Below are 127770 nucleotides of genomic sequence, written 5' to 3'. Positions count from 1 at the left end.
AAATCAAAACCAACATCCATTGTAAAAATGCTGAGTTTGCTCTAGGGGTAGGATGGGTAATCATTCCAATTATTTTAATTTTATAGTGAGGTCAGGGTTTCTCCCTTGCATAATGAAGAAGGTGGGGAATCTTTTAAACAAAAGCCTGGAGATTTATTAAGAGTTGATGTGGTGCAATTGCTTGAACATTAGGCTATGACTTGCTCCAGCATTATAGTCCCCATTCAGCTATGGACATCTACAATGTGTCCTTGGGAAACTCACAATCTCTCAGCTGAAGGCAAACCCCGCTCTGAACAAATCTTGTAAAAAATAATAATCTAATAATAGGTTTAAGTTAGGGTTGCCTTAAGTCAGCAATGATTTGAAGACACACAATAACTGAAGCTTTATTACAGCACTCAGAATTATAAGACTTGCTCAGAAAGCATGAAGATCTGGCGTTCGTGGAAATAAGGAATCCACCTCACCAGCATCTACTGTTGTTTGAATCTAGGCTTTGAAAATGTATCCTGGATAGAAAATTTTAAAACAAATGAGAAGATAGAACAGGTCTTTCCCTAGTCCATTGGAGTTATGTCTGTTGCACATCACAAGGAGCATTTCTCTATTCCCTGGTTTTCTCTGTTTCCCCACGTGCTCAGCCTGTGAATCACACATTTGGTATTCCTGCGCTCGCGCAGGCAGCAACGGCCTGACCATTAGAGTAGCCCCGCCCCTTTCTCTCCACTCGTATAAATAGCCCTGCCGCTTGTGAGTGCCCTTCAGCTGGGAAGTCTATGACCCAAAAGAACCTTCTGCAATTGTAGGAATTATTGGCAAGGTTTGTGCACAATGGTTATTCCTGACGGGCTTGCACATCAGATTTCTTCACAGAATCTGCATAAATAGGAGTCCAGTGTCTAGATCCAGGGAAGTCATGCTACCCCTCTATTCTGCCTTGGTCAACCTGGAATACTGTGTCCAATTCTAGGCACCACAATTGAAGGGAGATGTTGACAAGCTGGAATGTGTCCAGAGGAGAGTGACTAAATTGATGAAGGGTCTGGAGAACAAATGCTGTGAGGAGCAGTTTCAAGAGCTGGGCATGTTTAGACTGTAGAAGAGAAGGCTGAGAGGAGACACGATGAGGGCCATGTATGTGAGGGGAAGTCATAGGAAGGTGGGAGCAAGCTTGTTTTCTGCTACCCTGGAGACTAGAATGTGAGATAATGGCTTCAAACTACAGGAAAGGGGATTCTACCTGAACATTAGGAAGAACTTCCTATCTGTGAGGGCTGTTCAGCAGAGGAACTCTGCCCCAGAATGTAATGGAGGCTCTTTCTTTGGAGGCTTTTGAACAGAGACTGAATGGCCATCTGTCGGGGGTGCATTGAATGTTATTTTCCTGCCTCTTGGCAGTGGGTTGGATTGGGTGGCCCACAAGGTCTCTTCCAACTCTATGATTCTATAGATAGCCAGGATACAGGAAATTACCTACTATATAGCATGAGACCCATGGCCAATTTCTAGCCAAGTGCTGTTGACACATTGATAGCTATAAACCTAGATTTCAGGTACCGGTAAGACTTTTTCACAAAACCTACCCTGAAACATTAGAGCTTGAACATGGATTTTCATGGCTGTCATATGCTCTGCCATTGAGCTTCTTGCCATTGGATGGTTCTGTATAGGGGAAGAAAAAGTTTTCAAGTTGTATGTGAACTGCTTTTATAGTTCCAGTCATTTGGCTGCCAAAAGAAAAGTGCAAAACAATGGCATGCTTTTCTCCTACTGAAGCTGATTGCAATGACACAATTCCATCACCACTTATGGACAGCAACCTTGCCTGACGCCAGCGGGCTAATACAGGGGGCATATGGTAGGCATATTAAAAATAGCCACTTTGTTTCTGCCACATAAGATCTCTGCTTCATTCTGCCTCATGATCAGACTGTCCTCTAAGTGCATCTCCACTGTAGAATTAATGCTGTTTGATATCACTTTGCCATGGCTCAGTGCTATGGAATCTTGGGAGCTGTAGTTTTGAAGGTCTTTAGCCATCTCTGCCAGAGTGTTCGTGCCTCAAAACTACAATTCCAAGGATTCCCTACTATTGAGCTACGTCAAAGTTGGGTGGATGCATCCTTAGGCCAATCTTCCTCCAACGCAGAGCAGCCATCACTATACCCCTCTGTCACATGGATATGATATTTATTGCTGGGACTCCATCTGCATATGAAGTACCGGTTCCCAGAATACTTTTTGCACTTTGTGCATGCAGCACTTCTGCTTTCAATGCCTTTTGGTGGCTTCTTGATTTGGAACAAGATGTCTCATGATCAGACAGAGTCTTTCTTTTCCTCTTTCTTAAAAGTCCAATTGTGGCCTTTTTGGAAGACTTTTCTCTCAAAGTGAGAAACAAATGCTTGATTTGAAGCACTTCCTCTCAATTACATATTTGTGTGAGAGTGTGTTGGAAAGAGGAGGAGGAAGAGGCAAGAAATAGGGAAGAGGAGGGAGAGAGGAAGATATGTTTCATGAAACAATGCAACTTATGCTAGCTCAGCTTCCATCCTTCATAACATCTGTATCATATTACTCTTCTATGAATAGATGTTGTGTAAAGGTAGCTGAATGGGCAAAGGCTTTTGTGAGACTACCTTAGCTGAAATGATAGGCTGTGGCTGGCAGAAAGTTCTGGCCTGCCAGGTCAAAGCAAAGTCGAATTATAGCACTTTGCACTATAGAGAACAGACAATGAGAGGTTTCAGGGTTTCTGTGCCTATCTCGGGTTCAGCGTCCTAAAACGCAAGTTGCAACTGATCTTTGGTCTTTCTGATATAAGCCTAAATATAGGGCTGTTGCGGCTGAGTGCTAAATTCAGTTTCACAGTATTCCAGCAGCTCCTCCATCGGGTATCTGAAGGGACTCATAGCATCTTCTTGTATTTTTCTACAGAGAGCACAGTTATTTTTACCGCCTGTCCAAGACAAGTTTGCCTGTCATCATGCATAGAATTAACTCGTGCATTTGTATTGATAGGATAGGGAATGTTGAGTCATCTCTTGACTGTTTTCGCTGGTCTGAGTCCCTCTACGGAGGTTGAGAAGATCAGGATATAAAAGTTTTAAATAAATAAATAAATAATTCTGGAGACCCACCATTAATCTCATTCCCACCAAATATGTGCTTATTCCTCCTTTTTCAGGACTGGAAATGACAGATTGTTCAATGTTGAAATCTTACATCGTACTCATCACTACAGAAAGAAAACTCAAGTGTTGTAAAGACCACTAGTATGATATGACCATTGGAAGAAGCCTCTTTCTATAAAAATAAATGCTATGGCAGCATGTCATCTTATGTCTTCGTTTCAGTTATTATGCTTTGGTTTCATATATATAGGAGCCCCCTGGTGGTCCAGTGGGTTAAACCACTGAGTTGCTGAACTTGCAACTCAGTGGTTGGTGGTTTGAATCCGGGGAGCAGGGTGAGCTCCTGCTGTTAGCCCCAGCTTCTGCAAACTGAGCCCTTCAAAAGCATGCCAATGTGAGTCAATCAATAAGTACTGCCTTGGCAGGAAGGTAACGGTGCTCCATGCAGACATGCTGTCCATATGATCTTGGAAGTGTCTGCAGACAACGCCAAGTCTTCGGCTTAGAAATGGAGATGAGCATCACCCCCCCCCCCCCCCCCAGAGTCAGACACGACTAGACTTAATGTCAGGGTAACCTTTACCTTTTTACTTCATATATATGTTGGTATTGAATCTTGCCATTACTCGTTGTACACTGCTTTGAGTCCCCTCAGGGATGAGAAAAGTAAATAAATCAATAAGTATTAAGGAGTACTTCAGGAATCACTCTGCACCAACCAACTTGTTTGAGCAAGTATGAATTTGCCTCCTTAAAGCCATAGTAGTAGAGTAGTAGAGGCAGCACCAAATAACACAGCAGACTCCAGCCACTACCCTACACGGATTCATATTAAACATCCCCTATAAGACTGAATCTGCACTGTTGCTGTTATTTGCTCTCAAGCAAACTTCAATTTCTGACAATCCTAAGAATGGGAAATTTCCTAGTTATCAATGCAGTAAAATCAAATCATAATATCTTACATCTGGAAGGAGATCTGAGGGCTGCCAATGCAATCCCCTGCCATGAAGGGATGCACAATTAAAATACTTTTGAAAATTGCTCATCTAACCCTTGCTTAAAGATCTCCAAAGATAAAGAGTACACCACCCATTGAGCCACTCTGTTCTACTGTTGGAAAGCTCTCACAGTAAAAAGAAAAGTACTTCCCAATGTTTAGGTGGACTCCCTTTCCTTGAAATTTGAATCTATTGGTTCATGTGCTACGGAGCAAGAGAGTCTCCGCAAAATTTTCTATGTTGCATTCTTCTGCGTATTTAAATATGGCCAACATGTCACCTCTCAATCTTCACTTCTTCTAGTCTAAAATCTATCCAAATCCCTAATCCAGCATTTCTCAACCTGGGGGTGGAACTCCTAGGAGGTCACAAGGGGGTGTTTCAGAGGGGTCACCAAAGACCATTGGAAAACACATATTTCTCATGGTCTTAGGAACTCCTTTGGCAGAGAAGACTTTTTGGAAACAGTGATCTCCAGATGTAGGTGAGCTACATCTCCTCTAAATCACTGTCAATTCCTTCCAAATTCCTCCAGTATTTTCTGTTGGTCATGGGGGTTCTGTGTGGGAAGTTTGGACCAATTCTATAGTTGGTGAGGTTCAGAATGCTTTTTGATTGTAGGTGAACTATAAATCCCAGCAACTCCTACTCCCAAATTTCAAGGTCTATTTCCCCCAAACTCCACCAGTGTTCACATTTGGGCATACTGAGTATTCGTGCCAAGTTTGGTCCAGATCAATCATTGCTTGAATCCACAGTGCTCTCTGGATGTAGGTAAACTACAACTCCAAAAACTCAAGGTCAATGTCCACCAAACCCTTCCAGTATTTTCTGTTGGTCATGGGTTTGGGTTGTGTGCCAAGACTGGTTCAATTCCATCGTTGGTGGAGTTCGGAACGCTCTGATTGTAGGTGAACTATAACTCCCAGCAACTACAACTCCCAAATGACAAAATCAATTGGGTATTTGTGCCAAATTTGGTCCAGTGAATGAAAATATATCCTTCATATCAGATATTTACATCACAATTCATAACAGTAGCAAAATTACAGTTATGAAGTAGCAATGAAAATATTTTTATGCTTAGAGGTCACCACAACATGAGGAACTGTATTAAGTGATAATAATAATAATAATTTATTTTTTATTTGACCAGTCATATGACCGTTTCAAAATACAACACGAATAAAAGACAAGGCAAAAATACTTCACTGTATTAAGTGTTCACGGCATTAGAAAGGTTGAGAACCTCTGCCCTAAACCGTTCCATATAAGGCTTGGTTTCCCACTCTTTGATCATCCTGGTCATTCTTTGAACACGTTTTAGCTTGCCAGTACCTTCTTGACCTGAAATACTCAAAGCCAGACTTCATTCCAAGAATTGTCTGATCAACAATCCTGCTTGAGATCTTGTAAGATTGTGGTTGTAGCTTCTTGGATTGCCTATCCAACTGTATCCACCCTCCCTTTTTTCCTACTGCCTTCTACTTTGCCAAGCATTATTTTCTCATTTCATTTTCCAATGAGTCATGTTTTCTCATGTTATATATCTGCATATCCTTCAGCGTTTCATAGATGAAAACTGAGATGAGTGCAACCAGAGATGAGTAAGATAGCAAAAGTTATTAATGAAGAAGAATATATCAGCCAAGAGACACAGTAGTAGTTGGCTTTTTGACTAAGCCTACAAAGAAGGGCAAGATTTTGCCATTTTTTTTCCTTCTGCAGAATGCAAACTACTTTTGCACTTTGTACTCAGTTGGCAGCAACTGAAAGGTGGAAAGCGGAAGGAGGAGAGAGAGACTGGGTCATTTCAAAAGTGGGGTTGCCAAAGTATAACGGGGTGCGGGCTGCACTGTAAAATTGGCACAGTAAGATTGTATAAAACAATAATATAAAGCATCAAGATTCAAATACATGAATAAGTTGGCCCTCTTCCTTTATGGCAAATAAATAAATAAATACAACTCTTTACAAGCTTTGGATAGCACCCTGTGGTGTTTGTTTTGCTGTCTGTGCGCCTGTTCAGAAGATTTCACCTCACTTTCTGTCCCTGTGAGAATTGGATTTTGAAAAAAAATGTCTTGTTGTGGAAACAAGGATTGGTGAAAACTTTTCTGTGGAGACCCATTTCCCTATGACAACTCTTTCAGGAGTGAATTTCTCTTCCTTTGGGTGGATTTCTCTCACTTCCTGTTGTCTCTCCCCCATTTTTAACTAGGAGTCATTTGTAAGTTGGATGTTTGTAACTAGGGGACTGCCTGTATATGCAAGTATTCCAAAATCCAAAAAATATCCAAAATACAGAACTCTTCTGGTCACAAGCATTTTGGATAAGGTAAATACACTTATAGATGTTAACAAATGACTTGAAGACAAGTACAGACAAATATATTCACGATTTTTCATACACCAGGGATTTTGGTGACATCAGCTTGGAATAAGGATACAGGAAGCATTTTTAATGCACACACCCCTTGAATGGCCAGTTTTTAAGGAACCTAAATAAGCACAGAAATTTGTGCCTATTTGCTGCCTGATTGACAGCCTCACTAAACTACGAACCCCATAATTCTGCAGGAAGTAGAAACTGAATTTCAAGTGTATTTTTCTCTAGTGTGATGAAGCGAGAAGCAGGTCAATGAAAGTCTCCAGAAGGTAGAGGAAAGACATGCTTCATTACATGGACCACACCCTGTTCATGCTGCAGTGTTACTCACCCCATGATGTCAGCCAAAAGTTAGATGCCAGTCCTTCTTTTACCGTTGCCTTGAAAATGTCTCTTTCTAACAGTATATAAAGAACTAGGCTATGCGTATATAACCAATTAGGTGCCAGCAAAGTGCACCAAAATATTATGTATGGCATGTTTCAGCATAATACTGCTTGAATGCATGCTCAAATCTACCAACAGAACTTGGAACCGTTATTTTTTTCAAGTAATTAGCTACTTGTATGGTTCCAAGATCCACAGGAATTAGTTATCATTGTGATTTCAAATGTTACACTTCTAATTCTCAAACAGGGTTTTTTAAAATGCATCTGAGTGATACTAATTGCTTTTCAATGGGTCAAAATATGCTCTTCTCCCATTCACTTGGCTGTTGCCTCACAACTCATAACAGACTACACAGCAGCTGCAACAGCTCACCCACCATTCTTGAAAACCAAACACCACAAAAAGAACAACATTACCCCTTGGATATATGAATTAATTACAATTTATTGGATATGTGAATTAATTACCAGCAACTTGTTATTTCTAAGATCTGTCTGTTCATTTTTGTATGGGCACAAATAACTTTACCACAGATGTAATATGTGCACCCAATAATAAAATGTTTCTCATCTCTTTGTGAGATATGAAATCAGATAAGCAAGAGTGAAGCAGTTCAATGACGGTATGGTTTTGAAGTAGTATTTCCAAAACTTTCATCTTCCAGGTAGCTTACTAAGATCTACAGAGATACTTGCAGGAATCCCTCAGCAAGCAAGAGCCCAAATGTGGCAGGCTAAAACCCGGAACCTCAAGCCATGGCTGATACCAAATGAGAGACTCCCCCCTGGGCACACAGAAGACTGGGCAACTTGGAAGACACTGAACAGACTGCACCTTGGCACCACGAGATGCAGAGCCAACCTTAAGAAATGGGACCACAACATGCAAGTGTGGAGAAGAGCAAACCACAGGCCACCTATTACAATGCAGTCTGAGCCCTGCCACATGCACAATGGAGGACCTTCTTATAGCAACACCAGGAGCACTCCAAGTGGCCAGCTACTGGTAAAGGACATTTAAACTTTGTGTTTTTTAAAATACATTACAACTGTACACTCAATTTGCTTCTGATACGATAAATAAATAAAATCTTCTGGGTATTTTGAATTGCAGCTTCCAGAACCCCTGGGTATTGCCAAGCTAGTTGGGGCTTCTGGAAATTGATGTGTGTCTTATGCTGTGCTATGCATTAAGTTGGACCAAGCCACTCTTGAAATTTTGGCATAGATGTGAGCCATAACATTTGGGTTACATATGCATTTTCAAGCAGATCCCAATAACTGTATTCCCTCTATGTTATCAGATTATTTTATTTCAGAGTGGCATGCTTTGGTTTTCAGAATGATCAAGGCTTGTCTTTGGAAGCATTTTTGATGCTTTCGAACGTGGAAGCCTGCAGGCTAGCCAAGAAAAAAGACTTCACAATCTGACTCTTGCAGTAAGGACAACTTGTTCCCTAACACATTATTAATTCCATGTGAGCATAGAGTTATGGTACCTTATCTTCGTATTTTGATACAAAATCCCACCCAGAGGATATTTGGCTCCTGCAAGATGTAATGTGTTGCCATCACCTCTTTTGGATGGGAGATACAAAAATGTGAAACATCCCAAAAGGGTTTGTTCTTTTGACTTGGTTTCTGTTGAAACACTTGACCATTCTTTGCTTATATGGCCCAAATATGATAAGATACGGATGAAACACAGGTATTCCAATTTTATTTTTGCAGTGTTCTCAGTGGCAAGAGTGTGATAAAATCCCATGCCTTCTGAACAACTCTGATGCATTTTTGTTGCAAGTCTTAGTCTTAAAATTAGTAATTTTTAAATCATGTCTTCCTTTTTTTATTCTGTGATTTTTCTTTTGTTGTATATGTCTATGTTGTGATTTTGTTAGTGTATGCCAATAAAGGTTGTTGTTGTTGTTGTTGTAAGCTGAAGTCCAAAATAGCCAGAGGACCAAAATTTGGAAGCTATTGAGACATTTCTGTAAACTGCCAAAATCCCAAATCACACCGAATCCACAATGGGGAAGATTTTCATGTTGCATAGTTCGCTGGCCCCCAAAATACATTGTAGATGTATCTAAGAAATTAGGGCTGGAAAATGTTGATTTATATTATTTTGACCTTCTGGAAAGATTGCTTTCACTTTAGAAACAAAGGAATTATTATTATTATTATTATTATTATTATTATTATTATTATTTTAAAAAAAGAGTTGATGCTAAGTGTCATAATGCAAAAGCTAGGTAAATATGAAACATCATGCTCCATAATAAAAAGTTCAATATTCCCTTTGGTTGAGAAATCACAATCCATTAAGTGTGCCATGGAATCACCAAATGAGGTGGTCATAAACACACAAATAAAAGGCATGTGGGGCTGGGTGGGTTTCTGGTTTGCCTTAAATATGCAATACAGTTTCTAAGAAGTCTACAAACTCTTCTAAGTCAGCTCAAACATTGTGTGTAGATTTGAGTGGGCATGCTGTGAGGGTCAGACAGCCATTTCTAGGTCTTCTTGACCCACAGCAGGCTGTACTGCCATTAGTTTTGCTGCCCTGAAAGTAACGCATGGAAGAGCTTTCCAAACCATTTCAAGAGCTACTTTCTGCCGTATGAGCATGAACTCCCCACATAGTATCTTAAATAAAAACACCATGTCTCTATGTGAATAGTGTGCTGCTGACTTATTTCACAGAACTGCTAAGATAGTAAAGCAGGACAAACAAGAACTATATTTGCCACCATGAGGTCCATGGGAGAAAGTTGTAATACAAAAGTAATAAAATACTTCTGCGGGGAACTCTTCATCATCCAAAGAGGAATATAAATTAAATATTAGTATTGATTAATATGAATCCATTGTGATGTAATGGTTACAGATATAGACTCTGTGAGGCTAGGGTTCGAATCCTTACTGGACTATGGAAACCCATTGGTTGACCTTGGGCAAATTATATTCTTTTGGTCTAAGAAGACAATGGCAGACTCTATCTAAGCCATTTTTTGATCAAGGACCACTTGACTAGGAACCACTCTCTAACATCAGTACCAAAAGGTTATGAATCAGTTTTTGGTCAACTTTAGATTTGGTTTGGTTATTGCTGATTGAGAAAATTGCATTGGGCAGACCACATCAGCTCTAGTTGCTGATACATAACATATGCCATCCAGTAGTCACCATCTGCTCACCAACAAAAAACCATATTTAATAAGCCTCAGCACTATAAGAGGGTTTTGCTCTCATTGCAACGTTGTAGTAATGGTGAGGTCGGGGAACATATTTTAGTTCTGGTGGACCACTGGTGGTCCACGGACCACAGGTTGGGAACCACTGATCTAAGCAAATCTTTATGTGGGACTTGCAGTCAAACCAACTGCACAATCAGTGGTTCCACTTGGCTCAGTGGAGCTTACTCCCAAAGAATGACCCTGAAAAAATAGATTTTTCTGAATCGGGTCCAAATCCTGATGAGTTCACTGAGTCTTGTAAGTACTGAAGATACTTTTTCCCTTGACTTCACAGGAAGGAAACTAGTTGAGTCAATGTATAAGAAAGTTCTGACAACGTAGGCATTCACTTTCTTTTGTATTATATCTTGGCCAAGGTCAAAACTGAAACAAATGACAAGACAAGGAGTATGTAATTACATTTTGCTCTCTCTCTCTCTCTCTCTCTCTCTCTCTCTCTCTCTCTCTCTCAGATGTGAAGCAATGATTCCTTCTGTGTTCACTGCAGGAAAAAATGACAAAGTTGTTCAGAAGATACAAATGACTTCAAGTATCATAAGGAAACAATTTATACATTATCCTTGGGAGGTTTTAAAAATTATGTGTTCTGGGACTTTTTGTGTTTCTGAAAGCAGTTTCATAATCCTGAGTTTTCTTTGGATTTTTTGAAAGCAGTCACTGTGCAGTCTGGAACAAAATTGCACACACTGTGCTTTTCACCAAAAGATAAAGGTGTCCTTCATTTCTATTTGCCAAAGCTTATTGGTCTCCTTTTGATTTTCCCAAACCTTATTTTTCAGAGCTTTTTCAGAAGAACATAAAGATTCATGGGCAGGTGTCCCAGATAGTAAAAAAAAAAACTTGGAAAAACTATTTTTTAAAAAAAAAAATGAGAGCTGACTGTGCTTTCTGGGATATTCTGAGAGTTGTTGTTCAAAAAAGTAAAATGTCTAAGCTTTCCTATACATGGCATGTCTTGGATTTAAAGAGTGCAAGGTTAGTCAATGCTAATCAAGGTGGCCAAGTGCAACATTCACATTTGCCTCAAGCAGACAAGAGCTCTTTCCCCCACCCTGGACGTTTCACAGATATACACACCCCACTTGCCTAGTTTCCAACAGACCTCACAACCTCTGAGGATGCCTGCCATAGATGTGGGTGAAACGTCAGGAGAGAATGCTTCTGGAACATGGCCATACAGCCCAGAAAGCTCACAACAACCCAGTGATTCTGGCCATGAAAGCCTTTCACAACGCACATAAAGACTTTTGACACAATGGATTTTTTTGTCATTTGTTTCACAGCTGGGTGAAAACGCATGTGCTGTTTTCTGACTTTTAAAGTAGACGTGTAGGTCAATGTCCAGTTTCTTCCCAAAGTGTCTCTGAAGTTAGAGCCTGGTATTCCACTGGGCCTAAAATTTATCCAATGAAAGCAAGGGTACGCCTACACTGCAGAATTGATGCAGTTTGACTCCAATTCAATTGCCATGACTCAATGCTGTGAAATCCTGGAATTTGTAGTTTGGTGAGGCTCCAGCAATTTTCAACATGGAAGGCTAAAAACCCTGTAAAATGAAAATGCCCAGGATTCCATTGTATTGAGTCATGCCAATTAAAGTGATGTCAAACTGTATTGATTCTATATCATAGGTGCACCCTAGGTTTCCCATGTTCATGCTGTGGTAGCCAAGAAATTTCAAAAAGTCAAACAAGATAGAAATGTAGGAACAAATAAAACTGATTTCTTGAGTTCCTATCATCTTTCATTACCCACTTCATTCCTACCATGGCTAGCAACCAAAACAGAAACGATCTTAGATACAGAAATGTATGCATTTTTCAGAAATCTATTCTTTAGGTCTTTTGGGGGCTGCCTGGTGGCGGGAGCGGGTTAAACCACTGGGCTGCTGAACTTGCTGACCAAAAGGTTGGTGGTTCAAATCCGGGGAGTGGGGTGAGGTCCTGCCGCTAGCCCCAGCTTCTGCCGACCTAGCATTACAAAAACATGCAAATGTTAATAGATCAATAGGTACTGCTTCGGCGGGAAGATAACGGCACTCCATGCAGTCATGCTGGCCACATGATCTTGGGGGTGTCTACAGACAATGCTGGCTCTTCGGCTTAGAAATGGAGATAAGCACCACCCCCCGGAGTTGAACACAACTAGACTTAATATCAGGAGAAACCTTTACCTTTACCTTAGGTCTTTCAGTGCAATTCTATGGTACATTCCTGGCCCAAACATGGAAATGTATCCCCTTTTGTCAAACCTAGGAGACAATCTGGACTGTGATCTTGAACACCTAATGGTAGCTTCAGAATGAATGCAACATTGAAGCAAATGGTATTGGCTAGTAGCCCCTTCTTGGCTGCTGTCTAATCAAAGTCCCAATCTCAACTCGGGAAATGGATTGCTTTTATTTTTATACAAGGGGAAAAGCTGCCTGTCACCTCAAATTTAAGTTAACTCAAGTGTGTAGCATGGATATCTGGCTTAGCTATCACTTTTATTGAGTTACACCAGTCAGCATCTGAGCTGGGCAAACACTCCTTTGTCTTTCATCTTATTATACTAATGTATTGAACTAGACAGTTTCCTTTGAATGTTTGAACAATAACTTTTCGGAGTGATTGTCTACACCTACTGGCTGTTAGGAATTGAGGGAGTTAAAAGTCCAAAACAACCCGAGGGCCAAAGTTTGCCCATGCTTGGTCTACACATTCACTGCTGTCAACACTCAAGGCAGGTGAATTGGGGAGAAACACAAAGCCTGCATTAAACCTTGATCTATGAGCAGCACCAAGAAGATAACAAGAACTAGAATGGAGAAGGAGGAGCACACTGGTGCACATGAACCTTTCGAGTCCCACCGAGTCTATGGCAGCACTTGGAAAAGTTACTTTGTTTGACTTCAGCTCTCTTGATACTTGTAGTGATTCTTGTATTATCACAAAATTGAACCCCAAATTATGAAATATATATTGAATTATAAGTATTGAGTGCAGTGGCTCTATTGGGACGAGCGTGCGCTTTTGCCCTGTAGTAACCCATTCATGAATTATCTTTGGGATGTTTTGTAGACAAACCCTGGACCCTAGGAAACCATCCTTCAAATTCCTCTCCCATGCTCCATGCCATGCTCAGCCTTGCAACACCCATTGAGGTGGTCAATACCTTCAAGTACTTATTGTGTACCCAGAGGCGGTCCTAGGTAATTTTCAACGGTAAGCAAACAGTATTATGCCCCCCCCCCCCAACCAATTACTGATATATATTTTCTGTTCATCGTGGGAGTTCTGTGTGCCATATTTGGTTCAATTCCATTATTAGTGGAGTTCAGAATGCTCTTTGATTGTAGGTGAACTATACATCCCAGTAACTACAACTCGCATATGTCAAGGTCTATTTTCCCCCAAGAGCGCCTCAAGAGCGCCCCTGGGCAAAATCAACTATACTGCAAATGCTTACTTTGCGTAATGGGTTGAGCCGCCCCTGTGTGTACCTTGGGCTACCTCTGTTGTTTCCACCAGAGCCAAACCATTAAGCCCATTGTAAATCCATCTGGGAATTGCCACACTGAATTCCTTCCCAATTGCACTTTGAGTTCCCCAAATTGGGGACCAACCAGTGATGACGATGCTGGAGGAAATCCCAGCCAACCGAGAATTGACTCCTAGCCAGACCGTTTCTGAGCTAATCAGGAGTTAGTATGTGTATCTTGAATAGTTGTCAAATATAATAAATATGCTCCATGTTCACAATTGCAGTATGTCAGTGCTTTAGAGTTCTTTCTCCACTGACATCCTCTAAGGCAATTGAAAATAAAACTCTAATTTTGCCTTCAACCTGTCTTGTGTCTCATTCAATCTTTTGGAAGCCATGGACTCCAGGCCTCAAACCTACAATTTAGCAGAGCTGAAATCATGTAACATTGAAATTTGTATATTTTCTTAGTGCTGATGTCTCAGATTGGGCTTCTTCACTTGGAATGACTATATAGAAGAGGCGATTTCACATGGTATCACTTTCTTTATCCATCCAAAGTATAACTGTTCATTAACTTTCAAAATATTGGTTGCTATTGGGAATATACTGCTTTGAAATTAGGTCCATCATTTTTGCTACCTTCCTCAGTAGTGGCAGCTAGAGCCATTTCCTAAGAGGTCTATCGCACTTTCTCATGAATTTTAGCACAGCAGGTTAACCATCAGCTGCAGTCAATCTTGCCAACTGAAAGGTTGACAGTTCAAAGCCCGGGTCAGGGTGAGCTCCTGGCCTTTAGCTCAGCTTCTGCCTAACTAGCAGTTTCAAAAACAGCAATGTGAGTAGATAAAGAGGTACTGCTTTAAGGAGGGAGGTACTTAAGGCACCCATAAGGAAATGCCAGAAAAATGCTGGCAATTCAATCGAGAATGTTTACAAACAAAGCTCTTAGACAGGGAAAATAGAGTGACAACACCCCCCCCCCATAGCCAGAATCGAGGACAGCCTCCAAGATGCCAAAGATGAGAAAGCCTATACATGCCTCTATCTATGTACAATTAAATAAATAAATTGCTCAGGTGACTGGAAATAACATTTATTAATTTTATTTTGGACATTTATATCCCATCCTATCTCGACCTCCGCAGAGGGACTCAGGACGGCTAACAAATACCACAGCATGGTGCTCACAACAAAAAAGTATAAATATACAAATTAATTAAAAACAGTATAAAAACAGTATAAAAAATATTGAAACAATCGCCGGTTTAAGTCATCATCCTAAAAGCAGTCCATTCTTGTGCAATTCACTCATTCTCTCCAAGTTGTTGCTTTCTCCCAAAGTGGCCTCCAAATGTGTTAGACTTCCATCATCCCTATGCAACAGAGACAGGTTTGCTCAGGATTTTGGGATACCTGGTCCACCAAATACAAAGGCTGCCAGATTGGGCAGGTTTTTCAATGATGCCTTGTGGCATTTCTTGTTGCAGTCTGGAGAGGGAGGGAGACACATGACTTGATCTATCCATCTACCCTCCATCAAGATGATTCTATGTTTTTCACACACAGCTTTACTAGGACCTGTTAACATTGTTTTAAGGTTATTACCTCCTGCTGAACTGGATCAGTTTCCATCATTAATTGTTTTTGGTCTCTATAGATTGGCCATTTAGCACTTCAAAGAATGGATGCATTCCAAAGTACTGGAATACATCTTCTGTATGCACCCCTTTTGTTTCAGATGGATTTGCATGCAGTCAATAAGCAGACTGTTCAACGGGAGCTGAAAACAGCCCTACAATGCCTGGCCCTGAATGGATCCTCTGTTGAGAGCATGAAGCAATGAATCCATAGACCCAATAAGAATTTGGATTGGCTTCCACAATGCTCAAGCCATCCTTGCCATTTCCTTATTGGCTTTGCCATTTGTGGTTCCACTTTCAGGTTCTGGGCTGAGGGCTTTGAACTTCCCCAATTTAAAATATTTTATTTTCTAAAAAGGTTCAGTAAATAAGGGAAGGGCTACATTTCCACCTTTTCTTGTCTGCAGAACGATTGCCAGAAAATGAGTTTCCACTAATATTGATTATACCTAAATTTCTTCTGATGTCAACCAAAACAGCTTCTGTTCCAACATTTAATGAAAATTAAAGTGTCCTTCTTTATGATAAAAAGGAGGGTGTGAGTCTATGTATCAGAGTACATATATTCATGGACACACATGTCCTGGATTTGCAAAAGTTATTTTTGGAACAACTCCCAGAATCTTTCAGTCAGTCAGCATGACCAGTGGCTATAATGGTTGGGTCATATTGGGAGATGGAATGGCAAAATTAATTGGGTTGCTGTGAGTTTTTCGGGCTGTATGGCAATGTTCCAGTAGCATTCTCTCCTGACATTTTGCTTGCACCTGTGGCAGGCATCTTCAGATACAGACCTCTGAGGATGCCAGCCACAGGTGCTGGTGAAACATCATGAGAGAATGCTACTGGAACATGACCAAAAAGCTCGAAAAACTCACAGCAACCCAGTGATTCTGGACATGAAATCCTCCAACAACACAAAATTCATTGTTTGGAATGCTTTTAGGCCAGTGTTTCTCAGCATGGGGGTTGGGACCCCTGGGAGGGTATGAGGGGGTCTCAGAGGAGTCGCCAAAGACCATAAGAAAACACAGTCTTTTCTGTTGGTTATGGGGGTTCTGTGTGGGAAATTTGGGCCAATTCTATCGTTGGTGGAGTTCAAAATGCTCTTTGACTCAGTTCTTGTGGGTTTTTTCGGGCTATATGGCCATGTTCTAGAGGCATTTCTCCTGACGTTTCGCCTGCATCTATGGCAGGCATCCTGCATCTATGGATGCCTGCCATAGATGCAGGCGAAACGTCAGGAGAAATGCCTCTAGAACATGGCCATATAGCCCGAAAAAAACCCACAAGAACTGAGTGATTCCGGCCATGAAAGCCTTCGACAATACATTGCTCTTTGACTGTAGGTAACCTCTAAATCCTAACAGTTACAGCATTTCTCAACCTGGGGGTCGGGACTCCTGAGGGGGTCGCAAGGGAGTGTCAGAGACATTGTCAAAGACCATCAAAAACACAGCATTTTCTGCTGATCACGGGGATTCTGTGTGGGAAATTTGGCCCAATTCTATCATTGGTGAGGTTAACAATGTTCTTTGATTGGAGAGGAACTATAAATCCCAGCAACTACAACTCCCAAATGTCAAGGTCTATTTTCCCCAAACTTCACCAGTGTTCACATTTGGGCATTTTGAGAATTTGTGTCCAGTTTGGTCCAGATCCATCATTGTTTGAGTCCACAGTGCTCTTTGGATGTAGGTGAACTACAACTCTAAAACTCAAGGTCAATGCCCACCAAACCCTTCCAAGATTTTCTGATAATCATGGGAGTTCTGTGTGCCAAGGTGGGATTCAAGAGGCTCTTTGATTGTAGGTGAACTAGATATCCCAGTAACTACAATTCCCAAATGACAAAATCAATCCCCTTCCCCCAACCCCACCAGTATTCAAATTTGGGCGTATCTGGTATTTGTGCCAAATTTGGTCCAGTGAATGGAAATACATCCTGCTTATCAGGTATTTGCACTACAATTCATAACGATAGTAAGATTAGAGTTATGATGTAGCAAAAATAATTTTATAGTTGGGGGTCACCATAGCATGAGGAACTGCGGCATTATGAAGGTTGAGAACCACTGTATTAGGCAGTTACAAATATGTAACCTAAGGTTATAAGTTTGTAACTACTGTGCATTCACAATCCTTATGTACCTTCTAGTTTAAGGGCTATGCGAGGAACATGAAAGTCCTCCAAACCCACGAACAAACTGCTGGGATTGATATGGCCCCATCCCTGTTATCTGAGAAACAGCTGCTTGAGAGAAGACTTTAATTTACATGAAACATGTGTTTTCAGAGCACAACTGGATTGAAGCCTAAACTCTATTTATTTATTCAAAGCTCCTTAGGTATAACTGAAAATGCATTCAAATTTGCTCATGTGAAAAGTGGGTCAACTATACTTTCCTTTTTCTTTGAGATTTAATTACTAAAACCAGCAGTTTATTCATGCATATTTACAGTGCTCACCACCATTGTTCTGCTTGGGTATTGGGTTTGTGTGTGTGTGTGTGTGTGTGTGTGTCTGCACTACTGCTGATTCTGTGAAGATCTGTGTTATGTTTGTTTAAAAATAAATAAGTTGCTATGCTGTCATTTCTGCAGATGGGTATGGTGTGTTATGGCTGCAAGGGAAACCAAAATAACATAAACTGTCAAGAGAAGTCTTACATTGAAATGAAGCCACCACAGCTTAAAGATGTCTAGAAACAATGAGTCTACGCCCTTCAATTTGTACACTTTGAGCTGTGACCAAAATCCATTAGTTATGGTAAAATGTGCAATTGATATCCATGCAGACGTTGGCAGCATTCTTGCATTGTCATTTATTTAGCACATGGACTTTCCAGTCTGAGTTATGAGTAAGCTCCTTAAAGTAACACCAAAGTGGCAGCCTTTTGGCATAGTGCAATATATTTTCATTAATTGAGTCAAGCGACACACCAAAGCATATGGTTTTATTTGTGTAGCAAATGTGGGTATCAAGTGGAAAAATATTATCTTCATTAATCACTGAAACCCCCAGTTATATGTAGAAATAAAATGTAAAATGTAGTATTCAATCAGCCAAAAGAATATCTGTTCTATTCTGGGAGTCCCCGGTGGCACAGCAGGTTAAACCACTGAGCTGCTGAGCTTGCTGACCAAAAGGTCAGTGGTTCGAATCTGGGGAGCAAGGTGAGCTACCGTTGTTAGTCCCAACTTTGCAAACCTAGCAGTTCGAAAACAGTATAGTATAGTATACAGTATAGTATAGTATACAGTATACAGTATACAGTATAGTATAGTATAGTATATAGTATAGTATAGTATAGTATAGTATAGTATACAGTATACTATAGTATAGTGCATATGCTGACTGAGGCTTACTTCTTTCAGTGTCATTCTTTTCTCATGTGTGTGTGCATGTGTATATATGTGATTGTATGAGTGAGTGCATGGTATATGAAATAAAATCAACATAATATTGTGGTATGCAACAATATTATTGCATCCCACAATATAATATTCTGGACTATCTATCTATCTATCTATCTATCTATCTATCTATCTATCTATCTATGTAAATATAAAAATGAGTCAGGATTAAGACCCCCACCTATTATGACATGTAACACCCATGCTAAAAATTATGGGCTGTGCCATGTCCTGAATTCTCTGATTGCTTGACATTTCTATTAAAAAGTTGCTACATATGCCCAGAAATAAAGATGAAGGTTTCTCTTTGACATGAAGTCTAATTGTGTCTGACTGTAGCCGTTGGTGCATCACTGGGGGCTGGGAATTTTTCTCCCCAAAAGTATCCAGGGAAGATAAAAATGGACACAGTGTATCTGAGCACACAGCATAAAATGACCAAAAAGTGTGCATGTTCTCATTGAATCAGCAGGGCTTGAATATATTGATACTGTATTAAAAAGATAACACAGACTATGTGCAACTCTCAACTTGCATCAAGGTAATGAAAATAACTGAAAGATATACAAAGTGTGTGTGTGTGGCTGTGATTACTACCACTAATGCTGATTGTGCTTAAATGTATTGTGTATTCTATGATGCACAAGGTTCAGTCCAGTATGTCTTTTGTTGCTGGGCAGCGGTGCTGTTTTCAGAAAAGCGCACTACTTACCACTATCCATTTAAAGGCACAAATACTGCCTTTTCATCTGAAATGTACAGTTTGAACAGTGGAAAGACACAGAAGAGTTGCAATTGGAAGATGAGGCTGTCTGGAAACCTTCCCACCATCTGTTATAAAATTCCCTGAATGCTTGAACAAAATGGCGTGCGGAAGCAATCTTCACACTCACTATAATATATTCTGTGCCCCAGTATTTGCCGTGCATGCACACACCTTTACGAAGGCACTGGGCCCACTTAAGCATTGAGGTTCTGCTGGACGACTTAGGACTTTATCACACAAGGCTGATAAAGCACAATTGTGGCAGGATAAAAGCACTTTCTATTGGGGCTTATTGCATGGTGTTGCATTGCTCTTGAGTCATGATTTGATCATCTCTTTTCATTGACGGCCCAACCCATAAATGAGCCTAATATCGCTGATGTTTCAACACTATTTCGTGTGTGATAATAGTAATAATAATAATAATAATAATAATAATAATAATAATAATAACTTTATTTTTGTATCCTGCCACCATCTCCCAAAAGGACTTGGTGCGGCTTACATGTGGACTAAGCCCTGTCAGACAGAGTTAAAATATACACAATAAAATACATATGCAATAACTTAAAAACATTGTTAAAAACATAATTCATTACACAATGACCAGTAGCCAAGCATAATGGACATTTCTGAGTTAAGGGGTGAGGAAGGGCTTGTGTAGTACAACAGCCCAAACAAGGACGGAAAGTAAAGTGCAACAGGGAGATGATAAGTTAAAGCTGAAAAGGCCAAGTCAGATTAATACATTGCAACTCTAAGGCAGGGACAATAATAAAGTGCAAGAGTTGAGAATGAGGTTATGGCTAGAAGGGCTAGAAATTATGGCTAGAAGGTGAATTCATTTAGTGAACCAATTAATCAAAAGCACATTGGAACAACCATGTTTTTTAAATCTTTACAGAAAGTGGACAGGGTGGGTACTAATCTAATCTCTCTGGGGAGAGAGTTCCCAAGACTCTGGGGGGGGGGGGGCATTACTGAGAAGGCCCTCTCACTCGTCCCGACCAACCACACCTGTGATGGAGGTGGGAGCAAGAGAAGGGCCCCCACATCAGATCTTATTGCTCATACAGGTTCATAGGGAAAGATGTGATTATGCATTGTTGAAGTCTTTCATGGCCGGAATCACTGGGTTGTTGTAGGTTTTTTTGGGCTATATGGCCATGTTCTAAAGGCATTTTCTCCTGACGTTTTTCTGCATCTATGCCAAGCATCCTCAGAGGTAGTGAGGATGCCTCTGAGGATGCTTGCCATAGATGCAAGTGAAACATATAGCCCGAAAGAACCTACAACAACCCAAAGATGTGATTGCAAGGACAGTTTTTTCCCACTGCATTTCCAACATGCATGCTCTGGGTAGGACTAACATGGGAAGGAAGTGAGGCTGTGTAGAAGGCTGATCGCAGGAATTTGCTTCACCCCCAAGCGCCAACATAGCACAATTGGGCTGTGAAAGAGATGGATCCAATAATAGTATGTTTCTGTTTGCTTAGGCAATATGATTGCCACAAGGTATAATCAAGTCCTCCGTGGTTTTGAATGCATTGCAAATATTGAACAATTGGGCAAGATGGGGTTCCTTGTCTGCATGCTAATCCGAATGAAGTGACAAGTGATTCACCCCATACAATAAACATTCCAGTAGATATGATAGAGCATTTAGATGGAGGCTTTATGTGCAAACACGGAACAAAATACAAAATCTATTTGGTATAATCCCGTTTGGAACAAACAGCAATTTCATGCCAAAACCTTATGGATGAAGGAAGGTTGCATGAAAATAGGCCTCATACAAAACTGGGCCATTGCTGTAACAGAATGACAGACCAGGAAACAAATCTCCTTAAAAAAAACAAACACACACACACACACACACACAATGGAGGCTATTCACCTGTTGAGGAGGAAACATTCTTGATTGCTCATGATTTTAAAAACAAAACATTTCTGTAGGTATTGAAATCTCTGCATTTTATCTGTGAGGCTGCCACTCCAGCAGAGTTATGAACAGACCGTGTTTGTTTCTAAAATAAACAAACCATGCCACCACTTATAAAAATACTTTCCTCCTGACTGGTCCAGATTTACTTGGCATGAAATCACTATTTGTTCCAAACAACAAGATTATACCGAATAGCGTTTTTGCACCTGCTGCCATGCTTTGGGACATGGGTTTCAATTGAAGATGTGATGCTGTCACTGAGTAGAGTAATAGGAGCATTTTGAGTAGATCAGAAAAAAATATATGTGTGTAGTTCCCATCTGGCCCTGAGAAGCTGCTCTTATCTCCAGTCAGTGTTCAGTGATAAGAGGCTTATTTAAGACTCAGGGAATTGTTCTATGGGAAAGAGTTCTAGTTTTCAGTCTGGGAAAGTTTTGCTTGGGACAGGTGCTGTCATCTGTAGAAAGAAAACAAAAGCATGGAAAAAGTAGCAGCAACATCAGAGAAGAAGCAAGGCAGAGCTTGGAAGAAAACTGGAAACTTCTGTCCAGATGATATGCAGAAAGACATCTCACATTTCAATAAAGTTTTTTTAAGCCAGCAAGTGACAGTGTGCATTGTGCCACCTTTTTGGATGAGTGTAAATCATGTGAAGCAAATATGGGGTGCAATAGTTATTTACACCGGCCTTTGACTTGGAGTAATGTACTATGGCCACGTGATGACATTGATCATTGTTATTTGGCACTTTAGTTCGTGTTTGATGAAACCCAATGACCCACAGGTATGACTGTGTTTTTGAATTTTAAAATTTTAATTTTTTAATTGATTGACATTGTCTATTTTTTGTATTCAGTCAAATTGTGTTTTGTTTCGATGACATGTAATTCTTTTTTATGTCTGGCACCTTGAGTACTTTTTTACCTCCCCCCCCCCCCCCCCCCGAGTCCCAGGGAGCCACCAGGGAGATGGTCGCAAGGTACAAATAAATTATTATTATTATTATTAACAATAGGGAGAAAATGCTGATATGGGCACACCCTGAGGCACTTCATAACTCAACAGGACAACAGCTTGAAGGTGTTCCAGCACCCATAACTGTGTCCTCAAAGGGCAGGAAAGAGTTGTATAAAATGAGTCAGGAAAACTCTGGAGATCATTGAGGTTGGTCCAACCAAAGATGTTAGAGGTGTGCAGTATTCCAGGGTGGGATGCATTGTTATATAAAATTGGAAAAAGACTATAAGGCCAATAAGGGTTTTGAAGGTAAGTCTAAACTAGAGAGCACATCAGGTGTTCAAATAGAGAATGGGAACAGGAAATAATAGATACATAACAATAAATTATCCCATAATAGATAATGTGAGGAAGATTTCTTTGGTGGCAGTGTTCTGGATGTGGATGTGAGGACCAATATAGTAATGGAAGACCAAATGGAAGAGGATTGTTGTGGTCACCAGTGACTTGAGCCCTTCAGACACCACTGCTAATCACCATAGAAAGCAAAAGTGAAGTGTTCCCAACTTTTAGAGGGGAAATTGTGGGAGAGAATGCCTCTAGAGCATGGGCATATAGCCCAAAAAAACCTACAACAACCCAGTGATCCCAGCCATGAAAGCCTTTGACAATACAATGTAGTTCTTGATTACATAATAGGCTATCCCTGCTAGACCCAAGGTTGGACTTACCATCAGACACATTAGACAGAAGTTTCATATAGTACATTTATATGCCACTAAAGGGTAGAAACCTTATAAAGCACTTGACTTATTAGTGTTGTATTTCTATGTACAGAGAAGTAGTGCTTGCAAGGTTTTCAGATTCTTGTGTCACACTATCTTGGCAAGCCCTGAGTGCAATGCTACTTGACTTGGGTGGGTGGCATCACTTGCTGCTGCATTTTAGGCAGCAAGATGTTTGGTTTTTTTCAGACAGGTGCCATGCACTGGCCTTCTTTACATGCTTCTGTGCCTTGCTGGAGCTGCAATGGCACAGTGGATTAAACCCCTGTGCTAGCTGAACTGCTGACCTGAAGGTCAGCGGTTACAATCCACAAGACAGGGTAAGCTCCCATCTGCCAGCTCCAGCTTCCCATGCGGGGACATGAAAGAAGCCTCCCACAGGATGGTAAAACAACAGCTCTGCAGATGGCCAATTCTCTCAAACCAGAAGCAATTTGCAGTTTTTCAAGTCACCTTTGACATGAAAAAAGTGCCTTGCTTGCCTGGTAGAACCTGAGGTTATCCATCTCCAATTAAAAATAGAAAGTTCTAATTGAGCATGTGAGAATGCGAAACCAGCAACATAATCCTGAATTAATGTGCTGGCACTTGCTTTCTGGAGATCTGAAGATGCATGTTTTCTTGGGTACATACTTGAAAACAGGGAGGAAAACTGCCTATGCAACACAATCTCAGGATCTTAATGTCAAGTGGCACATAAACTCCAGTGTCATCCGGTTTATTATGTGTGTTTGGACAATTGTTTGCAACTACCAAAACCATATAATGTTCTTAGCTGAACAAATAAGGGTGTGCTCTCTGACTCTGTAGGCGGGCAGCCCAGTCTTCATTGAGCTTAGCCTAGCAGAAGATCCTTTCTGGGGATCATAGGCTGTGCCAACAGTCCTCATTGTTCCAGTTGATTGATCCCCACTTTGAGGAAACCAGCCTGCTCGACACACTGAGCAACAGATTGCCAATTATCATCCTTGTTCTAGGCCTTGCCTGCATTTCCTGCATTGCCACTGGCCACAGCTCAAACCTGTTTGATGATTCAAAAGACTTGCTCTGACTTTGGACCTGACCCTCCAGTATAAAAACTGTTGCTGATCTATAAACAGACCTGGGTTGGGTTCTTTTTACCAATGCCTCGGGTATAGCACATGTCAAAACAGAGCCAACACCTTGGCCATTCATTTCCACAACCCTGTTTAAAGTAGTACAAATTTGTCTAGAACTATCTTGAGGGGGAACCAAAGTTATGTGCCTTCCCATGTAATGAAATTAGATGGTAATCTCCATCTCTTCTCCCCTGATAAATCTCCTGAGGTTTTCTTAAGGAGAGAATGCTTTCCCTTCTTTCCTCCTTCCACAAACTCCATTCTTTATAGATGCCTCCCCCTCAGGTTTTTGGATGCACCACAACTCTTACAAAATCCCAACAGTTGAAAAGTATCCATAGGGAAGAAAATGGCAGGTGATGTTAAGGGTGAAGAATCACGCTGTTGCCTCGAAAAATTGTTCCATTTGCAGTTTTGCTTTCACCAAAAAAATTGCCAGGTGAATTTTGTTACACACTGCTGTCCTAGAGTTGGAAGAGACCTTGTGGACCATCCAGTCCAAACCCCTGTCAAGAAGCAGGAAAATCACACTCAAAGCTTCCGGCCTCTGCTTAAAAGCCTCCAAAGAAGGAGCCTCCACCACACTCCAGGGCAGAGAGTTCCACTGTCTGCTGAACAGCTCTTACAGTCAGGAAGTTCTTCCTCATGTTCAGGTGGAATCTCCTTTCTTGTAGGTTTGAAGCCATTGTTCCGCGTCCTAGTCTCCAGGGCAGCAGTAAACAAGCTTGCTCCCTCCTCCCTATGACGTCTTCTCACATATTTATACATGGCCCTCATCATGTCTCCTCTCAGCTTTCTCTTCTTCAGGATAAACATGCCCAGCTCTTTAAGCCGCTCCTCATAGGGCTTGTTCTCCAGACCCTTGATCATTTTAGTCGCCCTCCTCTGGACACATCCCAGCTTGTCAACATCTCCCTTCAATTGTGGTGCCCAGAAATGCTTTCTTCTGACCAAAAAAGTAGCCTTTCCGGATGCAATGGCTTTAGTCTTGCAGAAAATGTTGCACCTCTTCCAAGTTCTGCTCAGAAAGTCTGAAAAGAGAGATGCTTAACAGCGCAAAACTGTAATTCAAATTGGGGAAGGGAAATTGGCTTGCTTTTGTTGAACCAGGAGCAACCTAAGAACAATAGTTATGGACACAACAGTCAATATGCATCAGTGAACTGCAGGGTAAGTGGGAAGGAAATAACTGTAACTGCAGTAAAGCCAATTGCAATGTGTTGTCAATTAAGGTCCCTGTGTGACATCAGAGCAGGTTGCGCAATGATATAAGGTATGACTCCATTTCCCCAATATCTGCAATGGATTCATTCTAAGACACCATTCGCTGCCATCAATACCTGAAACTGCGCATAATCAGTAAAGGTAAAGGTTTCCCCTTGACATTAAGTCCAGTCATGTCCGACTCTGGGGAGTGGTGCTCATCTCAATTTCGAAGCCGAAGAGCCGGCATTGTCCATAGACACCTCCAAGGCCATGTGGCCAGCATGGCTGCATGGAGTGTTGTTACCCTCCTACCGAAGCAGTACCTATTGATCTACTCACAATTCCCTGTTTTTGAACTGCTAGCTTGGCAGAAGCTGGGCCAACAGTGGGAGCTCCCCCCCCCCTGCGGATTTGAACCGCTGACCTTCTGGTCAGCAAGTTCTGCAGCTTAGCAGTTTAACCTGCTGCACCACCACGTATAATAGCAAACCCTATATTTTGACTATATTTGGGACTGAAGCATACCAAAGAACCACACTTGAGGATTCAGAAAGGTCTACAAACACTTCTGGTGGAGACAGTGGAATGTTTGAAGTAGGATTAAATGAAATTGTGTATAATGGATCTGTGGATATGAGGACCATGCTGTATCAAGAATGACAAGAAGGTGAAGAGCAGAGCAATTACATAAAAAAGGTACAGCTGTGATGCTAATGACTCCTTTGTTAATTAAAATGTGCTGCATCACATTTTTGTTTGTGCTAGGACACTGGGACTCAGAGAGTAATTACTCATACTTGCAAATGTCCATGTGTTTTCTGTAGATTCAGCTTCAAAGTTTTAAATGGTTTTTTTATATATAATGGGGGGTGGGGCATGATGACTGGCCATAGCAAGATTTTTATATAAGAATATAAAAATCAATATAATAGCTGCTAATACGCTACTCTAAAACAGGGATTCTCGACCAGGAGGTCAGTGTGAAGATTTCAGGGTGTTTATGAGCTTGAACTAAAAAACATATACATAATATAGTGCGGACTAAATGTGATTTTTATTCGGATATAGCATGTTCAGGATGTAGTGGGTAACAGCGTGCAGGGAAAGATGACAGAGATGGACAGATGTAGAAGCTAACTCAAACCAAGAGAATTGTAGTTTTACTTGGAACTGACATACTTGGTGACAACAAAGGATTCCCCACGCAGCAATCTGCCAAGGTTTGAACCTACAAGGCCATTTAATGCTTATCAAGCTGGCCAATGGCAACATGCACACTTGTCTCAAGCAGACAAGAGTTCTTTCTCCCACTTTGGACATTCTACAGATATATAAACTCCACTTGCCTTGTTTCCAACAGACTGCACAACCTCTGAGGATCCCCCCCCCATTGATGTGGGTGAAATGTCAGGAGAGAATGCTTCTGCAATATGACCATACAGTCCAGAAAACTCACCGCAATCCAGTGATTCCAGCCATGAAACCTTCAACAACACAATGACAGATATGATTTTATAACTCTATGGGGATTTCTTTTAAAAAATGTTTGCGGAAAACAACTCTTTGAACAGATGTTATACTGTGTTATATTCTCAAATATTGAAATTGCAGAAAAGTTGTAAAACGTAATTTTGAATAATCCTAAAATGTAATTTAGAAACATGCTGATTTTAAGTATCATAAAACTATCTGTCATTGTATTTGAGAAGGGATTGATGATTTTCTTCTGACTGATAAAGGGGTCTGTGAAACAAATAAGGGAACAAAATTAGTTCTGACTAACCTTGAGCTAAAATGGGGATATACCATCCAATATTTCTCATATATTACTGATGTGTGTGAAAGTTTCTGTTTTAGATTATAAAGACAGTCAATCAACCGATAGCGAATGGTGATACTTGTTTTCATTAGTCATAAGCCAAATGTGATGTTATTAATTACTTAAATGTTGTATTTCATTATTCTACTTTCACTTGACTTAGCCGATGGTTTGTTGACCGAAATAAAGGCTACTGACTGGCTGACTATATTACTGGAAACAAGCAAGATGGAAACATTATTATTGAGGATGAACCCACAAACTAGGAGATTCTGTAGAACCTTTTCTGTTACAGCTGCCACAAGTTAATAGAGTGTGTTATCTGTTTCAGTATATAACAAGGCCTTCTCGGTGGTGGCCCCGCGACTCTGGAACTTTCTCCCTCTGGAGGCCAGAACCGCCCCATCCATCCTAACATTTAGGAAACGGGTGAAGACGTGGCTGTGGAGTCAGGCCTTCAAGGAATGAGACAACACCATAGCACTCTGGATGGAAGTGGATATAGATCCATCTTAATAGGACGACTGACCACTGTAGTTTTATATTTAGTGTATTTTAAAGTTGTTTTGTAATTTGTGATATATGATATTTTAATGAATGTATATGTTTTTATGGCTGTAAACCGGGCTGAGTCCCTCAACGAGGTTGAGAAGCTCGGTATACAAAACTGTGAAATAAATAAATAAATAACAAGGCACTGAGTTTGCAAATTTTGAGCTTTACATTTTGGCTTAGCTTGATGACTCCTTTTGAGTTGCAGATACCTTTGGCTGTTGCTGGGAGTGGTTATGCAGTGTCCTGAAGCTGAAGAGTGAAGCAGTTTGGAATGCCAATGAAACTGCTTGTTTATGGCAAGATAAGGACATTCTACTGATAACTAAGTAGAGAGACTGTATTATTTTGCTATATGTTTGCATATTGTCATGTAAAGAAGACTCACTGGAGATATTGTTTGTTGTATATTGGTGAGAACAATTCTTCTGTTTTGCTTTGTGGTTTTGATCCACAGTGAACAGAACGATATTTTTGTTTCTAATTAAAGCAACAGACTCGTGTGTATTTTTTGAGTTTTTATCACACTGAGGGGCTGAGACATTCTGCAGGCAACTAACACTACTCTGACATCTGATGTGTGGGCATACCCTGCTGTAGCATTCCCATATTTCATAGATCCCAAAGCTCTCTATGTACGTCACTTGAATTGGTATCCCTTTTATGCAAGGAACACCATTTTGTTATGCCATTATCTATAACAGGATTTGAGCATCCATAGGGGGTGTGGGTTTCTGGATCCTGAGGGCCCAATGTATAACAATTAAGGCAAAGACATGTGCATGTCCTACAGAGCTTTCTATCGCAGATGGCTAATGCTCACAATGGGTTGTCTGTCATTGATGAGCTCTTTCACCAGGCAGTGTTTGAAGTGAATGCACAAAGCCAGAGCATGTGATTCTGTTGGGGACTTGGCTGCATTTTGCTCTCCTTTCCAGGGGGCTGTTTTCTCTCCCAGGGATGGGGACAAGAAGAGCTGCTCCGCTATGTTTTCGCTGACCCCTATAAGCAGAAATTTCACGCTCATCCCTTGAAGCAGTCTGCTTTAGAGTTGACCTTATACTTCCAGAAGAATTGTGCTGTGCTATAGCTGTATATCTTCAAATGCCAGGACAGAGATTGTAAGCCTGGAGGCTCCTTCATTATAAACAATGACAACAATGCTTATTTGTTCCATTGTTTGTGACATATTATTTAGAGCAGGACTCCATATCTTCCAATATTTTGCAGAGGAAAACTGGGACACATATTGCCAAATAACATTAACATTAAGTGTGATCAAGGTTTTTTTTTATTTCAAAGACTTACTTCCACTTAGGCCATCCCTTGCAGCCTGAGGATGATGGCCCTCCAAGTGTAATGTCTTGGCGGTGGGTTCATAGGTGGCTGTGGAGACCTATTCTTGATCTGCATGTTCTCCCACAGTGAGGACATCAATTTCCAGGTGGAAAGTGGTCCCAGTCAGGGTTGGCTTGATGCGCGTTCCTCTTGGCACATTTCTCTCTTTCGCCCTCCATTCGTGTCTCTCCAAATTCTACAGCACTGCTGGTCACAGCTGACCTCCAGCTGGAGTGCTCAAGAGCCAGGGCTTCCCAGTTCTCAGTGTCTATGCCAGAGTTTTCAAAGATGGCTTTAAGCCCATCTTTAAACCTCTTTTCCTGTCCACCGACATTCCATTTTCCATTCTTGAGTTGGGAGTAGAGTAACTGCTTTGGGAGATGGTGATCAGGCATTTGGACAACATGGCCAATCCAGCAGAATTGATGGCATAGGAGCATCACTTCAGTGTTGGTGGTCTTTGTTTCTTCCAGCACGCTGACATTTGTCTGCCTGTCTTCCCAAGAGAATTGCAGGATTTTTCGGAAGCAGTGCTGATGGGATCATTCCAGGAGTTTAGTGTGACATCTGTAGACAGTCCACGTTTTGCAGGTGTATAGCAAGATTGGAAGGACAATGGCTTTATAAAAAAGCACTTTGGTCTCCCTACAATGTCCCGATCCTCAAACACTCTCTGCTTCATTCAGAAAAATGTTACACTCACACAGCTCAGGCAGTGCTGTAATTTAGTGTCAATGTTGACTTTTGTGGAGAGGTAGCTGCCAAGGTAGTGGAAATGGTCAACATTTTCTAATGTTACATCATTAAGCTGTATTTCTGGCATTGGAGAGGGTTTGGCTGGTGAATGCTGTAAGAGCACTTTGGTTTTCTCAATGTTCAATGAGACACCGAGCTTCTCATATACTTCTGCAAAAGTGTTTAGAGTGGCTTGTAGGTCTTCTGAATGCACACAGCCTGCATTATCATCAGCATACTGGAGTTCTATAACAGATGTTGTTATGGAGCTCCAGTATGTGCTATAGCTTTATATCTTCAAATGCCAGGATAGAGACTGTAAGTTTGGAGGCTCCTTCATTATAAACAATGACAACAATGCTTGTTTGTTCCATTGTTTGTGACATATTATTTAAGCAGGAGCCCATATCTTCCAACATTTCACAGATGAAAACTGGGACACATGTTGCCAAATAATATTAACATTAAGTGTTGCCAAGGTTTTTTTTTTCAATAACAAAGGACACACAGGCCAGAAGAGGCTGCTTTTGCTTCTTCTTCTATGGCTGAACTACTCTGTAGAATTAGGATATTTTGATACTACTTTAACTGATATGACTCATTGCTATGGAATAATGGGAGTTTGATAAGGTCTTTAGCCCTCTGTGTCAAAGACTGCTACAAGCTACGGTTCCTGGAATTCCATAGCATTGTGTCAAGACAGTTAAAGTGGTGTCGAACTGCATTAATTCCATTGTGTAGATACACCTTGTAATTTTGAAAGCCTACTGCGAAGGACAAGATTCCCTCGTGTCCTCCACCTTGGAAGTGAATTTGCAGAAAATGAAGTAAGATGAAAGCATAGGGGGAAGGTGGGGTAGGAAAGGAAAGTTGGGACATTTTAAATCTGGTGAAACAATGAAACGACACAGGCTTTATTGGGTACTCCATGTCAGATTGGGGAGAAATGGAAGGTATGAAATTTTCTGGGTCAGGGGTATCTACACCCTAAGGTTTCAGGGCCATGAATAACACCCAGAGTGTTGGGAAATTGAATGAAAGACAGATAATTTTGTTTTATATTTATTTTGTACCATGAAAATGATAGCTGAGAGCCTAAATCAAGGCCCCTTCTGCACTGCGATATAATCCAGATTATCAAAACTGATAATCCACATTATCTGCTTTGAACTGGATTATGAGTCCACACTGCCATATAATCCAGTTCAAAGCAGATACTCTGGATTTTATTTGACAGTGTAGAAGCAGCCAGAGTTAGCCATAGAAGCAGGAGCCCCTGCAGTGGGTTAAACCCTTGTGCCGATAGGACTTAAGACCGACAGGTCGCAGGTTCAAAACCGGGGAGAGTGCGGATGAGCTCCCTCTGTCAGCTCCAGCTCCCCGTGCAAGGACATGAGAGAAGCCTCCCACAAGGATGGTAAAATATCAAAACATCTGGGCATTCCCTGGGTTTCTCTCACACCAGAAGCGTGTGAGAAGCCGACCACAAGGATGGTAAAAACATCAAAACATCTGGGCATCCCCTGGGCAACGTCCTTGCAGACAGCCAATTCTCACACACCAGAAGCGACTTGCAGTTTTTCAAGTCACTCCTGACATGAAAAAAGCCATAGAGACTGGAGAAAATGTGTTTTATTCAGAACTGTGTTCAGGATGATGAGCATTTAATTTTTAAAGTGTTTAAATGTCAGCAGAGGATGAACATGTGAAAGATTACATGATAATGTTGGCCCCAAATTTAATAAAGAATGGTCAAATTGATATATTGGGGGTGGGGGGGGTGGAACAAGGACATCAAATTCACTTTGTGCAGCAACCTAAAAGAAAAATGGATAACATGATATTTAGATGGTATCTAACCCCAAAAGAACTGTTGAAAACATCTCATAATATTTCAAACCAATGCTAGGGTTGTCAAGATGAGGAAAGGCCCCTTTTTCCATACGAGGTGGGTTTGCAAGATAACAAAGTGTTACTGGTTTAAGATTTACATGCTAATTCAAAAAAGAAATAGATTTTTCAATGTCACCAGAAATGTTTTGCTGGGCATTAGAGATAAAGAACTGGATAGTAAATATGGATTACGTCTTCAACATACGATAACACTATTTGCTCAAACTTGGAATGCACTAGAGTGCCAACAACACAGGAACGGATTGCTAAGGTTGCAGAATTAGCTCAAATGGTCAAGCTAACCTGGGTTTTAAATAATAAACCAGCTGGATATTTTTGAAAAATTGGAAACCGTGTGTGGTCTTTTTGAGCAAGAGGAAATCTATGGGTATTAGTTAATTTAGTAGGATTGTTTAGTTGGATCTGTTTTATCCCCCTTTCCTTTCAGTTTGGATGCTGCATCAGAAACCTTTTGTTTTTTAGTCTATTAGTGTTTGGCATTTTAGGACCCTTCTACACTGCCATACAATTTAGATTATCAAAACCAATAATCCATATTATCTGTTTTGAAAGGATTAAATGAGTCTCCACTGCTATATAATCCATTTCAAAGCAGATAACCTATATTTTATATGGCTGTGTAGAAGGGTCCCTAGACATTTCCAGAGAGGTGATATTGCAGGTATCAATCAAAAACACACAACATTCAAAAAATAGGGGAATTCCAGACAAGAACCAATCAGGGCCAGCTAACACCTCCTAACAAAGGATTCCCCCAGACAGCAATCGGCCAAGCTATGAAGCTACAAGGCCATTAAATGCTAATCAAGATGGCCAATTGCAACATTCATTCTTGCCTCAAACAAACAAGAGTTCTTTCTCCCACTCGTGACATTCCACAGATATATAAACCTCACTTACCTAGTTTCCAACAGACCTTACAACCTCTGAGAATACCTGCCATAGATGTGGGCAAAAAGTCAGGAAAGAATGCTTCTGGAACAAGGCCATACAGCCTGAAAAACTCACAGCAACCCAATAAAAATTGCAGTTCTTTATTCCCAGTTTTTCACTCTCACAGGGGTCCTGTGTCGCTATCCCCAGTGAATATAGAGGGCTGACTGTGTGTATATGTGTGCATATCTATCTTTCTATCAACTATCTATCCATCCATCTATCTCATTTCTACCTATCTATCTATCACTTTCATTTTCACTTCTTGTCCTTCCTTTTCTTCTTTTTTTTTTTAACTTTTCCCCTTCAGTGTTTATTATTTTGGCTGTGAGTCAGACTGTGTAAGCTTCTGGTGATGTCATTAAGCATGATATGCTTTTGTTGCACAGAATGTATCATTCAATAAATTACAGTAAGTGTAAAAAATGAACAAAATATATACACACCCACTTTTCTGGACACTGCTCTCACCCACAGCTTCTTCTCCTTCAATCTGAGAAACAGAGGACAAACTCCATCTGTGTTCATATTTGGGCATATGGATATTCATGCCAAGTTTGGTCCAGATCCACCATTGTTTGAGTCCACAGTGCTCTCTGGATGTTGGAGAACTACAACTCCAAAGCTCAAGGTCAATGCCCTTCTAGCATTTTCTGTTGGTCATGGGAGTCCTGTGTGCCAAGTTTTGTTCAAATCCACCATTAGTGGAATTTGGAATGCTCTTTGATTCTAGGTAAACTAGAAATCCCAGCAACTACAACTTTCAAATGACAAAATTAAATTTTTTGAGTGAGGGCCACTTGTTGGGTTAGTAGTCTTGTGGCTAAATTTGGTGGCAATTCGTCCAGTGGTTTTTGAGTTATGTTAATCCTACAAACTAACATTACATTTTTATTTCTATAGATGATATTATATTTTATCTACATTTTTAACTGTGTTGTATCCTGCTTTGAGCTGTGGGGAGAGGTAGGTAACAAACAAAATACATTACTGTTATTATTTATTAGTGTCACTTCATGTCTCAATAAGAGCAACCTGTTCAGGAAAAAAAACAAACTTCGATTGATAACTGTAGGAAAATTCTGTCCAGGATACGCACATGGTGCGTGGGAGGGATGAAAAGAGAGATCTGGTTCATAAAATCTATAAATGATTCAACGTGGCAAAGATAAGTCAAGCTTCTGGGAGGTTTATTCACTCAGGGATACAAACTTCTATTTCCATTCAGAGGTGGATCAGCCCCAGAAATGACATTGTTTCTTTTCTATGAAACTGGGCAAAAATTGGTCTTTGCGGTCCTTGGCCCTTTGAGATCCCAGGCCTTATATGAAGAATTGTCCACTTCCAGTTGCAAGATACCCCTGTATTGTTTCGCATGTAAAATACTGGCTTTTCAAACCCAGAAGTGGGCTGGAACACTGTTTGGGACCAGAAGTGACTTGGATTTTTGTGTCCCCCTCCCCCCAATTTTGGATTTCCTATTTTTATACAGACATACATAATGAGAAATCTCAGAGGTGAGCCCAAATCTAAATACAAAATTCATTTGTGTTTCATATATACCCCAAAGAATAGCAGGAAATAATTTCAAACAATATTTTAAATAGTCTTGTGCCTTAAAGAAAATTTGTGTACATTGAACCATCAGAAAGCAAAGGTATATTAAGCAAAGCTGAATGGTGCAACATTAGAAAATGTTGACCATTTTTGCTTCCTTGGCAGCCACCTGTCCCCACAAAAGTCAACATCGACACTGAAATAGAACACCGCCTGAGCTCTGCAAGTGCAGTATTTTTCAGAGCAGAGAGTGTTTGAGGATTGGGACATCCATAGGGAGACCCTGATACTTGATTATAAGAGCTATTATCAGAGGCGGCCCTAGGTAATTTTCAACAGTAAGCAAACAGTATCCCCCCCCCCCCCCACCAATCACTGATATATATTTTCTATTTGTTGTGGGAGTTCTGTGTGCCATATTTGGTTCAATTTCATCATTGGTGGAGTTCAGAATGCTCTTTGATTGTAGGTGAACTATACATCCCAGTAACTACAACTCGCATATGTCAAGGTCTATTTTCCCCTAAGAGTGCCCCTGGGCAAAATCAACTATACTACAAATGCTTACTTTTCATAATGGGTTGAGCCGCCCCTGGCTATTATCCTTCCAACCCTGTTATACACATGCAAAATGTGGACTGTCTACAGACGTCGCACTCAATTCCTGGAATGATTCCATCAGCATTGCCTTCGAAAAATCCTGCAAATCTCTTGGAAAGACAGGCGGTCAAATGTCAGCATGCTTGAAGAAGCAAAGAGTACCAGCACTGAAGCGATGCTCCTACACCATCAACTCCATTGGACTGCCCACATTGTCTGAATGCCCAATCACCATCTCCAAAAGCAGTTACCATATTCCTAACTCAAGAATGGAAAACATAATGTTGGTGACTAGGAAAAGAGATTTAAAGATGAGCTAACCTTAAAAACTGTGGCATAGACACTGAGAACTGTGAAGTCCTGGCTCTTGAGGGCTCTAGCTGGAAGTCAACTATTACCAGCAGTGCTGTGGAACTTGAAGAGGTACGAATGGAGAGTGAAAGGAAGAAATGTGCCAAGAGGAAGGCATGTCAAGCCAACCCTGACTGGGACCGCCTTCCACCTGTTAACCAATTCCCTCACTGCGGAAGAACATGCAGATCAAGATGCTCCACAGTCACCTATGTATCCACTAAGACACTACACTTAGAAGGCCATCATACTTGGACAATGAGGGATCACCTAAGTAACTAAGTAACATCCGTGTAGGTGATTTTGGATTTTGGCGAACCTGTACAGGATTCTTGTCCATCTTTGCCTGAGATTCCAATGAGATCCTCCTGCTGAGCTTGAGGAACCTATCATCTTGATTTTGTATAAAGAAGTGGCTTATGTTCTGTTTCTCGGAGGTAAACAAGGGCCAGCCTCCCGCACCTCCTGTCCTTCTGCAGGAGATCCTTCACCTCCATCTGGCTTCTTTCAGGGAGGAGGAAACTGTGGAAGAGACAAGGACTCAGCTGTTTGTTTCACATTTTCAAACAGCTAATAAAAAAGTGCTGTGGGCAGCAGAGCAAGAGCAACTTTATTAAGCAGCCACCGTGAGACCGTTTCGAGAAACCAAGGGGACGGTTTGTTCTCAGCTGGTCCCGTTCTGTGATCTTATAATAGAAGCCGTGGCTTCAGCAGTCTCCTCTGTACAATAACTGCTAAGTAAGTAACACAGAATCAAGAAAAATCTTCTGAATTCCTTTCCCATACCAGGGTGGGGAAAAAGATTGAAAGAAAGTATTTTATGGAAGAAAAAAAACCATAGAGGTTATTTTTACGGCACCAACAAGCAAATGTAGTGTTCAAATGGGTTCAGGAAGGTAGAAATGATGAGAACCAGATTTTGCCCTGACTTCCTTTGTCACCTTTAGCCTCCTTAGAAGAATTTCCTTAGCTTTGGCCCTTACCCCCTGCCTCGCTATTAAAGAACACTTCAAGGGAAGTTCATCAGAAAAATACAGTTCTTTGAAGGAGTAAATATCAACACCACAGTCATTAGGGAATGATTCTGCATACAAATAATAATAATAATAATAATAATAATAATAATAATAATATACCATGCCAAAAGATCTCAGTCGGCATTTGGAAACAATAAACGTTGACAAAATTATTATCTGTCAACCGCAAAAGGCCACCTTACTTGGGTCTGTGCGCATTATTCGAAAATACATCACACAGTTCTAGACGCTTGGGAAATGTTTGACTTGTGATTTTGTGATACGAAATCCCGCATATATATCTCGTTTGCTGTGACATACTGTACTGTGTTTTTGTGTCAGTAAAATATAATACAATAATATCAATAATAATATAATATATTATATATAATAATAATAATAATATACTTTATTTATATTCTGCCCTATCACCCTGAGAACACATATACAGAAAATATTCAATGCTGTTATACAATTAACAAAGACAGACAGTACATAAACAGAGGTAAAAGTTTCCCATCGTTTTCAATTTCGGGCATCTGGAGGCTGTGCTCGACTCTGGCCACGGGGAAGTTATGTCCATCTTCCATGCCGAGGAGCTTTATTGTCCTTAGATGTTCTCTCAATAAAATCGCCAGCATGTTCACCTTTTATTACTTCACCGCCAAAGTGGTAACTTAGTTATCTACACACCTTGCTGTTTTCTATCTGCCAGGTGAGCAGAAGCTGGACTGATTGTGGGAACTCACCCCAACTCGGGCTTGAACTGTCAAGACATTCTGAGTCCCCCCTCGGGGGTAGAGAAGTGATGAGGTAAAAATACCATAAATAAATAAATAAATAAATAAATAAATAAATAAATAAAATCGGCAAGATTTTCCACAGCTGACAGTTTAACCTGCTGTGCTAGAGCCCGGGCCATTGGGTTTTAGCACATTACATTATGTTACATTATGTTATATGTAACATAATATACATGATCCTGATGTTAATATACAGAATCTATAATGAATCTAAGGAGCTCCTGGTGGCACAGTGGGTTAAAGTGCTGAGCTGCTGAACTTACAGACCAGAAAGGTCACAGGTTCGAATCTGGGGAGCAGCATGAGGTCCGCTGTCAGCCCCAGCTTCTGCCAACCTAACAGTTCAAAAACATGCAAATGTGAGTAGATCAATAGTTACCTCTCCAGCAGGAAGGTAGCAGTGCTCCATGCAGTCATGCCAGCCACATGTCTATAGACAACGCCAGGTCTTCGGCTTAGAAAAGGGGATGAGCACCAACCCACAGAGTCGGACATGACTGGACTTAATGTCAGGGGAAGCCTTTACCTTTTTATAATGAATCTGCTATGATTACATACCACAAAATTCTACTATTTTGGTGAAGCCTAGAACTGCCTGGCTGACAATTTTAAATACTCCTTTCCAAAATGCAAATCCCATGATTTCAAAGGATGTCACCATGACAGTTCAAGCAGAATAATATTCACACCATAATTACTTGGGGAAATATTATACAGCAGTATAACGTTATACAGTAATTGTGCAACATGAAGTAGCTTATTGTCTATTAATCAAAGTTTCAATCCTCTACCTCTTGACTGTATGGAGGACCAAGCGAAGATGGTAGGACTTTCTGAGCATAAAGTATTCAGTGTTTAGTTAAACTGGTATACTACCTCCCACAGCAAACAATTATTTTGTACAGACTGCAACTCCTAGGACACTTTAGCCAGAATAGAAGCCTGGCAATCCAAAAAAAATGAACTTTTCCAAGTTCTAATGGGATTTTGTTTAGAAAACAGCTTCCCATTGCCTCAGCATGATGGTCCATATACCCAAAAAAGAAAATTAATTTTACTTTGCAAGCCTTTCCCACATACCAACTGTCATATAATCTACAGGAAATAGTTGTTTTAATTGTGCCCATGATGATTTTTCATTCCTCCGTTGTGTAAACTGGCTGGGTCACACTATACAATTATCGAAGTATGGTCCCAGAAAACAACTCACAATTTACTAAACTGAGAAATAATAGGATATAGTTCACACCACTATTTTGCAGGTTCTGTTTGATTCTCACTCCAGTTACCACCCCTTAAATCTACTGGTATGGAGGCAGTCAGTGTTACAGTCTAAAGTAGTGATTCCCAACCTTTTTTTCACCAGGGACCTCTCTACAACATTAGTACCAAAAGTGTTACAAATCTGTTTTAGGTCAACCTTAGATTGGGTGTTGTTATTTGGGGTGCTGGTTCAGAAAATTGCACTGAATATACCACATCCCCTCTAGTTTCTGATACAGAACATATGCCATCCAGTAGTCGCCATCTGCTCACTCAAAGAAAGCCTTATTTAATTAGCCTCAGCACTATAAGAGAGTTTTGTGAGACCAGTCACTCTTGTTGCAACAGTGTAGTAATGGTGAGGCCACGGACCATATTTTAGTTCTTGCGAGCACTGATGGTCCACGGACCACAGGTTGGGAACCACTGGTTTAAAGGTTGGACTACAACTCTAGCTCATGATCTAATTCTATTTTAGTCTTCATTGGGTTTTGAATATTAATTGCAAATAGTACTTTTTTGCCACTTTGAGTCCTGTTAAGAGAGAAAAGTGACATATAAATCAATATAATAATAGTAAAAATAATAACTCTGAAGACCAGTGTTCGAATCCCTGCTCAGCATGGAAATCCACATGAAAGCCACATATTCCCAGCCTCAGAGGATGGAAAGGCAAATTCCCACTTTTCTCCTGAACAAATCTTGCAAAGAAAACTCCATGTTAGGTTTGCCTTAGGATTACTATAAGTCAGAAACAACAAATAACAAGGCTAGACATCTTATGGCCCTCTCATTTTTGCTGGACACTTAAATCCCATCAGCCCGCAAAACCAATGGTGAAGGACAATGGAGAATACAATGTAAGAGCATTTGTGGAGGACCACAGGTTTCCCACCTCTGCTCTCTGTTGTTGGAAACTCTCTTCCAAGCACATTATTTTCCTTGCGAAATCCTATGGCAACATTAAATTGTGAACTATTGGGAACTTTGTTAGTGTGTGCAAAACGTAAAGCCTTGGGTGAATATGCAATCTGTAATACAAGATATGACACATGAATATATTCAAGAAAGGAGATCTCTTCCTACAGATTTATTTAAAGTTTGAACTTTGAACTTTTACACACCCCAAAAAGAGTCTCCAAACAACCTGAAAATCCACAAAACATATTAAATTTTTCTTGAAAACATGCCAGGACTTGTACAGATCACATTTTCAGTTGTTTCCTTGTATATTAACAGAACCGTGTGTTATGAGTTGTTTTGTTGCCCCAGCACTCAGAAGGATTGGCTTCTGCTTCCCTAAATGGTGGTCATTCCATTCTGTTTGAAGACAGCCGCAGTGTTGCTTTTTATTTGTGCCTGGAAAAAAGAATGCCCAGTGCAAGCACTGCAATGGTAAATGTTTCTTCCCGGCTAATGGAATTTAAAGCAGGGCCCTCGTCAAAGTTTCAAGACACAAACACATTGAGAGTCATTAAGAAAAAGACAGTCCTGGACACAGACTGACTGGTGGCTTCATGTGTCTGAACCAGCACTTTGAACAGGCCCTGGAAAGTCATTGGCAGTTGAGGCAGCCAGTAAAATGTTCACCTTGATAAGCTTCCCGTAATTGACAGGAGATAAGTTTCCTTTCAACTCTTTTAGACCTTCCAAAATTTCACAGACGAAAACTGGGACATAAATGGCCAAGCTACATCAGAGAAAGGCCAAGACATTATGAATGAGGAAGAACATACAGAGACACCGTAGCAGTTTGGTTTTGCCTGAGTCTACTGGGAAGGGCGAGACTTCCTCCCACCTCTGTTTTTCCTCAATCTGAATTAACTGAGTGCAAACTAGTTTTGCATTCAGAACCCACTTTGCAGGAATTTGAAGTAAGTGGGGGACAGAGTCAGGAAAGTGGGAAGAGAGCAGAGAACCTGGGACATTTTAGAAGCAGCTCAAAAAGAGGAGGACAGATGATCAACTGGGATTGTCCCAAAACGAGAAGGTTGGAAGATGGTTGTTGTTGTTGAAAGATATTTATTTCTTATACTTATTTATTTCTTATACTTGTATACCGCTGTTTCTCAGCCTGACCGGCGACTCAACGCGGTTTACAACAAGATAAAATCCACAACAATATACAATGTAAAACCACAAAGGCATAAAATACAATATTAATGTAACAATAAACAACACCATACATCTCATAACTAAAATCATGATCCAGTTCGTCGTCCGATTTTCCAATTCCTGTAATCATCACATTGGTTGCACTGTTTAACCGAATGCTCGTTCAAACATCCAGGTTTTTAATCTTCTACGAAACACCATCAGCGAGGGGGCTGATCTTACCTCCATGGGGATATGCTCTCCTTTTCTTTGTTTCAGGGCGAGTGTGGCCTCCACATAATGCTGGACAGCAATTTCCACCAGCCAAAGCCAGCATAGCCATCTGTGATGGATCCCATTCCAGACTGGTCCCACAGTCCCAACTCTTGGGCATCTTTCATTCCCTACTAATCGTGTTCTGGGTTGGGTACCTGGACCTCTGGGTGAGCCCCAGTAGATGCATTGTAGTACACGTTTCACTATGGTAAATGTGACCAGGTTCTATAGAGACAGTTAGAGATAGTTAAAGAAAGAACAACTGGTAGAAATTAATTTTGACGAAGAAAACACGTTAATCTCTGTTCAGCCACAGCATTTCAAAAACCTCTATCAGTCCTCCCTTCTAACTGAATATTCTGTCTCTGTTACAAACCTCTCTGCTCCTATCCATCTCAAGTCAAAACCCTATCTCTAGGTCCATTTGCCCTATATAAGTAACATATTTTGACACCACTTTAACTGCCATGGTTCCAGGCTATGGAATTCTAGGATTTCTAGCTTGTTGAGGAATCATCATTCTTTGGCAGATAAAACTGAGGACTTTGTGAAACTACAAGTTCCATGGCTTCCTAGCACTGAGACATGGTGGTTAAAGTAGAATGTGTCCAGAGGAGGGCGACTAAAATGATCAAGGATCTGGAGAACAAGCACTATGAGGAGTGGCTTAAAGAGCTGGGCATGTTTAGCCTGCAGAAGAGAAGGCTGAGAGGAGACATAAGAGCCATGTATAGATATGTGAGAGGAAGTCATAGGGAGGAGGGAGCAAGCTTGTTTTCTGCTGCCCTGGAGACTAGGACATGGAACAATGGCTTCAAACTACAAGAAAAGATATTCCATCTGAACATTAGGAAGAACTTCCTGACTGTGAGAGCTGTTCAGCACTGGAACTCTCTGCCCCGGAATGTGGTGAAGGCTCCTTTTTTGGAGGCTTTTAAACAGAGGCTGGATGGCCATCTGTCAGGGGTGCTTTGAATGCGATTTTCCTGCTTCTTGGCAGGGGGTTGGACTGGATGACCCATGAGGTCTCTTCCAACTCTACGATTCTACGATTCTAAGTGGTGTCAAACTGCATTAATTCTACAGTGTAGATGTACCCTTGGCTTTCTCCAACAAGCTTCAGATTGGTATACTTTCTCCTATTAAGTCTCTTTTCACAGCCTTTTCTGAGCTGTATTGGCTTGCACCAACCAAGCATACCCTGTTCCTCCCTTTACACTGCAATGGCCCCCAACCTTTTTTTGACTAGGGACCACTCTCTAACATAGTACAAAAAGGGTTACAAATCAGTTTTTGGTCAACTTTAGATTTGGTTTTGTTATTTGGGGTGCTGATTCAGAAAATTGCATTGGATAGATCACATCAGCTCTGGTTTCTGGTACAGAACATATGCCACCCAGTAGTCACCATCTGTTCACTCATAGAAAACCATATTTAATAAGCCTCGGCACTATAAGAGGGTTTTGCGAGACCAGTGGCTCTTGTTGCAACGGTGTAGTAACGGTGAGGCTGTGGGCCATATTTTCGTTCTTGCTGGCCACTGGCAGTCCACAGACCACAGGTTAGGAACCACTGCTTTACAACATCAAACAGCATCTCCATGACCACGCAACCTTTGTCACAAGTTGGGTAAAATATTGAGAAAAATTGAAATGTGAGAATTCACTGCAATGGTTTTTGGACATTGATCCGTCAGATATTTTAACAACAGTTCCCAGAAGTCCTAGCCAATAAGTCTGATGGCCAGGAATCCTGGCTGTGAAAGTCCAAAGTTCTGGAGGGGCCTTACATGAAAGAAATAAAAGGAATGACCCGATATAAAAAAAGCAAAATTACACAGATCATTGCATCAGTCAGGTAAGCAAACTCTTCTGTGCCTTTATTGCAATACAAAGTCCAGTCTCTCAGCCTGGTTCTGGATGTTCCTTAGCATCGTGGCAAATTTTAAATGCACTCATGATAAGAAATCTGGCAGTCCCTCCTGAAGGCACCCATTATGCCAATCTTATATCCCCATGAAGAAACCAAACTGGAGAAAATTATGTCAATAGCTAAGCATACTGGGAATTTTATTTTCCACCACAAAATGAGGCTAAAGTCTAGTCTGAAGTAGAACCAATGGAGCACGTACAAAAGCCGACTTATCAAATTCCATTGATAAAATTTATCTACTTCAGTTGTAATTTCAATTTGGATTTAGGTTGGAGGCCTTTTGTAAAGCAAAGGGGTCTCAATTTCCCATTCAAGTCCATACCATTCTCTAAAGCACTGGTTCTCAACCTTTGGGTCCCCAGGTGTTTTGGCCTACAACTCCCAGAAATCCCAGCCAATTTACTAGCTGTTAGGATTTTTGGGAGTTGAAGACCAAAACATCTGGGGACCACACGTTGAGAGCCACTGCTCTAAAGTATTTCCCTTAATAATAGAGCTTGCTGCTGATACCAGTGCACCTGCTGCTGTGCCTTCAGGTCATTTCAGATTTATGGAGACCTTATGGTAAACTTATGATGGGGTTTTCTGGGGCTGAGAGTGTGTGACTCACCGAAGGACACCCAGTCAGTTTCCATGGTTGGGCAGGGAATTGAACCCTTGATTCCAGAGACATAGGGTCAGCTATACTGTAGAATTAATTCATTTTAACACCACTTTAATTACCGTGGATCAAGGGAGTTGTAGTTTTACAAGGTATTTGGCCAAAGTGTGGTGGCGACTACAGACCAGACTAAAGATCACAGAAACCCATAGCATTGATCCATGGAAGTCAAAGTGACATCAAACTGCATTAATTCCACAGTGTAGCTGGATGCAGAGTAGAATGCTGAAACCACTCCATCACAATGCGAGTTGATAATTTCTTTATTTTTTATTGTCGTGTCAGGAGTGACTTGAGAAACTGCAAGTTCTTAATAATACATCTCTGTTGAGGGAGGGAAAAACCCCACTCCATTCCCTTACTACTGTGAGTACAGCCAGGAATAGGGAAGCCTGAGGCAGGCCTGTAGCCAGGATTTTGATTAGGGGGGGGGGGGCTGAGTCTGAGAGAAAGAGGGTCTACCCTAGCAAACCTTTTGTATCGTTACCCCAATACCCCCATGGGATATATTCAGCATGGTGATCAGATCATGATATGAATAAACGTAACAGTTTAAATAATGTACCAGTAAGGCCTTCTCGTGGACTACCATGAGAATTGGGGGGGGGGGGGGGGCTGAAGCCCCTCAAGCACCCCCCCCCCCCCCCGGGCTACATGCCTGGCCTGAGGGGACTGTGTCACCTTTGTAGTCACATTCTGTGACAAATGAGCTTCCAAGGGTTATTTCTTTCTTCTGCTCAAAAATAAAAAAACGTGTATCCTGTCGATGAAAGCATCATATAAATAACTGTGAATTGAGGACATAAGTTGTGCCCTAAATCATTTGCCTTTTCCTGTAAAAGACACATCCAACTGAACCTTATTTGCAAGTTGCAAAGTGTCCGCAGGCTGCCCTGGAAATCCTCATTACAACAAATGCCGGGTTCCTTAACAAAGTGCTCTGTGATGATCAGGCCAATCCGATACAGAATCTGGCAGACAAAACCTGGACTTGCACCAAAGTGTCATTTAACATCCCAGAGCCGGGGAGACGGGATTGAGAGAGTCTGCCTAGGAAGTGACTCTGAAGGGCACTTCATAATTGCAGCGCTAATGGAAATGCTCCATCAGTAGTAATTTATTTCACATTTCTGAAGAGTCTCCAAAATAAGCCAAATGACTTCACTGCAAATACCCATACTGAAGGTCGCAGTGTTTTAAATGCTCTTTTACTCACACCAAATAACAGGGAGGGCAAAGAAAGCAAGGTTTTTGGACCAGCCTCATTTCACAAGTAAATCCTCATCCACAATCATCTGTTATGGTTAATGTGCATGTTGAATTATTGCTTAAGTGATCAGGGCTGCATCTATACTATGCAGTTTGATACCACTTCAACTGCCATGGCTCAATGCCATAGAATCATGAGAGTTGTATTTTGGTGAGGCACCACCACTTTTGGGCAGAGAAAGCTACAAACCTTGTAGAATGACATCTCCCATGATTCAATAGCATGGAACCACGGCAGTTAAGGTGGTGTCAAAGTGCATTAATTCTACTGTGTAAATACACCCTAAGTCTTTTGCTTTTAGTATATTTGTTGTATTTTAATTCTGTTTTTATCACACAGTTACTGTTTAATTGTTTTTTAACTTTTGTATTGCACTTGTCTAGTGTGGATTGTTAGCTGCTTTGAGTTCCCAAGTGGGAAAAGGTGGGGTATATAGAGTATATATATATATATATATATATATATATATATATATATAGGGTCCCGTGAGGGAGAAAAGCGGGACATAAATAATGATGATGATGATGATGATGATTATTATTATTATTATTATTATTATTATTAGATACATAACAAGATTAGTACACAACAAACAAGATCACTATGCTGGGCTTTTGTATTTGATCACATGTCAGACACTTCCCAAGTGTCTAGGACTGTGTGATGTATCGGCAAATAATGTATGCAGATCTGAGTAAGGTGGCCTTTTGCAGCTGACCAATGGTAATTTTGTCAGTGCTGATTGTTTTTAAGTGCAGCCCAAGATCTTTAGGCATTGCACCCAGAGTGCCCATCACCACTGCAATCACTTTTACTGGCTTCTGCCAGACTCTTTGCAATTCTATCTTTCAATCCTCATATCGTGTCAGCTTTTCCAGTTGCTTCTTGTCAATCCTGCTGTCGCCTGGGATTGTAATACCAACGATCCATACCTGTTTCTCTTCCAAGATTGTGAAGTGAGGAGTATTGTGCTCGAAAACTCTGTTAGTCTGAATTTTGAAGTCCCAGAGTAGTTTTATGTGTTCATTTTCCGTAACTTTTTCAGGCTTGGGATCCCACCTGTTCTTTGTCACAGGCAGATGGTACTTGTGGCATAAGTTCCAATGGATCATCTGAGCAACAGTGTTGTGCCTCTGCTTGTAGTCCATCTGTGCATTTTCCTGCAGCAGCTGAGTATGTGATCCATTGTTTCATCTGCTTCCTTGCAGATTCTACACTTGGAATCCATCGTCGACTTTTCAATACTGGCTTTGATGGCATTGGTTCTAATGGCTTGTTCTTGGGCTGCAAGAATCAGGCCCTCCATCTAGTTTTTCCAAGTTCCATTTGTGAGCCACAGTCATGTTTTTTCCTTGTCAATTTTTCCCAGGAACTGTCCATGGAGAGCCTTCTTTTGCCAGTTTTCTCTTCTGCTCTGCGTTTTATTTTTACAGCGTTCACTCTTTGTCTATTGCAATTTAAGCAGTTTTCTACTATTGACTTCCATCAATGTTAGTTCTTGATTGCCTTTTACATAATCTGCCAGTGCATGTTTCTCTTCTTCTACCATTTGTTTCCCTTGCAGAAGCTCTCTGCCTCCTGATTTTTCTGGGCAGGCAAAGTCTGTTGACATCGCTACGTGGGTGTAATGAGTAGCATCAGTTTCATGTTTTTCTATCCAGATGATGATGATGATCATCATCACCATCATCATTAAAGATAATAATAATAATAATACATTCAAGTGATTAAAATATGATGATGATGATGATAATAATAATAATAATAATAATAATAATAATACATTCCATCAAGTGATTAAAAGTCAATTAAGGGCAGGACGCAGGCAATCTTGCCCATTTAACCACAATTTATGGGTAATATGTGGAACATCATTCTTCACAGCAGTCCCATTGCTAGGGAACTCCTGTTCAGGCTTGCTTTTGTTCAGGCATTACTATTCAGGTCCTTTTCCAGCATTAATTGCACATTAAGTGGTGAGCAGAAGTTTAGGCAAGTTTAAGTGAGGCTTAGAAGACTGATTTTACATAAGCGCCCTGTGCCCTACTTTTGCCATCTCCCCCTTCATCCCCTTCTTTGACCTGGGATGGCCTGTGGGGCAAGCGAGAGACTTTGGCCCTTGGATTTCATTGGACTTGGCAAGGTCTTTGTAACCTGATTTTTCTTTTTTCAAGAAAAGCCAGGTTCACAAAATGTTTTCTTTGCAGCTTTGCACTGAAGATTGTAATCTCTCATCAACCCACTTGGGTGGTAGGGAGCCAGACATACAAAAGTCATTACTTTTGTGGCTTCAGCTCTCAAAACTGGACAACATAGGGTGCCTCTACACTGTAGAATTACCATAATGCAGTTTGACTCCACTTTAGCTACCATGGTTCAACAAGATCTGTAACTTGGTAATCCATCAGAACTCTTTGGAAGAAAAGGCAAAAGATCCAGCTGGAATGTGTCCAGAGGAGGGTGACTAAAACGAACAAAGGTCTGGAGAACAAGCCCTATGAGGAGCGGCTTAAAGAGCTAGGAATGTTAAACCTGCAGAAGAGAAGGCTGAGAGGAGACATGATGAGGGCCATGTATAGATATGTGAGGGAAAATCATAAGGAGGAAGGAGCAAGCTTGTTTTCTGCTGCCCTGGAGACTAAGACTCGGAACAATGGCTTCAAACTACAAGAAAGGAGATTCTATCTGAACATTAGGAAGAACTTCCTGACTTGGAGAGCTGTTCAGCAGTGGAACTCTATGTCCTGGAGTGTGGTGGAGGCTCCTTCTTTGGAAGCTTTTGAGCAGAGGCTGGATAGCTAGAAAAATCAGGTTACAAAGACCTTGCCAATTCCAATGAAATCCAAGGGATGTCCAGAGGAGGGTGACTAAAACAATCAAGGGTCTGGAGAACAAGCCCTATGAGGAGTGGCTTAAAGAGCTGGGCATGTTGAGCCTGCAGAAGAGAAGGCTGAGAGGAGACATGATGAGGGCCATGTATAGATACATGAGGGGAAGGAGGAAGAGCAATCTTGGAGACTAGAGCTGCTGCCTTGGAGACTAGGACGCGGTCAATGGCTTCAAACTACAGGAAAGGAGATTCTACCTGAGCATTAGGAAGAACTTCCTGATTGTGAGAGCTGTTCAGCAGTGGAACTCTCTGCCCCAGAGTGTGGAGGAGGCTCCTTCTTTGGAAGCTTTTAAGCAGACGCTGGATGACCATCTGTTGGGGGTGCTTTGAATGTGATTTTCCTGCTTCTTGGCAGGGGGTTGGACTGGATGGCCCACGAGGTCTCTTCCAACGCTATGATTTCAAACTACAGCTCACATGATTCCTTAGCATTAAGCTATAACAGTTAAAGTGGGGCCAAACTGCATTAATTCCACACTGTAGATGTCCCCTGAGAGTTGAATTTAAAAAATCCAACCTTTCCAAGAATTGGGTCCACATCTGTTGTATTGTCCCTGGATGGGAAACAGATCTTCAAGTCATTCTGTCCTTTAATGAATCTGAATTGTGCTGTTTAGTTATTGCTCTGACCATTGGACATTGTCAGACAGCAACACAGGAAGTCACCAGGCAAATTATTCACCCACTTTGTTGGCTGGCAATGGGTTCTAGCAGCCCTGGCAAAGGTATTTCCCAAACCTTGGGACATTGTCTTTAAAATGTAGCTGGTTATAATCTTGATTCCCCTCAAAAACAATTAAATGTTTTAGAAAATATTTCTTTTTTGCTATTTCTCAGAATGTACTTGATTACCTGTAGTACAAAATGTACTATTCTCTCTCCTCACTGTGTTACTGCTTCAGTATCTGTCATACAGTATGAATCACAGTGCAAGCCAGCACTAGAACCATGTGATCTTCCTCCTCCACCATTTAGTGCAGCCTCACTCCAAATTATGCAAATGTTTATGCAATACAATTACATTGCAAAAAGAGTTGGGGTATTCCTCTTTCAGTTACAATGTGATACAGTCTTATGTTACTGTCGAAGGCTTTCATGGCTGGAATCACTGGGTTGCTGTGAGTTTTCTGGGCTGTATGGCCATGTTCCAGAAGCATTATCTCCTGACATTTTGCCTACATCTATGGCAGGCATCCTCAGAAATTGTAAGGTCTGTTGGAAACTAGGCAAGTGAGGTTTTATATGTTTCCAACAGACCACACAACTTCTGAGGATGTCTGCCATAGATGTGGGCAAAACATCAGGAGAGAATGATTCTGGAACATGGCCATACAGCCCGGAAAACTCACAGCAACCCAGTCTTCTGTTAGTTATTGGATGACCAATAAATTGCAATTAGCTAATTATTTATAGCTAGTTAATCACCACCTCAGAAGCTATACTCACTGTCTTGGTGACTTTCATTTCAGTATGGCTGAGAATGTGGTCTGGGTCTTCTTCCAGGCTTTTAAAGACCCATCCTAGAAAAGATGCTGAGTCCTGTTCTCAAACCAGGTTCAGCACATTGGATAGAATCATTAAAATTCAGATTAAACCCTAGAGTGGATTCACTGTAGCAATAGTAATAGTAATAATAATAATAGGATTTAAAGATAGAACTGCAAATACTCTGGCACAAGTCAGTAAAGGTGGTCCCAGTGGTGATCGGCACACTGGGTACAGTGCCTAAAGACCTTGGCCTGCACTTAAAAACAATAAGAGCTGACAAAATTACCATCTGTCCGCTGCAAAAGGCCACTCTCCTTGGATCTGCATGCATTATTCGCCAATACATCACACAGTCCTAGATACTTGGGAAGTGTCCGACACGTGATCAAATACAAAAGCCAACATAGTGGTCTTGTTTGCTGTGTACTAATTTTGTTGTATATCTAATAATAATAATAATAATAATAATAATAATAATAATAATAAATTTTATTTACCATGCCTCAAGGTGGGTCACAACACAGTTAAAAACACTCAAATACTATAAAAATTCAACAAACACATGTTGAAATTCATTTCTATAAAAAATACAGATCAAAGCAATGATGTGGAGCCACAAGTGTGCCACACTGCCAACTTATAATTTCAAGTAAAAGTGCCGGGATGGAAGCTGGGATCTTCTGCCTACAGACTACTTGAAAGAAACTTCACATTTTCCTCTTCCCGTTTTCAACATTAGCGCCAACACTTCATTTGGGCACCCAACACATTGTGATTTCTTTTTGGATGAATGACTTTGGGTTTTATTGTCACGAATGCTGTTCCTGATCAAGTTTCCCCAACTGGTGATCTTTAAAAATATGTATGCTTTTCCAGCCCATCAATTCCTCTTGCTCTTCTGCTTGGATTGTTCTATGCAAGTCAAAAAGTTTGCATAATTTAAAAAGAAAGTGGAAGGAGGAGAGAAAAAACCCATGGAGTGACCAATCCCCTTTCCCTTCCCTGTGCCATCTTTGCTAAAGAGTCTGAGAGTGCATCTATGCTGCAGAATGGATGTACTTTAAAATACCTTTAAAACTACTCTTTAAAAACCTCACAGCCTCCCAAAATCCCACTCTCATCTTCCCCAAGCAGCCTGCCTGTCTTCATGCCTGGTGACTCCATGTTTTTGCCCTCCCTGCCTGAGATGCTGGGGCCTCACCATACTAGAACTCCCAGGATTCTATAGTACTGAGTTCAAGTAAGGTCAAGAAATAGCTTCCTAAGCTCCACAGAGACACTCACAGGTACATCTCAGCAAGCGAGAGTCCAAAAGTGGCAGGCTAAAACCCAGAACCTCAATCAATGGCTGATACAGAATGAGAACCCCCCCTCCCCTTGAGCATTTTGGGTGACTTGAAAGGTGCTGAACAGACGGCACCACAAAATCCATTAATCCTAATGCATATATGCACCCTTGTACACTGCCATGTAAAATCCAGATTATCTAGCAATGCAGACTCATATAATCTGGATTTTATATGGCTGGGTAGATGGGGTCCAGGGTTGGATCTACACTGCCCTGTATTCCAGGATCTGATCCCAGATCATCTGGTTTGAACTGGATTATGTCAGGGAACTTCCACACAGCCATATAATCCAGAATATCAAGGCAGATAATCCACATTATCTGTTTTGAACTGGATAATCTGAGTCCACACAACTATACAATCCAGTTCAAAGTAGGTAATATGGATTTTATACAGCTGTGTGGAAGAGGCCTGGGGACCCTTCCAGACAGGCCCTATATCCCAGGATCTGATCCCAGGTTTTCTATATCTGGCAGTGAGGACTCATATAATCCAGTTTAAAGCAGAAAACCTGGGATCCGATCCTAGGATATGGGGCCTGTCCGGATGAACCCGTTGTCTACACTGTAAGATAATCTGGGGCTCCATACACACATCTGAATAAAATCCCACATGATGTGCTTTGAACTGGAATATATGGCAGTGTGGACCCAGATATCCCAGTTCAAAGCAGATATTGTGGAATTTTCTGCCTTGAAATTCTGGGATATAGGGCTGTGTGGAAGGGCCCTCAGATAACTCAGTTCAAAGCAGATATTGTGGATTGTCTGCCTTGATATTCTGAGTTATATGGCTGTGTGAAAGGCCCCTACATTTAATATCAAGGCAGAAAATCCCACATTATTTATTTCCGGTATTTCTATCCCGTTCCTTCTCAACCCCTGAAGGGGGACTCAGGATGGCTTACATTTGGCAGCAATTCAATGCCACTACGTATAACGCAACAATACAATAACAATTAAAACAATAAGTAAAACATTCATTAAAACAGTAAAAAGCAATATTAATAGCCATATCAGCATTCCAGTCAATTTCATATCCAAAGTGTCTGTTGTCCAAAAGCCTGGTCCCAGAACCACGACTTCAATTTCTTCCTAAATGACAGGAGGGACGGAGGCTGGAGCCGATCTTACCTCAGTGGGAAGCAAGTTCCACAGGCGGGGGGCCACATCCAAGAAGGTCCTGTCTCTCATCCCCGCCAGACATATTTGCGACGCTGGCGGGAGGGAGAGCAGGGCCTCCCTGGATGATCTTAAACTGCGAGGCTGGATGTAGAGGGAGATGTGTTCGGACAAGTAGGCTGGTCCAGAACCGTATATTATCTGCTTTGAACTGGATGATATGGCAGTGTGGACTCATATAGCAGATATTGTGGGATTTTCGGCCTTGATAAATATAGCCATGTATAAATATGTGAGAGGAAGCCACAGGGAGGAGGGAGCAAGCTTGTTTTCTGCTTCCTTGGAGACTAGGACACAGAATACTTCAAACTACAAGAAAGGAGCTTCCATCTGAACATGAGGAAGAACTTCCTGACTGTGAGAGCTGTTCAGCCGTGGAACTCTCTGCCCCTGAGTGTGGTGGGGGCGCCTTCTTTGGAGGTTTTTAAACAGAGGCTAGATGGCCATCTGTCAGGGGTGATTTGAATGCAATATTCCTGCTTTTTGGCAGGGGGTGGACTGGATGGCCCATGAGGTCTCTTCCAACTCTATGATTTTATGATATTCTGAGACACAGAGCTGTGTGGAAGAGGGCTTTGAGTCGACACCACTTGCACTGCCATGGCTCAAGCCTGGGATTTGTAGTTCGTTGGGGGACAGGGGAGACTACAGAGTTTGCAAGGCAGTTGCTATGATCCCATTGCACTGAGCCAGTTCAAAGCGCTTCTCAGGCGGCATTCCTTTTACACTGTGTAGACAGAGGCATCCTCTTTCCGTTTTCGCCCTCCTCCCCCTCCCCCTCCCTTTCTTCTGTGACGTCACGATTCCTCCCTCCCTCCCCCTTTCCCCCGCTCCCCTCCGGCGCTCTTCCGATCCGTCTCCAGCTCCCCCCTCCTGTGGTGACGTCACAATCAGCCCACAATTTGGCTTCCCCTCCCCGCCAGCGCTCCTTTTCTCCTTCTCCTTCTCCTTTTCCTTCCTTTTTTTCCTTCCCGCCCCCTTTCGGCCCCCTTCTTTCTTTCTTCCTTCCTTCCTTCCTCCCTTTCCCCGCCTCTGCGGCGGGACCCAGCCGGCTCTGCCTCGGTCTTCTTTCCTTGGGGCAGCCCTTCAGGAGGAGGCACCGGAGAGGTAAGCAGAGGGCTGCCTTCCCCGCGGGGAGCACCACAGCTGGCCTTATAAGTAAGGGGAGGGAAAGGAGGGGAGCGCGCCTCGCCCTGCCTGCCTGCCTGCCTGCCTTGGCTTCCCAGGGCGGGGAAGGGCTTCTCCCCCTTCTTCTCCTTCTCCTTCTCCTTCCCCGTTATGGCTGCAGGCGAGTTTGGAGAAAAAGGGGAAAGAAAAGCCGGCATCGCGAGGCAACAAGTCTCCTCTTGGCATTGGCTGTAAGAGGAGGAGGAAGAGAAGGAGGAGGAGGGCAAGGAGTTGCAAGCCGGGCAGAGAGAGAGAAAGAGGGAACTTGTGGGAGTTGCAAGCCCAAAACACCTGGAGAGAGGGCCCAGGTTGGCCCAGGCCGGGTGGAGATGCTCCTTGGCGTGCACTCATGCCTCGTGTTGCCACAACGAGGAGGAGAAAGAGGAGGGAAGTCCCCTTGCAAGAGGAAGCTGCCGGGTAGAAGGACACCCACGAGTTACACATATTACAATACTGTTAAGGCTGCACATAAAAGCTACACAGCCTTCCCAAATCTGTTGGGTGGTTCTAGGGGGGTTCCTCTCCAAGATGCTGAGCCCCTTCTCTTGTCAAATGCACATATTGCAATGCCTTGAAGACTGCACATAAAGCAGCACAGCCTCCCCAAATCTGTTGGGTGTTTGTAGGGGGGTTCCTCTCCCAAGATGCTGAGCCCCTTCCCTTGTTAAAGCAGCAACAACTCTCTTGACTGACCCATGGCACCACCTCAATGCGAATGGGTGGGTGACATCAGGCACTGGGCAAACTTTCTAACTTAGGGGTCGCATGCTAGCACTCCCTACTAGGAGGGCTGGCTGCCCAGTGATAGAAGGAAGGAAGGAATTGAGAAGGAAGGAAGGACAGAGGCAAGGATGGAAAGAGAAAGAGGGAGAGAGGGAAGGAAGGCAAAAGGGAAAGAAGGAAGGACAGAAGGCAAGGATGGAAGGAGAAAGAGGGAGGAGAGAGGGAAAGAAGGAAAGGGAAAAGGGAAGGAAGGGAAGGATGGAAGGAGAAAGGCAAAAGGGAAGGAGGAAGAGGGAGGTAAGGAGGAAGGAAAGGCAAAAGGGTGGAAGGGAAGGATGGAAGGCGAAAGAGGGAGAGAGGGAAAGAAGGAAAGGCAAAAGGGAGGGAAGGAGGAAGAGGGAAGGAGGAAGGAAAGAGAAGGAAGGAAAGGGTGAAAGGGAAGGATAGATGAGTGGATGGATGGAAGGGAAGGTGAAAGGAAAGACAAGGAAAGAAAGATGAAAGGGTGGAAGGAAATGGAGGGAGGGGAGGAAAGAAAGAGAAGGAAGGAAAGACAGGAGGGAAGGAAGGAAGGAAAGACGAAAGAGTAGAAGGGAAGGAAAAAGAAGGAGGAAGGAAAGAGAGAAGGAAGGATAGGATGGTGAGAGAGAGGAGAGACTGAAAAAAGAGCCCAAAGGGCCACATCTGGGCCTGGGTTTGCCCATACCTGGGTTACATTCATCTCCATTTTATTCTTTTTCATTAAGTTCAAAGAGGCACCCTGTCTAGTTAGTTCTCCTTCCGATTTTTTATCCAGACTCTAGGACAAATAGTAAACTGGACAGAGAGGGACATGGGGTGATGTCTGCACTGTGGAATTAACACAGTTTGGCCTCACTTGAACTGCCCTGGCTCAGTGCTCATAGGATTTGTAGTTTGGTGAGGCCCCAGCCAGCAGAAGTCCTTGCCAAACTACAACTCCCAGGATCCCATAGTACTGAGCCTTAGCCTTAGGTCAACTGTTAATACACAATGGAATTTGTAGTTTGGTAAGGTCCAAGCCCTCCTTGGCAGAGAAGGCAGAAGGCCTTGTCAAACTACAACTCCCAGGAACCCATAGCACTAAGGTCAAGTGGGGTCAAACTGTTAATTCTTAATGAGATTTGTAGTTTGGTGAGGCCCTGGCCCTCTTTGGCAGAGAAGGTGGAAGGCCATGTCAAACTGTAACTCCCAGGATCTCATAGCACTGAGATTTTAGCAGGTCAAGTGGGGTAAAACTGCGTTAATCCCACAGTGTAGCTGTGCCCTTAGAGCCCTTCCAGACAGGCCCAATAAATATCCCAGGATCTGATCCCAGGTTTTCTGATTATCCCAGATTATCTGGCAGTGGGGACTCCTATAATCCAGTTTAATGCAGAAAACATGGGATCAGATAGTGGTATGTCTGGAAAGGTCCTTAGTTACTGTTTGTTAGCTGGCTCCCCCCCCCCCCCCTTTTGCAGGAAAATGGGCGTCTCCCTTCCACAGGAAGGATGCAAAGGCTTTGGCGGTTTAAAGCGAAGCCTCTTGGCTTCTTTCTTCCAGGCAGCTCCTTCAGCAAGAGCCAGGCCAATGTGCCGCTCTCCCAGAAAACTTTCCCATTCAAAAGACAGATTAAAGCTGTAGTTTTGGGAATGGTGTCTTGAGTTTATGCCCCATTGAGTACAGTGGGATTTACTTTCAAGTAAGCATGCAGCTAAATCAGGCACGGACAAACTTGGACCCTCCAGGTGTTTTGGACTTCAACTCCCACAATCCCTAACAGCCTCAGGCCCCTTCCTTTTCCCCTTCAGCTGCTTAAGCAATTCACTATTGGGGTTTATTAATTCATTCCTGACCCAATTTGTAGCTTGTTCAAGAGACAGAAAGATGAGAGAGAGGACGTAAGAGCCAGATACAGTTCCCAAGGTGAGGTGGGGAGTTAGAAATCTCCAGGAGTTTTTGTTGTATCCTTCAGAAGAAGGAAAACTGCCTGATGTAATCAGTTGCTTCCTTCCAGACTTTCTTCCCTACTTCCTATAGGAAAGAATACAACTTTATTAATGTTGCAGCATTGTTTTTATCTGACTTCCCCCAGGAGGGAGTGTCTTTGTTTCATAGGGTTTCTCACTCCAGCTTGATTTTGGTGATGTGCTGCCTCTGATTATAAAGAAACCTCCCAAATAACTATGGCATCGACATTTATGTTCAAGAAGTAGGTGGGAATCCACCTACTCCATGCAGTCATACTGGCCATATGACCTTGGAGGCATCTACGGACAATGCCAGCTCTTTGGCTTAGAAATGGAGATGAGCACCACCCCCCCAGAGTCAGACACGACTAGGCTTAATGTCAAGGGGAAACCTTTACCTTAGGTGGGAATCACTGATGGGCAGTTAGAGGAGAATCATAGTGCCCCTTTGCTCTTAGGAAAACCAGGAGAGATGCATAGCACATAACTATATGGGTGGATAGGCATCAACCAAACATTGCCCTCAGAGCAAGTGGGAAGAGAATAGCGTAAAGTCTTGTTTTTTTAAATAGGGGCTTTATGCTCGGTAGGACCCCCTGGTGGTGCAGCAGGTTAAACTGCTGAGCTGCTGAACTTGTTGATCTAAAGGTAGATGGTTTAAATATGGGGAGCAGGATGTGCTCCTGCTGTTAGCTCCAGCTTCTGCCAACCTAGCAGTTCGAAAGTATGCAAATGTAAGTAGATCAGTAGGTACCGCATCGGCGGGAAGGTAACAGCACTCCATGCAGTCATGCTGGCCACATGACATAGGAGGTGTCTATGGACAACTGCGGCTCTTCAGCTTAGAAATTTTAGATGAGCACCGCCCTCTAGAGTCAGAAATGACTAGACTTAATGTCAGGGGAAGCCTTTCCCTTTCCCTTATGCTTGCCACTGTTTCGAAGGTTTTATTAACCACTTTTCCTCAGTTCCTACTAATGCATTAGGAATGTTTAAATATGAAACATCTAGCTTCTTGTGTGAAAATATACTCTGTTTTGCTCTGTTGTGATAACCTCTAATCTGTGAGCTTCGTGGCTCGTAGACTTTGGAGCACACGAGATTCTGTATCCCAGAGATCACCTTTGGGGTGATGTGGAAAGGCAACACCACAGCTAAGTCAGCAAGGAGGTTTGATCTCCGAAGACACAAGATCCTTCCTTCTTTCCTTCCCAGAGTGAAATATGCTGACTGTACAGCAGCACCTGGAAGGAGAGGGCGGCAAGGTTTGTGTATCAAAGCCCCTTGCAAGTCGATCTTTTGTTCTGGCCACACTAAGGATGACCCTGATGTAGCGGCCGCTGAGCTTGGAGCGGGTACAAATTGCAACTGAGTTGAAAGAGAAGAAAAGGTGTTGCAAAGGGAGACTAGCAGAGCAACAGCCTTCCCTGGCAATTAATCAATCCAAATGTTGCACGTAAACTGCTGTGCATGAATAGCACCAATCACTTTCTTGTGACATCACAGATTCAGTTACAATGTCACTCTTTCCAGTCAATGTCCCTTCTTCCCACATCACATCATTCAGGCACGCTGTCTGGAAAAGCTTGTAGTGACTTCCTTGGGAGAGGAATATATTGCATTCCCATCTCTCCATCATTTGGGGAAGGCTGAGGAAGCCTGTGTGTGTGTGTGCTTTCCAAGTTGTCCATCAACTTATTATGACCCCAAGAATTTTTTAGCGTTTTCTTAGGTAAGGAATAGTCAAAGGTAGTTTGTCAGTTCCACCTGAAACATAGGAGACTATATCACCCATTATTCATTGGTTCTCCCATCCAAATACTAACTAGGGCTGTCCCTACTTAGCTTCCAAGAGCAGATAGGATTTGCACACTTGTTTTTAAGACTGAAGTTTAGACAAGAAGGGAAAACCAACCCAGTGCAACTGAGGCCCCTTCCGCACAGCGGAATAAAATCCCACATTATCTTCTTTGAACTGGAATATACTTACTTACTCGTTGTCTGAGGATGATGGTCCTCCAAGATCAGTGTACTGGCGGTGGGTCCGTAGGTGACTGTGGAGCCCTATTCTTGATTTGCATCTTCTCCCGCAGTGAGGGCATTGGTTTCCAGGTGGAAGGTGGTCCCAGTCAGGGTTGGCTTGATGCGCCTTCCTCTTGGCACATTTCTCTCTTTCGCCCTCCATTTGTGCCTCTTCAAGTTCTACAGCACTGCTGGTCACAGCTGACCTCCAGCTGGAGCACTCAAGGGCCAGGGCTTTCCAGTTCTCAGTGTCTATACCAGAGTTTTTAAGGTTGACTTTGAGCCCATCTTTAAATCTCTTTTCCTGTCCTCCAACATTCCGTTTTCCATTCTTGAGTTCGGAGTAGAGCAACTGCTTTGGGAGACTGTGGTCAGGCATCCGGACAACATGGCCAGTCTAGCGGAGTTCATGGCGGAGAACTATCGCTTCAGTGCTGGTAGTCTTTGCTTCTTCCAGCACACCTCTCGCAGGGGTATAGCAGGGTTGGGAGGACAATAGCTTTATAAACAAGCACCTTGGTATCCCTACGGATGTCCTGGTCCTCAAACACTCTTTGCTTCATTCAGAAAAATGCTGCACTCGCAGAGCTCAAGCAGTGTTGGATTTCAGTGTCAGTATTGACTTTTGTGGAGAGGTGGCTGCCAAGGTAGCGGAAATGATCAACATTATCTAATGTTACACCATTAAGTTGTATTTCTGGCATTTGAGAGGGATTGGCTGGTGACTGCTGAAAGAGCACATTGGTTTTCCTAATGTTTAATGGGAAGCCGAGCTTCTTGTATGCTTCTTCGAAGGTGTTTAGGGTGGCTTGTAGGTCTTTTTCTGGGTGTCTTCTGAGAGAGGTAGTAGGCGGTTTGCAAGGATTCTTGTGAGGATTTTCCCAGCGGAGGTTAGAATGGAGATACCTCAATAGTTTCCACAGTCTGGAATATATGGCAGTGTGGACTCAGATAACCCAGTTCAAAGCAGATATTGTGGGATTTTCTGCCTTAAGATTCTGGGATATAGGGCTGTGTGGAAGAGCCCTGAGTCAGTTCTCACTGGTTGCTGTGGTAGACTTGGTTCATGTTCTGCATGGCATGGCATAGTGACAAGGTGATAGGGGAGCCTTTACCTCTGAATAACTGCCAGCTTTCCCCTGTGGGATATGGGTGACGAAGTGGCACACAATTGCAATAGACATCACTGCATTTGTAGTGAATGCATTGGTTGGATATGTTGGTTTGGCAACTGCAAGCTTGCTCTTGGGCTCTTTGATTCCACATTTGTGCCTCAATTTCATATTTGTTCCATTCTGAAGTCAATATTGTGAAATTTTATATATTGGTAACAGATGATATCCTCAATGGGACAAAACTGCTCCAGGCAGATCTATTGAATTTTGGGCTCCTCTACTGTGTCTAAGGGCCCTTCCACTCAACCCAATATCTCTATATAACTCTATATCTGTTTTTATCTCCATAGCTTTGCAATTTCTGGAAATGTTGGGCATACTTATATTGTGCATTTAGTATATGTGATGTTGCTCATGCCATGTGCATGTTTCATAATAGCACAAGGCAGTGGAATTTAAAAAAGAGTCTCCATAGAAAATGTAACTATAGACCCTTGCCTGGTTTATGTTAATACTAATTGATTATCTCTAGTCGTGTGCCCATATCTTGCCCTTTTCTTGTATCATTGTTATTCACAAAATTCAGAGTACTATTCAGCTTTTGATCATGGCAATCTTGTAGATTAGGAAAGACTAGTTCACAGTCAAACCAGAAACGGTCATGACTTTGTGTTTGCAAATTCTTATTTGCTGAGGGATTCAGATATTGGGAGTGGAGTAGGGCACTTATTTGAGAAGTCAGTCATGAAGAGAGAGGCATACGTAAGTCCTCCAGAACCCCAACAAATACCTCCCTGGTGTTGCTTTTCTCTAGCTGGTCTCTAAAATTGGAAAACTTTCACATGGCTGCTCGGAAGTGAGTATTAAATATATATAAATGATAAAACTTTTTTTTCTTTTCCTTGTATACACTAGCAAAGGTCTCATGCTGGTGTGGGTCGTAACCATTTTGAATTGACCCCATCTACACTGTCTTATAAACCAGTTTCTGAATCCAGATTATCTGCTTCGAACTGGATTATATGGCAGTGTAGACTAATATAATCCAGTTCAAAGCAGATAATCTGGATTATATGGCAGTGCAAATCCAGCCTCAGTGTTCATTTACCATTACCAAAAATGTGTTTGGTAATGGTATGCATCAAGGCAGTGGTACATTGCTTGATATTTCCCTTTCCCCTCCCCTTTGTGTCTGTGGTATGGTTTCCCATCTACATCCATCATGTATTGACTTTCCTGATTTAGACTTAACCATGATTATTTTGGACTGAAAGAGTAGGTCTCCACTACTGATCATAAGTGGCTATAAGGAAATGCAATGTGATGCTTTGAAACTGAAGAGTGGTCCATCTTGAATGGGAACATTTGGAATCCATGTGCAATCAATCTTAAGTGATCTGTTTTGATTTTGCTTCAGAAGTTTCCATCTTGTTGTCAAAAGACAATGAGTCCATGTTAACTGCTGGTATATATCCTTGAAAACAAATTATCTATATGTTTCCTTTCCTATCAGTGTGCAGAAATAACATTTCCTGCATTTCGGTGATACAGCTTAGCATATAATTACTACCTTGATTGGAATATTTTATGTATATTATTGAATATGCTGATTACACTTTGTTAAGAAAATTTGAAAAATGTTCTGTCCCTGTTGAAAGTGTTATTCTTGTTTAATTGTGGGCTACTTACTCTCAAAGTAGTTGTTATATTCCGGAAACTTTGTTTCTGTGGCTGTCATAATGAAAACTCTGTTGAATTGGTTGAGACTCAATGAAGGAAAAACTATAACAAGGTTGTAGGTTTTTTCGGGCTATATGGCCATGTTCTAGAGGCATTCTCTCCTGACATTTCACCTGCATCTATGGCAAGCATCCTCAGAGGTAGTGAGGATCAAAATGTGCTGCAGGATGGCCTGCAAAAACTACACTTTTGCAGTTTAATAAACCTTTCCCATGTTTTTATAATTGAACCAATTAGGAAATAACTTTTATAGCCCAGGAACAAAAATCATGTTACATAGTATTATCAGAGTTCCTTACTAACATTCCTAGTAGTTTCTACTTGAGGGCTTATTGTTGATGCCCCATCTACACTAACCATATAATCCAGTTCCAGAATGCAGATTAACTGCATTGAACTGGATTGTATGAGTGTACACTGCCCAGTAGTCCAGTTCAATGTAATTATTCTGCACTCTGAAGCTGGATTATAAGGCAGTGTCAATAGGCCTGAGTTGTTCCCTTTTTTTTTGTCACTACTAGTGTCACTAGCAAGCCTCCCTGGTGGCACTGAGCTGCTGAACTTACTGACTGAAAGGTCGGTAGTTTGAATCCGGGAAGCAGGGTGAGTTCCCACTGTTAGGTATAGCTTTTGCCAACCAAGCAGCTTGAAAACATGCAAATGTGAGTAGATCAAAAGGTATCACTTCGGCAGGAAGGTAACAGTGTTTCATGCAATCATGCTGGTCACATGAGGTGTCTACGGACAATGTTGGCTCTTGAGATGAGCACTGCCCTCCCAGAGTCGGACACAACTAGACCTAATGTCAGGGGAAACCTTTGCCTTTACTTACTAGTGTCACTGTGGAATTAATCAAATTTGATTCCACTTTAACTCCAATGGCTCAATGCTATGGAATCATGGGAGTTGTAGTTTTAGAAGAACTTTAGCCCACCATGCTAAAGGTGGCTGGTGCCTCCCCAAACTACAAATCCCAGAATTCTATAGCATTGTCAGTTTGAGTGTGGCCACTCTACATTAATTCTACAGTGGAGATGCACTCTATAAACTTGACAATTCTACAATGCAGTGTGGTGGCTCCCCTGGGCATGGTCTTGGGTTATTGTCAAAGCTTGGAAAAGATGGTTCTTTAATACCATCCATCCACCAAATCCTCCAGTAAATATAGCTACTTGATTAGGCAGGCTGGGAGGTTCTCTTTTTGCACTAACAGGCTCAAATAGTTGGCATTCTTGGAAGGGATTGTGCAGGTCATGCAATGCATCTCTCTGCTCATTGCAAGGAATCTTAGATCTTCAGCATCTCTGACAGAGGAGAGTTCAGCCTCTGCTCCAGTGTCTTCGGAGAAAGGGGGTTCTCTCCCATTCACAACCAGGCAGCTGTTCTACTGTCAAGCAGGGTCCTTGTTGTCTTTGATTGCTGTTATTGGGAAAATGGATTGGATACCAGCTCAGGATACCTTTGTGTTTCTCATAGTGCTCTATTTAAATTAGCTTTGGAAATAAGTTATAGGAACAATTTCATTGGGTGGCGGGGGACACACCGTACAGAACTGCATGTCATTGAGCATGGGATTAGTGCTCAAGCACTGTGTTTCGTTTCTGTTGGTGGCTTTCAGATTATGGATCTGTGTGTGCAAGCATTTGGAGGAATGCAAGAAAGGACTTGTTGTGTGGAAATCTGTACCTCCTCAAGCTCTGCTGAAACACAGCATTATTAGACGATCACTGGGCAGTAAGGCCCTTAAGCCCTGTCAATTTTGTGCAGCTTGCTTTGTCTTATATATTTAACCCAACAGGATTTAAAGCGATAAGAGATTAGTCGAAAAGTGGATTGAGCAAAAGACCCAAGTGCTAACCATCCTCTGGAGTTACAGTTTAATCTGCTCCAAGCAGATACAGGGAGCAAGCATCTCATCCAGTGTGATATTAGTATCTTAGGCAGCTATCCTATGGATGCTTCCAGGAACATAAGATTAATGTAATTTTATTCTGAGCATAGGATTGCACCATTGGTAAAGTGCTACTTAATGTGTTCTAAACCATGGGCACACTTACTACATGTTTGTCAGGATTAAGCTCAAGTTCCCCTGATCACATATTTGCCCGCAAAAAGGCATCCATTGGCTGTTGTGTATATTTGAACGGAAATAACTGCTTGAGAAGTGAGATGCCAGTTTGCAGAACTCAGGAAGCCATGTGTGTGTGTGTTTGAAAGATGTCTTCGCTGAAGTTTTCAAAGAAATCGTCATGTTAATTGTAACCTTAAAAGGAGGAAGGAAGGGGAGGAATTAAAAACAAAATAAAACAAGGGTTGTAGCAATATCTGTAGATGAGTTGGGTTTTATTTTAGCATGAGCCCTCATGGAGTAAGCCCACTACTTCAGATGCCATACAGAGTAATTTCATAGTTTTAGGTATCTATGAGCCTATGAGCCGGCAAGGAGATAAGATCTTCTGAGGAGGCCCTGCTCTCAATCCCGCCTCCTTTGCAGGTGTGACTGGTGGGGATGAGAGACAGGGCCTTCTCAGTGGTGGCCCCTCGGCTATAGAACTCCCTCCTGAGTGAAATTAGATCAGCCACCTCTGTCCTGTCCTTTAGGAAAAGGTTAAAAACATGGTTGTTTGGCCAAGCATTCAATAAACAATCTATCAGTGCAAGAAAAAAAAGATGAAACAGTGTAACGACAAATTGGAATGGCCACAGACTATGATATTGGATTGCATGATTTTAAATAATTGGTTTTAAAGGTTTTATTATGTTTTAATGATTGTTTTGATGCTTATGTTTTTATTACGTGCTTTTTTGGCATCTAATTGTTGCCTATATATGTAAGCTACCTTGAGTCCCCTTACGAGGTTGAGAAGGGCAGGGTATAAATACAGTAAGTAAATAAATAAATAGGTAAAAAGCATTTTTGTGCAGTTATGGAAGTGGGAATGGTATGGAATATATTTGGATGCAGAAAGATGCAAATAATGAAAAGTAGGGCCAAAGATCATGATTTGCATATTCCTGGATCCTATTATATTGTGTTCCACTCACACAACTGTGTAAATGTGTTTTATATCCTGAAGTCTGAATATCATGCTGTAGTCCATCTGAAGAGGTGACATATTCATGAAAGCTCATGCTAAAATAAAAGGTGCTACTACATTTCTTCTCCTTCCTCTCCCTCTTCTTCCTTTTTATATACACTGAAGTCATCCATATCGGAGAAGCAGTAAGGTGATGAGGGGTAGATGACTTACAGGAGACCCTGGGGTGGATGTTGGTGGGAAGGACATTCTCTTCTGGGATTCACTATGGGCCACATCAAGTCCAAAAGTGCCAGGGGAAAAAACTCAACCCATTCAGTTGCAGAGACAGCAGATGCATGTGCATGCATGTAACTTAGAAGGGTCTGGGTCTACCCTTTTGTTTGGGTATAAAACAGCAGTCCTGACAAAAATTGAGTTCAAAAATTGTGCAGAAGGGCTCTGAGATCTGCAAAAACATCTTTGAATGGCACATATAGTTTGTGCAACACATTTTGCTTGCTGCTACTTTAGGACCCAAAGCTCCTTCCTCTGTCTTCTCAGTTATGGGTGGCTTCAGTGGACTGTTATAATCTTTTTGTCTTTTTAAACCAGTTTGCTTAAGCTCTGTTGGTTGATATGCTGTTGCTAGTTTGGTACGTTGACCTTGACTTTTGGGATGGTGAGATGAGATACTACCCTTTCTGTTGGCTTGGATGCTGGCCTGGGCTGTCTCTTTTCCTGTTTTGCACATAAAGGATTGCACTAGAAATCAGTCAGGTCACATACTCTTGGTCGACAGATCACCTTCTCACAGACAAGTGGTAGTACATTCATCTCATCCCTTGCTGCAATTGGCCACTGCTTCCATGTGCACAGCCTGCTGAGGTGAGTCAGCCTACATATTATTTCCTTTCATTTCTTGTGGAAAGTGGGACTTCGGTTGTGAACATTACAGTGTTTACATGTTTCCTGCATTGAGACATGCAAGGCATTGTTGCCTGTGCCCAGATGGGTGCTATATGAGAGATTGTCTGATATGAGCCACATATCCTGGCTCTTTTTTTTCCTCTTCCCTGTCTTTTTGCACATGCAGTCTGCCGGCAGCTGACTCAGGCAGGCTGCTTGCAGGTATTGCTCATCACATCTCTGAGTATAGTACAAAGAGCCTTTATACTATACTCAAAGTGCCTTTATCTATTTTTTGTATCTGATACAATCCCTCCAGGGGTTTTTCATCCCATTTTTGTGCCTGATACATCCCCTCTTGAATTGCCTCCCCCTGTTTAAACTTCCTGACCTGTGTGTGGTCTTACACATGCATGCTCTGAAGCAGAGCTGGGAAGCCTACTTTTAAGAAGACAAATTAATGAATTAAATGCTCTAGCCATCTATAGGATGATGGTAGGAGAATGTACAAAGTCTCATCTTATTGGCTGCATAGTAATAGATGATTTTAGTATGGTACTTTCTGGAGTATGAAAGAAATCAGAGCTGAGCTGCATGGTATGCATTTCCCAGAGCAAGAAAGTTAGCTCGGAGCCTTTTAAGGCATGGTCTTCAGCTTTTGTAGATTGAGTATGCACCAGGTTATATGCCAGTGAAACATAGTTTTTTTTTTCTTTCTGGTGGTAGAGTCAGGAAACCAGTGGCCCAACTGAAACATTTAACATTTTTGGTGCAGTTTTGTTTTTTCAAAAGCATGCCATGCCCAAAATGTTGTTTCCTTTGCCATGTTACCCGAATTGCATTCTGAGTCACACTGAAGTTTTTTGGAAGTTGATCAGGTGTTTTGCAACAAGAAATGCCCTCCATTTTCTCCACTCTGTGGCTCTTACTATATGGCTTGTTCCCTTGGCCCACAGTTTGTGTTTTGATCTGTCTCCAGGATCCATACTCTCTCACTTCTTCTTCTCTCAACACCTTTGCCTTCCAAAGTGGCCCTTTCAGAATATATATACTTCTAGACCTTGGTGTGTGCATTGCATGTTGTTAGTCTGGAATTATCTACAAGTCACTTCTCTATTCAGAAGTAAAATGCACCCTATGTGTGCACTGATTCTGCCAGAACTGTATGATGGCACATAAAAAGGACATTAAACACACCTATAGCTTCCTCAAAAGTAAGCCTATGCATGACCCTTTTCCATCTCTTTTCCACTTGTAATTTGAGAGTAGTTTGCCAAAGATGAGCAATTGCTATTTGAGCACCCGAGCATTTTAAAGCATTTATGCATGTGAGATTTCAAGAAGCATTTTCTTTAGTTTAGTGTTTTTAGCCTGTATATAAACCTGATCGTGGCCAAAATGATCATCCACATGACAAATGTCTCTTTCCTCCATGATCTTCTTCAGGAGAACAGTAAGGGCCCTCCCAGACAGGCCCCATATCCCAGGATCTGATAACAGGTTTTCTGCTTTAAACTGGATTATATGAGTCCACACAGCCAGATAATCTGGGATAAACAGAAAACCTGGGATCAGATCCTGGGGTATAGGGCCTGTCTGGAAGGTCCCAAAGACTAGGAGACAGTATGGCAATACTGTACAAGTTGAGCATCCATTTTCCAGAACTCTGAAAAAACTTCAGAATTGTTTATATGAGTGGGTAAAATAGTGGTACTTTTGTTTTTGATAGTTCAGTGTACATAAACTTTGTTTCATGTACAGAAAGATCATGTTTGGAATTACTCTCAGGCTGTGTGTATGATGTCAGTCAATTTCATGCTTCGATTTGGGGCTCTTCCACACAGCCATATAATCCAGAATATCAAGGTAGATCATCCCACAATATCTAGCATTGAATGGTTATGTTGTTAAAGTGTAAAGCATGGGACCCTGCGTAGACGATCAGTCAATGTGACTTAAGCAATGTGCAGTCATTGAATTCTTGGCAGCAGAAGGTGTCACCTCAACATCTTTAAACTTACTCACCCAACGACTCACAGTACTCACATCAACACAATCACCATAAACAGCTTGCATTCTTTGATTAATCCCCTTTGGGGTGACATCTTCTACTGTCAGGAATTCAATGACTGTGCATTGCTGAAGTCGCATTGACCGACCGTCTGTGCAGGGTTTAATACTTTGCACTTTAACAACACAGCCCTTCAATGCTAAGCCTTCCTGCCAAAATGGAACTGTAGAGGAGAGTCTACTGAACAAGCCAGTACCTGCCGCATACCAGTACTGCCATCTGTTGAGGAGTAGAGGCATTACTTTTCATTCAACCCTTGTATAAGCAAGTATTCAAAATCTGGAGAAAAAAAATCTGAAACACTGGACTCTTCTGGATCCAAGCATTTTAGATAAGGGGTATTCAACCCGTACCAGTTTAGATTTAAAAATACAGGAATTTGTGATACCATATTTAATCACATCTAATACTCACCTTTTTTTTGGCTAAATTACCTTTCCAAAATTAGGGTACGCATTAGATTTGTGCAATATGGTAATCTTTGTGCTGAGTCAAAGGAAAATGGGAAGCTACTTCAAGAGCTGCACCTGGAGCTCTTATTTGAGGGATATCATCTCTAATTTAATTACCCTGGCTTAGTGCTATGCAATGCTGGCATTTGTAGTTTGGTGAGACATTTGCATTCTTTGGCAGCCCCCCATTATCCTAAACTACCCCCATAGCATAGGCCAGGGCAGTTAAAGTGGATTCATTCTACAGCATAGCTGCACTCCAAGGTTTTCTCTTCCATTGCTGAGAGCCATTAAAAAGTGTTCTAACACTTTTGTCTTTAAAGAAGGAATTGTAAGCAGACAGTCACTGTAATGCACACCTTTTCTGGCCAAATTACAAAGAGTTCACTTTGTGCTGTTGCACATTAGATTAGTCAGCAATTTTTGTTTTTGTTTCAGGGTTTTGAAAATGGAGTTGAGCATTAGATTTGATTGCACTCTGTGTTTGAGTAAACGTGGGTATATAGATTTTAGGTTTGTTTACTAAGATTTATGTGTGAAAACATTCTTAATACCATCTAGAAACTGACACTTAGCAGTGCTCCAAGAAAATATGTCATTTGAACCTAATCCTCTCTGCCTCATAAAATCAACAGCTCCAGATCTCTAATAGTGTTGCTTACTACTTTGAGTAAAAAATAAATATGTGGTCAGATATTGAACAGGATGTATGTGTATTTAAAAATGAGCATTTATCACCACATTATATTTTGATGATTTGATGCTGTGGGAAACAAAGGAGAGAATAAATAGTGGGAAACACAAGGGAGGAAAAGAAGCGACTTAATTGGCATTAAGAGCTCTAGCTGCCATAAAACTTCGCATGCAGTATTTTTTTTAAAAGCAAGCTTATGTTCAGTGCCTTTCCTCGGGCAATTTGTTGCCTGAGACAGAAAATTCAAATAGATCTCTGCTTGATGGTAAGAACTATTAATCAACAATTTGCTTCTCTTTTAATGGAACCCAAATGTACCATTTTTCTCTCTCTGATCACAGGGCAGGGAAACTAGCTTATGTTTAAAAGTGGGGGGAATGGCTCTTTCTCCTTCAAGACTGGAACTGCTGAACCCCTCTGTTTGAATCATGGAAGACATGAGATTTTGCTGGATAGACATCCAGAAATTATCACAAACCAAGTGACTATGTAGTGTGACTATTGGTGCTTCCGGACAGGACTTAAACCCACTTCGGTTGAGGTTTAAGTCCCCACTGCCCTCCAAACCTGGAATTTCCTTTGGGGGGAGTGTCTACATACCACCCCAAAGCTCCAAAATTTACCCATAGAAAGTAAAAAAATACTTACCTGGCCACCATTAAGTCCCTCCTTGAGTCTGCTGGCATGAGGAAATGATGTGCCCAGAGACCCTGGGGGGGGGGGGGGTGTGTCTCTGGCTCTCCCTCCAGCTGTGAGGAGGAACTTAGTGGCAGGCAAGTAAGTTTTCTTTATCTTTTTTGGGTAAATTTGGGGGGCTTCAGAGTGGCATCATCTTGGACCTTTGGGCTCCAGGAGCCCAAAAGATTCAGGATAGCAAATGGGGACTCACCCCTGGGTATTCTCAGGACTACCCGGAAGTGAGTCCCCACAGGCCCAATATTTGATTAGACCCAGGCCTTTCAGGAAGGCCCAGAACTAATAGGTATTTAATTAATTTGGAATAACCAAGGTTATTCTGAATTAATATGTTTTTACCAGGGGTGCTATTTGGATGCTTCTGATAAAAACCCAGAGAGGTCCCGCATTTTGGGCCTGTCTGGATGGGCCCTATGTTATTAGATGTCTGTTTGGTTTTCAACCTGGTAAACTGGCTGAGATTTCAGGGAGTTGTAGGCCAAAACACTTGGGGACCCATAGGCTATGAACCACTGGTGTAGATGAAGATATTCACTTTATGAGGTATGTCCTTTCTATGTACATGTGCATTTATTTGAGTCACCTATCAAAAGTTCATGACCCCATGACTTATATAGGGTTTTCTTAGATCAGGGATACTGAGAACTGATTTACCATTCCTCTGAAGTATAGCCTGCAGTACCTCGTGTTCTTTACAAGACTCCAATTGAATTGCTAACTAGGATAGACCCTGCTGAGCTCTAAAATTAGAGAAAATGTGGTGACTTCATGGTTGGAGAGATGCAAAGCCCTTTCCTTATTGATCAGTGTTTCTCAACCTGTGGATCCCCAGGTGTTTTGGCCCACAACTCCCAGAAATCCCAGCCAGTTTATCATCTGTTAGAATTTCTAGGAGTTGAAGGTCAAAACGTCTGGAGACCCACAAATAGAGAACCACTGTTATAGATGGTTCCTTATTAAAGTTTAAGAAGAAATTGCTTTTGTGCCTTTATGTACCCTGTTGCTAAGATTTTTAGTTTCAGCTAGCGTTAGGTTTCCCTTCTTTCTTTCCTTGCATTACCTTTCAAGTATGCAGTTTGCATACTTCCTTCTGCATTAGCAATTGCTTTCCTTTTTTGTGCCAGTTGGTGCTGCCGGTGGGAGTTCGCTCTCAGCTTTGAAGTAATCATGTGCAACAACTTCCAGTTTCTGGTAAGCCTTAGAGCTCTGATTACGGGAAAGTTGGTCAGGGAGAAATGCCCCAATGATTTCATGTAAAGTTTATTTCTCTTCTCAACAAGAAACCACAAGTTGGGAAAAATAAATAACTACATGCATTTTTAAAAACACACACTCAACTACAATTAGAAAAGAGTAAACAAAAATGCTTCACAATACCTTCTTGCACTCAAAGTTGCGGGGTAGTAGTGGTCTTATTTTGCTCTTTTTAAATTTAAAAAAATGATCTAAGTTGTCTAATTTAGCAATGTTGAGTTTTTTTTGTTTTTCATATTTAGCTTTTTAAAAGGGTTGTACATGCTTTCTCTTTCTCTGTTGCAAACAATCTTTTCTCAATCCCGTGGTTTGGGAATTTGCATAACTCACCTAAACCAGAACGTGGTCTCTTAATATATTTGACACACAATTTCTGCCTTTATGCTTGTCATTGAGCAACTTTGCCTGGGACTCAGACCTTATCTGCAATCATCTCTGTTGCTGTTTAAGTTCTTTTGACTTCGTCACTGCCTTTGGAAATCTGCACAAGTCTTGCATTGCTCTGCAGTAAATTGGTTGTCCAAGCTCAAGTCAATTGTGCATCACCTGTATGCTTATGAATGCCTTTCAGGTAACATTGTGTTAAAGTGCATGCTACATTAAATATGTGGTATGTAGTTTAAGATCCCTTTAATGTTTTTACCTTCAGGATTGTCTGTTCCATCATATTTCCAAATTGTATACAATAGAGTCTCGCTTATCCAACCTTCACTCATCCAGCGCGTGAAAAGGCAAGAATGCTTGATAAAGTGGAAAGCAGAACAAAATGAGAAAAACTGTGTTACAGTTGGATAGATTCAATTATAGTAGCCAAAGCCGTGAGTCTGAAAGACCTGAACAGGGCTGTTGGCAACAGAGTGACCTGGAGATGTCTTATTTAAGATCACTGTATGATGACGTTGTCTTGATGGCAAATAACAACCATGTGATAAGACCCTGATCTGGATTAAGACTAGCGTATATGCAATGTATCTTAAGGCTTCCTCCTGCCAACGTTTATTTTCAATCTTCCTTGAATAGAATCTAAATTATGGGGGAAGCCCTTGTTTATGCCAATGGATGCTTCTTTTTCTTTTTTCCCCAGCCCCTGCATGAAGACTCATGAATTATGACATGAAATTTAGTCTAAGGGAAACAGTTTAGTCTTTGGATAGTATTTCATAGGGGTGTGCGAAACGGCATAGAATCCGTTCTGTTTCCGTTCTGTTTCCATTCTGTTCTGTTCTTCCCCAAACAGAAGCAGAACTCAGGTTTCCAAATTTCGAATCCAAATTCCCCCCAATCTCCCAGAATCTTACCAAAAACAGAAGGGGGGGGGAGGGCATGCAAAATTCAAAATGAAAACAGAACAAAAAAAGATTTGCCAATATACAAAATAGGAGCCATGGTGGCACAATAGGTTAAACCCTTGTGTCAGCTGAACGCTGACCTGAAAACCTTAAGGTCAGGGGTTTGAATCCATGAGACGGGGTGAGCTCCTTTCTGTCAGTCCCAGCTTTCCATGCGAGGACATGAGAGAAGCCTCCCATAGGATGGGAACACATCTGGGCGTCCCCTGGCCAATGCCTTTATAGACAGCCAATTCTCTCACACCAGAAGTGACTTGCAGTATATTATCAATTTGCTTCTGACATGTTTACACACACACACGTACACACACTCACCTGTGAGTTCTGCAATCCAGTCTCTGACATGCTACTTTAGTATTTAAAAAGTAAGAGGGGTTTTTTTTTGTTTTTTACAGAAAAATGGGTGTCTTAACAGGAGGGTGCTTTACAATGCTGAAATTTCTCTTCGCTGAGTTTTTAGTAGTGCATTATGTGATGTAAGGCTTCTGGTTGTCTACTTCATCTGTCTACTAGCCAGTTCCTAACTGCTAAGTGATATAATCCATTGACTAGTTTGGTCAGGAGATCTTTCCAGTTTGCTTGACTAATTGAAAAGGAGAAAAAAATAATTGTGGATGGTAATATTATAAAATTACCACGTCCCATCTGATCCTGAAATCAGGGTCAACTTAATTTGTATGTAGAGAGGAGGCCACCAATGGATCCCAGGTACTGTTAGGCTATATTTCATAGGAAGGAACTGGCAAAACCACCTCCTGGTAGTCCTTGACTAAGAAAACTGTGTGGAATTCATGGGAGCAACGTAATTAAACAAGCAAATTAAGGGTACATACATATATAGGATTGAGGAGGATATTAGGAGCTGCTTGAAAACAGATCAGACTATTTGTTCATTTGGTGTGGCAATGTCTGTTGTGACTTCTTGTGGCTCCCGAGAATGACAATGCAAGGTCATACTTGTCAGCTGCCACCTACAGAATAAGGTGGCAGTTGGCAATGTCAGCTTATAATGATCCTATGAATGAGAGATCTCCCTGGTCATAATTTGGATTGCTCAGGTCTTGCAAGCCTTGGGATATAAAACAACATATGGGAAGATTCCACATCTCATCCCTGTGCTTCCTATCCCTTTTAAACAGGAGATATTGGGAATCAGGACTTTCTGCTTGTTCACCACTAAGTTAACGTCTCTCTATGAAGAGAGTTTACAGCATTTGTAGCTGTGCCTTAATGTGGTTTGAGCTGTAATTTTTTTGACATGCTTTTTGGCTTTAAACTACATTATAATATTGGGTTTGAAATGGGTTTGAAATGGCGCTTTGCTATTGCCTTTCTTCCTTCACTGGCAATATGCCTTTGTAGCATTAATGCAGTTTGACACCACTTCAATGGCTAATAGCTCTGAAAGATGTAGTTTTGCAAGGTCTTTAGCCTTGCAAAAGAGTGCTGATGCCTCATCAAACTACACATCTCATGATTCCGTAACACTGAGCATGGTAATTAAAGTGGTGTCACATTGTATTAATTCTACTATGTAGTACCAGACTTAGGATGCTCAACTTGGATGGATCTATTTTTACCAGTGATTTTGTTTTTTAGACGGTAACTTTCAGTGCAAGTGATTCAGCTGGCTTTTGACAGGAGTGGGCATCTATGGCCTTCCAGGTATCTTTTGCCCACCTCTCCCATCAGTCTCATCCTAAAGTTGGGGAGTATGGGAGTTATAGTCCAACAACATCTGCAGAAGCACAATTAACTTACCGTCTTTATGTAGCTTGCTACCTTGCTTTCAGCTCTTCTCCTGCCTTTCCCTCCCCCACAACTCTGTCTCATCTCTAGGCGGGTTACAGAATACTTATCCTGGATTCATCCCGATCACACTGTAATTGCTTGAACCTTGGGTTTTAAGCCCTAGATTTCAACTCCCACAAAGTTGATGGGGTAACCACACATAGGGTAGGCACTGTTTTTGGGTCTTTCCTCATACTGCAAGGATTAATTGATGGAGGTGGAATCTTGAACATTTTCAAAATGCAATAATTACTTGCTTATGTGTTTGTTTCTTTGAATGCTGCAACTGTAGTTTCTGGTTCCAGATTTAAGAGGGAGACTTTATGACATTGCATCAATGAAGATATATAGTAGAGTCTCGCTCATCCAACGTACATTGCAATGTTTTGGTGCTAAATCTGTAAATACAGTAATTACTACATAATGTTACCATGTATTGAACTGCTTTTTCTGTTGATTTGTTGTAAAATATGATGTTTTGGTGCTTAGTTTGTAAAATCATAATGTAATTTGATGTTTAATAGGCTTTTCTTTAATCCCTCCTTATTATCCAATATTTTTTGCTTATCCAACATTCTGCTGGCCCGTTTATGTTGGATAAGTGAGGCTCTACTGTACTGTAAAAATGGGGTTTGGTTTGCCCTAATAGCCTATGCTTGAATACAGGCAGTCTCAAAGTTACAAACATATGGTTTACAAATGACTCATTGTTAAGAACAGGGGTGAGACAACAGGAAGGGAGAGAAATCAACTCCTAGGAAGGGAAATTCACTCTTGGAAGAGTTATTATGGGGAAAAGCTATCTTCACTTAAGCTTTCTCACCAATCTTTGTTTCCACAGCAAGCCCAATTTTTCAAAATCCAATATTACAGGGACAGAAAGTGAGGTGAAATCTTCTGAACAGAGGCACAGACAGCAAAACAAGCATCACAGGAATGTTGATCCTTACCTATGCTATCCTAAGTATGTGTGGGTGTGTGTATGTATGTATATGGTTGGAATTACACTTAAAAATGGACCTGTTCCGGCTTATAAGCATATTCAATTTAAGAACAAACCTACAGAAGCTATCTGGTTTGTGACTTGGGGTCTGCCTGTACTTCAGTGGTGTTTGTATTGTTATATGTGGATATGCATAGGAATAGAGGTGTCAGTGACTCATAAGGAAATTGTTATATTTTAAATTGTGCCCCTTGCTATGGTGAGTCCACACTACATAATCAACAAAAGGTTGATACCACTTGTGTGACTCCATCCTGTGGCATCATAGGAACTCTAGTTTCACAGGGTACTTGCTTTCTCTTACAGACAGCTCTATTGGTTCGATAATTCCCAAACTATAAATGCTAGGACAGCATAGAATGCAATTCAAAATTAAAGTATGACCACACTGCAATAATGGTGCAGTGCAGAAACACCACAAACTTAGAGAATGGTACTGAAAGGTTTGGGGGATTTATTTATTTACCCCATTTATACTCCACCCTTCTCAACCCTGAAGGGGACTCAGGGCGGCCTTACAATGCCATATGTTAATACATCAGTAAATAAACAAAAACGTTAAACTTGATTCTGTGGCGCAACACTTTTTCATTCCTTCTCTCAAGGAAAAATGGAAATGGAGGGTGGTGATGGCATTTAATGCCTTCTCAAATCTTATCTCAAAGTGTTAACAGCGTAAAGCACGTGGCTGGAAATGCAGTGTGTAGAGTGATGCAATCTTTCATATTCATTCAGTCTACATGCCAATGATATGCATATTTTCTCAGTTCACTGTAATTCATGTTCTTCTGTGGGTCTTGGTTAGACTTATTTCTCTCACTTGACATTTTTGCCAAAGAAGTCCTTTTAAACTAGTTTGTACCTCCTCCGCCTCCTTATGACCCATTTATCCTTGCTTGAAGCAGGAGGGACTAACTGTATAGCAGAGTGTTTTATCACAGCTGTTTTGGAGAGAAGGAGCGAAAAGATCAACCACAAGGGAGAGTTCAGGTCAAAAGGACAGCAGATGCATGATACTTCCCGCATCTCCTTGTTAGATGGAAGGTCACCAGAAGAAGGCAAGCTGCAACTGACAAGATACAAATGCTCTCTGTGCCTCTCTTGTGACCATAGCTGTACCCTTGAAGTACAGGAATGCATCTTAGATTTATGGGTGGAAACAGATCTCCAAAACATATTGGAAATTGTAATCCCCTATGGCTTTAAAGGGTTTTTACATAGATATCTTTGTAGCACACACATTTTCACTGAGTAAAACCATGCTTGAAAGGGATTTCCATAAGATAAAATACTTGCTGCTTTCATGGGAAAATGTGGGAGTGATGTTCTGTTTTATTCCCCAGTCCCCCCACTGAATCTTTATATCATTAGGAAATGTTGAAAATGTGTAAGGTGCTGGTGTCCTGACCAGTAGCTCTGCCATTGTTTTTCCTACCTATCTAAAGCCTGGCAAAACCAAGAAAAATTGAAATATTTCTTACTCTCTGGTTTAGATGGGGGAAATCAAGTGTGGGTTGCTATTGGGACCTTTCAGTAAGTATTAATAAGGAGAAGATAACATCAGGCCATGGAGATCACAGGACTGGCATTTGAACCTTTGGTTGCTTGGTTAGATCAGGGGAGATTGTACAGTGCTGTGCAGGTAGTTGAGATTACAGCTCCCAAAACTGGCCAAATTGATAGGGCTTTATGGATAGGGCAAAACAACGGGTTGAATCCACATGAAAAATATATGTTCTAGCTCCAGTGAGCATTATCCTGTCCCGGTTGAACTCTGTTTAGGCAATACTTAACCAATTAAATCCAAACTTAAATTGATCTTGAAAGTTACACAGCCCCTCCCCAAAGTTAGTTTGATATAAAAGGATGTTTTCCCACACACATGTTAATGATTTTAGATTATTATAGATCATGCAAGCACAGCATCTGTCCAGTTTTCTCTCTCCAGGATGCACAAACCTATTAACTAATAGCCTTCCTTGGTTTCCAGTCAATCTTACCACTCGCTTAGCATGTCCAGTCACCCTTTCCCTCTCCCTTGAGTAGGAAGCTTTAAATGTCAAGGCCTAAACCAGTGGTTCTCAACCTGTGGATCCCCAGGGGTTTTGACCTACAACTCCCAAAAATACCAGCCAGTTTACCAGCTGTTAGAATTTCTAGGAGTTGAAGGCCAAAACATCTGGAGACCCACAGGTTGAGAACCACTGGCCTAAACTGACTGGCTGCCTTTCTCTCACCACCTCTTTCCAGCTACTGGAGAGATCCTTCCTTCCCCATCAGATCCACTGATACCTCATCCACCCCATTATGACCCAGTGCCTGATCCAGCCTCCACCCATTTGACCTGCTTACACCCCATCCACCCCCTTGAGGCTCAGTGTCTGATCTATCCTCCACCCACCTGAAGCTCAGAGCCTGATCCACCTTTCACCTTTCACCCATCTGACCCACTTACACTCCATATGCTCCCCAGTGAGATTCTGCCCAATTGTGCATGTGCCCCAGTGAGAGGTTATGTAATAACATTAAATAAAACACTTTTTTGGGGGGGGGGGAATCTGAACACTCTTCTCCTTAGCAAGCACAGGCTTTTATACCTTTGGAAACTGAGGGGAATAAGGTACAATGGCACACTTCTCATATGCTACCAATAGATGAATAAGCTATTAATAAATAGTTAAGAGAAATTGCTTCACTAGTGCCTTTAATAGTGAATGAACGACCAGAATTGGCTGCTATTCAGAAGTATGCTGGAAGGTCAGTGGAACAGTTATGACCAGCAGTTATTGATAAGCCTAGCCATTAGGTAGGTGTATAATTTCTCCCTCCTTCCTTCTCCTTTATCTAAGGTAGCTAAGCAAATTGTGACTTGTGAGTGGCAGGAAATTCCATAAGTTAATTTAATAATTTTTTCATTTCCCTGCAAAAAAATCTCTCTCAGTGTTGTTTTGTGAAAAACAACCAGTGTCCATTTCTGGAAGCCCCTAAGGCACTGGGCTATTTTACACATTTTTTTAGAAGGGAAGGGCTCTGGTCATGTTTTATTAGTTGCATAACTTGGAGGAAGCCAAAAAACAGCTCCCTAGATGTCTCCCAGGAGCCATGGCTGCATATCTGATGGTAAGGAATTATGTGCTGCCACTCAACAACATCTGGACGGCCATGCAATTCCCACTCTTGGTTTATTATCATAATATGTAATAAAAAATTAAACAGTGAATTGGATGTCCTGCTTTTCCCACACCCACCTTTTAGGGTCTTTATCATCCATGATGCAGTCCTTGGAGTAGAAAATCAATGTTTGCTACATTGTTTCCACATAGCATGAACCTCTTTTTCTGTATGGAAATGGGAAATCTGCTGGAGAGGAATTGGTTTGTTGTTGTTATTAGAAACACAAGAAGATTAGTACATAGCAAACAAGATCACTATCCTGGTTGTTGCATTGGATCACATGTCGGAGACTTCCCAGGTGTCTAGGATGATGTGATGTATTGGCATGCAGATCCCAGTAGGGTGGCCTTTTGCAGATGACAGATGGTAATTTTGTCAGTGCCAATTGTGTTTAAGTGCAGGCCAAGGTCTTTAGGTACTGCACCCAGTGTGCTGATCACCACTGGGACCACCTTTACTGGCTTGTGCCAGAGTCTTTGCAGTTCAATCTTTAAATCCTCGTATCATGTCAGCTTTTCCAGTTGTTTCTCTTCAATCCTGCTGTTGTCTGGGAGTTGTTGTTATTGTTGTTATTGTTATTATGTTTATTTATATCCTGCTTTTTCTCTCCATATGAAGACCCAAAGTGGCTCACAACTAAAAGCATTTCAGTACAACTCATACCACAGCATTGCAGCAAATGCAGGATTAAAGGAGTGACAGTGTTTGGGAAAGAGATTAGCGGAGGTTTAGGTGTTCAGTCCTTGACATTGTCAGTTTATGATCCTGGAGAGGTTGCCTCTTGTGCATGTTAAGTGACAGGTTGAGAGTTCAGAAGACCATGAAGACAACTGTCTTGCAGCATTTTAGTTTTCTTAATAAACATCTTGGTTCTGATTTTTATCTCCATCTAGCTAAATCCAGTTCTTAGTTCCATTGAATCAAGGGAACTTAAATACCTGCTGACTTCACAAGTTCCTATTAATTCAATAGACTGTTTTCTTGAAGCGCCAAAAGGCTTAGCCATCTATTGCTTGTAGAATCCAGTTTGTACCTCACTGAATTCTGCTCGCAATTTAGGAGCACAACAGTCTTCCTTAGTCATTTCTCCTCTGCTACATCTGATATTCAAAGGTAAGGCATTCCTTGCAAACTCTAGGCTGTAGCTTGAATTCACCCATCTGGAATACAGTCTTCCTTTTTTCATACTGCCATGTACCTTACCAAGAATTAGTGTCTTTTCTATTAGGTTATGTCTTGTCATGATATGCCTAAAATAACAAACTCAGTCTAATCAGGTTTGGTTTGTTCCAGGATGCATTGATTTGTCTTTTTAGCAATTTATAGTATCTGTAGAACTTCTCCAGCTCCACATTTCAAAACACTTGATTTTCTTCTTATCAGTTTCCTTCACTATCCAACTGTCACAACCATGCACAGGAATGTGAACTATGATGGCTTGGACAATCCCAATTTTAGTATCCAGTGATATCTTTATACTTTAGGATCTTGTCTAGTTTCTTCATAGCTACCTTTCTAAGTCTTGGTCATCTTCTGATTTTTTGACTGCAGTCTCCATTTTTTTTCTCCTGTCAGGAGCGACTTGAGAAATTGCAAGTTGCTTCTGGTATGAGAGTATTGGCCATCTGCAGGGATGTTGCCCGGGGGACGCCTGGATGTATTACCATCATGTGGAAGGCTTCTCCCATGTCCCCACATGGGAAGCTGGAGCAGACAGATGGAAGCTCACCCCTCTCCCTGGATTCAAAACGGAGACCTTTCAGTCAGCAGTCCTGCTGGCACAAGAGTTTAACCCATTATGCCACTGGAGACATCTAGTCTCCATTCTGATATGTGTGTATATGGATGTATATACACACACATACACACACCAGTATTGTTTTCCTTGCAGATGGTAACAATATTTTTATCCAGAAGTCTGATCTCGATATTTAGCTTCAATTTCTTGCTTTGACTGTAGTCTTAGTTTTTCCTTAATAGTGAATGATGAGTGATTTTGTTATATTAGATGTCTTTAATTAAGTTTGGTTCAACTTCTGTTTGTCCCCTTTTCTGCTAAATTTTCTGACCTTGACATAGTATGATCATGAACTTGAATGTATGCTTATTTTGCTCAAGCAGTGCTGAGTTTGTGAGGAAAATATATCTTGCAAGATAAATCCATGCCAATATCTATTTAAAATGTGATTTTTCTATAAACTGAGTCTTTAATATACTGCTCTCTGCTAAATGGGTACTTACTACTGACTAAATGAGGGAAATTCTTTGTTGGAATGTGGTCTTGATCTCTTAATCTTTCTAATGATCTTTTTCGACTCCATTATAAATCTAGACATCCGAAAATACATAAAATGGTTACTCATTAGAAGTGAGTGATACATTTGAGGCACATTTTAAGAGAGTCTCTTCATTGAAGGTATTTTTATGATAGCATTCAAATACAGTCCTAAGATGAGTTCTCTCAATCTGTAAAAACCTTTCCCAAATGCTAAAAATGCTAACACAAGCCATTTAAGGGTGAAAATACAGATTTAAGATTATGATGAGCTGGGGTAACAGTTTTAAAAACTGCATTGTGAGTCCCTTCTACAGTTAATGGATTCCAGAAAGGTCCCCATAAAATGCAGCCTCAGTATGTGCACACATCACAATGACAATTACAAAGTTCCTATGAAATTGAGAGATTTGGAGTTTGAATGGCACTTAGACCTCTCTGCTAGAGAGTTTTAGAGCATGGTTGTGCATTTGAATTAATGCGGCACTCAAATTGCTTTACAAAACTACCCAGGATTTGTCACAGTCAAAGTGGTATCAAATTATAATAATTATGCAGTATGGAAGCATCCCCTGACAATGTTCTGGAGTGTGCTCTCGATCCATGTTGTTTTGGGACACCAACCAGTCCTGACTGGGTCTAGCTCATTCTATCCAAGCTGAAAATGAGGATTTTTCCCCCCTAAAGATTCACACAGTGTTTAGATAGCTTATTTATTTATCATGTCACAAGCAAATTGAGAATATAGTTATGATGTATAGAAAAATGTAGGTTAGGTAAAGGTAAAGGTTTTCCCCTGACATTAAGTCCAATCGTGTCTGACTGGGGTGTGGTGCTCATCTCCATTTCTAAGCCGAAGAGTCAGCATTGTCCGTAGACACCTCCAAGGTCATGTGGCCGGCATGACTGTATGGATCACAGTATAAAATGTATAATGCACTTGGCATTGTAGTAAAAAAATTTTTTTACCAGAAGCTGGCCACTTGGAGTGCCTCTGGTGTTGCAGTGAGAAGGTCCTCCAATGTGCATGAGGCATAGCCTGTATTTGGGACTTCAAGAGTCCCCACCTTCACTGGGCAGAATTACCATGCTTGCACATTTGGGGGGAATATGGTGATGATAGAGACAAAAAGAATCCTCAAAAGAATGGTTAAAATGTGTTTTTCACATACACATAGATAAATTATAATAATAAAATTTATGGGAACACACATATATGTTTTAAATACATATGATTTAATCCTTACTTCACATAGACTTAGATGTTCACACAACATGCCCACATACTGCAGCTAATGCACTCATGTGTTACAATACACAGTTTGGAAAGCTCTGCTCTAGTCTAAAACAGATGTGCTTCAATTTACACAATTTGTAGTTGTTGTTTATTCATTCAACAACTTAGGACACTTCATGACCTCCTGGATCAGCCCACACTGATCCCTGTTAGCCATCACCACCCCCAGCTCCTTCAGAATCAAGCCAGTCACTTCAAGGATGCCATCCATCCATCTTGTCCTTGGTCGGCCCCTCTTCCTTTTTCCTTCAATTCCCCCCAGCATTATTATCTTCTCCAAGCTTTCCTGTCTTCTCATTATGTGGCCAAAGTACTTCATCTTTGCCTCTAATATCCATCACTCCAGTGAGCTGTCGGGCTTTATTTCCTGGAGTATGGACTGGTTTGATCTTCTCACAGTCCAAGGCACTCTCAGAACTTTCTTCCAGCACCACAGTTCAAAAACATCTACATCCTTCGCTCAGGCTTCCTTATGGTCCAGCTCTCACATCCATAGATTACTATGGGGAATACCATTGCTTTGACTATGCGGATCTTTGTTGCCAGTGTGATGTAGCCTGGATGTATTTTTTCTAAGGAAATATCAGGTGTCCAGGCCTGGAAAACTATCTACTGGACCAATCTGGACCAGTTTTGGTCCCTTGTACATCTCTATTGATCTCTTGGTCAACTAGATTCACAATTGCATGAATGGAGTCACAAGAAATGCATGGCTGCAGAGGGCAAAAGCAGAATAAATGCAACATCATGATTCTTATGCTAAAGATGGAGGGAGAGACAATCTGGCCCAATGAAAGCAACCCAGTTTCAGTCTAGCGTAGATTTGCCATTCTCCCTTCCTATTTAGTAAATGCATCTGATTAGCAAATTGTAATAACAAGAGTTCTTGGCAATGAATTGAAGCCAAATACTTTGATGCGTCTTTCCCCATCACCATCCTTTTGTCTCCTTTTAATTGGATTATAGTAATTAGCAACCTAGATTAATACTTTTGGAAAACTCATATATGATTCCTGCTATTCATGAGACTGGATTGTGCTTGACCTTTACTCCCAATTTGGGTAATATGAATAGCCAAGCAGATAACTTGTGTGTTTAGTTAAACACTTGCATGTCTAATAAGAAACATCTCAGTCCTTATTTACCGTATTTATTTCAATATATATCTTGAGGTGCAGGCTGAGCAAAACTTATCCTGAATTCTGACATCCAAAATACTCCTAAACCTGAAAATATCCCAGTAGGCGATACCTTTCCTTTCTGATGGTTCATTGTGCACAATGAGTATTGCATTAAATTATGTTAAGGCTCTGTGTATAACATACATTTTAATATTTAGACTTGGGTGCCATCTCTATGATATCTCATTATGTGCATTTATGCAAATACACCCCCAAATTGCAAATAACTCAAAATCTAAAACACTTCTGGTCTCAAGCATTTTGGATAAGAGATAATCAACCAGTACTTATTTATATATTGCTTTTTCCAATGGGTTTACAAAGAGCAGAAATAACTGTACAGGAAAAATAGATTTCCATTGTACTAAAAACATTGTGTCAGGAGCAACTTGAGAAACTGCAAGTCACTTCTGGTGTGAGAGAATTGGCCGTCTGCAAGGACGTTGCCCAGGGGATGCCTGGATGTTTTACCATCTTATGGGGAGGCTTCTCTCATGTCACCTCATGAGAAGCTGGAGCTGACAGATGGAAGCTCACCCCGCTACCCGGATTTGAACTGCCGACTTTTTGGTCAGCAGTCCTGCCAGCACAAGGGTTTAACCCATTGCATCACCGGGGGCTCCAATATTCAAATGACAAAATCCAAAAAAAATCTGAATAGCAACTTCTGTGAGCAGGATTTTGGGGACGTGAGAAAAATAATACAGAGTAAGACCTTTGGAGAAGACCCACTGAAAATGGACAAGGTTTGTTTGAGTGGGAAAGAGTTGTCCTTCAGATAACAGACTATCAACCAAGAGGAGAATGTGTGGGAATCTTGTTGCTATTGACTTTCAACACCCATGATCCTTCATTAGTGGCTATAGAGGATGGGGATGATGGGAAATATGGTCCAGCAGCAACAAGAGAATTGTACACACAGAAATGCACACTTCTCTAAGCTAGCTAAAAAGGATTGAAAATAAGTATTTTTGAACTTCACATGGAGATGAAATACCAACTAAGGTGAATAATATATTTAAACTAGAAACAGTTTACTGAGGCCTTTTTCCCATACATTTTTTTCCTCTTATGAGTCATTTGAGTTAAAAAGTCTCCCTTGTTGATGAGTAATATGAAGTGTCCATTTCCTTTGACAAGTCCCAGCTTTTGGAAAGGTTAATAGTTTAGATGCTACTGTCTTTCAATCGTATGAAAAGTGACTACACGGTCTTGTGCAAAATTTTAATTGGGACGTAAAAGTAATTTTGTTCTCTTTTGTATAACTTCAACATCAATGTTGAGTTTTATTTATAAATGAGCAATTTGAAGGAACACACACAGTGCTTTGTGTGATAAATCAGTGCTGTGGTAATTCTCATTTTGCAAGACGATAATCTGCTCCACTTTCATAGTGTTAATGTTTCCCTTTGGTCCTTGTTTTTCCTGTAGATAACCTAAGACTCCTTTCTCATTTTCTTAATACTCTGTTTCTGTATTATGTTGTTATTTTCTTTTGAGGGCCCTGGTAAGAGTTGAATACAATAAAAATCTTAATATGTTTTTGAGACTTCCATTAGGAGTATTTGAGAAATGACTTTACAGGAATTTCTGAGAAAACATTCTCTCTGGTATAATTGAGTGGCAACTGAAACTACTGCAAATGATGGTCTTCAAACCTCTGAAGAAAGCATCAAAATACAGACCAAAGTGCTCTGAGCAGTTCAATAATAAAACATCATTGTGGAGCATCTTTGGATCTCTCTGATCTACAGATACCATAGATGCTTGTCATTCTGTGCCTTCAAGTTGACCCTTTTTTATTGTGTCAGAAGCAAATTGAGAATATATTGCAAGTTGTTTCTGGTGTGAGAGAATTAACCATCTGCAAGGACGTTGCCCAGGGGACGCTCAACCCTGACTTAAGGTGATCCTATCATAGGAATCTCTTGGCAAGATGGGTTCAGATAGGGTTTCCCGTTGCCTTCCATTGAAGTTGAGACAGCGTGGCTTCCCAAAGATCACAAACTAGGTCTCTATGGGCTTTGAATCCTGGTGTTCTGGAGGCCTAATAGCTTTGTGAAAATAACCCATATGAACAAAATTCCAATTTCCATGAAAACAAATTTCATTACATGGGTATTCCTTTTTGTCATTTCGGGCTATATCCATACTTGCAGAATCTGATGCCACATTGGATGCCATGGCTCAATGTTATGAGATTCTGGGATTTGTAGTTCTGTTAGATATTGACCCTTCTTTGTTGGAGGGCTCTGGTACCACAACACACTACAAACCCTAGAATTCCATAGGGCGGAGCCATGGTAGTTAAAGTGGCATCAGACTACTATAATTGTGCAGATTGGATGCTTTCTTGGAGACTTCTCAGCAGGCCATTTTCTCATATGAAACCGAAATAGATAGGAAGCCTCCTTCACACCCTGAAAAATATTGTTTGGTTCCTTTCAAGTTTATTTTCTGTCTTTAGAGGGATGCTAAAAAGCAAACATCATTCTGTTTTATCAGGATGGTTATGTTTCCTTCGGTGCTGCATGTCTTGTTTCTTATCCATGTTAAAAATGATACGAAAAGTATGAATGCACACAATGACACCTACTGCTTTCAAATCTTATCTCTCCAGTAATACGTTAAAAACAGATTACAAAATACCAGACTGAAATGATGTTAAAATTTGTTCCCATTTTGTAACAATGGTCTTGAAACTGGATTTGGACAATATCTCTGGGAAAAGTAGTACTTTGTTCTACTGTGCCACCTTGTTTCAATGCTCCAGTTGATGTATTTGTGTTTTTGCTCATACTAGGCATTCTTCATCTTTGGCAACCAATTTTCTCTCTCCTTCAGGCCATAGATATCCATCACACAGAAAGCTTTGTCCTACCAAAAGTCCAGATTTGAACCGGAGCTTGATTACAAATATAACTTAAAGAGTTTTTAAAGTAGGTTCAGTGAAACAGTGTAGAATAACCATCCACTTACATGAAATGGTTTCTTTGGATGGAAGCATAGCCAGGGGCAAATAGATGACTCACTTGGGAATAAACATTCTGGGTTTGCAAGAAAAAAACCAATGTGATAATGATTTGTAGCAGGCAAGACATGGGATGGGGAAAGGTTCAGCAAATATACACATCTCCTTCTTGAACTGTTGTGTGGGGGTCATTTTCTGGTCTGGTAACTTCTTGTCCAGACCAGTAAAAAGTAAATGAACAGGAAATGACTGATGCATGGAAACATACTGTACGTCTATAGGTTGTTTTGTGTACAGAGAACCTATTTTTCAAGTAAACATCTCTGTGTAGTTGCACCGGTTCTGTGTTTGGGGGAAAATAGGCCCAGAGCCAAGGAAATGTTACTTTTCAAGCAATAGTCACCAGAATCCCCTCGCATCATGGCTTTATTTCCATGCTCAACTTACATCTCTGATAATGTTCTTCCAGTAATGGTTTTACATAGAGAATATGAGTGTTGTTTTTTGGGAGGATTCCTGTGTTCTTGTTGAAAGATTAAAAGGACATCTAAAAGTGATGAAAACAAAATTGAGCATTTCAATACATTTGAAAATATTGCCTATATTCTTAAGCAAAGTCTAGTGTTTGAAAAGGCTACTTTTCAGATCCTACAGTTGACATGACTGGTGTTTTATTAAGGACTAGCCGTCCCCTGCCACGCGTTGCCATGGCCCAGTCTGTGTATATGTGTTTTTTTGTGTATATTTGTGTATATATGTGTTTGCATATATATGTGTGTGGTTTTGCACATGCGTTGCAATGCATTTTTTGGTTTTTTGGCTTTTAAAGTCTCTTCTGCTGTGTTTTTCAGTGTTTTTATGAGTGATGGTCCCTTGTTGGCCTGATCGGTGTATTGTGTCCAAATTTGGTGTCAATTTATCCAGTGGTTTTTGAGTTTAACATGTGATATGTTAATCCCACAAACAAATATTACATTTTTATTTACATGGATTTGGGCTGGTTCCACACTTCCCTTGGACTGCACTATATGGTCAGTCTAAAACCATATAATGCCATTTGAATTGCAGTACATCGTTCTGCATTGCTCATATAATGCAGTTCAAACTGCAATATATGGTCAGTGTAGAACCAGCCTTGTTCTGCAGTTCTCATTCCCCACGAGGAATGGCTTAAAGAGCTGGGTATATTTCGCCTGCAGAAGAGAAGATTAGAGTATGATTCCCATGGTTAGATATTTGAAAGGCTGTCATAAGGAAAAGGGTATACCCTCGCAACACAATGATTCCATTGAATCAGTCAGGACTACAGCTGGTGGTATCTTCAAGTTTGTAGTTTGGCCTCTGGCTGACACTTCTAAATATCTCTTACCCTATGCTATGTATCCAAAGATTTCTGAAAATGTTGCCGTGAGAGTTATGGTGGAATATATTGCCATAATTTTTTATATGAAACCACTGCATAGATCTGTTCATGACATTCACACCACTCATCTGTTTTGGCAATAACTAGAATGATTTATCGGAAGGAACAGGAAGCTTCCAGTAAACCTGATGTAAACAAAAGGCTTAATTTCAGGGTGTATTTTTTAAAAGGCTTTATTCTACAAATAAAACCTTTTCAAAATAAACCTTGAGCCTCTGACTCTCTTTCACATCAGGTTTATTGGAAGCTTCCTGTTCTTTCCAATAAACAGGTCCTGCATATTCAAAAGCATATTCTGTGACTCTGTATTGTTCACCTTTAATGAAAAACGGATGGCAAAGTGCCTTTGTAAGCAATAAGACTGTTAGTAAATGAAATATCTTCATTATTTGTGGTGATTTTGAATATTAAGGCTGGAGTTTGGGAATCTTTGGGCCCTTCCAGACAGGCCCTATATCCCAGGATCTAATCCCAGGTTTCTGTTTATCCCAGATTATCTGGCAGTGTAGACTCATATAATCCAGTTTAAAGCAGAAAGCCTGGGATCAGATCCTGGGATATAAGGCCTGTCTTGAAGGGCCCTTTTTTGTTCTCTCAGCCACCTGCTATTTGACCTTAAAGTTCCTTTCCTCAGCCTTGGGGCCCATTCAGGCAGTACCTTTATTCCAGGAGCTTCCATAGCAAACAGGAGGCTAGCCAGATGCCATTCCCTGTGGAAGCAATCACTACAAAAGGCAAAAAATGATTTCCAGGTGCTGGAATATCGTAGTTTTAAGCCAAATATGCGGATCTTTGTAGATCTTTACATCCCTGCAATTGGAAATCACGGGATTTTTATCTGGGTTTGTTCCCAGGTTTTAGATGTTTGTTCCTGATTGGTCAGTTCCTAAAAAGAAGGTGGCACTTGAGGAGAAGGCAAAAACTTTGTTTGTATGCCAGACACTTCATGAAACGTGTGGAGGGCACATTTTCTCTGGCCAGGATAAAGTTGTGGCTCCCGAGTCAATGTTGTACATCTTTTCACAAGAAGAGCAATCAGGAACAGCCATGAATAACCCAGGAACAGTACTCTGTTGTTTGATGCCACAAGTACACAATTTGTCTGGACAGATGGCCAGGCAGCCAGGCTCTAAAAAGTGTCAATAATGGCAAAGTTCTGTCTCTGGCTTGAAAGTGTGTGTTCCTGTTTGATTGTGCAGTGCTGACTTGGATAGAAGTGGTCCTACCACGTAAACTTTGTTTGTGTGGCAGATACTTCATGAAATGTATGGAGGGCACAGTTTCTCTGGCCAGGACAAAGAATGGAACTTCTGCAGTGATTCTCTGCATATCCGCAACTTGGGGGTTTCAAAAAAACAAACGCTGAAGTTTCCAGCGGGGGTCCTGCAGTGGTCATCTTAGGAACCTCTAAATCTCTCAACAAAGCATCAAGCCTGGACAACAGAGGCAGAAATCCCAGGACCAACAGGTCTGTTTGTGGACCTCTTCTGAAGTCCTGGGATTTTTGCCCCTGGTCTTTGTGGATGGGTTTGGACTATAACTTCCTTCACCTTTGACCACTGGTCACACTTGCTTGGGCTGGTAGCAAAGTTTTTGAAAAACACCCAGAGGAAGGAGGCCTCCTTAAGGATGTAGCTATCTTCATAGGACAGACAACCTTCCACAGATAGGAAATGACTGGAAAATAGTTTGCTCAGGCTCCAGTTTTGAGAGGCTGTAGCAGGCTTCTGGACCTTGGTAGATGGAAGACTATGACTGATGTACAGGACTAAGGGTGCATCCCCACTGTTGAATTAAAATACAGTTTGACACCACTTTAACTGCTATGGCTCAATGCTTATGAAATCGTAACAGTTTTAGTAATGAAAGGCCTTCTAAAATTACAGCTTCCATGATTCCATCGCATTGAGTATGGGGTTTAAAGTGGAATCACAGTGCTATAACTATCCAGGGTGAAAGAGCTCTTGCTATAAGTGAGTTAACAAGAAAGGATTTCTGCATCCTTCTAACAATGTAGCATGGGTGCAGACTGTGGGCGACCGGAGGAATCTTGTTTGGCATTCTAGGATGGAGAAGAACTTCTGCGGAGGCCTTCTTTTTTTCTTTCTTTCTAAATAATAAAGAAGAAGAAGGCAGATTTTGTGCTCCTGCTTTGATTATACAAGCTAAAGCATGGCCTCTTCAAGTGAAACTCTTGCAATTACATCAAAAGTGGCAATTTTTCAGGGAGCGCAAGGGTAAAAGTAACTGTGTAACTGAGTAGATTGTATCTTGAGGTGATGAGAAACCTTAGGGAAAGGAGGTTGGGGGAAACAAAACCTCGCATGCTGAAACCCTGTTGTGTTAGACCTGATGAACCAACAGGAAGCAAATGCTGAACATGCACCCAAATACAGGCAGACCCCAAAGTTATGAACCACATAGGGTTTGTTAGCATAGGGAAGGTTTAACTCCCTTGTTTTCCTTATGTCACACTGTTGAGAAGGTTTCATCTCACTTTCTGTCCCTGTGGAGTTTGAAAAATTTGGCTTGTTGTGGAAACAAGGAGAGCTGATGAACCTTCAGTTAAGACACCTTTACCCCATAACAACTCTTTCAGGCATGAATTTTCCTTCTGAGGACTAGACTGCTCTCACTTTCTGTTGTCTCACCCCTGTTCTTAACTATGAGACATTTGTAAGTTAGATGTTTGTAACCTGGGGACTGCCTGTACCCTGAATCTGGTGGTGGCAGTTTTCACAATGCACATGGACTTCCAGTTAGTATTTGGAAATTGGATGCTGTGGATTGAACCCTTGTGCCGGCAGGATGGATGACCAACAAGGCAGCAGTTCAAATCTGGGCAGAGCAGGTTGAGCTCCCTCTGTCAGCTCCAGCTCCCCATGCAGGGACATAAAAGAAGCCTCCCACAAGGATGGTAAAACATCAAAACATCCGGGTGTCCCCTGGGTAACATCCTTGCAGATGGCCAATTCTCTCACACCAGAAACAACTTGCAGCTTCTCAAGTCACTCCTGACATGGAAAAAAAGGATACTACAGACCATTAGGATAACTGGATCCAGTGTGTTTCAGCCTGACCTGTTGTCCATGCAGACATCTCTATCACCATCCTTTCCCTGTCCCCTATTCCTTGCCAGACACTGAGCTCCCTGCAATAGCCTGGCCATTGTGGTTGCACCCACACAATCAACAAGAAGAGAGAGTCATATTATCCTCTTCTTGGTGATCACAAAGATGCCCTGCTATGAAATCTGCAGATACAATAGGCAGTGGCCAAGCGCTCGCAGGGAAATGCATGGCCAGCGAGAAATGGCAGCAGAGACGGGGAGACACGTAATGATTCAATCTTGGCACAGCTGGAGACGGGCAGAGAGTTTGTCCAGTATATGTGGCTGCCATCACAGTTGGCTCTTTGGCATCAGACTTTGGTTTGATAAATCCTGAACTCTCAGCAATTTGGATATATCATTATGCCTGAGATTATAGGTATTTGAGGTTATGATGACCATTCAAGATCTGAATGGCAGTGGATGAAGCAGGACTGGAAATTGCTTTTTAGTTCAACAGTATTTCAATCTTATCATTTAACCGTGTAACATTAAAATGTTTTGATGTTTATCCCTGATTTTATTCTCAATGAAGCTACCTTGAGTCATTTCTGAAAGAAAGGTGAGATAGATATCATTTGTGGTGGAAGATTGGTGAATTCAGGGGCAAGAATGAGGAGACAGAGTTTGGACGTGTTTTCAGCATGTCTTTTTTGAATCAGAGCAAAGTCATGCTTGCCTGGCCATGCATCGGAATTAGTCTCCGGTCCACAAACCAAAACTTGGCTCAGCCAAAACCAAAAACTATTTGCTTGGATTGTGAAGTTTTTGACATATTTCAGCATTCTCGTATTTAAGACCCATCTGCCTCATCTTTACTATGACTAATTTGTAAATGTTTGATTTCCTGGTACAATAGTTGTACGTTTTGAACATTGGCATGAGATGCTTCTTGGCTAAAAAAAGCTGTGATATTAGTTGTCTTAAATGAAGAAATGTGTGAGGTTTGGGGCTGGGTTCATTTTTAATTTCTGATCTGCCTTCTGTTGTTTACTTCTAATGCTCAAATAAATGCTTTGGCTGCCATGTGCTAAATGTGCCAACATAGCTTGTAACAATCATTCTCCATGTGAGGCATAGATAGTTGGGGTGTGTTTGTGTGTTTCCTATGAGTTCCTTTATAATCCCTTCTGAAAGATATAAAGCAAGACACTGCATGTCTCATGCTAACTGCTAACAAATAAATTAGATTTGATGTGTAGTAACCTTATTTCTCTCAACCACCACCCCTTTATTCCTACGTTTTATCACTAAGTGTCAGTGATCTGCTTCCTGAGCAATGTCTGTTTTGTCTTGGGCACAAACTACACATCACTTGTTTAATAAAACGGGTCTGGCTTTCATGCAAGGAAAGAGTGGGAAAAGTACACCCCCATGGGGCTGCACGCATATCCCTCTGTTCACTTTCTGCACCTTTAGGCTCCACAGGGTATTCTCAAAGTCTCCAAAAATTCAACAGAAGTTTTGGCTCAAGCAAGAGCTAGAAGTGATGTTATCTCTTCTGGTTCAGCAGTGACAGTGGTGTCACTTGGGAGGTGCCAGGTGTGTGAACAATAAACAGCATCAAAGGCAAGACACCAACATGGCAGTGCAGTGGGTTGCTGTGAGTTTTCCAGGCTGTACGGCCATGTTCTAGAAGCATTCTCTCCTGACATTTCACCCATATCTATGGCAGGCATCCTCAAAGGTTGTGTGGTCTGTTGGAAACTAGGCAAGTGAGGTTGATATATCTGTGGAAGGTCCAGGGTGGGGAAAAGAACTGTTGTCTGCTTAAGGCAAGTGTGAATGTTGCAATTGGCCACCTTGATTAGCAATGAATGGCTGCTTCCTGCCCGCCTGTGCAGTGTTTTAGGAGAAATGTATTTTTTAAAATAAAAATATCTCTTTGGGAACCTATAACCAAAAAAACATTTTGCATAAGCCCAGCTTACTTGTACTGCATCTATCCTTCCAAGGCTGATTCTGAACCTTCCAATGCTCACGTGCTCCAGTCAGAGCTGTCATTATTACCAAATTACAATGATGCTTCAAATCACAATTTTATCTGCATGCAATTCAAGTACACCCTGCTTGTTCATTGCTGCTGGATTGCTGATTGTGTCAATTTTTCTGTTTTTTTTAGCTACAATACTCTAATATGGTTTTATATGGGAAGTGGACTTTATAGGTTATACTATACATTACTGCATTGGGTGACACCAAGCCTAGTGATCTCACTGACCAATGACATTCTGGTTTGGCTCACAAGAGGTATACGAGGGCAAAACATATCCTCTGTCCCACTGTGTTGTTGTCTGTTCCATCTCTTTAGATACTTTTTCTGCAGTACAGATTCCCTTCAGGAAATAGAGTCCAAGTGGAAGAAGGCATCTAGGAGTACAGATTCTCAAAGTGCATTTCTTATGACCTTTTGTCCCTCTTAATTCAGCCACAGTCATATTTGAGGCAGGTGCAAGAATCATGTGCCTCCCCAGATGTCGTTGGACTACAACTTCCAGCACTCATCAGTGTTGGCTATTCTGGAAATTCAGCAGCATCTGGTTGCATCCCTCCCTACTCTTGCTTTAAAACAGTGGTTCCCAACCTGTGGTCCATGGGCTACCACTGGTCTGCAAGAACTAAAATATGGTCCGAGGCCTCACTGTTACTACACCGTTGCAATGAGAGTGACCGGTCTCACGAAACCCTCTTACAGTGCCAAAGCTTATTAAATATAGTTTTTTGTGGGTGAGGAGATGGTGACTACTGGGTGATATATGTTCTGTATCAGAAACTAGGGCTGATGTGGTCTATCCAGTGCAATTTTTTGAATCAGCACTCCAGATAACCAAACTGAATCTAAAGTTGACCAAATACTAATTCATAACCTTTTTGGGACTAATGTTGGAGAGTGATCCCTGGTCAAGTGGTCCCTGCCTTAAAGAGTGGGGTAGAGGAGTAGAGGAGAAGGGCTGCTATTCATTTATAGCTTAGATCTATTATAAGAGTCTCTATTTACTGTATATATCTTTCTTTGTTTTTCTTTTGCTGTAACAGCTGCCTCTAGCTTGTTCTACTACTTGGACTCTACATGCAAATATGCAAATATGGGACTTTTCTGACCTGAATGCAAGGCAAGCTCTTTGTCAGATACATTATAGTTGTGGAAGTCCCTCTTCTTTTTCTTCTTCTTTGGTTTCTCTCATCCAACTTTCAATAAAGTCTTGGAATACATATAGCGTTTTGAGAAATAATAACTTGATTTCTCCTTTATATTGGAATGGGATTTGACTTTGAGTTTCATGAACAAGAGTGGACTGTCACCTTGTGTGTTACTCCAAAAAAGAAAAGAAAAAAGAAAGAAAAACAGGAATCATTTCCTTGTTTCTGTGCATTCTTCATATTGACATTGGGACTGTTCATTTCTAACTTACTTTTCCAGTATTACTACATGATATCATTTCAACAAAGATTATATTACAAGAGCACTGAGCTTTGCGAGGGAAGTTTTAGCAGGAAACCTATGCTAAGCATTTGTGTTATTTCATATGAAAGAATAATAATGCTAATATATTGCCTTTCTTCTTGTAAAAATGTATTCCAGTTGCTAAGAGCAGAGCCACAAAGAGACTTGAATACAGACTGTATCTTAGACAACTACTGCAATGTTCAATATATATTTACACCAAAGAATATTATTCCATTATCCATGACCTTGTTATCTAAACCAGATCAATTGTAACTTGGATTCAGTATCAGCCAACAGAAGGATTAACCAGAGAGTCAGGTAGCAAGTCAGTGACTCTGGGAGCCCAACTTCTATGGAAAACTAATTACAAAGAGAAAAGAAGCCTTGATATTCAGTTAGTTTTATGTATGTCCTATAAAATGCATTTGTTCAAATACAACACCATTGGCCCTCCAGATTTGCAGGTTTTACTTTTGTGAATTTCATTATTTGAAAATTTGATCCATATGTTCTCTCTGAGAATCTCTTGGCCTTCAGCATGACTCCAGGCATTTGTTGGTCCTCCAGAGTGATTCTATGGTTAGCTTCCAACCAAACAGTAGCTCTGGAGGACCTAGAGATGCCCAGTAAAGTGTTCTCTCAGGTTAAAAAATACATAGCTTTTTAAAATTGTGGGGTTTCCCCCCACTTTGGGGTGTGCGTGTGTTCTTCCACTTCTAACCCCAGCAAATGTGGAAGGCCGACCATAAATTCAGTTTCTTTTATACAAGCATTAAACCCAATAAATAAGCCAGGATTGTGTCATGTATTTTAATATGCACCTGTTAAAATATATGCTTTTATGATTGCATTATAACTATGTTTTTATGTGTGATTTTATATATGTATTTGACTGTGTTGTGCCCCTCTGCCAGCCAAAAAGAGAAGAGTAATACATTAAAATGGTTGTTATTGCTATTGTTATTGTTGCATCCTAAGTAGGAGGGAACCGTGGTGGCACAATGGGTTAAACCCTTGTGCTGGCTGAACTGATGACCTGAAACCCTGAAGGTTGGTGGTTCAAATCCGTGAGATGAGCTCCCTTCTGTTAGCTCCAGTTTCTCATGCGGGGACATGAGAGAAGCCTCCCACAGGATGGTAACACATCTGGTTGTCCCTGGGCAATATCCTTGCCAATTCTCTCACACCAGAAGTGACTTGCACTATATTCTCAGTTTGCTTCTGACATGATCTAAAAAATCATAAGTAGGGGGAAGCCAGAAGAAAACTCCAGATGATGAGAAGTGGAGGAATATTTAGGGTTTGATGCATTTCAGATAATAATAATAATAATAATAATAATAATAATAATAATAATTTACCCAAAACTCCTCAAGGCAGGGTACAACATAGTTAAAACATAGATGAAAATATAAGATGCTTAAAACCCATATATTAAAAGACATATAGCTTAGGATAAAACACATTAAAATAGTCCTTGAAGCATTTTCCTGCATTGTGGCCAATGTTCCCCTATGAAGAAGGCTTGTTGTCTGGAACATCTTGCATCCATTTTACTAGCGTGTGTACAGATTCCTGACTGCTATTAGAAAATTCCTTCACTTATATGCTCTCTATCTCAAACACGTGTATACATATGCACACACTCATAGGTTAATGTCTGTTGCACTGCTTAGTGTCCCATATGTAGCTTCACTTGTTATGCCGTAAAATAATTGAATAAAACAAGCATCTTGGCCAAGACTTGGTAAAGTTATTTTTTGTTTTTCTATAATTCCTTAGCCAATGTATCATGGGAAAATAACTTTCCCAAGCTCTGGCATTGACTGATGCAGATATGACTCTTTTCTCCTCACCTTGACCATTTTTTAAAAAAACCCAATGGATTAATTTGGGATATGGATATACGGATAAAATGTCAACTTTTCTAGCTTTTGCTAGTGTCTGCTTGTAATTGCTGTATTACTAAAAGCCATTCTATTGATGTTGTATCCCCACAAATCATCTTTATTTTATGACACTTCTAAGGTGAACCTTAGGGCTGTCACAATGTGTTACAATGTGTTATGAACTCATTGAATCAATAGAATTTACTTTTGCATTGACTTATGTCCAATAATAATATTCAATGTGTTGTAGCTGTGTGATAATTGGCATCATTAACTTGTTTGTGCATTTTCCATGCCAGATATCTTGAGCACAGGGGTGACCAAATCTTATGCACGCATATGTGTGTGTGTGTATGGTTGGAGTCACACTTAAAAATGTTTCTGTTCTGACTTACAAACAAATTCAGCCTAAGAACAAACCCAAATAACCTATCTTGTTCAGAATTTGGAGACTGGCTGTAGATCTCAGGCAAACAAGATAAGAAGTCTATTGTCTGAAGGAGGCTTTGCTGGGCAGAGCAGAACAGGTGATACTGGCCTTAGGTGGACCTCTATTTTCCATTTGTTATCCCATTCAGCTTTATAGGTCCTTATGAAATCATTAAAAAAGGATACTGGTAGAGGAGAAGATAAATGAACAAATACTCCTCTCTCCAAATGTTCCAGGAATACTTTCTTGCCCTAAAGTAGGTACATACTTTACATGTCCCTGGGTTGTATTGTTTGCATCCTTGAACAGTTTACCATCCACCCATCAGTTCTATCTTCTGGAAGATGATGGAAATTATGTAGAGTCTTCTGATTGAAAAAGAAAATGGGAAATGAAAGAACTCCCAGGGACATGTATATCACAGGATGTGGTCAAGGCAAAACTGACATAACCCCACAACAAAGCAATCACAGAGTTTGTAGTAATCTCTCTCCCGCTGCCCCTCTGAACACCCTGAGGGTCAAGGAACATTTTGGGTGGTTCAAAGCAAGACAAACCCAGGTCAGTGGTAAATTGTACTGTATTCTGTTCTCTTAAATACACCCAAACTTCATGTTTTGTTTGGCTTAGGGGTGCAGGATCCCATAAAAGTAGAAAAATCATTAATATGGCTCAGTCCCCCCTCCTTAAAAACACTTGTCTGAGCATTTCAAGGTTCTCCAACATGATTCTGTGTCACCCTTTGCCAGACGTTGACCATAAAATTGTGCTGGAGGACCCAGAAACTTCTGCGTGGAATTGTACTGGGGGACCTGGAAGCATCTGCCAGAAATTAACCGTATAATTGTGCCTTTAAGAGCCTACCCCAAAATCTAAAATCATTAACAGAGGCCTTGTTATGTATATCACTGCATGAAGCTAGGCTGATGTCAGAGTCAATGCAGACCTGGCAAATGCTATACAGGTTTTTTTTTTTTCAAGCAGTGTAGACAAACCCTGGAACTCCCTCCCAAAGGAGATCAGACTGGTTCTATTCTGAGTTTATGGCAGCCAACAAGACACTCCTGTTTTGCATTGTCTTTGCCATTGGGCACATTGTGCCAAATGCCTCCTTGTTGTTTTGTGCCTCCAAGTAATTTCTAGCTTTTGACAATCTTAATGGGAGCTTCCTTGGCAAAATTTGCTCAGAGAGGGTTTGCCTTTCCTTCATATAAGAGGTGTGACTTGCCCATGATCGCCTTGGTTTTCATGGATGACTGGGTATTTGAACCCGTGTCTCCAGAGTCATAGTCCAGCTCTTACCCACTACATCTCAGATGTCGTCAACATTTCTCCTAACATACACCTTTTTTGTAAGCAGTTTTCTCAAGTATGTCTCCGTGATATTTGTATCTATAATTATTTTGTGTATTTCCTCCAAGATATGCATTCTATAACTCCCTCCCTCCCTCTCTCTCTCTCTCTCTCTCTCTCTCTCTCTGTGTGTGTGTATGTGTGTGTGTATTTCTGGAGAGTGATTCTTGGACTTTGGTCTACATTTACTCCTTGTCTAAAGGATTTAGGCAACTCGCACACACCCCATGACAATTTGTAGCCTTCAGTTAAATGAACTGTTGAATTATTTTAAGGTTCTGTTATTCACTATTTAAAAAAAAATACAGAGAAGTGAATCATTACTATTTGTAATTGGGAGGGAACAGATCTGCTTGAAAGACTCTCTTCTTACATTATATAAAAAATATTTCCTGTGCAGTCACAGCTAGTTGTAAAACAAGTTACTACTGTTTTTATCTCAGGCTATGACTTGCAGAAATGGTTTGTTTTCAGTATTCAACTGGAAACTGCTTGCATTTGCTCCCTTGTTTGTACGTTGACTTTGTTTTCAAGATGCTTTAGATCAGGCATCCTCAAACTGTGGCCCTCCAGCTGTTTGGGACTTCAACTCCCAGAATTCCTGACAATTGAACAACCTAATCAGGGCTTCTGGGAGTTGGAGGCCCAAACAGATGGAGGGCCGCAGTTTGGGGATGCCTGCTTTAGACTATTGTGACAGTATTCAAAATGTGAATTTCTGTGTCCTGTTCAACGTAGTACTTTTCCTCTTTATGCATGGCTTTCCCTCTGTTCACAGCTAGTGAATGGGTGATAATTTCAGATTTATAGCTCAAAGTATATACTCACGTATATTTAAATTGTAAATTAACATAATAAACTCTCATTTTATAAGCCGATACCTTTGTAATCTAACATTTGTGGAATTCCCTCTGAACCTTTAACCTTCTTCTGTTATTAAATAAAGGAGCACCAAGGCACCATTTCTAAAACAGGTTTATGTTAGCACAGATCCTTTGTGTATATTAAATCTTTGGAAATGCAAAGAGTATAACTAAATGGTGGATTCTTCTCGCCTTTTCAATATTCTGCATGTGTTGCAACAAAATGAAAAGATTCGGAATATTAGTCTAATATCAGATTCCTTTGAAGCAAATACTGATGGAAGCCCTGCTATAGAAGAAGAGGTAAAAATAACCGTTTTTCTCTTTCTTTTTTAGGGTGAACAATGGAATCCTTGGATAACACAATCAATCGCTATCTGGATGTTTGGTTTGGTCCAAGAGGTATGTACTTTGAAAATGACTTGGCTATTTGGGGTCTAGATCAATGGTGGGAAAGCTTTAGTCTTGCAAATGTTGTTGGAGTGCAATTCCCATCAGCTGAAGCTCACATGACCTCTGGTGCGGAAAGCTGGCAGCGTCAATCTGAAGAGATCTACGGGACATCCTTTTGCCCACCCTTCTTCAGTTGTAAAAGTATTGGGATGTATTTCATAGTGCTTATTTATGCATCGCTCCCTTGAAAAAGGATGTGCAGTATATTTCTGTATGTTTACCAGGCATATGATAGAGTTTCAGTGCTTTGGGAAAAAATAAAACTTTCTGGGACTTGTATTAGAATTCAGCAATATGATGCTTCTACCTCATAAATGCTGCATTAAAACTTTAGCTAGTCTTATCATTTTAAAAAATGTCATATAATTAAAAAAAATTAAATAAAAGCTGACACAAACTGAACACAGGCAGAACTACCTGGAACAATGTTAATGGGCATAGTAAGTGAGCAGCTTGTTGGTGTTGTGTGCGTTCAAGTTGTTTCCGACCAATGGAGACACTAAAGCGAACCAGTCATGGAATTTGTTCAAAAGTGGTTTGCCATTGCCTTTTTCTGAGGCTGAGAGAGTGTGAGTTGCCCAAGGTCACCCAGTGCATTTTATAGTTGAGTGGGGATTTGAACTCTGATCTCCAAAGTCATAGTCCACCACTCAAACCACCACACACAATTGAGCAGCTTACGGTTTGGGACCTCCCTATTTTCGCGACCACATCTTCCCCTACGAAGCTGCACGATCTTTAAGATCTTCTGGGGAGGTTCTCCTCTCACTTCCACCCCTGTCACAAACACGGTTGGTGGGGTACGAGAGAAAGGGCCTTCTCGGTGGTGGCCCCCCCGCTCTGGAACTCTCTCCCCAGTGAGATCAGACTAGCACCCACCACCCTGTCCACCTTTCGTAAAGATCTAAAAACATGGATATTCCACTGTGCTTTTGATTAGACAGCTCCCCAGATAATTTTAGCCCCCAGCTATGACCCAAGATCTACTCCTTGCACTTTACTACTGGTCCCCTAGCCATAGATATAGTGCTCTACTTCATATTGCCCTCTACTCCTAATTTTGTCATCTGGCTTTTGCACTTTATCCATTAGCCCTGTCCTTATAACTGATTTGTACCTGCCCTCCCGCCCAAGCCCAGAAACTGTTTACTATATCAGGCTATTGCAGTGGTTCTCAACCTGTGGGTCCCCAGTTGTTTTTGCCTACAACTCCCAGAAATCCCAGTTAGTTTACCAGTTGTTAAGATTTCTGGGAGTTGAAGGCCAAAACATCTGGGGACCCACACGTTGAGAACCACTGGGCTATTGGTTGTTTCCTCAGTGGCTGTTTTTATACTGTGTTATGGTGTTGTCTGTTTTATATTGTTTTTGATGTTGTTTTTTGAACTTTATTGTGTTATATTTTAAACTATGTTGATCAGACTTGTCCTCATGTAAGCCACCCTGAATCCCTTTGGGGAGATGGAGGTGTGATGCAAAAATAAAGTTGTTGTTGTTGTTACATTGCACTAAATCCACTATGTTCCTCAAAAGGACTCCTTGGAATGCTGAGAGAAGCTGATGGGAGTTGTAATCCATAAAGTAGAAGGTCACAGCTTCCTTAACCATATAATAATAATAAACTTTATTTATACCCCGCCACCATCTCCCTAATGGGGACTCGGGGCGGCTTACATGAGGCCAAGCCCTATAACACAATCCAATAAAAAAAGCAAAAACACAAACAATAATTTACAGAATGTCTGCTTTTCTGTCTCTGTGGATGTTGCTCAGTGTACTGTGTGAGCTCTGTATGTGTATGTCTTTGTGTTAGACATCCTTTGTTCAAACTCTTAGAAACCTTCACTGACCTCATCCTTTGTTGGTTGGCTGAGCCTAGTTGGCACACAATGTGAGTCCACATGTTCTTTCAGCTTTACAGGTCAAAATGCTGTACAGTACTGGTATTCACTGCTGATATGGAAATACTTGCATAAGAAGCCCATTCGTATTACTGCCATGCTCAAAATCTCAATCAGTCAATAGAGTCATAAACAACTTATCAGTTTTAAAGCCACAGTTGGAACTGCAAATACTGAAATTACCCCTCAGTTAGTAGATGTTAAATAATTGTGGATACAATTCAAACAAATTACATTCTTTGAAAAAGATTTGAACCTATCTTTTAGGTGGCGTAGTTCAATGGCAGCACATAGAATTTATAACTATTAAATCTTGGTTTACCGATTTAAAAGGATTGTGCTCAGAATCTTGAAGGACTGTTGCCTATCCAGGACAGAAGCTTTGTTATGGTTGTGTGCCTTGAAGTCAGTTTTGGCCTTATCACAGGGTTTTCTTGGCATGGTTTGTTCAGAAGAGGTTTGCCATTGCTTTCCTCTGAGACTGAGAGAGTGTGACTTACCCAAGGTCATCCAGTGGATTTCATGCAAGCATTTTATTTTATGGTCCTTGTAGTCTCTTCCAACTGTACAATTCTTTGGCAGAGCAGGCTAGTTCGGTCTGATGGTGTGAGAGGCCTCCATAGCGTCATATGGTTAACTCTCATGCATTAGGATCCAAATGGGTTCCAATTACAGGAAAGGAGATTCCACCTGAACATTAAGAAGAACTTCCAGACTGTCAGAGTTGTTCAACAGTGTGGTGGGGGCTCCTTCTTTGGAGGTCTTTAAACAGAGGCTGAATGGCCATCTGTTAGGAATGCTTTGATGGTGTTTTTCCTGCATGACAGGGGGTTGTAGTAGGAGGCCAGTGTGGTCTCTTCCAACTCTATGATTCTATGATTAGGATTAAAAATAAATTTGACCACAGTTGAGTTGTGGGGTATATTTGATCCCAGCAAGAACTTCAGTTTATTGATTGGTAAAAAGGATAATGTCCTATTTTTAATTTCCTGAACCACTAAGGATTGCATTCTCTTCTTCTAAAGTCGATCTTGATATCCCTCAGATGAGGCACACTTACTAAGATGCAGAACATATGACTTCTTTGCTGCTTCATAACTTTCCCATGACAGCACGCCCTTGGCATTCACTGGGGCTTGGTCCCAGCACCCTCTGCTGATACCCAAATCCATGCTATGCTCAAATCCATTGTATGTAATGATGTAGTAAAATGTTATCCCTTCTACAAAATGACAAGATCAAGGTTTGCTTTTTGGAGTGTTTTTGTTTGAATATTTTCAAGCAGAATCTGTGGGTTTGGAGGGCTGACTGTAAGTAAGAGCAAAGGACAATTTTTGACCCAACAGACCAGATTGGCTGGAATGAAAAAGTGGTAAAAAGCAATACATTTTCAAGGACAGTTTGTCTGACAGTTTCTTGTTGTTAAAATAATACTGCATGTGTGATGAATAATAGCTATTTGAGAATATCTGATTATATATGTCTGTTTATATTCTAGTGTTGCATATTTTAGGTCTACTTTCCCTTTGATTCTTGGAAATCTAAAGCTACATTTACACTGTAGAATGAATGCAGTTTGATACCGCATGAACAGCCATGGCTTAATACTATGGACCAGGCATGGGCAAACTTCGGCCTCTAGGTGTTTTGGACCTCAACTCCCACAATTCCTAACAGCCAGTGGGAGTTGAAGTCCAAAACACATGGAGGGCCAAAGTTTGCCCATGCCTATTATGGACAAACCCTTGGTGACACAGTGAGTTAAACTGCTGAGCTCCTGAACTTGCTGATCGAAAGGTCGCAGATTCAAATCCAGGGAGCAATGTGAGGTCCCGCTGTTAGGCCCAGCTTCTGCCAACCTAGTAGTTCAAAAACATGCAAATGTGAGTAGATCGATAGGTACCATTCCAGTGGGAAGGTAATGGTGCTCCATGCAGTCATGAGAGTGGAACTGGTTTGAAATTGATTTTAATGTACAGTATATGTTGTGTTCATAGTTTGTGTCTATGTTTTTTATTGTATGTTTTTGTATTATTTTGCATATGTGGAAACCGCTCTGAGTCCCCTAGGGGAGATAGGGCGGTATATAAATAAAGTTTTATTATTATTTTTTATTATTATTATGCCGGCTACATGACCTTGGAGGTGTCTATGAACAATGCCGGCTCTTCAGCTTAGAAATAGAGATGAGCATCAACCCCCAGTTGGACACAACTGAACTTAATGCCAGGGGAAAACCTTTATCTTTACCTTACTATGGACTCATGAGAGTTGTGGATTTACAAGATCTTTAGCCCTCTCTGCCAAAAAGTGCCAGTGCTTCATCAAACTACAACCCTGTGATTCTATAACAGGAGAGTTAAAGTGGTAAACTGTATTCATTCTACATTGTAGAGCCAGTCTAAATGTAGTTAAGGGTTAACTCTGCCAACCAATGAGTAGTAATTAAAAATATTTAAGTCTCAGTTAATATTTTAACGAAGACTTGGGCCCCAAGCCTCAGTTAAAAAAATATGAATGTCCAAAGTACAATTGCTTTTCCACCCAAGTCAGTAAAACCTAAGAGCTCCAAGAGCTCTGCAAACAAGAGAGTCCAGACCTATTTAGAAAAGTAATCGTTTTGAAGATTCATTATTTTGCCAGAAGCCTGGCAGTTTTAAGAGTATCAAAATAAGTCAGACTGTGAGTTTGACTATTAAATGGGGAGTTGGGCAGCTTGTCCCTCGTAAAATCCCTTGTATTTAAAATCACAAAGCAGCAACAAGGTGGGTGGAGAGGGAAGTTAATTGAAAAGAGAGAATGAAAAGTAAATTGGAGCAGAAGCCTTTGGCATCAGGATTTGAAAGATAAATATGAAGACTGGGGTATCAAATGCTCCTTTGGGAACAGCAGTTTGTGAAGGGAGTGCAATTAGTTGTCCTACCCATAGCAACAGTACAGTTAAATAAAACCTCTCGACTTGGGTTTGGGGATTGCATAATTTAGAACAATTACCCTTTCTAACTGTATTTACCAGCTATTTTTCCTTCGGGTTTTGTTGCTAAGGCCTGGCTGAAGATCGGCAGCAGGGAAAGAAAATCCTGGCATGGGATGAAGTTATAAGACCCCATTATTCTGGCATGCAGGTGCCAAAATTTGAAAAAGAGTTTGGTTGTACTCCTTTTTTAAAAGAAAAACCCTGCATCTCCCATAATCTTCCAGGCAATCCAAATTAAACAAGTCTCAAAGTAAATTTGCCAAGTTTACCTTTTGTGTTTCCATAAACTTTGCACCACTTCCCTCTATTCTTTATCCCACTTTCTTCTCTTACAGGAGAGTCAAATCAACACAGTTACATTGCCGTTATGTCACATTAGATATAGTTAATGAAACATGTGTTATTTTTCAGATCCCAGAGTAAAAGGATGGCTTCTCCTGACCAACTACACGCCGACTTTCATTTTCTCCGTCTTGTACTTATTAATCGTATGGTTAGGACCAAAGTATATGCAGAAGAGACCGCCATTTTCCTGCAGGGGCATTCTAGTCATCTATAATATTGGACTTACACTGCTGTCCTTGTATATGTTCTATGAGGTAAGAAAGGGGGAAATAGCATATTTTCTTTGAGGTCTGTCCTCTATTTACCTGTGCAATACTTGTGGCAGTTGTTTTTCTGTGAGTGCAAATGATTGAATTTTCATCCCCAAAAAATGAACCTTGCTGTGTGTGTTTTTCCCCCATTCCGAAAAGCCTGTTTCTTCCAGTGAATGTAACTTACTTAAACTATACTGAATCAGTTGGAGAGGACTTGATCTTTGCCCAGATAGCAGGAAACTGCTCTTGCGGTTGTACAGTCTTACACTTACTTACTTAGGTGATCCCTCATAGCCCGAGTTTGATGATCTTCCAAGTGTAGTGTCTTGGTGGTGGACACGTAGGTGACTGTGTAGCCATATTCTTGACCTGCATATTTTTCCACAGTGAGGATATCTGTTTCCAGGTGGAAGGCTAGTCAGGGTTGGCTTGACATGCCTTCCTCTTGGTATGTTTCACCCTCTATTCGTGCCTCTTCAAATTCCACAGCACTGCTGTTCACAGCTGACCTCCAGCTAGAGCGCTCAAGGGCCAGGGCTTCCCAGTTCTCAGTGTCTATGCCACAATTTTTAAGGTTGGCTTTAAGCCCATTTTTTAATCTCTTTTCCTGTCCACCAACATTATGTTTTCCTTATTCAGTTGGGAGTATGGTAACTGTTTGGTAGATGGTGATTGGGCATTTGGACAATGTGCCCAGTCCAGTGGAGTTGATGGAGTAGGAGCATTGCTTCAATGCTTGTCGTCTTTGCTTCTTCCAGCACCCTGACACTGTCTTCCCAAGAGGATTTTTGTAGGATTTTTTGGAGGCAGCACTGATGGAATCACTCCAAAAGTTGAATGTGACATCTGTAGACAGTGACATCTGTAGGCAGGCAATGTGACATCTGTAGGCAGGCATTTAGCAGGGTTGGGAAAAGATAGCTCCCTATTGAGGATCATTTATATACCGCTTTTATCAGCCCTTCAGTAACAGAAATGCCTGTGTATGCTGAATACTTGGATAATAGGACAGGTTGCAAATATTTCAATAATAAGAAATAAACGGAGATTGTATGAGGTCTGACTAATGCTCCTTTCACTGTGCTTTATAATCATTGGATCACTGTGACATCTGATGATAGTGGGCTGTGTTTTCCTTAGCCAAAATGCTTGGGACCAGAAGTGTTTGGGATTTTAGATCCCCCTGATGGATTTTGTGTTTACATACATGAACACAATAATATATCTTGTACATGGGACACAAATCCAAACACAAACTTCATTTATGTTTCATATACAGAGCTGAAACACATCGCCCAAAGGCATTTATAATCAAGTTGTGAATAGCATAAAGTTGTCACTCTTTCAGCCACTCATTGCAGAATTATGGATTTTGGAATATTTTGCATTTTGGAATTCTGGATCAAGGGTGCTCAGATAGTATCTTTCTTGGATCTTCAATAGATTTTCGGCACCTCAAACACAAACAAAAGGGGGCAGTTAGAGCAACTACCCAAAAGTGTGAATTCGGCTATGCTTCAGAAGTAGCAGAAGTGTAGTTTGCTATGTTGACCAGGGGCTGTTAATTCTCAATGCAATACCTGGAGGGCTCCACAGTTCCACTACTGCTATAGAGTAACAACTGAAATTCAACAGGCTACTCTGAGTAAGCATTTCGAATAAGCACTCAGAGTAGCAGGCCATAGCCTAGAATATGTTCATTTACTTGTAAAATAACATACACACTATTCTCTTTTGCCACTCCTTTCCTTTTATGCCATCCAGTCTTGGAGCACAGCCAAATTTGTTACCAAACAAGTCATCTTTGAATTTAAACTCAGTTGTTGTGTTTGGATTACATGCTTGTGGACTCTTATCAAAAAGCTGCAGTCTTTTATGAATCCCATTGAAAGGCAATTGCTGCCATGAGGAGGAAAGATGTCCTCAAGGGAAGGTTTGGCAGGCACAGATCCACCACCTGCCATGGGCAAAAACAGGTAAATTATGCCTGATTAAGTTTTTGTATGCGGAATAGAATGCCCAGCCCATATTGATCACCTTGGTCAAGATACGTCTGATAGATATGAAAAATAATCAGTTTACAAAATCAACTTTAGACTTTTGTAGATTGCATATACAACAACAACAACAACTTTATTTGCATTCCGTCCTGTCTCCCCAAGAGGACTCAGGGCAGATTCCAGCATGCAAAAAGGCAAACGTTCAATATCTTGATAAACAATAAATACAGATATAATAAAGGGAAAACCACCCAAATCCCAAAATAAACTAGACATCTAAGATCAAATTATAACAGTAAGATAGCCTATCAATTAAACTATATATAACAAAAATATAAATATCAATTTACAAAGTCCACCAGAAATTAATTTAAAATAGTCTTAGAATTAAAGTATATTATTAAAATTATAATATTTAAATTAAATTATTAAATGAAGCTATTATTATTATTATTATTATTATTCCTTGCAAGTCAGGATATGGAAAAGATACAGCTATCTAATAGCCCTTTGAGCTCTATGGAAAGCACAAAGGGAGAGGGGAAACCGGGATATTTTAATAATAATAATAATAATAATAATAATAATAATAATAATACTTTAATTATATCCTGTCCCTTCTCCCTAAGGGGACTATGTATACCCCCCCCTCCTCTCCTATAATTAATGTTTAAGAGTGGGTGGAGATATATATATATATATATATATAGATATAGATATATAGATATAGATATAGATAGATAGATAGATTCCTGCTCTCTCTCTCTCTCTCTCTCTCTCTATATATATATATATGTGTGTGTATATATATATATATATATATATATATATATATATATATATATATACACACACTATATATATATATATATATATATATATATATATATATATACACACACATATCCATCCTCACTTTTCAGCATGTAGCTGTAGGAGGGGGCAAAATGAGGGAAATATTTTTTTGGAGGGGAATTGCTGGAAATTGTACCTCCAAAGAGGTACACTATCCGATACTACCCCCTGGACCTTTTGCAGAAGAGATTGTAAATTGCACAACCCAACATACATAAATCCACAATAACTGGGGTATTTTCTAGGAAATGCAACGTATCTCTAATGCTTCACATAACTTGAGAAATGCTGTAATAATTGAGCAGATATGAAAGGAGCACTTTCTTTTTTCCTGAGATGATTAGCCTGTATTTACTTTTCCACTTGATCATGCTTACTGTGTTAAAGTCAGTGTTCAAGTGAGATAATGGCATCTGCACTATGTATTCCAGAGCAAATATTTTGGCCTTGGCTCAAATGTGTCCAGCAGATTGCTTCTCTCTTCAGGAGAATGGATTCCTTCTTCAGATGTTTAGTTTACTCTGAACAGCAAAGGAATGCCTGGAATTGTTACATTTCTGTCATAGAAATCCCATTTTACTTAACTTAAATTGGTACAATTTTGGACTCAGCAGTGTATTAAAAAAGTTAGCAATACCTTAATGTCTGCTAACGTCTCCCTTTCAGGCAGTTGGATAGGAAATTGTGGTGGGATCCATGCTTTTCTTGTTCTGCATCTTCAAGTTGATTCCATCTTACTGTGACCCTTTATTCTGGGGTCCTCTAAGCCAGATATATTCAGGGTTGTTTCCTATTTCATTCTTCTTAGGTTGAGAAAGAGTGACCTATTCAAGGTTGTTGCAGCAACGTATCCTTAGAAAATAGTTATTCTATTTATTTATATTGAATGGTTTAGCCCTTGTTTCCCATGTCTGACTAACTTTTCTCAACTTAAATATGAAAGTATTTGTAGTGTTAAATGTTTGGAATAGAAAGCGTTGCCAACTATAGCTTGTTGCTAAGGAAAACATGCCAAGTAAATAGTACTAGCAACGTTTCTGTACTAAATTTTTTGTTTAGTAGAAATCCTGTGAGCTACAGCTATGCTCCATTAGTAATACAAAAAAAGTAAACAGAAAAGATAAATAAATTGAGGGATTATCTGGCTTTATTTGTAGTTCTCCTTTTTGTTTTTGAAATGATGTAATATTACTAGTGGGAGTAAGTGCACCAACCCGGAACTAAGATCCATGTTAAAAGGCAGCTGTTTTTATTTGATGCTGTGACACTTTTTAATCTCACTATTTCTCTAAAGAGTTAGGATAGCATGCAGCATATTGCCCTTCATGTTTTCCTCACAACAAAAAAATAGTTTAGAAAGACTGCTTTAGGGTCACTCAGTGGAGGTCATTTTGACTGAAGCAGAATTTAAACGTAAGGCTACTTAACCCATGGTTGGTCTGGAGCATCATGCAGTGGGCTGGCCCTGGAGCAACCATGATGGTGGCAAGATCCACCAGGCACTGTCATGCCATATTTGGCTGAAAACTGCATCCGCCCTACTGGGCTATCACCTTGCCCTCCATGGACCTCATCTCATGAACGGGGAAAAGTAGAGAGAAACATAGAACCATAAAATCATATTTGGAAGAGACCTTGTGGGCCATCCAATCAAACCCCCTGCTAAGAAGCAGAAAAATTGCATTCAAAGCACCCCTGACAGATGGCCATCTAGCCTCTGCTTAAAAGCCTCCAAAGAAGAAGCCTCCATTACACTCTGGGGCAGAGAGTTCCACTGCTGAACAGTAGGGCTGGGCGGTTTCGTTTCGTTAATTCGTAATTCGTTAATAATTCGTTAATTTTTTTCAATTACAAAACGATAACGAACCATTCTGGAGCAATTATTAAAAAAAACGAATTTTCAAAAACGTTTTGTAAATGCTTCGTATTTCGATATTGTATTCGTTTCGTTATTGTTTTGAGGTCGTTTCGTTATTATTTCCGCATGTCTGGGCCAGTTTTATGGTTTAATTAGTGAAAAAAATTATAATATCACACCAACAGTCAACAACAGAGGGAGAGGGAAGCTTCAGAAGGTTTTGGAGGTTTTTTAGCGTATTTCACGGTCGCGTCCGCCATTAACGAATCGATTCGTTATTGTTTCGGAAATCGATTCGTTAATTTTTTACCATTTACGAAATTTTGTAAATATCGAACTTTTTAAAAGGAAAATTTTGTAATTATTTTAAATATCGAAACAAAAAAAACCCCCAAATACAAATCGATTTTAGAAACAAATTTTTCCGTTGTTACCCAGGCCTACTGAACAGCTCTCACAGTCAGGAAGTTCTACCTAATGTTCAGGTGGAATCTCCTTTCATGTAGTTTGAAGCCATTGCTCTGCATCCTAGACTCCAGGGCAGCAGAAAACAAGCTTGTTACTCTGTTCCCACCCATCAAGGTCCATCTTTTGGGGTGGCCAGCCATCCCATATCCTTTCCCCGTCGAGATCCATCTTCCCCCTATTTGGAGTTGGGTAGCACCCGTCTCTTCAAAATACATTCTGGGCTCCATGTCTATGTGCTGCAGAAACAGAGTCCCATGGTGCCTCTCCAAAAGTCCCCTTACATCATGTCATGGCCCCTGTGGGACTCCCGTGGGACTCCATTTTTGAAATTCATGGGAATGGAGCCTGGAATCTGTGGGATGAGGTCCAAAGTCACTGTTGCTGCTCCTGTTGACAATGGAGTTTTCATTGAGCACCTGGCCATCATATTCGCATATGATGCCACATCAGGGCACCCACACAACCAGAAATAAGTGGGGAGAGAAATCTCCTCTTTCTTGTTGATAATGAGGACACTCCATTCTGACCTTGCAGAGAGCTCCATGGCTGGTGAGGAACAACAACAACACTGGAATGAGCCATCCCCTTTCTTGAGCTGATCAGCACAGGAAAAGGCTGATGGAGGTTATATCCATCTGGACCATGGATGTGTCCAAAATGGAGCTAATCCAGCTGTCCAGATGCTGCAAAATCCCAGGATATTATGATTCTATGATTTTATTTTTACTGACCGGAATGAGAGGAGGTTCTTGTGGGTGTTTTGGCCGCAAGTGCCAAAAAAAACTTGACTTTTTATGGATAATGGTCACCCAGAGTCAAAAAAGCATTTGGGGGTGGGGTGCATTTGCTGTCATTTGCTACTTTGCCTCCATATTTGTAATGTCTGTGAAAACTCCCCGGTTGTGGATAAGACTATATTTCCTTGATTCCAGAGATCTTATAAGCTTTAATATGTAATAATGCATGCAATAATGTTAATAGCTGACTATTATTTTTCTCATTAGTTGGTGACAGGAGTGTGGGAAGGAGGATACAATTTCTTCTGTCAGGATACACACAGTGGAGGTGATGCTGATATGAAGGTAATGTTATGAGCTGACGCTGCTGTTTTGCTGTGCCTCTTGCATTGAGAGTGAAGGTCAATACAGACCTTGCATCGGGAAGGACAGACACTCCTTGCTATTAACGCCTCTCAGAGAAAAGGCATGTTGTAGCCTGAATGCCATGAGAGAGCCATTTGAAGGAAAAAGCAATTAAGAAAGTACAATTGTTCAGAAATAGTAGTGCGGTATCTTTAAATCAAACCAAATATATAGATAAAAGCTGTTCAAGTTGCAGCTGTTCAAGTTGTCAAGGTCTATAAATCTCAGCAACTATGACTCCAAAATGATAAGACCAATCCTTCCCCCAACCCCGCCAGTGTTCAGATTTGGGTGTATTGAATATTTGTGCCAAATTTGGTCCAGTGAATGAAAATACATCATGCATATCAGATATTACGATTCAGAACAGTGGCAAAATTACAGTTATGAAGTAGTAATGAAAATAATTTTATGGTTGGGGGTCACCACAACATGAAGAAATATATTATGGGGTTGCAGCATTAAAAGATCGAGAAGCACTGCTGTAATTTATTTCTTGAGTCATAAGTATTATGCATTTTTGGTTCATGTTTTTGGAATTTAGGGTTTGAACATTTCCAGGAATTAAAAAGGAACATCTGTTTAGGATGTTTGAATATTCATTTGTGTCTTGTGTACCACGATGAATGTGCCGCATCATGCTTAATTAAAACAAGGAAGGGGGGTTGGCAAACGTAGTGTAGTGAAAGTCCAAATGTTACACAAGCCTGCCTGAATGTCCCAGAAAGACTTCTTTCTCTGTCAGTGTCCAATAAGTAAATTCCTCTTGCAAAGCAACTTTGAAGTCAGCCTATAATTGGGGGGGGGGGGGGGGGGAGAGAATAGGGCTTTAAAATATGACACAATCTTTAATTCATCTTCATTCAGACCATATTGCTTGAAAATTACACCACTTATTATAGCTGATGAAAGAATGTGAATCCTAATCACTTAATTCCCTCATTTTCCATTCTTTTGTATCATAGCACTAAACTCTTCTAATGAAACATTTAACTGACAGTTGCCTGTGACAAGTTTTTAATGGAGGGACATTAATAACTAGAGACAAGGAACCGAATCTCCCATATTCCTCTGGAGAATACGGAGAGACAGATGCATAATGTATCTGCTCATTGTAGAATATGGTAAAATTAGATCAAACACGGCAGCAATATTTTAAATCTGAGGAGGAACAAGCAAGCCCATTACAAGAGGCTGCATTGCAGAGACAGCAAGTACATCTTTCTGGGAAGGCTCGAATTGAGGGTCTTGGTTAGCTTCTTTGCAATTTACAGGGGTGTAGCTACAAGGAGAGCAAACTGAGGCAATTGCCCCTACAATAAGTATTTGCTTCTCCAATGACATTTCCCTTCAGATCCCAAATTTCTAGCTTTACAGTAATTTAAAAACTTAAAATGTTCAAGTTATCAAAAGAATATGAACAGAGCAAATAGTCCTAAAATATTTCTGAGGCATGAGCCAGCACATTGCAGTGGTTTGAGCATTGGACTATGACTCTGGATCGGTGGTTCAGTTCCCTCCTCAGCCATGGAAACCCTGTGATAGGTTTGTCTTAGGGTTACCATAACTTAGAAGTGACTCCAAGGTACACAATACCAACAACAACAAAAAAAATCAATGTCAAATTCTCTGCAATGTTAGTGATTGGAGACAGAAGGACAATTTTGTGAGTTCTGCCCTGATTTCTCACCTACCCATCACCAACTCCTGGTAGCTACACCCCTGGTCTCTTCCTATCCCAGGAAAACCAGTGTTTTGTACTGGAAGAACAGTGCCCTGTCTTTCCAATAACAAGCCAGGGTTTTTCCTAGGGCAGCCTTGTGCAAAGTATGGTCCTAGGATCACATACAATTGTTTATATCACTCTCAACACTTAGAGACAACTCCACTCCATGTCAATTTTTTTTTAAAGTTACGACTGCTTCTCATCTCCTTGTGTAACTATGAAAATGAACCTAGGTTGAAAAGGGGCCACAAAGCAGAGTCCACAACATGCAAGTGTGGAGAAGAGCAAACCACAGACCACCTATTACAATGCAGTCTGAGCCCTGCCACAATGGAGGACCTCCTTATAGCAACACCAGAGGCACTCCAAGTGACCAGCTACTGGTCAAAGGACATTTAATAGAATGCCATGTTTGCAAACCTTGTGTTTTTTGGGTTGTTGTAGGTTTTTTTGGGTTATATGGCCATGTTCTAGAAGCATCCTCTCCTAACATTTCACCTGTATCCATAGCAAGCATCCTCAGAAGTTGTGAGACCTCACAACTTCTGAAGATGCTTGCTATAGAGGCAGGTGAAACGTCAGGAGAGAATGCTTCTAGAACGGCCATATAGCCCGAAAAACCTACAAAAACCCAGGCATTCCAGCCATGAAAGCCTTCGACAATACTTTGTGTTTTTTTAAAATACTATACAACTGATGGTTCACTCCTGATATGATAAATCAATAAATAACACATTTAAAATTTGGATTAAAATTTGGATAGATTAACTGCTTCACCGACATGGGAGCAACCAACCTCTCATATGTCCAAATGTTATAGCACAGTGGCTCAAGAACTAATGGAGTAAAGAGCCAAAAAAAGGACTTATCTGGAACTTGTGAGGAAGTTGTACGAATTCAAATGAGCTGTTGTACTGTGTTATACCTGCGCAATGTCTAGTTACCTTTCTAAATTCCGTTTCTCCCCATAGTCTCAGACTGCAGTTTGAAGAGTTCCTACTGATAACATATAGTTGTATATCTGTGGATTCAGTGCAGTCAATCATTTCACATGATAGTTGCCTGAGGTTTATTGAAAAAGTCTTGCTCTTCTTCCACAGCAACAGTTTTCTGTGCCTTATTCTCTTCTGCCTGAAGAAAGCACATTCCGTTTAGGGAATACAGTGGCAGTATCTTCTGCTTGCTCACACTCTTCTTCAGAAATTACAGAAGGGGAATAGAGATTAAATATCTCCCTTGTGTCTCTCAAAGCACCCGAGGCCTACTTAAATAGGCACATAAAGGACTGGCTTTTGGTTTAGTCACACCTCCAGCTTTATGGCTGTTGTCCAGACAACTCTTGTAGGCGTGCACAAGACCTTGGTCCTACCCAGTGAAGCAATGACTTTAAATAGCAAACTTGCTCACTTTACTGTATTGCAAATTGGTTTAGAAACTCCCTAGAGTTGCATTGCTTCCACTGAGGAAATGCCATAGGCAGCAATTGGCGGAAGTTTTCTAGAATTTGACAGGAACTTTCTTATCCTACATAACAGGCGTTCCCAGAGATTAGATCAGTGACTTTCTGCATGAAACATTGCATCTTCCACCTGTGTATTATGTAAAGGAAAAGAAAAGCAATACTAACACCACCACCACCAACTAAAAATCACAACAACAACCCTCAGTAACTCCGGGTCCCATTGAGAACTTTGTAATGAATTGCACAGTTCTCTGTACTAGAGATGAACACACATGGTATTTTGTTGAGGAAAGCATTCAGCCTAGTGAGTTTTATATATGGGTTTAGGTGCCTGGGTCTACTATGCAGCTAGAGGAAGCCACTTGCTTTAGGTGAGACTCCAGCAGTGGGTGGAAATAGCTAGATTTTCATAAGGCAGGGGTTCTCAACTTGTGGATCCCCGGGTGTTTTGACCTCCAACTCCCAGAAGTCCTAACAGGTAAACTGACTGGGATTTCTGGGAGTTGTAGGCCAAAACACCTGGGGACCCACAGGTTGAGAACCACTGTCATAGGAGTTGGTGCTTGACCATTAGAAAAAGACTTGGCCCTATCTGGAGAAGAGGGTTGGACTTACTGTTAGGTAGAAAATATAACTATGGGTTCGTATCTCATGTACATGTTATACTGAGGCTGATTCTGTATATCTTGTGTTTACTTCAGTGATCTGTCACTGAACTTGTAATTCCATAATTCCTTGCTGCTGCTGCGCCTCTCAGCAAAATATGGAAGCATCTCACCTCTGGCAGACATGGTCTCATAGCTATAATTGATCACTGGGATCTTGTTGTGTGGGAGGCAGCAAAATTTGTCTTGGTTGAGCAAACAACCGAACTGTTTATTCTCTCTCTTTAGATCATACGTGTCCTCTGGTGGTACTACTTCTCGAAGCTCATTGAATTCATGGATACTATCTTCTTTATATTACGGAAAAATAACCACCAGATCACTGTTCTTCATGTCTACCATCATGCAACTATGTTGAACATCTGGTGGTTTGTTATGAACTGGGTGCCTTGTGGTCACTGTAAGTATTTTTGCAACTCTGAAATATGGAAACACTTTTGACCCAAGAGAAAACAAATGTGTGTTTAAGGAGGTGCATTGCAGTGGTGCATGGAGCCAAAGGCAAAAGGATGGGACCCCAAATACCCCATGTTTTCTTTTGCTTCTCACTTTAAAGCTCTTCCCGCAGTAAACTAAGTTCGAGGAGAGGCTTGTGGAATGGGAAAGAAGGCCAGATAAGAGCTTGGAGAATATATAAGTGCATTGGTAGCTATGCTGACCATACAGTCACGTCTTCTGCTCCATGTCAGATTGAGATTATAGGATTTGAGTCCAGGAGATGAGGTTCCTTGCTCTTACAATACTTCTTGGAAAATGGGGAGTGACCTGTATGCATTTCTTATAGGTCTCATTTCATTTTAAGATTGTGTGTTATTATTATGCATATGGATAGACTTTTCAGGAGAATATTTACTTGACTAGGAAGGCTTTTGATTTTGTAGGTTAGATCTTTTAGAAATTTGCAATGATGGTGGCGAGAATTCTACATCTGATATTTATGTAACTGTCTTAATTGCAAAGCTAAGTAACATCTCCAGAAATAATGCCCCATGACTTTACTTGGCATCAGCTATACCAGTGGTTCCCAACCTTTTTTTGACCAGGGACCACTTAACCAGAGACCATTTTGACCAGGGACCACTTTGACCAGGGACCACTATCCGACATTATACCAATAGGTTTACGAATCAATTTTTGGTAAACTTTAAATTTTGTTTGGGGTGCTGATTCAGAAAATTGTATTGGATAGACCACATCAGCTCTAGTTTCTGATACAGAACATGTGCAATGGTCAGCAACAGGGAAGGAGTGGCAGGTGGTGTGAAAGGAGTGGAAATAAAAATAAAATAAAATAAAGAAATAAAGAGGAAGGAGGCTCGTAGACCAGCGGCCCACAAATTAAGAACCACTGAGCTATACAGAGAGAAGGTCTGTTCTGCTGGCAGCTGAGACATTCCCCCTTCCCAGCATCAAAAAAGGCTGCATCAAAGAAGTGCAACGGTTACAGCCTCATTGGCTGGTGTTGGGCAGAAACATCATGCAAACACATCAAATCACCAACAGAATCTTTCTCTCATGTAGGGACTGTGAATATGAATCCACTATTACCCATCTGTCAATCTGATCCTGCATTCTGGCCAATTGTTGTTTTTGTGTCCCTGATATTAATTTGTTGTCAGAATCTCTGACAACAAAACTTTGGGTTTTCTTAATGAGTCTCCATGTTCACATACACAACTTTGATTATTTAAGAGTCAAAACTGACATTTGGTGAAGCTAGATCCGTCTGATTTCTGGACAGAAAGACACTTTACAGCTGGTTTCGTTATACAGGTGGCAATGAAAAATGGCCCTATTAAAAATCCTTTGCCTTACCAGAGCTTGACTGATGCTTCCTTACTTGTCATTATTTTGCTTGGCTTTACATCTCCTCAGCTATTTGTCTCCTGCAGTGCTGTTGTTGCTGTTTTGGTTTTAATTAGGCAGCAGACTCCCCAAAGAATGCCACGTGGCAGCTGCTGGGAAGCTTCTCCACATGGCAGTGGCTCCCTGTGGGCACAGCAGAACACTGACAAGCTGATTCTTGTACTGACACCCATGCATCCTCGTTTCCCTGTTGGTGGTCTAAAAAAAGCACAGGGCTGCCATGATGTTGCTGTCTAGGTTGCCTCACCCAACATAAGGTAGAGCCAAGGAGACATCTATAAGGCTTAGATGCCCTGGCTGGATGAGGAACATGCACCGAATATGTTGCTGTGAGCCCACTATGTGGCACTGATTTAAATGCAAAACAGCAGATACAGTCTTGGTGCAAGTTTTACACTGTGGGATGAGCAACAATGGCTCCTTCAGATATTCAAACTCCCACCAACCCAAATAGTCTAGCCATGAATAAAGAATGATCTAAAAATGTCTTGCCACCTTTATTTAACTCATAGGCAGAAGATGCCCTTCTGCCTGCAGCCCCGTAAAAGTGGAAATGAACATCTCTGACAATTTTTGCAGGCTGGCTCTACATCAGTGGTTCCAAACGTGGGGTCTGTGGATCACCAGTGATCTGCAAGAATTAAAATATGGTCTGCGGCCTTACCGTTACTACATCGTTGCAACGAGAGTGACTGGTCTCACAAAACCCTCTTATAGTGCCAATTCTTATTAAATATGGTTTTCTGTGGGCAAGCAGATGGCAACTACTGGATGGCATATGCTCTATATCATAAACTAGAGCTGATGTGGTCTATCCAATGCAATTTTCTGAATCAGCACCCCAAATAACCAGACTAAATCTAAAGTTGACCAAAAACTGATTCGTAACCCTTTTGGTACTAATGTTGGAGAGTGGTCCCTGGTCAAAAAAGGTTGGGAACCACTGCTCTACATGGTCATTGGGATAAAAATATGAGACGGAATTATAGCAATTCGTCCCACCCTCAGAAAAATGCTATCTGTGACAGCACTTTGGGAAAAAAAACATACAACATTATTTAAAGCACTTGCATCTACTTTAAATGGCAGATGTGACCTTAGGCAGCCAATATGTGCTATTTGCAGCAATTTGCATTCATTTGTTCTTATGCTAGTATGTCAAGGCTTTTTTGTTCCAAAATTTTGTACTATCACTTTTACAGGTTCATTGAGTATTAACTTTTAACATGTTGCCATAATGCAAGCTGTTTCAAAGGATCTTAAAACCATCTCTCTTCTTCCCACTTACAGCCTATTTTGGTGCCACTTTTAACAGCTTTATTCATGTCCTCATGTATTCCTACTATGGGTTATCTGCTATTCCATCCATGCGCCCATATCTCTGGTGGAAGAAATATATCACTCAGGGACAACTGGTGAGTAGTTGTGTGTTTGTAGATCTCCCCCAACCACCACCACAGGAGGCTGCTCATAAGCCACACCTCTGCCAAACACCCAAGAGCTTCATTTTTTTTTTACACTGCAGCACATTCAGAGTTAAAAGTGAATCTTCATCAGTGCATTCAAACTGAGATTTCATGTTACTCCACTTTCTGTCCCCATCTATACAGCCATAGAATATCCAGATTATCTGCTCTGGATTATTTTAGTCTATACTGCCATATAATCCAGTTCAAAGCAGATGGTGATAATCATCATCATCATCATCATCATCATCTTTATTTGTACCTCACCACCATCTCCCCAAAGGGACCTGCAGGATGGCTATCTGTGATAACAATCAATCAAAGTGTAGGCCAGTACTATCAGTGATTCATCACATTGGCCATAGATTACTCAGGATCAAAGGCAGATTTTAGATACCAGTGTAAATGGGGCCTCTGTTGATTTCTTTTTCTCCTCACCCTCAATTACTTTTATGTCTAGTGGAGAACAATGTGTTTTTCAAAAGTTTGCTGTGTTGGTGATCAGAAAAGTGTGCTTTTTTGGACACTTGGAGCTACCAATATAATCAAGAGTTAAAGATAACAAGTACCTTATTCTTATGGAGGTTTCCCTCCCAAATCTCTCCCTAATTTCTCTGCCAGTTGTAAAGTTCTAAGTTTAATCACATGCCAATAATGTCTGTCTTCCAACATTCACCCCATGGAGTGCAACTTTTTTAAAAAATCATGTCAGAAGTGACTTGAGAAACTGCAAGTCATTTCTGGTGTGAGAGAAATTTGGCCATCTGCAGAGACATTGCCCAGGGGACGCCTGGATGTTTTACCATCCTGTGGGAGGCTTCTCTCATGTCCCTGCATGGGAAGCTGGAGCTGACAGACGAGAGCTCACCCTGCTCCCCAGATTCAAACTGTCGACCTTTCCATCAGCAGTTCAGCTGGCACAAGGGTTTAACCCATTGCACCACCGTGGCTCCATAGTACAACAGGTGAACCATAAAATTCCATGGGGGAGCCAACAGAAAAAGGGCATCTTGGTATTCATACTTCACAGCAAACAGATGGAATGAACTTGCTTATTGTGTATCTCTTCTCTCACTTAAAGTGACTTTTCCCTCTCTTTTGTTCCCTTCTTATAGACTCAGTTTGTCCTGACAATCTTCCAGACAAGCTGTGGAGTTATTTGGCCATGTCGATTTCCGATGGGATGGTTGTATTTCCAGATAGGCTACATGATCTCCTTAATTATCCTTTTCACAAATTTCTATATTCAGGTAAATTATTTTTGCTCCTTGTGGTAATGGTGATGATGCTGTTACTGTTATTTTTTTAATGACTGGAAAGCTGATATATCAAAATCAATTTCTGAAATCTTTAACTTATTGACACAAGACATACATACATCTTCACTATACCCCAAACATTAGTTTTGTAGTTTCGTTGTATTGAGCAATTCCCAATCTTGGAAGACAAATCAGGCTCATGACGAAGGGTTTGCAAACAACACCAAATTGGGACACCAGACGACACCAAGTTGGGAGGGAGAGCCAATACTCCAGAGGACCAGAGCAGAATTCAAAATGATCTGAACAGATTAGAGAGATGATTGGCCAAAACTAACAAAATGAAGTTCAACAGGGACAACTGCAAGATCCTCCACTTAGGCAGAAAAAATAAATGCAAAGATACAGAATGGGGGACGCGTGGCACGAGAGCAGTACATGTGAAAAAGATCTTGGAGTCCTCGTGGAGAACAAGTTCAACATGAGCCAACAATGTCATGCAGCAGCAAAAAAAGGCTAATGGGATGTTGGCCTGCATCAATAGGAGTATAGTGTCCAAATCCAGGGAACTCACCCCTCTATTTTACCTTGGTCAGACCACACCTGGAATATTGTGTCCAACCCTAGGCACCGCAATTTAGGGGAGATGTTGACTAAGCTGGAATGTGTTGAGAGAAGGGCGACTAAAGTGATCAAGGGTCTGGAGAACAAGCCCTATGAGGAGCGGCTTAAAGAACTCAGCATGTTTAGCCTGCAGAAGAGAAGGCTGAGAGGAGACATGAAGAGGGCCATGTATTAAGATGTGAGGGGAAATCATAGGGAAGAAGGAGCGAACTTGTTTTCTTCTGCCCTGGAGACTGGGACATGGAGCAATGGCCTCAAACTGCAGGAAAAGAGATTCCACCTGAACATTAGGAAGAACTTCCTGTGAGAGCTGTTCAGCAGTGGAACTCTCTGCCCCAGAGTGTAGTGGAGGTTCCTTCTTTGGAGGCTGGATGGCCATCTGTTGAGGCTGCTTTGAATGCAATTTTCCTGCTTCTTGGCAGGGATTGGACTGAATGGCCCATGAGGTCTCTACCAACTTTATGATTCTGTTAGTTGACAACAACTGAGTCATGGTTTGATAGGACATAGAGGCATCTGCTGTGCCATGGTACTGAGTCATATTTTAATGCAATTTATACAGTTTAAAGGATGAGTGGTTTCATTACTTTTTAAAATCTGTTATACGTGCACATTCCAACTCAAAGTCATCTTCACTGACATCTGTAATAGTTGGCGAAAAGTAGCGATACATAGGGAGTTTGTTGCTTTAAAAAACGTAGTCAATTTCTTTCATTGTTCTGGAGGCACAATGTATTTTTGAGCCACAGAGTTTTAATTTGCCACTTGCCTATGAATTTGAGATTATTTTGTTCCAGGATTAAATGTCTAAAAATATTGTAGTACCCCCACCATACTCCCCACATTCCTGGTATTAGTGTGGATATTTAAAACCATTGATAATAGTAAATCTATTGAAATGAATTACTTCCAGTGGCATCATATTGTAGAGAGTCATACTGGAAGATGTAGAAAATGCCTACAGAGAACACTGCTCTAGCATTTCTTGGTTTTCTAGCATTACTCTATGGTCAATCCGCAGTGAAAATGTATGATAGATCCATACTGAAGGACTTATCAGATCCCTTGAGATAACATATTTATTTGTACGATAGTAAGTGACACAATGGATCCCACAGATACAGGGGTCATACTGAATCTCAAAAAGCAATGAAAACCTGCTGAATCCTGGTCTAGCATGTTTAACCAATACAACACATTTGCTCTCTTTCTTTCAATATGAATAGAACCGAGCATAGTAAAGAGCAATGTATTATTTCCCAAAATACTGCTTATCTGTTTTCCTGGACAATAGGACACAGCCAATACCAGCAAAAGAAAGTGAGAGAGATTCTTGAACCACATTCAGCTATCTTACCCACTTCTGGGCTTCATTCAGATAGCTTCCCAAAGTATTGTTTGAAAAACTAAGAACAAAGAGATAAGCCCAGCTTCCTCCTACCTAACAGTTTCAAAAACAGCAAAGTGAGTAGATAAATAGGTACCGCTTAAGCGGGGAGGAGTCCCTGGTGGCACAGTGGTTAAAGTGTTGAGCTGCTGAACTTGCTGACCAAAAGGTCACAGGGTTGAATCTGCAGAGCGGCATGAGCTCCCGTTGTTAGCCCCAGCTTCTGCCAACCTAGCAGTTCGAAAATGTGAGTAGATAGATAGGTACCACTCCGGCAGGAAGATAACGGCGCTCTGTGCAGCCACATTATCTTGGAGGTGTCTATGGACAACTCTGGCTCTTCAGCTTCGAAATGGAGATGAGCACCAACTCCCACAGTCAGACACGACTGAACGTAATGTCAGAGGAAAACCATTATCTTTACCTTTACCTAAGTGGGGAGGTATTTAAGGAAATGCCTGAAAAATGCCAGTTATTCAATCAAGGAGGAAGTTTATGAACAAAGTTCTTTGGCAGGGAAAATGGAGTGACAACCCCCCACCTCCCTGTGGCCAGAACCGAGCATAGCCTCCAAGATGCCGAAGATGGGAAAGCCTATATATATCTCTATCTACGTCTGTCTTGTCAGTGTATAGCAACATTGAATGTTTGCCGTGCATGTATTCTGTGATCTGCTCTGAGTTCCCTTCAGGGTGAGAAGGGTGGAATATAAATACTGTAAATAAGTAAGTAAATAAATAAATAAAGGAGAGATTGAGAAGAAGATTTTGTTTCTAGTTGGCCATAAGCCACAGTTTCCTGGTTCACTCAGGGTCAGGAAGCTGTGATTTGTGCAAACAATAGTTTGTGAACTTAGCTATAGTCTTTCACCGCTCTTTCTGAATTAGTTCTGATCAGCATAATTTTTCATCAACATGTAGGGATGGTGAATGTCTGTTCAGTAATACTTGTTGCATTAGCTAATGTGCTTCTTTCTTTTTATTGCTGAAGTAAAAGAAAAACTCACTGCTGACTTCTGTGTGTGTTGTAGACTTATAACAAGAAGGCACCCTCCAGAAGGAAAGAGTATCAGAATGGGTCCGCGGCTGTGAACGGGTACACAAATAGCTTTTCTTCCCTCGAGAACAATGTGAAGCAGAGAAAACAAAGAAAGGATTGAAGACCAAACTGAGAAACCCTTTTGACATTCTGGGCAAAAACAACAACAAACAACAAATCATCTGATTGTAAGCACAATATGTGTTGTGCACTGATAACTCTTGACAGCTACTGTAACTATTCCTGCCTAGAATAGTGTTGATTTATGTAGGACTTTAACCAGTGCAAAACATCCTAGAAACTCTCCATAGGCTAAAGTTGATGATGTTGATCATACTGAGGGGGTCACATACCCAGGGATAAACTGTGGAAGGGAGTATTATTGTAGTATATATATATATATATCATATATACATATATTTATGTATGTATATGTATATATAGAGACACTGCTGTTGCCTTACTAGTCAATAAGATAGGTGCTGAATTCACTATTTCAGAACTGTAATCCAAACTCATATTTTTTAACTGTAGATAATGCATGTGATTGTAATTTGTACCAATGAAGTTCGGTTTTTTATTTTTATTTTTCCAGTAGTTTGAAACACACATGCCTTAAATTAAAATAAAAGCAGGGCCCAAAAACTTTAAAAAAAACAACTGTTTTGCAAGTGTATGGAAATGTTTCACTTCATATTAGGGAGCACTTTCTTATGGAAGACAGATTAGAATGTGGTACAGATCCCCAAATATCAAACCACACAATTATACTTTTGGTTGTGAAAGGTGCATATGTATGTTCATATTAGGTTTCCTATCTTCAAAATGTTCATAAGTGGCAGAGAGGAAATGCCCACAGTGGATATTTGAATAAGACTGCGCCTTCACTTGCAGATACTTTGTGTACACTGTTGATCATGGATGTAGTCTATGTGTGTTCTGTATTTGGAGATTGCAAGTATGTAATGGACGGTTGAGGGGCCACATCCATTGTCTAGTTCTTTTATGATTCATTCAGATGCACTGTGTGCATTTGTTGTCATGTTAGGAAGCTACCATGAAACCTGGAATGGTGGAAACCTCGAGGCCTGAGTCTACTACAAGCAACTGGTTTATGAAATGTAATGATCATTGAAAAAGTAGGATTTTTTATTTCTGCCGAGACTTGAAATGGAAGAACTATCAAATCATGTGTGGTACCTTTTTTTAAAATTTCTGTTTATCACAAGTCCGAAGCAGTTTTTTTTTTAAAGAAAGCCTTGATCAAGTTTTAATGTTCATTAAATTGGCACTTAAAATGTAGAATCGGGATGCCAGCTCTCCAAACACTGGAGCAACCATGCCCAAATTGGTAGCCTCCGGGTGTATTTGGACTACAGTCTTCACAGTGTCCAGCCAGCACAACATTGATCAAGCACCACTTCTGGTGCGTGCCAGGATTGGGAAGGTTGGATGAGAGAGAATGTAGAGAGGGAAGAAGAAAGCGGCCATGAACTATTATTTCCTTTCAATTTGGCGTTCACAACTTGGCACTTGAAATTTACAACATTCCTTTCTAAAATTGTCAACACAATGTGAGATGAACCAGCCTTAGTCTGTTGTTTTGAGTCACCTACCATTTGATGGAGCCCTCAATGGCACAGTGGGTTAAACCCTTTTGCTGGCAGTACAGCTGACCTAAAGGTCGGCTGTTCGAATCCAGGGAACAAGGTGAACTCCCATCTGTCATCTCCAGCTCATGCGGGGACATGAGAGAAGCCTCCCACAGGATGGTAACACATCCGGGCATCCCCTGGGCAGAATCCTTGCAGATGGACAATTCTCTCACACCAGAAGCGACTTGCAGTTTCTCGAGTCGCTCCTGACACACACAAAACCCTACCGTTTAAGAAAGTAGCTGGGTAAAAGATGCAGCTGGTGTAACACACACACTGTTTTCATTGTTAGTTTTCAAAGAAACATTCCCAGGATGAAACTTGTCAGACACAATGCAAAGCAGTATAAATGGCCAGTGTTGTGATGGGCCTGCATTTTCCAAACTAACCGAGATGTTTGACCAAATCTTAAAAAGTGATTGCAGGGTAATTTTTGGTATTTGGCTTTTTTAGTATTTAAGTTTGCATTTTTGTGGCTATTCCTATAGCAAGCATCGGGTTGGATCTCAAAAACACGGAGTGTATTTCCAGTGGCAGAGCCCTCCCTCTGCTGCTCTCTTTAACCCTGAAAAATTGACCCCCAAAATAAGAGGACTGACCCTTTCACAACACATGGTGTGAGTCAGGCAGGTAAAGAGGGGCTAAGAAGGGAGAATTCAGGGACCTGTCCCAATGCAAACAGAAATAGCTTTCACTCATTCAAGCAGCCCTTTGGTCCAATGCATTGACTTTAAAAATGTGCCTATAACAAACCGTGGATTTCCATAGCCTGGAAGGGAGATGTGTTTGGACCATACTGTTACACAGAGAAGCCTTGTAAACATGTTGGTAATGAGTTTCCGTTCTCTAAGTGTCTATCTCACCTGTACTTCTTACCTTGTCTAAGATTTATGTAGAAATGCTTGTTGAAATTACTGTTAACTGTAAAATCACACATAAATCCATTGTAAAGCAGGCGTCAGTTAACAGATACACTGTGTAATGGGATGGAGTTTTAGCCTATTAACATGTTAGTCCAATGTACTTCATTTGTGTCAAACCATCCTATTGTTCATATGCCCCAGTTTAATCTATTAATTACAATTTGATATTTAGATAAATATCAATTTTACCATGGTTTTGCACATTTGATTTGGGGGAACTGGAAAGTTTTCCCTCTTTAGCCTTGCTGATTTTTTTAAAAATTTGCTTCTTTTTGAAATGAGAGACAGCACCAGTTTCCTTTCTGTGTGTGTGCGTCCGTGGGTTTTTTTTTTTAATGCTCTCAAAATTTGTGTGTATGTGTCTTGGTTTCTAGGTACTGATGAGCAAAGTCTTTACATATTTCATACAGCAGCTTCACCATTCAAAGTATGCTGTCTAAATGTGTGCTAAAATAAAAAAAACACCTCTAGCTTGTCTGAAAAAATTGCATTATTAATGTTTTGTGTCTTAATCATTAAATCATTCTTGATTACTTGTGTCTGCGTTTCAGTACAGTGATGTCTTAAAAGATTTTATTCTGATCTGCAGCTAGGGAGAACTTTGGATAGTGATCTCCTTTACCTAAAATAATAGGATCATATGCCTGGAGGGACTCACAGGGCTATCCAGACCAACCCTATTCTGCCATGCACATAATTGGGTCATTCCAATTTTTGTATTTTAAAAAAAACCTCTAGAGAAGGAGATTCTTCTCCAAGGCAGTGCATTCCTCTAACAGCTCTTACTATCGGGTAGAGGTGTGCAATTTGGCCAAAAGGCATTCAATTTCAGAGTCCATTGATGGCTAGTCCCTCATTCTGTTTACCGGGAAATTACACAAATCGGGAGGGGTGTTACTCCGCGAGGAACTCAGAGACTTTTCAATGCCCACCTCATGCAAGTGCTGATGGGAAAGCAAGTTCCCAGCAGGGCCCTCTCTGGAGGAGGAGTTCAGGAAACTTTAAAAAAAATGGACGGACATTACTGCTGCTGCTGTGGGAGGGAGAAAAAGACACTGCAATAATCCCATCTTCTCCAGGAGCCCCGCAGCAGCCCCTGCCTCAGCTATATTGCAGACTTAACTCTATCCTCTCTAGTAGCTGATAAAATCTGGTTCTCTTAATCCGTTTTGCCAGGTTTTTTGGCTCCCTCCTCCCTATTTTGTTTTTGGAGATTATATGAAACAAACCACCAAATATTACAAATCATTTTCGTTCAAACTGATTTAGGCCCAAGCCTGCTATCGGGAAGTTTTCCCTAATATTTAGATGGAATCTCTTTTTCTGTAGTTTGAACCTCTTGCTCAGCATGGTAGTCTGCAACAGCAGAAAAGACATTCATCCCCCTACTTATCCTTTGAAATATTTAAACATGGCTATCATGCACCCACTTGACCACCTGTTCTGCAGGCTAAACATGCCCAGCTCAAGCTGCTTCTCATAGGGCTGGACTTTCAGACCTTTGATCATTTTGATCACCTTTCTCTGGTCACAACTTATCAATATCTTTCTTGAATTGTGATGCCCAGAACTGGACACAGTGGTATTCCAGGTGAGTCTGACCAAAATCAGAAGAGAGGGGCATCATTGCTTTTTGCGATCTAGACATGATACTCCTCTGGATTCAACCCCAAATTCCACTAACTTTTCTTAGCAGCCACATCACACTGTTGATTCATGTTAAGCTTGTGGTCTACTAGGACTCCTAGACCCCTGTCACATGTACTGTTTCCAAGTCATTCTATATCTGTGCATTTTCCCCTAAGTGTAATATCTTACATTTCTCTCTACTGAAATTCATTTTGTTAGCTTTTGCCCAGGTCTTCAATCTATTATAGTAATTTTGAATTCTGGCCTACCTTTATCCCTCCTGATCTGGTGTCAACTGCAAACTTGATAAGCATACCCTCCAAGTCATTGATAAAGATGTTGAACAGCACTGGATGTTGGACCGAACCCTGAGTCAGCAGCACCCCACCAGTCGCTTCTTTCCAGGATGAAGAGGAGGCATTGGACAGCTGGGCAGGCAACTACCAAGCCACTTAACAGTAGCCTTGCCTAGGCCACATTTTGCTAGGTTATTTGCAATAGTATCATGGGATACCTAATTGAAGGCCTTACCAAAAGTAAGATCTGCTGCATCTGCACCATTGCCTTCATCTACCACACTTGCTACTGTAACCTGATTTTTTTAGTGTCTGCATTTTTGCATGAAACATATTGATCAGTTGGGTTTCGTTATACAGGACAAATCCCTGCCCTTCATTCCTCTCGCAAAAAAAGCAAGGGCCAGATCTCTGATAAAGTAATATATTGCCAGGACAAGATGTGTTACCCATCATCTTCTTCTAGGTCTAGGTTGCAAAACAAGCTATGGGTATAAAAGGTAAAGGTTTCCCCTTGACATTAAGTCTAGTCGTGTCCGATTCTGGGGATGTGCCCATCTCCATTTCTAAGCCAAAGCACCGGCATTGTCTGTAGATGCCTCCAAGGTCATATGGCTGGCATGACTGTATGGGCCACCGTTACCTTCCCGCTGGAGCAGTACCTATTGATCTACTCACATTTGCATGTTTTCAAACTACTAGGTTGGCAGAAGCTGGGGCTAACAGCTGGAGCTCACCCCACTCCCTGGATTCAAAACGCCAACTTTTCGGTCAACAAGTTCAGCAGCTCAGCAGTTTTAATTCCATTTTAATGTCATGGCAAATCCCCTAGAATTCTTGGATTTGAGTTTAAAGGAATGGATTTGAGTTTAAACCAAACCTCAGGTTTCCATAGGATGACAATACCGTATAACAGTGGAAGTGGAAACACCGCTCTATATGTGTGGTGTGAAAGTGCTTGTGATGGAAATATTTACCATTGTTTTAGGCCAACGAAGTGCCAAATAGGTTTTGCATGTTTAAAACTATGTCCCAAAAAAAAGTTCGTTTGCATCCTATGCATAAATAATAACAATAATTTGCATGTGTTCAAAATGGAACAACAATTACATGTTTCTTTCAATCCCTCTCCAAACAAACCATTTCCCTCCACCACACACTGGGAACTGGTCACCAAGCTTACTTTTCTATTTCAGTATCCACGCGGTCATTTATTCTGCCCTGTTTAACTGCACAAACACAGGGAAAAGATGGTATTTGGGCACTAAATGCAAACCATGAAAAACTTTTAAAACCTTATTTCTCTTGCTCTGTGGAAGAGAAGAGAGATTTAAAAGGAACAAATACCAATTTCTTTGTTTACCTAACTTTTACTTTGCAGTAAAAACACTTTGCACCTGCACAGTGTTGTGGGTCATGCATACATCCAGGGCTAGTATAGAAGTTTCACTTCCATACCACTAAAAATGTGGAAAGGTCAAAGGGAGGGAACACTTCTGCAAAGCAGTATATAAATGAAATGGTGGAAATGAAAACCAAAGTGGCATCTGAAAATTGAGGCATATTGTCTTATGGATGTTTTCGCAGAATTTGGAATTGTGCAGCCCTCCGAATATTGTTAGACTGCAAATCCCCTCTGCCATATCTAGCATTTATTTATTTATTTATTTATTTATTTGCAGTATTTATCTTTTACCCTTTTGTTCGTAAGCTTCGTCCTTGATTGAATTGCTGGTGTTTTTCTGGCATTTCCTTATGGGTGCCTTACATACCTCCCACGTAAAGCTGCACCGATTTATCTACTCACATTGCTGTTTTTAAATCTGCTAGGTAGGCAGAAGCTGGGCTAAAGGCCAGGAGCAGACCCCGATCTGGGCTTCGAACCGATGGTGAGGAATGTTGGGAATTATAGTCCAACAACATCTAGAAGACTGAATGGCTCCCAGTGACACTTTATACTTGGGCATTATTACTTGCTTGTTTACTCGGTTGCATTCATAGAAAAATCCTAAGACAATGGTAGGTAATTGTGTGATGGAGGAGCTATCTCTTGAAGTCCAGCATCATTTCCCCTAGCATCCTTGTCTTCTCCAAGCTTTCCTGTCTTCTCATGTGGCCAGAGTACTTCATCTTTGCCTCTAATATCCTTCCCTCCAATGAGCAATCGGGCTTTATTTCCTGGAGTATGGACTGGTTGGATCTTCTCGCAGTCCAAGGCACTCTCAGAATTTTCCTCCAACACCACAGTTCAAAAGCGCCTATCTTCGCTCAGCCTTCCTTATGGTCCAGCTCACACATCCATAGGTTACTACAGGGAATACCATTGCTTTAACTATGTGGATCTTTGTTGTCAGTATGATGTCTGTACTCTTCACTATTTTATTGAAATTGGCCATTGCTCTCCTCCCAAGAAGTAAGCGTCTCCTGATTTCCTGGCTGCAGTCTGCATCTGCACCCTGTAAATACCTAAATCCGTGGATGCTCAGTGGCATACTACATTGTGTTTGTTATATAGCAATATCAAGACTAACTTTGGGGATATATATACACAGAGATACATCTTCACCTCCCACAGCTGCATTGTATGGCATTCTGAGATATGTATGAGGGCTGTTCGAATTAAACCAGGACTTGAATGGACCATCATGCTAGTATC

The 127770-nt window shown here is 41.0% G+C and overlaps 1 protein-coding gene across 2 annotated transcripts; it reads left to right on the top strand.

The window, feature by feature from the left end:
- Positions 1-52333: 52333 nt before the first annotated feature.
- Positions 52334-123722, top strand: ELOVL5 (ELOVL fatty acid elongase 5). 2 transcript variants are annotated; one of them, XM_060788276.2, is made up of 8 exons: positions 52334-52586; positions 97202-97267; positions 102608-102795; positions 108981-109058; positions 113200-113371; positions 116128-116252; positions 117419-117553; positions 120604-123722. In XM_060788276.2, the coding sequence occupies exons 2-8, from the start codon at positions 97210-97212 to the stop codon at positions 120730-120732; spliced, it is 885 nt and encodes a 294-aa protein (XP_060644259.2). In that variant the 5' UTR covers positions 52334-52586; positions 97202-97209; the 3' UTR covers positions 120733-123722. The 2 variants fall into 2 exon arrangements, with proteins under 2 accessions (XP_060644259.2, XP_060644267.2); XM_060788284.2 differs by lacking the exon at positions 52334-52586 and adding an exon at positions 77715-77739.
- Positions 123723-127770: the final 4048 nt, after the last annotated feature.

Source organism: Anolis sagrei, chromosome 1 (genome assembly GCF_037176765.1).
Source record: "Anolis sagrei isolate rAnoSag1 chromosome 1, rAnoSag1.mat, whole genome shotgun sequence".
In the NCBI taxonomy this organism is placed as follows: Eukaryota; Metazoa; Chordata; class Lepidosauria; order Squamata; family Dactyloidae; genus Anolis; species Anolis sagrei.
The sequence above is the reverse complement of the archived record's forward strand: the minus strand, read 5'-3'. Positions and strand labels throughout refer to the sequence as shown.

Coding starts and splice junctions, on each gene's coding strand:
- ELOVL5 (XM_060788276.2), top strand. CDS start 97,210: ATGGAATCCTTGGATAACACAATCAATCGCTATCTGGATGTTTGGTTT. Junction 109,059..113,199: donor GAGGTGATGCTGATATGAAG/GTAATGTTATGA, acceptor CTCTCTCTTTAG/ATCATACGTGTCCTCTGGTG. Junction 116,253..117,418: donor ATATCACTCAGGGACAACTG/GTGAGTAGTTGT, acceptor CCCTTCTTATAG/ACTCAGTTTGTCCTGACAAT.